At 38.2% G+C, this 120,000-nt stretch overlaps 1 protein-coding gene across 1 annotated transcript; it reads right to left on the reverse strand.

The window, feature by feature from the left end:
- Positions 1 to 59,870: 59,870 nt before the first annotated feature.
- kcnh5b (potassium voltage-gated channel, subfamily H (eag-related), member 5b) lies at positions 59,871 to 113,278 on the reverse strand. Its single transcript, XM_067385500.1, has 11 exons — positions 113,206 to 113,278; positions 111,928 to 112,051; positions 111,144 to 111,250; positions 108,043 to 108,171; positions 104,282 to 104,400; positions 102,058 to 102,450; positions 87,702 to 88,131; positions 80,888 to 81,087; positions 80,546 to 80,798; positions 75,079 to 75,275; positions 59,871 to 60,893 (listed from the first exon to the last, which is right to left on the reverse strand). The coding sequence occupies exons 1-11, from the start codon at positions 113,276 to 113,278 to the stop codon at positions 59,871 to 59,873; spliced, it is 3,048 nt and encodes a 1,015-aa protein (XP_067241601.1).
- Positions 113,279 to 120,000: the final 6,722 nt, after the last annotated feature.

Below are 120,000 nucleotides of genomic sequence, written 5' to 3' on the forward strand. Positions count from 1 at the left end.
GGCGTGGCAGGGGGCTCGACAGCGCCCCCTTGAAAAAAGTCTGAAAATTTGGTCCATATATTAAACACGCTTGCACATATTAGTATGAAACTCGGTACACATATAGACCTCATCGGGCCGAACAACTTTCGCGCTCTAAGTTAATCGCCACGCCAACAGGAAGTCAGCTATTAAGGGTTGTTTGAAAAACGCATGCTCTGGAATTTGATATACTCCTCCTAGACGATTAATCCGATCGCCACCAAACTCGGTCAGCATGAAGTCAAGACACTGATGATTAAAAATTGCCAGGGGATTTTTGATATCTCAAACGGTTTGGCCGTGGCGAGGCAACGAATTTATGGCGAGAAAAAGGAAACAGGAAATGTGTTATAACTTCTGCATACATTGATTGATGTTTATGAAACTTCAGGAGTGTGTTGGTTGTAGTAGTCTGATCACATGGATGTGACTATTGTGAGTCAAAGTTATAGCGCCACCAAATGGCAGCAAGAAGTGTATCACTTTTAAAATGCTTTGAGATCACCCTCTTATTTTTACCTGATTTGCTTCAAACTTCATCAGTGTAATGTCAATACACAGCAGATGTAGACCTATGACAGGATTTTTGATATTTGAAATATTGTTGCCATGGCAACAGGTCAAACTGTAATAATATTCTTGAGTGTTTTTGAGGCTCTTAACATGCTTCAAATTGCATGAAACTCGACACACACATCAATATTGTCAACCAGTAGACATGGACAAAGCCATAGAAATGGGCGTGGTGGAGGGGCTCAGTAGCGCCACCTTTTGACAAAAGTGGGGGGGTTAGTTTTTCCTACAGTCACCAAACTCGGTACACATATTATTCTCATCAAGCCGGACAATTTTCTAATTTACATTCATTAGCTCCGACCAACAGGAAGTCAGCTATTTTGGTTTGAATGTTAATTTTTTGAAAAAACAGGCTATGAATTTTATACTACTACTCCTACAGGGTTTATCCAATTTACACCAAGCTTTTTTTAACTTGTTGCTAACACATTGAAGTTGTTTAATTGCAAACGGATTTTGGATATCTCAAACGGTTTGGCCGTGGCGAGGCAACGAATTTATGGCAAGAAAAGGGAAACAAAGTGTTATAACTTCTGCATACATTAATTGATTTTGATGAAACTTTGGCTTAGTCTTCGTTGTACAAGGCTGATCACATGGATTTGACTATTGTGATTCAAAGTCATAGCGCCACCAACTGGAAGCAGAAAATGTGTCACTTTCAGCATACATTGAGATCACCCTCTTATTTTTACCTGATTTGCTTCAAAATTCATCAGAATAATGTTAAAACTTGGCACATGTAATCCTTTGAAAATGGGCAGGGAGGAGGGGCTCTATAACGGCACCTTGTAGTGCAGTAAATGTGGAGTGAATTTGACATAGTCCTTTGATGTTTAACCGTTTTAAGTGCCTATTGCCCGCTGTGCACAGTTGCCCTGAAGCCACCGGGGTGGCGGTGCCACCGGGCTTGGGCCCGCCATCGCTGCTCGCAGCTATATTTAGGGCCCAAGCGAAAATTCGCGCAGGGCCCTCTTGTTCTTCTAAGGATTATTAGGGCCCAAGCGAAAATTCGCGCAGGGCCCTCTTGTTCTTCTAAGGATTATTATTATTATTTTTTTTTTTTTTTTTTTTTTTTTTTCCGTCTTCCGGGGCTTTTTGGGGGCCTTAACATGCTCAAAAACTCTTGAAAATTGGCACACACATTGGAATCCGCGGCCATTAGGACGCCGGAGAGGCTGGTACCCGGGCGTGGCAGGGGGCTCGACAGCGCCCCCTTGAAAAAGTCTGAAAATTTGGTCCATATATTAAACATGCTTGCACGTATTAGTATGAAACTCGGTACACATATAGACCTCATCGGGCCGAACAACTTTCGCGCTCTAAGTTAATCGCCACGCCAACAGGAAGTCAGCTATTAAGGGTTGTTTGAAAAACGCATGCTCTGGAATTTGATATACTCCTCCTAGACGATTAATCCGATCGCCACCAAACTCGGTCAGCATGAAGTCAAGACACTGATGATTAAAAATTGCCAGGGGATTTTTGATATCTCGAACGGTTTGGCCGTGGCGAGGCAACGAATTTATGGCGAGAAAAAGGAAACAGGAAATGTGTTATAACGTCTTAATACATATATTGATCTTTATGAAACTTCACGAGTGTGTTCGTTATAGGAGTCTGATCACATGGATGTGACTATTGTGAGTCAAAGTTATAGCGCCACCAACTGGCAGCAGGAAGTGTATCACTTTTTGAAATGTTTTGAGATCACCCTCTTATTTTTACCTGATTTGCTTCAAACTTCATCAGTGTAATGTCAATACACAGCAGATGTAGACCTATGACAGGATTTTTGATATTTGAAATATTGTTGCCATGGCAACAGGTCAAACTGTAATAATATTCTTGAGTGTTTTTGAGGCTCTTAACATGCTTCAAATTGCATGAAACTCGACACACACATCAATATTGTCAACCAGTAGACATGGACAAAGCCATAGAAATGGGCGTGGTGGAGGGGCTCAGTAGCGCCACCTTTTGACAAAAGTGGGGGGGTTAGTTTTTCCTACAGTCACCAAACTCGGTACACATATTATTCTCATCAAGCCGGACAATTTTCTAATTTACATTCATTAGCTCCGACCAACAGGAAGTCAGCTATTTTGGTTTGAATGTTAATTTTTTGAAAAAACAGGCTATGAATTTTATACTACTACTCCTACAGGGTTTATCCAATTTACACCAAGCTTTTTTTAACTTGTTGCGAACACATTGAAGTTGTTTAATTGCAAACGGATTTTGGATATCTCAAACGGTTTGGCCGTGGCGAGGCAACGAATTTATGGCGAGAAAAGGGAAACAGGAAATGTGTTATAACTTCTGCATACATTGATTGATGTTTATGAAACTTCAGGAGTGTGTTGGTTGTAGTAGTCTGATCACATGGATGTAACTATTGTGAGTCAAAGTTATAGCGCCACCAAATGGCAGCAAGAAGTGTATCACTTTTAAAATGCTTTGAGATCACCCTCTTATTTTTACCTGATTTGCTTCAAACTTCATCAGTGTAATGTCAATACACAGCAGATGTAGACCTATGACAGGATTTTTGATATTTGAAATATTGTTGCCATGGCAACAGGTCAAACTGTAATAATATTCTTGAGTGTTTTTGAGGCTCTTAACATGCTTCAAATTGCATGAAACTCGACACACACATCAATATTGTCAACCAGTAGACATGGACAAAGCCATAGAAATGGGCGTGGTGGAGGGGCTCAGTAGCGCCACCTTTTGACAAAAGTGGGGGGTTAGTTTTTCCTACAGTCACCAAACTCGGTACACATATTATTCTCATCAAGCCGGACAATTTTCTAATTTACATTCATTAGCTCCGACCAACAGGAAGTCAGCTATTTTGGTTTGAATGTTAATTTTTTGAAAAAACAGGCTATGAATTTTATACTACTACTCCTACAGGGTTTATCCAATTTACACCAAGCTTTTTTTAACTTGTTGCTAACACATTGAAGTTGTTTAATTGCAAACGGATTTTGGATATCTCAAACGGTTTGGCCGTGGCGAGGCAACGAATTTATGGCAAGAAAAGGGAAACAAAGTGTTATAACTTCTGCATACATTAATTGATTTTGATGAAACTTTGGCTTAGTCTTCGTTGTACAAGGCTGATCACATGGATTTGACTATTGTGATTCAAAGTCATAGCGCCACCAACTGGAAGCAGAAAATGTGTCACTTTCAGCATACATTGAGATCACCCTCTTATTTTTACCTGATTTGCTTCAAAATTCATCAGAATAATGTTAAAACTTGGCACATGTAATCCTTTGAAAATGGGCAGGGAGGAGGGGCTCTATAACGGCACCTTGTAGTGCAGTAAATGTGGAGTGAATTTGACATAGTCCTTTGATGTTTAACCGTTTTAAGTGCCTATTGCCCGCTGTGCACAGTTGCCCTGAAGCCACCGGGGTGGCGGTGCCACCGGGCTTGGGCCCGCCATCGCTGCTCGCAGCTATATTTATTCGCGCAGGGCCCTCTTGTTCTTATTAGGATTATTATTATTTTTTTTTTTTTTTTTTTTTTTTTTTTTTTTTTTTTCCGTCTTCCGGGGCTTTTTGGGGGCCTTAACATGCTCAAAAACTCTTGAAAATTGGCACACACATTGGAATCCGCGGCCATTAGGACGCCGGAGAGGCTGGTACCCGGGCGTGGCAGGGGGCTCGACAGCGCCCCCTTGAAAAAGTCTGAAAATTTGGTCCATATATTAAACATGCTTGCACGTATTAGTATGAAACTCGGTACACATATAGACCTCATCGGGCCGAACAACTTTCGCGCTCTAAGTTAATCGCCACGCCAACAGGAAGTCAGCTATTAAGGGTTGTTTGAAAAACGCATGCTCTGGAATTTGATATACTCCTCCTAGACGATTAATCCGATCGCCACCAAACTCGGTCAGCATGAAGTCAAGACACTGATGATTAAAAATTGCCAGGGGATTTTTGATATCTCGAACGGTTTGGCCGTGGCGAGGCAACGAATTTATGGCGAGAAAAAGGAAACAGGAAATGTGTTATAACGTCTTAATACATATATTGATCTTTATGAAACTTCACGAGTGTGTTCGTTATAGGAGTCTGATCACATGGATGTGACTATTGTGAGTCAAAGTTATAGCGCCACCAACTGGCAGCAGGAAGTGTATCACTTTTTGAAATGTTTTGAGATCACCCTCTTATTTTTACCTGATTTGCTTCAAACTTCATCAGTGTAATGTCAATACACAGCAGATGTAGACCTATGACAGGATTTTTGATATTTGAAATATTGTTGCCATGGCAACAGGTCAAACTGTAATAATATTCTTGAGTGTTTTTGAGGCTCTTAACATGCTTCAAATTGCATGAAACTCGACACACACATCAATATTGTCAACCAGTAGACATGGACAAAGCCATAGAAATGGGCGTGGTGGAGGGGCTCAGTAGCGCCACCTTTTGACAAAAGTGGGGGGTTAGTTTTTCCTACAGTCACCAAACTCGGTACACATATTATTCTCATCAAGCCGGACAATTTTCTAATTTACATTCATTAGCTCCGACCAACAGGAAGTCAGCTATTTTGGTTTGAATGTTAATTTTTTGAAAAAACAGGCTATGAATTTTATACTACTACTCCTACAGGGTTTATCCAATTTACACCAAGCTTTTTTTAACTTGTTGCGAACACATTGAAGTTGTTTAATTGCAAACGGATTTTGGATATCTCAAACGGTTTGGCCGTGGCGAGGCAACGAATTTATGGCGAGAAAAGGGAAACAGGAAATGTGTTATAACTTCTGCATACATTGATTGATGTTTATGAAACTTCAGGAGTGTGTTGGTTGTAGTAGTCTGATCACATGGATGTAACTATTGTGAGTCAAAGTTATAGCGCCACCAAATGGCAGCAAGAAGTGTATCACTTTTAAAATGCTTTGAGATCACCCTCTTATTTTTACCTGATTTGCTTCAAACTTCATCAGTGTAATGTCAATACACAGCAGATGTAGACCTATGACAGGATTTTTGATATTTGAAATATTGTTGCCATGGCAACAGGTCAAACTGTAATAATATTCTTGAGTGTTTTTGAGGCTCTTAACATGCTTCAAATTGCATGAAACTCGACACACACATCAATATTGTCAACCAGTAGACATGGACAAAGCCATAGAAATGGGCGTGGTGGAGGGGCTCAGTAGCGCCACCTTTTGACAAAAGTGGGGGGTTAGTTTTTCCTACAGTCACCAAACTCGGTACACATATTATTCTCATCAAGCCGGACAATTTTCTAATTTACATTCATTAGCTCCGACCAACAGGAAGTCAGCTATTTTGGTTTGAATGTTAATTTTTTGAAAAAACAGGCTATGAATTTTATACTACTACTCCTACAGGGTTTATCCAATTTACACCAAGCTTTTTTTAACTTGTTGCTAACACATTGAAGTTGTTTAATTGCAAACGGATTTTGGATATCTCAAACGGTTTGGCCGTGGCGAGGCAACGAATTTATGGCAAGAAAAGGGAAACAAAGTGTTATAACTTCTGCATACATTAATTGATTTTGATGAAACTTTGGCTTAGTCTTCGTTGTACAAGGCTGATCACATGGATTTGACTATTGTGATTCAAAGTCATAGCGCCACCAACTGGAAGCAGAAAATGTGTCACTTTCAGCATACATTGAGATCACCCTCTTATTTTTACCTGATTTGCTTCAAAATTCATCAGAATAATGTTAAAACTTGGCACATGTAATCCTTTGAAAATGGGCAGGGAGGAGGGGCTCTATAACGGCACCTTGTAGTGCAGTAAATGTGGAGTGAATTTGACATAGTCCTTTGATGTTTAACCGTTTTAAGTGCCTATTGCCCGCTGTGCACAGTTGCCCTGAAGCCACCGGGGTGGCGGTGCCACCGGGCTTGGGCCCGCCATCGCTGCTCGCAGCTATATTTAGGGCCCAAGCGAAAATTCGCGCAGGGCCCTCTTGTTCTTCTAAGGATTATTATTATTTTTTTTTTTTTTTTTTTTTTTTTTTTTCCGTCTTCCGGGGCTTTTTGGGGGCCTTAACATGCTCAAAAACTCTTGAAAATTGGCACACACATTGGAATCCGCGGCCATTAGGACGCCGGAGAGGCTGGTACCCGGGCGTGGCAGGGGGGCTCGACAGCGCCCCCTTGAAAAAAGTCTGAAAATTTGGTCCATATATTAAACATGCTTGCACGTATTAGTATGAAACTCGGTACACATATAGACCTCATCGGGCCGAACAACTTTCGCGCTCTAAGTTAATCGCCACGCCAACAGGAAGTCAGCTATTAAGGGTTGTTTGAAAAACGCATGCTCTGGAATTTGATATACTCCTCCTAGACGATTAATCCGATCGCCACCAAACTCGGTCAGCATGAAGTCAAGACACTGATGATTAAAAATTGCCAGGGGATTTTTGATATCTCGAACGGTTTGGCCGTGGCGAGGCAACGAATTTATGGCGAGAAAAAGGAAACAGGAAATGTGTTATAACGTCTTAATACATATATTGATCTTTATGAAACTTCACGAGTGTGTTCGTTATAGGAGTCTGATCACATGGATGTGACTATTGTGAGTCAAAGTTATAGCGCCACCAACTGGCAGCAGGAAGTGTATCACTTTTTGAAATGTTTTGAGATCACCCTCTTATTTTTACCTGATTTGCTTCAAACTTCATCAGTGTAATGTCAATACACAGCAGATGTAGACCTATGACAGGATTTTTGATATTTGAAATATTGTTGCCATGGCAACAGGTCAAACTGTAATAATATTCTTGAGTGTTTTTGAGGCTCTTAACATGCTTCAAATTGCATGAAACTCGACACACACATCAATATTGTCAACCAGTAGACATGGACAAAGCCATAGAAATGGGCGTGGTGGAGGGGCTCAGTAGCGCCACCTTTTGACAAAAGTGGGGGGGTTAGTTTTTCCTACAGTCACCAAACTCGGTACACATATTATTCTCATCAAGCCGGACAATTTTCTAATTTACATTCATTAGCTCCGACCAACAGGAAGTCAGCTATTTTGGTTTGAATGTTAATTTTTTGAAAAAACAGGCTATGAATTTTATACTACTACTCCTACAGGGTTTATCCAATTTACACCAAGCTTTTTTAACTTGTTGCGAACACATTGAAGTTGTTTAATTGCAAACGGATTTTGGATATCTCAAACGGTTTGGCCGTGGCGAGGCAACGAATTTATGGCGAGAAAAGGGAAACAGGAAATGTGTTATAACTTCTGCATACATTGATTGATGTTTATGAAACTTCAGGAGTGTGTTGGTTGTAGTAGTCTGATCACATGGATGTAACTATTGTGAGTCAAAGTTATAGCGCCACCAAATGGCAGCAAGAAGTGTATCACTTTTAAAATGCTTTGAGATCACCCTCTTATTTTTACCTGATTTGCTTCAAACTTCATCAGTGTAATGTCAATACACAGCAGATGTAGACCTATGACAGGATTTTTGATATTTGAAATATTGTTGCCATGGCAACAGGTCAAACTGTAATAATATTCTTGAGTGTTTTTGAGGCTCTTAACATGCTTCAAATTGCATGAAACTCGACACACACATCAATATTGTCAACCAGTAGACATGGACAAAGCCATAGAAATGGGCGTGGTGGAGGGGCTCAGTAGCGCCACCTTTTGACAAAAGTGGGGGGGTTAGTTTTTCCTACAGTCACCAAACTCGGTACACATATTATTCTCATCAAGCCGGACAATTTTCTAATTTACATTCATTAGCTCCGACCAACAGGAAGTCAGCTATTTTGGTTTGAATGTTAATTTTTTGAAAAAACAGGCTATGAATTTTATACTACTACTCCTACAGGGTTTATCCAATTTACACCAAGCTTTTTTAACTTGTTGCGAACACATTGAAGTTGTTTAATTGCAAACGGATTTTGGATATCTCAAACGGTTTGGCCGTGGCGAGGCAACGAATTTATGGCGAGAAAAGGGAAACAGGAAATGTGTTATAACTTCTGCATACATTGATTGATGTTTATGAAACTTCAGGAGTGTGTTGGTTGTAGTAGTCTGATCACATGGATGTAACTATTGTGAGTCAAAGTTATAGCGCCACCAAATGGCAGCAAGAAGTGTATCACTTTTAAAATGCTTTGAGATCACCCTCTTATTTTTACCTGATTTGCTTCAAACTTCATCAGTGTAATGTCAATACACAGCAGATGTAGACCTATGACAGGATTTTTGATATTTGAAATATTGTTGCCATGGCAACAGGTCAAACTGTAATAATATTCTTGAGTGTTTTTGAGGCTCTTAACATGCTTCAAATTGCATGAAACTCGACACACACATCAATATTGTCAACCAGTAGACATGGACAAAGCCATAGAAATGGGCGTGGTGGAGGGGCTCAGTAGCGCCACCTTTTGACAAAAGTGGGGGGTTAGTTTTTCCTACAGTCACCAAACTCGGTACACATATTATTCTCATCAAGCCGGACAATTTTCTAATTTACATTCATTAGCTCCGACCAACAGGAAGTCAGCTATTTTGGTTTGAATGTTAATTTTTTGAAAAAACAGGCTATGAATTTTATACTACTACTCCTACAGGGTTTATCCAATTTACACCAAGCTTTTTTTAACTTGTTGCTAACACATTGAAGTTGTTTAATTGCAAACGGATTTTGGATATCTCAAACGGTTTGGCCGTGGCGAGGCAACGAATTTATGGCAAGAAAAGGGAAACAAAGTGTTATAACTTCTGCATACATTAATTGATTTTGATGAAACTTTGGCTTAGTCTTCGTTGTACAAGGCTGATCACATGGATTTGACTATTGTGATTCAAAGTCATAGCGCCACCAACTGGAAGCAGAAAATGTGTCACTTTCAGCATACATTGAGATCACCCTCTTATTTTTACCTGATTTGCTTCAAAATTCATCAGAATAATGTTAAAACTTGGCACATGTAATCCTTTGAAAATGGGCAGGGAGGAGGGGCTCTATAACGGCACCTTGTAGTGCAGTAAATGTGGAGTGAATTTGACATAGTCCTTTGATGTTTAACCGTTTTAAGTGCCTATTGCCCGCTGTGCACAGTTGCCCTGAAGCCACCGGGGTGGCGGTGCCACCGGGCTTGGGCCCGCCATCGCTGCTCGCAGCTATATTTATTATTATTTTTTTTTTTTTTTTTTTTTTTTTTCCGTCTTCCGGGGCTTTTTGGGGGCCTTAACATGCTCAAAAACTCTTGAAAATTGGCACACACATTGGAATCCGCGGCCATTAGGACGCCGGAGAGGCTGGTACCCGGGCGTGGCAGGGGGGCTCGACAGCGCCCCCTTGAAAAAGTCTGAAAATTTGGTCCATATATTAAACATGCTTGCACGTATTAGTATGAAACTCGGTACACATATAGACCTCATCGGGCCGAACAACTTTCGCGCTCTAAGTTAATCGCCACGCCAACAGGAAGTCAGCTATTAAGGGTTGTTTGAAAAACGCATGCTCTGGAATTTGATATACTCCTCCTAGACGATTAATCCGATCGCCACCAAACTCGGTCAGCATGAAGTCAAGACACTGATGATTAAAAATTGCCAGGGGATTTTTGATATCTCGAACGGTTTGGCCGTGGCGAGGCAACGAATTTATGGCGAGAAAAAGGAAACAGGAAATGTGTTATAACGTCTTAATACATATATTGATCTTTATGAAACTTCACGAGTGTGTTCGTTATAGGAGTCTGATCACATGGATGTGACTATTGTGAGTCAAAGTTATAGCGCCACCAACTGGCAGCAGGAAGTGTATCACTTTTTGAAATGTTTTGAGATCACCCTCTTATTTTTACCTGATTTGCTTCAAACTTCATCAGTGTAATGTCAATACACAGCAGATGTAGACCTATGACAGGATTTTTGATATTTGAAATATTGTTGCCATGGCAACAGGTCAAACTGTAATAATATTCTTGAGTGTTTTTGAGGCTCTTAACATGCTTCAAATTGCATGAAACTCGACACACACATCAATATTGTCAACCAGTAGACATGGACAAAGCCATAGAAATGGGCGTGGTGGAGGGGCTCAGTAGCGCCACCTTTTGACAAAAGTGGGGGGGTTAGTTTTTCCTACAGTCACCAAACTCGGTACACATATTATTCTCATCAAGCCGGACAATTTTCTAATTTACATTCATTAGCTCCGACCAACAGGAAGTCAGCTATTTTGGTTTGAATGTTAATTTTTTGAAAAAACAGGCTATGAATTTTATACTACTACTCCTACAGGGTTTATCCAATTTACACCAAGCTTTTTTAACTTGTTGCGAACACATTGAAGTTGTTTAATTGCAAACGGATTTTGGATATCTCAAACGGTTTGGCCGTGGCGAGGCAACGAATTTATGGCGAGAAAAGGGAAACAGGAAATGTGTTATAACTTCTGCATACATTGATTGATGTTTATGAAACTTCAGGAGTGTGTTGGTTGTAGTAGTCTGATCACATGGATGTAACTATTGTGAGTCAAAGTTATAGCGCCACCAAATGGCAGCAAGAAGTGTATCACTTTTAAAATGCTTTGAGATCACCCTCTTATTTTTACCTGATTTGCTTCAAACTTCATCAGTGTAATGTCAATACACAGCAGATGTAGACCTATGACAGGATTTTTGATATTTGAAATATTGTTGCCATGGCAACAGGTCAAACTGTAATAATATTCTTGAGTGTTTTTGAGGCTCTTAACATGCTTCAAATTGCATGAAACTCGACACACACATCAATATTGTCAACCAGTAGACATGGACAAAGCCATAGAAATGGGCGTGGTGGAGGGGCTCAGTAGCGCCACCTTTTGACAAAAGTGGGGGGGTTAGTTTTTCCTACAGTCACCAAACTCGGTACACATATTATTCTCATCAAGCCGGACAATTTTCTAATTTACATTCATTAGCTCCGACCAACAGGAAGTCAGCTATTTTGGTTTGAATGTTAATTTTTTGAAAAAACAGGCTATGAATTTTATACTACTACTCCTACAGGGTTTATCCAATTTACACCAAGCTTTTTTTAACTTGTTGCTAACACATTGAAGTTGTTTAATTGCAAACGGATTTTGGATATCTCAAACGGTTTGGCCGTGGCGAGGCAACGAATTTATGGCAAGAAAAGGGAAACAAAGTGTTATAACTTCTGCATACATTAATTGATTTTGATGAAACTTTGGCTTAGTCTTCGTTGTACAAGGCTGATCACATGGATTTGACTATTGTGATTCAAAGTCATAGCGCCACCAACTGGAAGCAGAAAATGTGTCACTTTCAGCATACATTGAGATCACCCTCTTATTTTTACCTGATTTGCTTCAAAATTCATCAGAATAATGTTAAAACTTGGCACATGTAATCCTTTGAAAATGGGCAGGGAGGAGGGGCTCTATAACGGCACCTTGTAGTGCAGTAAATGTGGAGTGAATTTGACATAGTCCTTTGATGTTTAACCGTTTTAAGTGCCTATTGCCCGCTGTGCACAGTTGCCCTGAAGCCACCGGGGTGGCGGTGCCACCGGGCTTGGGCCCGCCATCGCTGCTCGCAGCTATATTTATTATTATTATTTTTTTTTTTTTTTTTTTTTTTTTTTTCCGTCTTCCGGGGCTTTTTGGGGGCCTTAACATGCTCAAAAACTCTTGAAAATTGGCACACACATTGGAATCCGCGGCCATTAGGACGCCGGAGAGGCTGGTACCCGGGCGTGGCAGGGGGGCTCGACAGCGCCCCCTTGAAAAAAGTCTGAAAATTTGGTCCATATATTAAACATGCTTGCACGTATTAGTATGAAACTCGGTACACATATAGACCTCATCGGGCCGAACAACTTTCGCGCTCTAAGTTAATCGCCACGCCAACAGGAAGTCAGCTATTAAGGGTTGTTTGAAAAACGCATGCTCTGGAATTTGATATACTCCTCCTAGACGATTAATCCGATCGCCACCAAACTCGGTCAGCATGAAGTCAAGACACTGATGATTAAAAATTGCCAGGGGATTTTTGATATCTCGAACGGTTTGGCCGTGGCGAGGCAACGAATTTATGGCGAGAAAAAGGAAACAGGAAATGTGTTATAACGTCTTAATACATATATTGATCTTTATGAAACTTCACGAGTGTGTTCGTTATAGGAGTCTGATCACATGGATGTGACTATTGTGAGTCAAAGTTATAGCGCCACCAACTGGCAGCAGGAAGTGTATCACTTTTTGAAATGTTTTGAGATCACCCTCTTATTTTTACCTGATTTGCTTCAAACTTCATCAGTGTAATGTCAATACACAGCAGATGTAGACCTATGACAGGATTTTTGATATTTGAAATATTGTTGCCATGGCAACAGGTCAAACTGTAATAATATTCTTGAGTGTTTTTGAGGCTCTTAACATGCTTCAAATTGCATGAAACTCGACACACACATCAATATTGTCAACCAGTAGACATGGACAAAGCCATAGAAATGGGCGTGGTGGAGGGGCTCAGTAGCGCCACCTTTTGACAAAAGTGGGGGGTTAGTTTTTCCTACAGTCACCAAACTCGGTACACATATTATTCTCATCAAGCCGGACAATTTTCTAATTTACATTCATTAGCTCCGACCAACAGGAAGTCAGCTATTTTGGTTTGAATGTTAATTTTTTGAAAAAACAGGCTATGAATTTTATACTACTACTCCTACAGGGTTTATCCAATTTACACCAAGCTTTTTTAACTTGTTGCGAACACATTGAAGTTGTTTAATTGCAAACGGATTTTGGATATCTCAAACGGTTTGGCCGTGGCGAGGCAACGAATTTATGGCGAGAAAAGGGAAACAGGAAATGTGTTATAACTTCTGCATACATTGATTGATGTTTATGAAACTTCAGGAGTGTGTTGGTTGTAGTAGTCTGATCACATGGATGTAACTATTGTGAGTCAAAGTTATAGCGCCACCAAATGGCAGCAAGAAGTGTATCACTTTTAAAATGCTTTGAGATCACCCTCTTATTTTTACCTGATTTGCTTCAAACTTCATCAGTGTAATGTCAATACACAGCAGATGTAGACCTATGACAGGATTTTTGATATTTGAAATATTGTTGCCATGGCAACAGGTCAAACTGTAATAATATTCTTGAGTGTTTTTGAGGCTCTTAACATGCTTCAAATTGCATGAAACTCGACACACACATCAATATTGTCAACCAGTAGACATGGACAAAGCCATAGAAATGGGCGTGGTGGAGGGGCTCAGTAGCGCCACCTTTTGACAAAAGTGGGGGGGTTAGTTTTTCCTACAGTCACCAAACTCGGTACACATATTATTCTCATCAAGCCGGACAATTTTCTAATTTACATTCATTAGCTCCGACCAACAGGAAGTCAGCTATTTTGGTTTGAATGTTAATTTTTTGAAAAAACAGGCTATGAATTTTATACTACTACTCCTACAGGGTTTATCCAATTTACACCAAGCTTTTTTTAACTTGTTGCTAACACATTGAAGTTGTTTAATTGCAAACGGATTTTGGATATCTCAAACGGTTTGGCCGTGGCGAGGCAACGAATTTATGGCAAGAAAAGGAAACAAAGTGTTATAACTTCTGCATACATTAATTGATTTTGATGAAACTTTGGCTTAGTCTTCGTTGTACAAGGCTGATCACATGGATTTGACTATTGTGATTCAAAGTCATAGCGCCACCAACTGGAAGCAGAAAATGTGTCACTTTCAGCATACATTGAGATCACCCTCTTATTTTTACCTGATTTGCTTCAAAATTCATCAGAATAATGTTAAAACTTGGCACATGTAATCCTTTGAAAATGGGCAGGGAGGAGGGGCTCTATAACGGCACCTTGTAGTGCAGTAAATGTGGAGTGAATTTGACATAGTCCTTTGATGTTTAACCGTTTTAAGTGCCTATTGCCCGCTGTGCACAGTTGCCCTGAAGCCACCGGGGTGGCGGTGCCACCGGGCTTGGGCCCGCCATCGCTGCTCGCAGCTATATTTATTTATTTATTTATTTATTTTTTTTTTTTTTTTCCGTCTTCCGGGGCTTTTTGGGGGCCTTAACATGCTCAAAAACTCTTGAAAATTGGCACACACATTGGAATCCGCGGCCATTAGGACGCCGGAGAGGCTGGTACCCGGGCGTGGCAGGGGGGCTCGACAGCGCCCCCTTGAAAAAAGTCTGAAAATTTGGTCCATATATTAAACATGCTTGCACGTATTAGTATGAAACTCGGTACACATATAGACCTCATCGGGCCGAACAACTTTCGCGCTCTAAGTTAATCGCCACGCCAACAGGAAGTCAGCTATTAAGGGTTGTTTGAAAAACGCATGCTCTGGAATTTGATATACTCCTCCTAGACGATTAATCCGATCGCCACCAAACTCGGTCAGCATGAAGTCAAGACACTGATGATTAAAAATTGCCAGGGGATTTTTGATATCTCGAACGGTTTGGCCGTGGCGAGGCAACGAATTTATGGCGAGAAAAAGGAAACAGGAAATGTGTTATAACGTCTTAATACATATATTGATCTTTATGAAACTTCACGAGTGTGTTCGTTATAGGAGTCTGATCACATGGATGTGACTATTGTGAGTCAAAGTTATAGCGCCACCAACTGGCAGCAGGAAGTGTATCACTTTTTGAAATGTTTTGAGATCACCCTCTTATTTTTACCTGATTTGCTTCAAACTTCATCAGTGTAATGTCAATACACAGCAGATGTAGACCTATGACAGGATTTTTGATATTTGAAATATTGTTGCCATGGCAACAGGTCAAACTGTAATAATATTCTTGAGTGTTTTTGAGGCTCTTAACATGCTTCAAATTGCATGAAACTCGACACACACATCAATATTGTCAACCAGTAGACATGGACAAAGCCATAGAAATGGGCGTGGTGGAGGGGCTCAGTAGCGCCACCTTTTGACAAAAGTGGGGGGGTTAGTTTTTCCTACAGTCACCAAACTCGGTACACATATTATTCTCATCAAGCCGGACAATTTTCTAATTTACATTCATTAGCTCCGACCAACAGGAAGTCAGCTATTTTGGTTTGAATGTTAATTTTTTGAAAAAACAGGCTATGAATTTTATACTACTACTCCTACAGGGTTTATCCAATTTACACCAAGCTTTTTTAACTTGTTGCGAACACATTGAAGTTGTTTAATTGCAAACGGATTTTGGATATCTCAAACGGTTTGGCCGTGGCGAGGCAACGAATTTATGGCGAGAAAAGGGAAACAGGAAATGTGTTATAACTTCTGCATACATTGATTGATGTTTATGAAACTTCAGGAGTGTGTTGGTTGTAGTAGTCTGATCACATGGATGTAACTATTGTGAGTCAAAGTTATAGCGCCACCAAATGGCAGCAAGAAGTGTATCACTTTTAAAATGCTTTGAGATCACCCTCTTATTTTTACCTGATTTGCTTCAAACTTCATCAGTGTAATGTCAATACACAGCAGATGTAGACCTATGACAGGATTTTTGATATTTGAAATATTGTTGCCATGGCAACAGGTCAAACTGTAATAATATTCTTGAGTGTTTTTGAGGCTCTTAACATGCTTCAAATTGCATGAAACTCGACACACACATCAATATTGTCAACCAGTAGACATGGACAAAGCCATAGAAATGGGCGTGGTGGAGGGGCTCAGTAGCGCCACCTTTTGACAAAAGTGGGGGGTTAGTTTTTCCTACAGTCACCAAACTCGGTACACATATTATTCTCATCAAGCCGGACAATTTTCTAATTTACATTCATTAGCTCCGACCAACAGGAAGTCAGCTATTTTGGTTTGAATGTTAATTTTTTGAAAAAACAGGCTATGAATTTTATACTACTACTCCTACAGGGTTTATCCAATTTACACCAAGCTTTTTTTAACTTGTTGCTAACACATTGAAGTTGTTTAATTGCAAACGGATTTTGGATATCTCAAACGGTTTGGCCGTGGCGAGGCAACGAATTTATGGCAAGAAAAGGGAAACAAAGTGTTATAACTTCTGCATACATTAATTGATTTTGATGAAACTTTGGCTTAGTCTTCGTTGTACAAGGCTGATCACATGGATTTGACTATTGTGATTCAAAGTCATAGCGCCACCAACTGGAAGCAGAAAATGTGTCACTTTCAGCATACATTGAGATCACCCTCTTATTTTTACCTGATTTGCTTCAAAATTCATCAGAATAATGTTAAAACTTGGCACATGTAATCCTTTGAAAATGGGCAGGGAGGAGGGGCTCTATAACGGCACCTTGTAGTGCAGTAAATGTGGAGTGAATTTGACATAGTCCTTTGATGTTTAACCGTTTTAAGTGCCTATTGCCCGCTGTGCACAGTTGCCCTGAAGCCACCGGGGTGGCGGTGCCACCAGGCTTGGGCCCGCCATCGCTGCTCGCAGCTATATTTATTATTATTATTATTATTTTTTTTTTTTTTTTTTTTTTTTTTTCCGTCTTCCGGGGCTTTTTGGGGGCCTTAACATGCTCAAAAACTCTTGAAAATTGGCACACACATTGGAATCCGCGGCCATTAGGACGCCGGAGAGGCTGGTACCCGGGCGTGGCAGGGGGGCTCGACAGCGCCCCCTTGAAAAAAGTCTGAAAATTTGGTCCATATATTAAACATGCTTGCACGTATTAGTATGAAACTCGGTACACATATAGACCTCATCGGGCCGAACAACTTTCGCGCTCTAAGTTAATCGCCACGCCAACAGGAAGTCAGCTATTAAGGGTTGTTTGAAAAACGCATGCTCTGGAATTTGATATACTCCTCCTAGACGATTAATCCGATCGCCACCAAACTCGGTCAGCATGAAGTCAAGACACTGATGATTAAAAATTGCCAGGGGATTTTTGATATCTCGAACGGTTTGGCCGTGGCGAGGCAACGAATTTATGGCGAGAAAAAGGAAACAGGAAATGTGTTATAACGTCTTAATACATATATTGATCTTTATGAAACTTCACGAGTGTGTTCGTTATAGGAGTCTGATCACATGGATGTGACTATTGTGAGTCAAAGTTATAGCGCCACCAACTGGCAGCAGGAAGTGTATCACTTTTTGAAATGTTTTGAGATCACCCTCTTATTTTTACCTGATTTGCTTCAAACTTCATCAGTGTAATGTCAATACACAGCAGATGTAGACCTATGACAGGATTTTTGATATTTGAAATATTGTTGCCATGGCAACAGGTCAAACTGTAATAATATTCTTGAGTGTTTTTGAGGCTCTTAACATGCTTCAAATTGCATGAAACTCGACACACACATCAATATTGTCAACCAGTAGACATGGACAAAGCCATAGAAATGGGCGTGGTGGAGGGGCTCAGTAGCGCCACCTTTTGACAAAAGTGGGGGGTTAGTTTTTCCTACAGTCACCAAACTCGGTACACATATTATTCTCATCAAGCCGGACAATTTTCTAATTTACATTCATTAGCTCCGACCAACAGGAAGTCAGCTATTTTGGTTTGAATGTTAATTTTTTGAAAAAACAGGCTATGAATTTTATACTACTACTCCTACAGGGTTTATCCAATTTACACCAAGCTTTTTTAACTTGTTGCGAACACATTGAAGTTGTTTAATTGCAAACGGATTTTGGATATCTCAAACGGTTTGGCCGTGGCGAGGCAACGAATTTATGGCGAGAAAAGGGAAACAGGAAATGTGTTATAACTTCTGCATACATTGATTGATGTTTATGAAACTTCAGGAGTGTGTTGGTTGTAGTAGTCTGATCACATGGATGTAACTATTGTGAGTCAAAGTTATAGCGCCACCAAATGGCAGCAAGAAGTGTATCACTTTTAAAATGCTTTGAGATCACCCTCTTATTTTTACCTGATTTGCTTCAAACTTCATCAGTGTAATGTCAATACACAGCAGATGTAGACCTATGACAGGATTTTTGATATTTGAAATATTGTTGCCATGGCAACAGGTCAAACTGTAATAATATTCTTGAGTGTTTTTGAGGCTCTTAACATGCTTCAAATTGCATGAAACTCGACACACACATCAATATTGTCAACCAGTAGACATGGACAAAGCCATAGAAATGGGCGTGGTGGAGGGGCTCAGTAGCGCCACCTTTTGACAAAAGTGGGGGGGTTAGTTTTTCCTACAGTCACCAAACTCGGTACACATATTATTCTCATCAAGCCGGACAATTTTCTAATTTACATTCATTAGCTCCGACCAACAGGAAGTCAGCTATTTTGGTTTGAATGTTAATTTTTTGAAAAAACAGGCTATGAATTTTATACTACTACTCCTACAGGGTTTATCCAATTTACACCAAGCTTTTTTTAACTTGTTGCTAACACATTGAAGTTGTTTAATTGCAAACGGATTTTGGATATCTCAAACGGTTTGGCCGTGGCGAGGCAACGAATTTATGGCAAGAAAAGGGAAACAAAGTGTTATAACTTCTGCATACATTAATTGATTTTGATGAAACTTTGGCTTAGTCTTCGTTGTACAAGGCTGATCACATGGATTTGACTATTGTGATTCAAAGTCATAGCGCCACCAACTGGAAGCAGAAAATGTGTCACTTTCAGCATACATTGAGATCACCCTCTTATTTTTACCTGATTTGCTTCAAAATTCATCAGAATAATGTTAAAACTTGGCACATGTAATCCTTTGAAAATGGGCAGGGAGGAGGGGCTCTATAACGGCACCTTGTAGTGCAGTAAATGTGGAGTGAATTTGACATAGTCCTTTGATGTTTAACCGTTTTAAGTGCCTATTGCCCGCTGTGCACAGTTGCCCTGAAGCCACCGGGGTGGCGGTGCCACCGGGCTTGGGCCCGCCATCGCTGCTCGTTAGGGCCCAAGCGAAAATTCGCGCAGGGCCCTCTTGTTCTTCTAAGGATTATTAGGGCCCAAGCGAAAATTCGCGCAGGGCCCTCTTGTTCTTCTAAGGATTATTATTATTTTTTTTTTTTTTTTTTTTTTTTTTCCGTCTTCCGGGGCTTTTTGGGGGCCTTAACATGCTCAAAAACTCTTGAAAATTGGCACACACATTGGAATCCGCGGCCATTAGGACGCCGGAGAGGCTGGTACCCGGGCGTGGCAGGGGGGCTCGACAGCGCCCCCTTGAAAAAAGTCTGAAAATTTGGTCCATATATTAAACATGCTTGCACGTATTAGTATGAAACTCGGTACACATATAGACCTCATCGGGCCGAACAACTTTCGCGCTCTAAGTTAATCGCCACGCCAACAGGAAGTCAGCTATTAAGGGTTGTTTGAAAAACGCATGCTCTGGAATTTGATATACTCCTCCTAGACGATTAATCCGATCGCCACCAAACTCGGTCAGCATGAAGTCAAGACACTGATGATTAAAAATTGCCAGGGGATTTTTGATATCTCGAACGGTTTGGCCGTGGCGAGGCAACGAATTTATGGCGAGAAAAAGGAAACAGGAAATGTGTTATAACGTCTTAATACATATATTGATCTTTATGAAACTTCACGAGTGTGTTCGTTATAGGAGTCTGATCACATGGATGTGACTATTGTGAGTCAAAGTTATAGCGCCACCAACTGGCAGCAGGAAGTGTATCACTTTTTGAAATGTTTTGAGATCACCCTCTTATTTTTACCTGATTTGCTTCAAACTTCATCAGTGTAATGTCAATACACAGCAGATGTAGACCTATGACAGGATTTTTGATATTTGAAATATTGTTGCCATGGCAACAGGTCAAACTGTAATAATATTCTTGAGTGTTTTTGAGGCTCTTAACATGCTTCAAATTGCATGAAACTCGACACACACATCAATATTGTCAACCAGTAGACATGGACAAAGCCATAGAAATGGGCGTGGTGGAGGGGCTCAGTAGCGCCACCTTTTGACAAAAGTGGGGGGGTTAGTTTTTCCTACAGTCACCAAACTCGGTACACATATTATTCTCATCAAGCCGGACAATTTTCTAATTTACATTCATTAGCTCCGACCAACAGGAAGTCAGCTATTTTGGTTTGAATGTTAATTTTTTGAAAAAACAGGCTATAAATTTTACACTACTACTCTTACAGGGTTTATCCAATTTACACCAAGCTTTTTTAACTTGTTGCTAACACATTGAAGTTGTTTAATTGCAAACGGATTTTGGATATCTCAAACGGTTTGGCCGTGGCGAGGCAACGAATTTATGGCAAGAAAAGGGAAACAAAGTGTTATAACTTCTGCATACATTAATTGATTTTGATGAAACTTTGGCTTAGTCTTCGTTATACAAGGCTGATCACATGGATTTGACTATTGTGATTCAAAGTCATAGCGCCACCAACTGGAAGCAGAAAATGTGTCACTTTCAGCATACATTGAGATCACCCTCTTATTTTTACCTGATTTGCTTCAAAATTCATCAGAATAATGTTAAAACTTGGCACATGTAATCCTTTGAAAATGGGCAGGGAGGAGGGGCTCTATAACGGCACCTTGTAGTGCAGTAAATGTGGAGTGAATTTGACATAGTCCTTTGATGTTTAACCGTTTTAAGTGCCTATTGCCCGCTGTGCACAGTTGCCCTGAAGCCACCGGGGTGGCGGTGCCACCGGGCTTGGGCCCGCCATCGCTGCTCGCAGCTATATTTATTTTTTTTTTTATTATTTTTTTTTTTTTTTTTTTCCGTCTTCCAGGGCTTTTTGGGGGCCTTAACATGCTCAAAAACTCTTGAAAATTGGCACACACATTGGAATCCGCGGCCATTAGGACGCCGGAGAGGCTGGTACCCGGGCGTGGCAGGGGGCTCGACAGCGCCCCCTTGAAAAAAGTCTGAAAATTTGGTCCATATATTAAACATGCTTGCACGTATTAGTATGAAACTCGGTACACATATAGACCTCATCGGGCCGAACAACTTTCGCGCTCTAAGTTAATCGCCACGCCAACAGGAAGTCAGCTATTAAGGGTTGTTTGAAAAACGCATGCTCTGGAATTTGATATACTCCTCCTAGACGATTAATCCGATCGCCACCAAACTCGGTCAGCATGAAGTCAAGACACTGATGATTAAAAATTGCCAGGGGATTTTTGATATCTCGAACGGTTTGGCCGTGGCGAGGCAACGAATTTATGGCGAGAAAAAGGAAACAGGAAATGTGTTATAACGTCTTAATACATATATTGATCTTTATGAAACTTCACGAGTGTGTTCGTTATAGGAGTCTGATCACATGGATGTGACTATTGTGAGTCAAAGTTATAGCGCCACCAACTGGCAGCAGGAAGTGTATCACTTTTTGAAATGTTTTGAGATCACCCTCTTATTTTTACCTGATTTGCTTCAAACTTCATCAGTGTAATGTCAATACACAGCAGATGTAGACCTATGACAGGATTTTTGATATTTGAAATATTGTTGCCATGGCAACAGGTCAAACTGTAATAATATTCTTGAGTGTTTTTGAGGCTCTTAACATGCTTCAAATTGCATGAAACTCGACACACACATCAATATTGTCAACCAGTAGACATGGACAAAGCCATAGAAATGGGCGTGGTGGAGGGGCTCAGTAGCGCCACCTTTTGACAAAAGTGGGGGGGTTAGTTTTTCCTACAGTCACCAAACTCGGTACACATATTATTCTCATCAAGCCGGACAATTTTCTAATTTTCATTCATTAGCTCCGACCAACAGGAAGTCAGCTATTTTGGTTTGAATGTTAATTTTTTGAAAAAACAGGCTATGAATTTTATACTACTACTCCTACAGGGTTTATCCAATTTACACCAAGCTTTTTTTAACTTGTTGCGAACACATTGAAGTTGTTTAATTGCAAACGGATTTTGGATATCTCAAACGGTTTGGCCGTGGCGAGGCAACGAATTTATGGCGAGAAAAGGGAAACAGGAAATGTGTTATAACTTCTGCATACATTGATTGATGTTTATGAAACTTCAGGAGTGTGTTGGTTGTAGTAGTCTGATCACATGGATGTAACTATTGTGAGTCAAAGTTATAGCGCCCCCAAATGGCAGCAAGAAGTGTATCACTTTTAAAATGCTTTGAGATCACTCTCTTATTTTTACCTGATTTGCTTCAAACTTCATCAGTGTAATGTCAATACACAGCAGATGTAGACCTATGACAGGATTTTTGATATTTGAAATATTGTTGCCATGGCAACAGGTCAAACTGTAATAATATTCTTGAGTGTTTTTGAGGCTCTTAACATGCTTCAAATTGCATGAAACTCGACACACACATCAATATTGTCAACCAGTAGACATGGACAAAGCCATAGAAATGGGAGTGGTGGAGGGGCTCAGTAGCGCCACCTTTTGACAAAAGTGGGGGGGTTAGTTTTTCCTACAGTCACCAAACTCGGTACACATATTGTTCTCATCAAGCCGGACAATTTTCTAATTTACATTCATTAGCTCCGACCAACAGGAAGTCAGCTATTTTGGTTTGAATGTTAATTTTTTGAAAAAACAGGCTATGAATTTTATACTACTACTCCTACAGGGTTTATCCAATTTACACCAAGCTTTTTTTAACTTGTTGCGAACACATTGAAGTTGTTTAATTGCAAACGGATTTTGGATATCTCAAACGGTTTGGCCGTGGCGAGGCAACGAATTTATGGCGAGAAAAGGGAAACAGGAAATGTGTTATAACTTCTGCATACATTGATTGATGTTTATGAAACTTCAGGAGTGTGTTGGTTGTAGTAGTCTGATCACATGGATGTGACTATTGTGAGTCAAAGTTATAGCGCCACCAAATGGCAGCAAGAAGTGTATCACTTTTAAAATGCTTTGAGATCACCCTCTTATTTTTACCTGATTTGCTTCAAACTTCATCAGTGTAATGTCAATACACAGCAGATGTAGACCTATGACAGGATTTTTGATATTTGAAATATTGTTGCCATGGCAACAGGTCAAACTGTAATAATATTCTTGAGTGTTTTTGAGGCTCTTAACATGCTTCAAATTGCATGAAACTCGACACACACATCAATATTGTCAACCAGTAGACATGGACAAAGCCATAGAAATGGGCGTGGTGGAGGGGCTCAGTAGCGCCACCTTTTGACAAAAGTGGGGGGGTTAGTTTTTCCTACAGTCACCAAACTCGGTACACATATTATTCTCATCAAGCCGGACAATTTTCTAATTTACATTCATTAGCTCCGACCAACAGGAAGTCAGCTATTTTGGTTTGAATGTTAATTTTTTTAAAAAACAGGCTATGAATTTTATACTACTACTCCTACAGGGTTTATCCAATTTACACTAAGCTTTTTTTAACTTGTTGCTAACACATTGAAGTTGTTTAATTGCAAACGGATTTTGGATATCTCAAACGGTTTGGCCGTGGCGAGGCAACGAATTTATGGCAAGAAAAGGCAAACAAAGTGTTATAACTTCTGCATACATTAATTGATTTTGATGAAACTTTGGCTTAGTCTTCGTTGTACAAGGCTGATCACATGGATTTGACTATTGTGATTCAAAGTCATAGCGCCACCAACTGGAAGCAGAAAATGTGTCACTTTCAGCATACATTGAGATCACCCTCTTATTTTTACCTGATTTGCTTCAAAATTCATCAGAATAATGTTAAAACTTGGCACATGTAATCCTTTGAAAATGGGCAGGGAGGAGGGGCTCTATAGCGGCACCTTGTAGTGCAGTAAATGTGGAGTGAATTTGACATAGTCCTTTGATGTTTAACCGTTTTAAGTGCCTATTGCCCGCTGTGCACAGTTGCCCTGAAGCCACCGGGGTGGCGGTGCCACCGGGCTTGGGCCCGCCATCGCTGCTCGTTATTTTTTTTTTTTTTTTTTTTTTTTTTTTTTTCCGTCTTCCGGGGCTTTTTGGGGGCCTTAACATGCTCAAAAACTCTTGAAAATTGGCACACACATTGGAATCCGCGGCCATTAGGACGCCGGAGAGGCTGGTACCTGGGCGTGGCAGGGGGGCTCGACAGCGCCCCCTTGAAAAAAGTCTGAAAATTTGGTCCATATATTAAACATGCTTGCACGTATTAGTATGAAACTCGGTACACATATAGACCTCATCGGGCCGAACAACTTTCGCGCTCTAAGTTAATCGCCACGCCAACAGGAAGTCAGCTATTAAGGGTTGTTTGAAAAACGCATGCTCTGGAATTTGATATACTCCTCCTAGACGATTAATCCGATCGCCACCAAACTCGGTCAGCATGAAGTCAAGACACTGATGATTAAAAATTGCCAGGGGATTTTTGATATCTCGAACGGTTTGGCCGTGGCGAGGCAACGAATTTATGGCGAGAAAAAGGAAACAGGAAATGTGTTATAACGTCTTAATACATATATTGATCTTTATGAAACTTCACGAGTGTGTTCGTTATAGGAGTCTGATCACATGGATGTGACTATTGTGAGTCAAAGTTATAGCGCCACCAACTGGCAGCAGGAAGTGTATCACTTTTTGAAATGTTTTGAGATCACCCTCTTATTTTTACCTGATTTGCTTCAAACTTCATCAGTGTAATGTCAATACACAGCAGATGTAGACCTATGACAGGATTTTTGATATTTGAAATATTGTTGCCATGGCAACAGGTCAAACTGTAATAATATTCTTGAGTGTTTTTGAGGCTCTTAACATGCTTCAAATTGCATGAAACTCGACACACACATCAATATTGTCAACCAGTAGACATGGACAAAGCCATAGAAATGGGCGTGGTGGAGGGGCTCAGTAGCGCCACCTTTTGACAAAAGTGGGGGGGTTAGTTTTTCCTACAGTCACCAAACTCGGTACACATATTATTCTCATCAAGCCGGACAATTTTCTAATTTACATTCATTAGCTCCGACCAACAGGAAGTCAGCTATTTTGGTTTGAATGTTAATTTTTTGAAAAAACAGGCTATGAATTTTATACTACTACTCCTACAGGGTTTATCCAATTTACACCAAGCTTTTTTATCTTGTTGCGAACACATTGAAGTTGTTTAATTGCAAACGGATTTTGGATATCTCAAACGGTTTGGCCGTGGCGAGGCAACGAATTTATGGCGAGAAAAGGGAAACAGGAAATGTGTTATAACTTCTGCATACATTGATTGATGTTTATGAAACTTCAGGAGTGTGTTGGTTGTAGTAGTCTGATCACATGGATGTAACTATTGTGAGTCAAAGTTATAGCGCCACCAAATGGCAGCAAGAAGTGTATCACTTTTAAAATGCTTTGAGATCACCCTCTTATTTTTACCTGATTTGCTTCAAACTTCATCAGTGTAATGTCAATACACAGCAGATGTAGACCTATGACAGGATTTTTGATATTTGAAATATTGTTGCCATGGCAACAGGTCAAACTGTAATAATATTCTTGAGTGTTTTTGAGGCTCTTAACATGCTTCAAATTGCATGAAACTCGACACACACATCAATATTGTCAACCAGTAGACATGGACAAAGCCATAGAAATGGGCGTGGTGGAGGGGCTCAGTAGCGCCACCTTTTGACAAAAGTGGGGGGTTAGTTTTTCCTACAGTCACCAAACTCGGTACACATATTATTCTCATCAAGCCGGACAATTTTCTAATTTACATTCATTAGCTCCGACCAACAGGAAGTCAGCTATTTTGGTTTGAATGTTAATTTTTTGAAAAAACAGGCTATGAATTTTATACTACTACTCCTACAAGGTTTATCCAATTTACACCAAGCTTTTTTAACTTGTTGCTAACACATTGAAGTTGTTTAATTGCAAACGGATTTTGGATATCTCAAACGGTTTGGCCGTGGCGAGGCAACGAATTTATGGCAAGAAAAGGGAAACAAAGTGTTATAACTTCTGCATACATTAATTGATTTTGATGAAACTTTGGCTTAGTCTTCGTTGTACAAGGCTGATCACATGGATTTGACTATTGTGATTCAAAGTCATAGCGCCACCAACTGGAAGCAGAAAATGTGTCACTTTCAGCATACATTGAGATCACCCTCTTATTTTTACCTGATTTGCTTCAAAATTCATCAGAATAATGTTAAAACTTGGCACATGTAATCCTTTGAAAATGGGCAGGGAGGAGGGGCTCTATAACGGCACCTTGTAGTGCAGTAAATGTGGAGTGAATTTGACATAGTCCTTTGATGTTTAACCGTTTTAAGTGCCTATTGCCCGCTGTGCACAGTTGCCCTGAAGCCACCGGGGTGGCGGTGCCACCGGGCTTGGGCCCGCCATCGCTGCTCGTTAGGGCCCAAGCGAAAATTCGCGCAGGGCCCTCTTGTTCTTCTAAGGATTATTAGGGCCCAAGCGAAAATTCGCGCAGGGCCCTCTTGTTCTTCTAAGGATTATTATTATTTTTTTTTTTTTTTATTATTTTTTTTTTCCGTCTTCCGGGGCTTTTTGGGGGCCTTAACATGCTCAAAAACTCTTGAAAATTGGCACACACATTGGAATCCGCGGCCATTAGGACGCCGGAGAGGCTGGTACCCGGGCGTGGCAGGGGGGCTCGACAGCGCCCCTTGAAAAAAGTCTGAAAATTTGGTCCATATATTAAACATGCTTGCACGTATTAGTATGAAACTCGGTACACATATAGACCTCATCGGGCCGAACAACTTTCGCGCTCTAAGTTAATCGCCACGCCAACAGGAAGTCAGCTATTAAGGGTTGTTTGAAAAACGCATGCTCTGGAATTTGATATACTCCTCCTAGACGATTAATCCGATCGCCACCAAACTCGGTCAGCATGAAGTCAAGACACTGATGATTAAAAATTGCCAGGGGATTTTTGATATCTCGAACGGTTTGGCCGTGGCGAGGCAACGAATTTATGGCGAGAAAAAGGAAACAGGAAATGTGTTATAACGTCTTAATACATATATTGATCTTTATGAAACTTCACGAGTGTGTTCGTTATAGGAGTCTGATCACATGGATGTGACTATTGTGAGTCAAAGTTATAGCGCCACCAACTGGCAGCAGGAAGTGTATCACTTTTTGAAATGTTTTGAGATCACCCTCTTATTTTTACCTGATTTGCTTCAAACTTCATCAGTGTAATGTCAATACACAGCAGATGTAGACCTATGACAGGATTTTTGATATTTGAAATATTGTTGCCATGGCAACAGGTCAAACTGTAATAATATTCTTGAGTGTTTTTGAGGCTCTTAACATGCTTCAAATTGCATGAAACTCGACACACACATCAATATTGTCAACCAGTAGACATGGACAAAGCCATAGAAATGGGCGTGGTGGAGGGGCTCAGTAGCGCCACCTTTTGACAAAAGTGGGGGGTTAGTTTTTCCTACAGTCACCAAACTCGGTACACATATTATTCTCATCAAGCCGGACAATTTTCTAATTTACATTCATTAGCTCCGACCAACAGGAAGTCAGCTATTTTGGTTTGAATGTTAATTTTTTGAAAAAACAGGCTATGAATTTTATACTACTACTCCTACAGGGTTTATCCAATTTACACCAAGCTTTTTTAAACTTGTTGTGAACACATTGAAGTTGTTTAATTGCAAACGGATTTTGGATATCTCAAACGGTTTGGCCGTGGCGAGGCAACGAATTTATGGCGAGAAAAGGGAAACAGGAAATGTGTTATAACTTCTGCATACATTGATTGATGTTTATGAAACTTCAGGAGTGTGTTGGTTGTAGTAGTCTGATCACATGGATGTAACTATTGTGAGTCAAAGTTATAGCGCCACCAAATGGCAGCAAGAAGTGTATCACTTTTAAAATGCTTTGAGATCACCCTCTTATTTTTACCTGATTTGCTTCAAACTTCATCAGTGTAATGTCAATACACAGCAGATGTAGACCTATGACAGGATTTTTGATATTTGAAATATTGTTGCCATGGCAACAGGTCAAACTGTAATAATATTCTTGAGTGTTTTTGAGGCTCTTAACATGCTTCAAATTGCATGAAACTCGACACACACATCAATATTGTCAACCAGTAGACATGGACAAAGCCATAGAAATGGGCGTGGTGGAGGGGCTCAGTAGCGCCACCTTTTGACAAAAGTGGGGGGGTTAGTTTTTCCTACAGTCACCAAACTCGGTACACATATTATTCTCATCAAGCCGGACAATTTTCTAATTTACATTCATTAGCTCCGACCAACAGGAAGTCAGCTATTTTGGTTTGAATGTTAATTTTTTGAAAAAACAGGCTATAAATTTTATACTACTACTCTTACAGGGTTTATCCAATTTACACCAAGCTTTTTTTAACTTGTTGCTAACACATTGAAGTTGTTTAATTGCAAACGGATTTTGGATATCTCAAACGGTTTGGCCGTGGCGAGGCAACGAATTTATGGCAAGAAAAGGGAAACAAAGTGTTATAACTTCTGCATACATTAATTGATTTTGATGAAACTTTGGCTTAGTCTTCGTTATACAAGGCTGATCACATGGATTTGACTATTGTGATTCAAAGTCATAGCGCCACCAACTGGAAGCAGAAAATGTGTCACTTTCAGCATACATTGAGATCACCCTCTTATTTTTACCTGATTTGCTTCAAAATTCATCAGAATAATGTTAAAACTTGGCACATGTAATCCTTTGAAAATGGGCAGGGAGGAGGGGCTCTATAACGGCACCTTGTAGTGCAGTAAATGTGGAGTGAATTTGACATAGTCCTTTGATGTTTAACCGTTTTAAGTGCCTATTGCCCGCTGTGCACAGTTGCCCTGAAGCCACCGGGGTGGCGGTGCCACCGGGCTTGGGCCCGCCATCGCTGCTCGCAGCTATATTTATTATTATTTTTTTATTTTTTTTTTATTTTTTTCCGTCTTCCAGGGCTTTTTGGGGGCCTTAACATGCTCAAAAACTCTTGAAAATTGGCACACACATTGGAATCCGCGGCCATTAGGACGCCGGAGAGGCTGGTACCCGGGCGTGGCAGGGGGGCTCGACAGCGCCCCCTTGAAAAAAGTCTGAAAATTTGGTCCATATATTAAACATGCTTGCACGTATTAGTATGAAACTCGGTACACATATAGACCTCATCGGGCCGAACAACTTTCGCGCTCTAAGTTAATCGCCACGCCAACAGGAAGTCAGCTATTAAGGGTTGTTTGAAAAACGCATGCTCTGGAATTTGATATACTCCTCCTAGACGATTAATCCGATCGCCACCAAACTCGGTCAGCATGAAGTCAAGACACTGATGATTAAAAATTGCCAGGGGATTTTTGATATCTCGAACGGTTTGGCCGTGGCGAGGCAACGAATTTATGGCGAGAAAAAGGAAACAGGAAATGTGTTATAACGTCTTAATACATATATTGATCTTTATGAAACTTCACGAGTGTGTTCGTTATAGGAGTCTGATCACATGGATGTGACTATTGTGAGTCAAAGTTATAGCGCCACCAACTGGCAGCAGGAAGTGTATCACTTTTTGAAATGTTTTGAGATCACCCTCTTATTTTTACCTGATTTGCTTCAAACTTCATCAGTGTAATGTCAATACACAGCAGATGTAGACCTATGACAGGATTTTTGATATTTGAAATATTGTTGCCATGGCAACAGGTCAAACTGTAATAATATTCTTGAGTGTTTTTGAGGCTCTTAACATGCTTCAAATTGCATGAAACTCGACACACACATCAATATTGTCAACCAGTAGACATGGACAAAGCCATAGAAATGGGCGTGGTGGAGGGGCTCAGTAGCGCCACCTTTTGACAAAAGTGGGGGTTAGTTTTTCCTACAGTCACCAAACTCGGTACACATATTATTCTCATCAAGCCGGACAATTTTCTAATTTTCATTCATTAGCTCCGACCAACAGGAAGTCAGCTATTTTGGTTTGAATGTTAATTTTTTGAAAAAACAGGCTATGAATTTTATACTACTACTCCTACAGGGTTTATCCAATTTACACCAAGCTTTTTTTAACTTGTTGCGAACACATTGAAGTTGTTTAATTGCAAACGGATTTTGGATATCTCAAACGGTTTGGCCGTGGCGAGGCAACGAATTTATGGCGAGAAAAGGGAAACAGGAAATGTGTTATAACTTCTGCATACATTGATTGATGTTTATGAAACTTCAGGAGTGTGTTGGTTGTAGTAGTCTGATCACATGGATGTAACTATTGTGAGTCAAAGTTATAGCGCCCCCAAATGGCAGCAAGAAGTGTATCACTTTTAAAATGCTTTGAGATCACTCTCTTATTTTTACCTGATTTGCTTCAAACTTCATCAGTGTAATGTCAATACACAGCAGATGTAGACCTATGACAGGATTTTTGATATTTGAAATATTGTTGCCATGGCAACAGGTCAAACTGTAATAATATTCTTGAGTGTTTTTGAGGCTCTTAACATGCTTCAAATTGCATGAAACTCGACACACACATCAATATTGTCAACCAGTAGACATGGACAAAGCCATAGAAATGGGAGTGGTGGAGGGGCTCAGTAGCGCCACCTTTTGACAAAAGTGGGGGGGTTAGTTTTTCCTACAGTCACCAAACTCGGTACACATATTGTTCTCATCAAGCCGGACAATTTTCTAATTTACATTCATTAGCTCCGACCAACAGGAAGTCAGCTATTTTGGTTTGAATGTTAATTTTTTGAAAAAACAGGCTATGAATTTTATACTACTACTCCTACAGGGTTTATCCAATTTACACCAAGCTTTTTTTAACTTGTTGCTAACACATTGAAGTTGTTTAATTGCAAACGGATTTTGGATATCTCAAACGGTTTGGCCGTGGCGAGGCAACGAATTTATGGCAAGAAAAGGCAAACAAAGTGTTATAACTTCTGCATACATTAATTGATTTTGATGAAACTTTGGCTTAGTCTTCGTTGTACAAGGCTGATCACATGGATTTGACTATTGTGATTCAAAGTCATAGCGCCACCAACTGGAAGCAGAAAATGTGTCACTTTCAGCATACATTGAGATCACCCTCTTATTTTTACCTGATTTGCTTCAAAATTCATCAGAATAATGTTAAAACTTGGCACATGTAATCCTTTGAAAATGGGCAGGGAGGAGGGGCTCTATAGCGGCACCTTGTAGTGCAGTAAATGTGGAGTGAATTTGACATAGTCCTTTGATGTTTAACCGTTTTAAGTGCCTATTGCCCGCTGTGCACAGTTGCCCTGAAGCCACCGGGGTGGCGGTGCCACCGGGCTTGGGCCCGCCATCGCTGCTCGTTATTTTTTTATTTTTTTTTTTTTTCCGTCTTCCGGGGCTTTTTGGGGGCCTTAACATGCTCAAAAACTCTTGAAAATTGGCACACACATTGGAATCCGCGGCCATTAGGACGCCGGAGAGGCTGGTACCCGGGCGTGGCAGGGGGGCTCGACAGCGCCCCCTTGAAAAAAGTCTGAAAATTTGGTCCATATATTAAACATGCTTGCACGTATTAGTATGAAACTCGGTACACATATAGACCTCATCGGGCCGAACAACTTTCGCGCTCTAAGTTAATCGCCACGCCAACAGGAAGTCAGCTATTAAGGGTTGTTTGAAAAACGCATGCTCTGGAATTTGATATACTCCTCCTAGACGATTAATCCGATCGCCACCAAACTCGGTCAGCATGAAGTCAAGACACTGATGATTAAAAATTGCCAGGGGATTTTTGATATCTCGAACGGTTTGGCCGTGGCGAGGCAACGAATTTATGGCGAGAAAAAGGAAACAGGAAATGTGTTATAACGTCTTAATACATATATTGATCTTTATGAAACTTCACGAGTGTGTTCGTTATAGGAGTCTGATCACATGGATGTGACTATTGTGAGTCAAAGTTATAGCGCCACCAACTGGCAGCAGGAAGTGTATCACTTTTTGAAATGTTTTGAGATCACCCTCTTATTTTTACCTGATTTGCTTCAAACTTCATCAGTGTAATGTCAATACACAGCAGATGTAGACCTATGACAGGATTTTTGATATTTGAAATATTGTTGCCATGGCAACAGGTCAAACTGTAATAATATTCTTGAGTGTTTTTGAGGCTCTTAACATGCTTCAAATTGCATGAAACTCGACACACACATCAATATTGTCAACCAGTAGACATGGACAAAGCCATAGAAATGGGCGTGGTGGAGGGGCTCAGTAGCGCCACCTTTTGACAAAAGTGGGGGGGTTAGTTTTTCCTACAGTCACCAAACTCGGTACACATATTATTCTCATCAAGCCGGACAATTTTCTAATTTACATTCATTAGCTCCGACCAACAGGAAGTCAGCTATTTTGGTTTGAATGTTAATTTTTTGAAAAAACAGGCTATGAATTTTATACTACTACTCCTACAGGGTTTATCCAATTTACACCAAGCTTTTTTAAACTTGTTGTGAACACATTGAAGTTGTTTAATTGCAAACGGATTTTGGATATCTCAAACGGTTTGGCCGTGGCGAGGCAACGAATTTATGGCGAGAAAAGGGAAACAGGAAATGTGTTATAACTTCTGCATACATTGATTGATGTTTATGAAACTTCAGGAGTGTGTTGGTTGTAGTAGTCTGATCACATGGATGTAACTATTGTGAGTCAAAGTTATAGCGCCACCAAATGGCAGCAAGAAGTGTATCACTTTTAAAATGCTTTGAGATCACCCTCTTATTTTTACCTGATTTGCTTCAAACTTCATCAGTGTAATGTCAATACACAGCAGATGTAGACCTATGACAGGATTTTTGATATTTGAAATATTGTTGCCATGGCAACAGGTCAAACTGTAATAATATTCTTGAGTGTTTTTGAGGCTCTTAACATGCTTCAAATTGCATGAAACTCGACACACACATCAATATTGTCAACCAGTAGACATGGACAAAGCCATAGAAATGGGCGTGGTGGAGGGGCTCAGTAGCGCCACCTTTTGACAAAAGTGGGGGTTAGTTTTTCCTACAGTCACCAAACTCGGTACACATATTATTCTCATCAAGCCGGACAATTTTCTAATTTACATTCATTAGCTCCGACCAACAGGAAGTCAGCTATTTTGGTTTGAATGTTAATTATTTGAAAAAACAGGCTATGAATTTTATACTACTACTCCTACAGGGTTTATCCAATTTACACCAAGCTTTTTTTAACTTGTTGCTAACACATTGAAGTTGTTTAATTGCAAACGGATTTTGGATATCTCAAACGGTTTGGCCGTGGCGAGGCAACGAATTTATGGCGAGAAAAGGGAAACAGGAAATGTGTTATAACTTCTGCATACATTGATTGATGTTTATGAAACTTCAGGAGTGTGTTGGTTGTAGTAGTCTGATCACATGGATGTGACTATTGTGAGTCAAAGTTATAGCGCCACCAAATGGCAGCAAGAAGTGTATCACTTTTAAAATGCTTTGAGATCACCCTCTTATTTTTACCTGATTTGCTTCAAACTTCATCAGTGTAATGTCAATACACAGCAGATGTAGACCTATGACAGGATTTTTGATATTTGAAATATTGTTGCCATGGCAACAGGTCAAACTGTAATAATATTCTTGAGTGTTTTTGAGGCTCTTAACATGCTTCAAATTGCATGAAACTCGACACACACATCAATATTGTCAACCAGTAGACATGGACAAAGCCATAGAAATGGGCGTGGTGGAGGGGCTCAGTAGCGCCACCTTTTGACAAAAGTGGGGGGTTAGTTTTTCCTACAGTCACCAAACTCGGTACACATATTATTCTCATCAAGCCGGACAATTTTCTAATTTACATTCATTAGCTCCGACCAACAGGAAGTCAGCTATTTTGGTTTGAATGTTAATTTTTTTAAAAAACAGGCTATGAATTTTATACTACTACTCCTACAGGGTTTATCCAATTTACACTAAGCTTTTTTTAACTTGTTGCTAACACATTGAAGTTGTTTAATTGCAAACGGATTTTGGATATCTCAAACGGTTTGGCCGTGGCGAGGCAACGAATTTATGGCAAGAAAAGGCAAACAAAGTGTTATAACTTCTGCATACATTAATTGATTTTGATGAAACTTTGGCTTAGTCTTCGTTGTACAAGGCTGATCACATGGATTTGACTATTGTGATTCAAAGTCATAGCGCCACCAACTGGAAGCAGAAAATGTGTCACTTTCAGCATACATTGAGATCACCCTCTTATTTTTACCTGATTTGCTTCAAAATTCATCAGAATAATGTTAAAACTTGGCACATGTAATCCTTTGAAAATGGGCAGGGAGGAGGGGCTCTATAGCGGCACCTTGTAGTGCAGTAAATGTGGAGTGAATTTGACATAGTCCTTTGATGTTTAACCGTTTTAAGTGCCTATTGCCCGCTGTGCACAGTTGCCCTGAAGCCACCGGGGTGGCGGTGCCACCGGGCTTGGGCCCGCCATCGCTGCTCGTTATTTTTTATTTTTTTTTTTTTTTTTTTTTCCGTCTTCCGGGGCTTTTTGGGGGCCTTAACATGCTCAAAAACTCTTGAAAATTGGCACACACATTGGAATCCGCGGCCATTAGGACGCCGGAGAGGCTGGTACCCGGGCGTGGCAGGGGGGCTCGACAGCGCCCCCTTGAAAAAAGTCTGAAAATTTGGTCCATATATTAAACATGCTTGCACGTATTAGTATGAAACTCGGTACACATATAGACCTCATCGGGCCGAACAACTTTCGCGCTCTAAGTTAATCGCCACGCCAACAGGAAGTCAGCTATTAAGGGTTGTTTGAAAAACGCATGCTCTGGAATTTGATATACTCCTCCTAGACGATTAATCCGATCGCCACCAAACTCGGTCAGCATGAAGTCAAGACACTGATGATTAAAAATTGCCAGGGGATTTTTGATATCTCGAACGGTTTGGCCGTGGCGAGGCAACGAATTTATGGCGAGAAAAAGGAAACAGGAAATGTGTTATAACGTCTTAATACATATATTGATCTTTATGAAACTTCACGAGTGTGTTCGTTATAGGAGTCTGATCACATGGATGTGACTATTGTGAGTCAAAGTTATAGCGCCACCAACTGGCAGCAGGAAGTGTATCACTTTTTGAAATGTTTTGAGATCACCCTCTTATTTTTACCTGATTTGCTTCAAACTTCATCAGTGTAATGTCAATACACAGCAGATGTAGACCTATGACAGGATTTTTGATATTTGAAATATTGTTGCCATGGCAACAGGTCAAACTGTAATAATATTCTTGAGTGTTTTTGAGGCTCTTAACATGCTTCAAATTGCATGAAACTCGACACACACATCAATATTGTCAACCAGTAGACATGGACAAAGCCATAGAAATGGGCGTGGTGGAGGGGCTCAGTAGCGCCACCTTTTGACAAAAGTGGGGGGTTAGTTTTTCCTACAGTCACCAAACTCGGTACACATATTATTCTCATCAAGCCGGACAATTTTCTAATTTACATTCATTAGCTCCGACCAACAGGAAGTCAGCTATTTTGGTTTGAATGTTAATTTTTTGAAAAAACAGGCTATGAATTTTATACTACTACTCCTACAGGGTTTATCCAATTTACACCAAGCTTTTTTAAACTTGTTGTGAACACATTGAAGTTGTTTAATTGCAAACGGATTTTGGATATCTCAAACGGTTTGGCCGTGGCGAGGCAACGAATTTATGGCGAGAAAAGGGAAACAGGAAATGTGTTATAACTTCTGCATACATTGATTGATGTTTATGAAACTTCAGGAGTGTGTTGGTTGTAGTAGTCTGATCACATGGATGTAACTATTGTGAGTCAAAGTTATAGCGCCACCAAATGGCAGCAAGAAGTGTATCACTTTTAAAATGCTTTGAGATCACCCTCTTATTTTTACCTGATTTGCTTCAAACTTCATCAGTGTAATGTCAATACACAGCAGATGTAGACCTATGACAGGATTTTTGATATTTGAAATATTGTTGCCATGGCAACAGGTCAAACTGTAATAATATTCTTGAGTGTTTTTGAGGCTCTTAACATGCTTCAAATTGCATGAAACTCGACACACACATCAATATTGTCAACCAGTAGACATGGACAAAGCCATAGAAATGGGCGTGGTGGAGGGGCTCAGTAGCGCCACCTTTTGACAAAAGTGGGGGGGTTAGTTTTTCCTACAGTCACCAAACTCGGTACACATATTATTCTCATCAAGCCGGACAATTTTCTAATTTACATTCATTAGCTCCGACCAACAGGAAGTCAGCTATTTTGGTTTGAATGTTAATTATTTGAAAAAACAGGCTATGAATTTTATACTACTACTCCTACAGGGTTTATCCAATTTACACCAAGCTTTTTTTAACTTGTTGCTAACACATTGAAGTTGTTTAATTGCAAACGGATTTTGGATATCTCAAACGGTTTGGCCGTGGCGAGGCAACGAATTTATGGCAAGAAAAGGGAAACAAAGTGTTATAACTTCTGCATACATTAATTGATTTTGATGAAACTTTGGCTTAGTCTTCGTTGTACAAGGCTGATCACATGGATTTGACTATTGTGATTCAAAGTCATAGCGCCACCAACTGGAAGCAGAAAATGTGTCACTTTCAGCATACATTGAGATCACCCTCTTATTTTTACCTGATTTGCTTCAAAATTCATCAGAATAATGTTAAAACTTGGCACATGTAATCCTTTGAAAATGGGCAGGGAGGAGGGGCTCTATAGCGGCACCTTGTAGTGCAGTAAATGTGGAGTGAATTTGACATAGTCCTTTGATGTTTAACCGTTTTAAGTGCCTATTGCCCGCTGTGCACAGTTGCCCTGAAGCCACCGGGGTGGCGGTGCCACCGGGCTTGGGCCCGCCATCGCTGCTCGCAGCTATATATTTTTTTTTTTTTTTTTTTTTTTTTTTCCGTCTTCCGGGGCTTTTTGGGGGCCTTAACATGCTCAAAAACTCTTGAAAATTGGCACACACATTGGAATCCGCGGCCATTAGGACGCCGGAGAGGCTGGTACCCGGGCGTGGCAGGGGGGCTCGACAGCGCCCCCTTGAAAAAAGTCTGAAAATTTGGTCCATATATTAAACATGCTTGCACGTATTAGTATGAAACTCGGTACACATATAGACCTCATCGGGCCGAACAACTTTCGCGCTCTAAGTTAATCGCCACGCCAACAGGAAGTCAGCTATTAAGGGTTGTTTGAAAAACGCATGCTCTGGAATTTGATATACTCCTCCTAGACGATTAATCCGATCGCCACCAAACTCGGTCAGCATGAAGTCAAGACACTGATGATTAAAAATTGCCAGGGGATTTTTGATATCTCGAACGGTTTGGCCGTGGCGAGGCAACGAATTTATGGCGAGAAAAAGGAAACAGGAAATGTGTTATAACGTCTTAATACATATATTGATCTTTATGAAACTTCACGAGTGTGTTTGTTATAGGAGTCTGATCACATGGATGTGACTATTGTGAGTCAAAGTTATAGCGCCACCAACTGGCAGCAGGAAGTGTATCACTTTTTGAAATGTTTTGAGATCACCCTCTTATTTTTACCTGATTTGCTTCAAACTTCATCAGTGTAATGTCAATACACAGCAGATGTAGACCTATGACAGGATTTTTGATATTTGAAATATTGTTGCCATGGCAACAGGTCAAACTGTAATAATATTCTTGAGTGTTTTTGAGGCTCTTAACATGCTTCAAATTGCATGAAACTCGACACACACATCAATATTGTCAACCAGTAGACATGGACAAAGCCATAGAAATGGGCGTGGTGGAGGGGCTCAGTAGCGCCACCTTTTGACAAAAGTGGGGGGGTTAGTTTTTCCTACAGTCACCAAACTCGGTACACATATTATTCTCATCAAGCCGGACAATTTTCTAATTTACATTCATTAGCTCCGACCAACAGGAAGTCAGCTATTTTGGTTTGAATGTTAATTTTTTGAAAAAACAGGCTATGAATTTTATACTACTACTCCTACAGGGTTTATCCAATTTACACCAAGCTTTTTTTAACTTGTTGCGAACACATTGAAGTTGTTTAATTGCAAACGGATTTTGGATATCTCAAACGGTTTGGCCGTGGCGAGGCAACGAATTTATGGCGAGAAAAGGGAAACAGGAAATGTGTTATAACTTCTGCATACATTGATTGATGTTTATGAAACTTCAGGAGTGTGTTGGTTGTAGTAGTCTGATCACATGGATGTAACTATTGTGAGTCAAAGTTATAGCGCCACCAAATGGCAGCAAGAAGTGTATCACTTTTAAAATGCTTTGAGATCACCCTCTTATTTTTACCTGATTTGCTTCAAACTTCATCAGTGTAATGTCAATACACAGCAGATGTAGACCTATGACAGGATTTTTGATATTTGAAATATTGTTGCCATGGCAACAGGTCAAACTGTAATAATATTCTTGAGTGTTTTTGAGGCTCTTAACATGCTTCAAATTGCATGAAACTCGACACACACATCAATATTGTCAACCAGTAGACATGGACAAAGCCATAGAAATGGGCGTGGTGGAGGGGCTCAGTAGCGCCACCTTTTGACAAAAGTGGGGGGGTTAGTTTTTCCTACAGTCACCAAACTCGGTACACATATTATTCTCATCAAGCCGGACAATTTTCTAATTTACATTCATTAGCTCCGACCAACAGGAAGTCAGCTATTTTGGTTTGAATGTTAATTTTTTGAAAAAACAGGCTATGAATTTTATACTACTACTCCTACAAGGTTTATCCAATTTACACCAAGCTTTTTTTAACTTGTTGCTAACACATTGAAGTTGTTTAATTGCAAACGGATTTTGGATATCTCAAACGGTTTGGCCGTGGCGAGGCAACGAATTTATGGCAAGAAAAGGGAAACAAAGTGTTATAACTTCTGCATACATTAATTGATTTTGATGAAACTTTGGCTTAGTCTTCGTTGTACAAGGCTGATCACATGGATTTGACTATTGTGATTCAAAGTCATAGCGCCACCAACTGGAAGCAGAAAATGTGTCACTTTCAGCATACATTGAGATCACCCTCTTATTTTTACCTGATTTGCTTCAAAATTCATCAGAATAATGTTAAAACTTGGCACATGTAATCCTTTGAAAATGGGCAGGGAGGAGGGGCTCTATAACGGCACCTTGTAGTGCAGTAAATGTGGAGTGAATTTGACATAGTCCTTTGATGTTTAACCGTTTTAAGTGCCTATTGCCCGCTGTGCACAGTTGCCCTGAAGCCACCGGGGTGGCGGTGCCACCGGGCTTGGGCCCGCCATCGCTGCTCGTTAGGGCCCAAGCGAAAATTCGCGCAGGGCCCTCTTGTTCTTCTAAGGATTATTAGGGCCCAAGCGAAAATTCGCGCAGGGCCCTCTTGTTCTTCTAAGGATTATTATTATTTTTTTTTTTTTTATTATTTTTTTTTTCCGTCTTCCGGGGCTTTTTGGGGGCCTTAACATGCTCAAAAACTCTTGAAAATTGGCACACACATTGGAATCCGCGGCCATTAGGACGCCGGAGAGGCTGGTACCCGGGCGTGGCAGGGGGGCTCGACAGCGCCCCCTTGAAAAAAGTCTGAAAATTTGGTCCATATATTAAACATGCTTGCACGTATTAGTATGAAACTCGGTACACATATAGACCTCATCGGGCCGAACAACTTTCGCGCTCTAAGTTAATCGCCACGCCAACAGGAAGTCAGCTATTAAGGGTTGTTTGAAAAACGCATGCTCTGGAATTTGATATACTCCTCCTAGACGATTAATCCGATCGCCACCAAACTCGGTCAGCATGAAGTCAAGACACTGATGATTAAAAATTGCCAGGGGATTTTTGATATCTCGAACGGTTTGGCCGTGGCGAGGCAACGAATTTATGGCGAGAAAAAGGAAACAGGAAATGTGTTATAACGTCTTAATACATATATTGATCTTTATGAAACTTCACGAGTGTGTTCGTTATAGGAGTCTGATCACATGGATGTGACTATTGTGAGTCAAAGTTATAGCGCCACCAACTGGCAGCAGGAAGTGTATCACTTTTTGAAATGTTTTGAGATCACCCTCTTATTTTTACCTGATTTGCTTCAAACTTCATCAGTGTAATGTCAATACACAGCAGATGTAGACCTATGACAGGATTTTTGATATTTGAAATATTGTTGCCATGGCAACAGGTCAAACTGTAATAATATTCTTGAGTGTTTTTGAGGCTCTTAACATGCTTCAAATTGCATGAAACTCGACACACACATCAATATTGTCAACCAGTAGACATGGACAAAGCCATAGAAATGGGCGTGGTGGAGGGGCTCAGTAGCGCCACCTTTTGACAAAAGTGGGGGTTAGTTTTTCCTACAGTCACCAAACTCGGTACACATATTATTCTCATCAAGCCGGACAATTTTCTAATTTACATTCATTAGCTCCGACCAACAGGAAGTCAGCTATTTTGGTTTGAATGTTAATTTTTTGAAAAAACAGGCTATGAATTTTATACTACTACTCCTACAGGGTTTATCCAATTTACACCAAGCTTTTTTAAACTTGTTGTGAACACATTGAAGTTGTTTAATTGCAAACGGATTTTGGATATCTCAAACGGTTTGGCCGTGGCGAGGCAACGAATTTATGGCGAGAAAAGGGAAACAGGAAATGTGTTATAACTTCTGCATACATTGATTGATGTTTATGAAACTTCAGGAGTGTGTTGGTTGTAGTAGTCTGATCACATGGATGTAACTATTGTGAGTCAAAGTTATAGCGCCACCAAATGGCAGCAAGAAGTGTATCACTTTTAAAATGCTTTGAGATCACCCTCTTATTTTTACCTGATTTGCTTCAAACTTCATCAGTGTAATGTCAATACACAGCAGATGTAGACCTATGACAGGATTTTTGATATTTGAAATATTGTTGCCATGGCAACAGGTCAAACTGTAATAATATTCTTGAGTGTTTTTGAGGCTCTTAACATGCTTCAAATTGCATGAAACTCGACACACACATCAATATTGTCAACCAGTAGACATGGACAAAGCCATAGAAATGGGCGTGGTGGAGGGGCTCAGTAGCGCCACCTTTTGACAAAAGTGGGGGGGTTAGTTTTTCCTACAGTCACCAAACTCGGTACACATATTATTCTCATCAAGCCGGACAATTTTCTAATTTACATTCATTAGCTCCGACCAACAGGAAGTCAGCTATTTTGGTTTGAATGTTAATTTTTTGAAAAAACAGGCTATAAATTTTATACTACTACTCTTACAGGGTTTATCCAATTTACACCAAGCTTTTTTTAACTTGTTGCTAACACATTGAAGTTGTTTAATTGCAAACGGATTTTGGATATCTCAAACGGTTTGGCCGTGGCGAGGCAACGAATTTATGGCAAGAAAAGGGAAACAAAGTGTTATAACTTCTGCATACATTAATTGATTTTGATGAAACTTTGGCTTAGTCTTCGTTATACAAGGCTGATCACATGGATTTGACTATTGTGATTCAAAGTCATAGCGCCACCAACTGGAAGCAGAAAATGTGTCACTTTCAGCATACATTGAGATCACCCTCTTATTTTTACCTGATTTGCTTCAAAATTCATCAGAATAATGTTAAAACTTGGCACATGTAATCCTTTGAAAATGGGCAGGGAGGAGGGGCTCTATAACGGCACCTTGTAGTGCAGTAAATGTGGAGTGAATTTGACATAGTCCTTTGATGTTTAACCGTTTTAAGTGCCTATTGCCCGCTGTGCACAGTTGCCCTGAAGCCACCGGGGTGGCGGTGCCACCGGGCTTGGGCCCGCCATCGCTGCTCGCAGCTATATTTATTATTATTTTTTTTTTTTTTTTTTTTTTTTTTTCCGTCTTCCAGGGCTTTTTGGGGGCCTTAACATGCTCAAAAACTCTTGAAAATTGGCACACACATTGGAATCCGCGGCCATTAGGACGCCGGAGAGGCTGGTACCCGGGCGTGGCAGGGGGGCTCGACAGCGCCCCCTTGAAAAAAGTCTGAAAATTTGGTCCATATATTAAACATGCTTGCACGTATTAGTATGAAACTCGGTACACATATAGACCTCATCGGGCCGAACAACTTTCGCGCTCTAAGTTAATCGCCACGCCAACAGGAAGTCAGCTATTAAGGGTTGTTTGAAAAACGCATGCTCTGGAATTTGATATACTCCTCCTAGACGATTAATCCGATCGCCACCAAACTCGGTCAGCATGAAGTCAAGACACTGATGATTAAAAATTGCCAGGGGATTTTTGATATCTCGAACGGTTTGGCCGTGGCGAGGCAACGAATTTATGGCGAGAAAAAGGAAACAGGAAATGTGTTATAACGTCTTAATACATATATTGATCTTTATGAAACTTCACGAGTGTGTTCGTTATAGGAGTCTGATCACATGGATGTGACTATTGTGAGTCAAAGTTATAGCGCCACCAACTGGCAGCAGGAAGTGTATCACTTTTTGAAATGTTTTGAGATCACCCTCTTATTTTTACCTGATTTGCTTCAAACTTCATCAGTGTAATGTCAATACACAGCAGATGTAGACCTATGACAGGATTTTTGATATTTGAAATATTGTTGCCATGGCAACAGGTCAAACTGTAATAATATTCTTGAGTGTTTTTGAGGCTCTTAACATGCTTCAAATTGCATGAAACTCGACACACACATCAATATTGTCAACCAGTAGACATGGACAAAGCCATAGAAATGGGCGTGGTGGAGGGGCTCAGTAGCGCCACCTTTTGACAAAAGTGGGGGGGTTAGTTTTTCCTACAGTCACCAAACTCGGTACACATATTATTCTCATCAAGCCGGACAATTTTCTAATTTTCATTCATTAGCTCCGACCAACAGGAAGTCAGCTATTTTGGTTTGAATGTTAATTTTTTGAAAAAACAGGCTATGAATTTTATACTACTACTCCTACAGGGTTTATCCAATTTACACCAAGCTTTTTTTAACTTGTTGCGAACACATTGAAGTTGTTTAATTGCAAACGGATTTTGGATATCTCAAACGGTTTGGCCGTGGCGAGGCAACGAATTTATGGCGAGAAAAGGGAAACAGGAAATGTGTTATAACTTCTGCATACATTGATTGATGTTTATGAAACTTCAGGAGTGTGTTGGTTGTAGTAGTCTGATCACATGGATGTAACTATTGTGAGTCAAAGTTATAGCGCCCCCAAATGGCAGCAAGAAGTGTATCACTTTTAAAATGCTTTGAGATCACTCTCTTATTTTTACCTGATTTGCTTCAAACTTCATCAGTGTAATGTCAATACACAGCAGATGTAGACCTATGACAGGATTTTTGATATTTGAAATATTGTTGCCATGGCAACAGGTCAAACTGTAATAATATTCTTGAGTGTTTTTGAGGCTCTTAACATGCTTCAAATTGCATGAAACTCGACACACACATCAATATTGTCAACCAGTAGACATGGACAAAGCCATAGAAATGGGAGTGGTGGAGGGGCTCAGTAGCGCCACCTTTTGACAAAAGTGGGGGGGTTAGTTTTTCCTACAGTCACCAAACTCGGTACACATATTGTTCTCATCAAGCCGGACAATTTTCTAATTTACATTCATTAGCTCCGACCAACAGGAAGTCAGCTATTTTGGTTTGAATGTTAATTTTTTGAAAAAACAGGCTATGAATTTTATACTACTACTCCTACAGGGTTTATCCAATTTACACCAAGCTTTTTTTAACTTGTTGCTAACACATTGAAGTTGTTTAATTGCAAACGGATTTTGGATATCTCAAACGGTTTGGCCGTGGCGAGGCAACGAATTTATGGCAAGAAAAGGCAAACAAAGTGTTATAACTTCTGCATACATTAATTGATTTTGATGAAACTTTGGCTTAGTCTTCGTTGTACAAGGCTGATCACATGGATTTGACTATTGTGATTCAAAGTCATAGCGCCACCAACTGGAAGCAGAAAATGTGTCACTTTCAGCATACATTGAGATCACCCTCTTATTTTTACCTGATTTGCTTCAAAATTCATCAGAATAATGTTAAAACTTGGCACATGTAATCCTTTGAAAATGGGCAGGGAGGAGGGGCTCTATAGCGGCACCTTGTAGTGCAGTAAATGTGGAGTGAATTTGACATAGTCCTTTGATGTTTAACCGTTTTAAGTGCCTATTGCCCGCTGTGCACAGTTGCCCTGAAGCCACCGGGGTGGCGGTGCCACCGGGCTTGGGCCCGCCATCGCTGCTCGTTATTTTTTTATTTTTTTTTTTTTTCCGTCTTCCGGGGCTTTTTGGGGGCCTTAACATGCTCAAAAACTCTTGAAAATTGGCACACACATTGGAATCCGCGGCCATTAGGACGCCGGAGAGGCTGGTACCCGGGCGTGGCAGGGGGGCTCGACAGCGCCCCCTTGAAAAAAGTCTGAAAATTTGGTCCATATATTAAACATGCTTGCACGTATTAGTATGAAACTCGGTACACATATAGACCTCATCGGGCCGAACAACTTTCGCGCTCTAAGTTAATCGCCACGCCAACAGGAAGTCAGCTATTAAGGGTTGTTTGAAAAACGCATGCTCTGGAATTTGATATACTCCTCCTAGACGATTAATCCGATCGCCACCAAACTCGGTCAGCATGAAGTCAAGACACTGATGATTAAAAATTGCCAGGGGATTTTTGATATCTCGAACGGTTTGGCCGTGGCGAGGCAACGAATTTATGGCGAGAAAAAGGAAACAGGAAATGTGTTATAACGTCTTAATACATATATTGATCTTTATGAAACTTCACGAGTGTGTTCGTTATAGGAGTCTGATCACATGGATGTGACTATTGTGAGTCAAAGTTATAGCGCCACCAACTGGCAGCAGGAAGTGTATCACTTTTTGAAATGTTTTGAGATCACCCTCTTATTTTTACCTGATTTGCTTCAAACTTCATCAGTGTAATGTCAATACACAGCAGATGTAGACCTATGACAGGATTTTTGATATTTGAAATATTGTTGCCATGGCAACAGGTCAAACTGTAATAATATTCTTGAGTGTTTTTGAGGCTCTTAACATGCTTCAAATTGCATGAAACTCGACACACACATCAATATTGTCAACCAGTAGACATGGACAAAGCCATAGAAATGGGCGTGGTGGAGGGGCTCAGTAGCGCCACCTTTTGACAAAAGTGGGGGGGTTAGTTTTTCCTACAGTCACCAAACTCGGTACACATATTATTCTCATCAAGCCGGACAATTTTCTAATTTACATTCATTAGCTCCGACCAACAGGAAGTCAGCTATTTTGGTTTGAATGTTAATTTTTTGAAAAAACAGGCTATGAATTTTATACTACTACTCCTACAGGGTTTATCCAATTTACACCAAGCTTTTTTAAACTTGTTGTGAACACATTGAAGTTGTTTAATTGCAAACGGATTTTGGATATCTCAAACGGTTTGGCCGTGGCGAGGCAACGAATTTATGGCGAGAAAAGGGAAACAGGAAATGTGTTATAACTTCTGCATACATTGATTGATGTTTATGAAACTTCAGGAGTGTGTTGGTTGTAGTAGTCTGATCACATGGATGTAACTATTGTGAGTCAAAGTTATAGCGCCACCAAATGGCAGCAAGAAGTGTATCACTTTTAAAATGCTTTGAGATCACCCTCTTATTTTTACCTGATTTGCTTCAAACTTCATCAGTGTAATGTCAATACACAGCAGATGTAGACCTATGACAGGATTTTTGATATTTGAAATATTGTTGCCATGGCAACAGGTCAAACTGTAATAATATTCTTGAGTGTTTTTGAGGCTCTTAACATGCTTCAAATTGCATGAAACTCGACACACACATCAATATTGTCAACCAGTAGACATGGACAAAGCCATAGAAATGGGCGTGGTGGAGGGGCTCAGTAGCGCCACCTTTTGACAAAAGTGGGGGGGTTAGTTTTTCCTACAGTCACCAAACTCGGTACACATATTATTCTCATCAAGCCGGACAATTTTCTAATTTACATTCATTAGCTCCGACCAACAGGAAGTCAGCTATTTTGGTTTGAATGTTAATTATTTGAAAAAACAGGCTATGAATTTTATACTACTACTCCTACAGGGTTTATCCAATTTACACCAAGCTTTTTTAACTTGTTGCTAACACATTGAAGTTGTTTAATTGCAAACGGATTTTGGATATCTCAAACGGTTTGGCCGTGGCGAGGCAACGAATTTATGGCGAGAAAAGGGAAACAGGAAATGTGTTATAACTTCTGCATACATTGATTGATGTTTATGAAACTTCAGGAGTGTGTTGGTTGTAGTAGTCTGATCACATGGATGTGACTATTGTGAGTCAAAGTTATAGCGCCACCAAATGGCAGCAAGAAGTGTATCACTTTTAAAATGCTTTGAGATCACCCTCTTATTTTTACCTGATTTGCTTCAAACTTCATCAGTGTAATGTCAATACACAGCAGATGTAGACCTATGACAGGATTTTTGATATTTGAAATATTGTTGCCATGGCAACAGGTCAAACTGTAATAATATTCTTGAGTGTTTTTGAGGCTCTTAACATGCTTCAAATTGCATGAAACTCGACACACACATCAATATTGTCAACCAGTAGACATGGACAAAGCCATAGAAATGGGCGTGGTGGAGGGGCTCAGTAGCGCCACCTTTTGACAAAAGTGGGGGGTTAGTTTTTCCTACAGTCACCAAACTCGGTACACATATTATTCTCATCAAGCCGGACAATTTTCTAATTTACATTCATTAGCTCCGACCAACAGGAAGTCAGCTATTTTGGTTTGAATGTTAATTTTTTTAAAAAACAGGCTATGAATTTTATACTACTACTCCTACAGGGTTTATCCAATTTACACTAAGCTTTTTTTAACTTGTTGCTAACACATTGAAGTTGTTTAATTGCAAACGGATTTTGGATATCTCAAACGGTTTGGCCGTGGCGAGGCAACGAATTTATGGCAAGAAAAGGCAAACAAAGTGTTATAACTTCTGCATACATTAATTGATTTTGATGAAACTTTGGCTTAGTCTTCGTTGTACAAGGCTGATCACATGGATTTGACTATTGTGATTCAAAGTCATAGCGCCACCAACTGGAAGCAGAAAATGTGTCACTTTCAGCATACATTGAGATCACCCTCTTATTTTTACCTGATTTGCTTCAAAATTCATCAGAATAATGTTAAAACTTGGCACATGTAATCCTTTGAAAATGGGCAGGGAGGAGGGGCTCTATAGCGGCACCTTGTAGTGCAGTAAATGTGGAGTGAATTTGACATAGTCCTTTGATGTTTAACCGTTTTAAGTGCCTATTGCCCGCTGTGCACAGTTGCCCTGAAGCCACCGGGGTGGCGGTGCCACCGGGCTTGGGCCCGCCATCGCTGCTCGTTATTTTTTTATTTTTTTTATTTTTTTTTTTTCCGTCTTCCGGGGCTTTTTGGGGGCCTTAACATGCTCAAAAACTCTTGAAAATTGGCACACACATTGGAATCCGCGGCCATTAGGACGCCGGAGAGGCTGGTACCCGGGCGTGGCAGGGGGGCTCGACAGCGCCCCCTTGAAAAAAGTCTGAAAATTTGGTCCATATATTAAACATGCTTGCACGTATTAGTATGAAACTCGGTACACATATAGACCTCATCGGGCCGAACAACTTTCGCGCTCTAAGTTAATCGCCACGCCAACAGGAAGTCAGCTATTAAGGGTTGTTTGAAAAACGCATGCTCTGGAATTTGATATACTCCTCCTAGACGATTAATCCGATCGCCACCAAACTCGGTCAGCATGAAGTCAAGACACTGATGATTAAAAATTGCCAGGGGATTTTTGATATCTCGAACGGTTTGGCCGTGGCGAGGCAACGAATTTATGGCGAGAAAAAGGAAACAGGAAATGTGTTATAACGTCTTAATACATATATTGATCTTTATGAAACTTCACGAGTGTGTTCGTTATAGGAGTCTGATCACATGGATGTGACTATTGTGAGTCAAAGTTATAGCGCCACCAACTGGCAGCAGGAAGTGTATCACTTTTTGAAATGTTTTGAGATCACCCTCTTATTTTTACCTGATTTGCTTCAAACTTCATCAGTGTAATGTCAATACACAGCAGATGTAGACCTATGACAGGATTTTTGATATTTGAAATATTGTTGCCATGGCAACAGGTCAAACTGTAATAATATTCTTGAGTGTTTTTGAGGCTCTTAACATGCTTCAAATTGCATGAAACTCGACACACACATCAATATTGTCAACCAGTAGACATGGACAAAGCCATAGAAATGGGCGTGGTGGAGGGGCTCAGTAGCGCCACCTTTTGACAAAAGTGGGGGGTTAGTTTTTCCTACAGTCACCAAACTCGGTACACATATTATTCTCATCAAGCCGGACAATTTTCTAATTTACATTCATTAGCTCCGACCAACAGGAAGTCAGCTATTTTGGTTTGAATGTTAATTTTTTGAAAAAACAGGCTATGAATTTTATACTACTACTCCTACAGGGTTTATCCAATTTACACCAAGCTTTTTTAAACTTGTTGTGAACACATTGAAGTTGTTTAATTGCAAACGGATTTTGGATATCTCAAACGGTTTGGCCGTGGCGAGGCAACGAATTTATGGCGAGAAAAGGGAAACAGGAAATGTGTTATAACTTCTGCATACATTGATTGATGTTTATGAAACTTCAGGAGTGTGTTGGTTGTAGTAGTCTGATCACATGGATGTAACTATTGTGAGTCAAAGTTATAGCGCCACCAAATGGCAGCAAGAAGTGTATCACTTTTAAAATGCTTTGAGATCACCCTCTTATTTTTACCTGATTTGCTTCAAACTTCATCAGTGTAATGTCAATACACAGCAGATGTAGACCTATGACAGGATTTTTGATATTTGAAATATTGTTGCCATGGCAACAGGTCAAACTGTAATAATATTCTTGAGTGTTTTTGAGGCTCTTAACATGCTTCAAATTGCATGAAACTCGACACACACATCAATATTGTCAACCAGTAGACATGGACAAAGCCATAGAAATGGGCGTGGTGGAGGGGCTCAGTAGCGCCACCTTTTGACAAAAGTGGGGGTTAGTTTTTCCTACAGTCACCAAACTCGGTACACATATTATTCTCATCAAGCCGGACAATTTTCTAATTTACATTCATTAGCTCCGACCAACAGGAAGTCAGCTATTTTGGTTTGAATGTTAATTATTTGAAAAAACAGGCTATGAATTTTATACTACTACTCCTACAGGGTTTATCCAATTTACACCAAGCTTTTTTTAACTTGTTGCTAACACATTGAAGTTGTTTAATTGCAAACGGATTTTGGATATCTCAAACGGTTTGGCCGTGGCGAGGCAACGAATTTATGGCAAGAAAAGGGAAACAAAGTGTTATAACTTCTGCATACATTAATTGATTTTGATGAAACTTTGGCTTAGTCTTCGTTGTACAAGGCTGATCACATGGATTTGACTATTGTGATTCAAAGTCATAGCGCCACCAACTGGAAGCAGAAAATGTGTCACTTTCAGCATACATTGAGATCACCCTCTTATTTTTACCTGATTTGCTTCAAAATTCATCAGAATAATGTTAAAACTTGGCACATGTAATCCTTTGAAAATGGGCAGGGAGGAGGGGCTCTATAGCGGCACCTTGTAGTGCAGTAAATGTGGAGTGAATTTGACATAGTCCTTTGATGTTTAACCGTTTTAAGTGCCTATTGCCCGCTGTGCACAGTTGCCCTGAAGCCACCGGGGTGGCGGTGCCACCGGGCTTGGGCCCGCCATCGCTGCTCGCAGCTATATATTTTTTTTTTTTTTTTTTTTTTTTCCGTCTTCCGGGGCTTTTTGGGGGCCTTAACATGCTCAAAAACTCTTGAAAATTGGCACACACATTGGAATCCGCGGCCATTAGGACGCCGGAGAGGCTGGTACCCGGGCGTGGCAGGGGGGCTCGACAGCGCCCCCTTGAAAAAAGTCTGAAAATTTGGTCCATATATTAAACATGCTTGCACGTATTAGTATGAAACTCGGTACACATATAGACCTCATCGGGCCGAACAACTTTCGCGCTCTAAGTTAATCGCCACGCCAACAGGAAGTCAGCTATTAAGGGTTGTTTGAAAAACGCATGCTCTGGAATTTGATATACTCCTCCTAGACGATTAATCCGATCGCCACCAAACTCGGTCAGCATGAAGTCAAGACACTGATGATTAAAAATTGCCAGGGGATTTTTGATATCTCGAACGGTTTGGCCGTGGCGAGGCAACGAATTTATGGCGAGAAAAAGGAAACAGGAAATGTGTTATAACGTCTTAATACATATATTGATCTTTATGAAACTTCACGAGTGTGTTTGTTATAGGAGTCTGATCACATGGATGTGACTATTGTGAGTCAAAGTTATAGCGCCACCAACTGGCAGCAGGAAGTGTATCACTTTTTGAAATGTTTTGAGATCACCCTCTTATTTTTACCTGATTTGCTTCAAACTTCATCAGTGTAATGTCAATACACAGCAGATGTAGACCTATGACAGGATTTTTGATATTTGAAATATTGTTGCCATGGCAACAGGTCAAACTGTAATAATATTCTTGAGTGTTTTTGAGGCTCTTAACATGCTTCAAATTGCATGAAACTCGACACACACATCAATATTGTCAACCAGTAGACATGGACAAAGCCATAGAAATGGGCGTGGTGGAGGGGCTCAGTAGCGCCACCTTTTGACAAAAGTGGGGGGGTTAGTTTTTCCTACAGTCACCAAACTCGGTACACATATTATTCTCATCAAGCCGGACAATTTTCTAATTTACATTCATTAGCTCCGACCAACAGGAAGTCAGCTATTTTGGTTTGAATGTTAATTTTTTGAAAAAACAGGCTATGAATTTTATACTACTACTCCTACAGGGTTTATCCAATTTACACCAAGCTTTTTTTAACTTGTTGCGAACACATTGAAGTTGTTTAATTGCAAACGGATTTTGGATATCTCAAACGGTTTGGCCGTGGCGAGGCAACGAATTTATGGCGAGAAAAGGGAAACAGGAAATGTGTTATAACTTCTGCATACATTGATTGATGTTTATGAAACTTCAGGAGTGTGTTGGTTGTAGTAGTCTGATCACATGGATGTAACTATTGTGAGTCAAAGTTATAGCGCCACCAAATGGCAGCAAGAAGTGTATCACTTTTAAAATGCTTTGAGATCACCCTCTTATTTTTACCTGATTTGCTTCAAACTTCATCAGTGTAATGTCAATACACAGCAGATGTAGACCTATGACAGGATTTTTGATATTTGAAATATTGTTGCCATGGCAACAGGTCAAACTGTAATAATATTCTTGAGTGTTTTTGAGGCTCTTAACATGCTTCAAATTGCATGAAACTCGACACACACATCAATATTGTCAACCAGTAGACATGGACAAAGCCATAGAAATGGGCGTGGTGGAGGGGCTCAGTAGCGCCACCTTTTGACAAAAGTGGGGGTTAGTTTTTCCTACAGTCACCAAACTCGGTACACATATTATTCTCATCAAGCCGGACAATTTTCTAATTTACATTCATTAGCTCCGACCAACAGGAAGTCAGCTATTTTGGTTTGAATGTTAATTTTTTGAAAAAACAGGCTATGAATTTTATACTACTACTCCTACAGGGTTTATCCAATTTACACCAAGCTTTTTTTAACTTGTTGCTAACACATTGAAGTTGTTTAATTGCAAACGGATTTTGGATATCTCAAACGGTTTGGCCGTGGCGAGGCAACGAATTTATGGCAAGAAAAGGGAAACAAAGTGTTATAACTTCTGCATACATTAATTGATTTTGATGAAACTTTGGCTTAGTCTTCGTTGTACAAGGCTGATCACATGGATTTGAGTATTGTGATTCAAAGTCATAGCGCCACCAACTGGAAGCAGAAAATGTGTCACTTTCAGCATACATTGAGATCACCCTCTTATTTTTACCTGATTTGCTTCAAAATTCATCAGAATAATGTTAAAACTTGGCACATGTAATCCTTTGAAAATGGGCAGGGAGGAGGGGCTCTATAGCGGCACCTTGTAGTGCAGTAAATGTGGAGTGAATTTGACATAGTCCTTTGATGTTTAACCGTTTTAAGTGCCTATTGCCCGCTGTGCACAGTTGCCCTGAAGCCACCGGGGTGGCGGTGCCACCGGGCTTGGGCCCGCCATCGCTGCTCGCAGCTATATTTTAAATTATTTTTTTTCAGCAGGGGCAACAAAACCCTTGACCCCTTGATCTTTTCCCAATTAAATGTGTCTAATAACCTGTAAAACAGCAGGATAGACAACATAACATCTCTCTCTCTCTCTCTCTCATATATATATATATATATATATTTTTTTTTAATTTAAATATATATATATATATATATATATATATATATATATATATATATATATATATATATATATATATATATATATATTTTTTTTTTTTTTTTTTTTTTTAATTTATTAGGGCTGTCAATTGATTAAAAATTTTAACAGACTCTGTGATTAATTAATCTAAATTAATCGCATACATAATTTTGGCTGTGAAAGTAATTTAATGTTATATTGAATTGAAAAATTCAATATAACAACAACTTGCTTTGTTCTGGTTCACCTCACTCCAGTCTAAACTGATTTTATAGGTAGGCCTAATTTACTACACATTGTCATTTAAATAACCTGAAAATATTGTGGATTATTAAGGCTAATTTTACCAACCACTCTTGCTAAATGGGTTAAGCACAATTATGTTCTCATTTCAGAGTTGTTCGAGTAAATGATTCATTATAAACCGTGTGGACAGATCAGTTGTTGTCATGATTCATTAAAATGAATCTGTTCAAATGAGTCATTAGGTCGCCAATTGGACATTAGCGGACGTTGACGCGTTGCGTGTGAATCACGACTGTTATTAGGACATCGCAAAAGATTTGTCAACACAGAAAACATTTCACCACTGGATAGGATTTTCTTTTTGTTTACTGAAAGTGTGGTTTATGTCAGCTGCACGTGCAGGACGCCTGTCAGAGAAGATGAGGTGACGTTCTTTTGAGCTCTATTCACACCCAGCGGTTATTCAGGAAAAACATTCTCCGAATGCGCCTCGTGAAACATGGATTCGGTCTTATGAACTTTTAGCATTGTGTCAGTTGATTTAGATTATTATGTGTGAGGTAGAGAGAGTGCAAAGACGGTGCTTACTTTGAAGAAGAAGAGAGCTCGCGCGCACGAGAACGGCTCCAGGTTCAAAGATCAATACGGAATGGATTAATCTGCGTTATTTTTTTTAACGTGTTATTTTTTCTCAGACTAATTAATCTAAATTAACGCGTTATTTTGACAGCCCTAATATATATATATATATATATACATATATATACACTGTAAAAAATGACCGTGATTTTAACAGTAAAAGACTGTAAAAATGCTGTGGTGAAAAACTGTCAATTGGTTTACAGAAAGTTTCCGTACTATATACGGTGAATAACTGTAATAGATCTAATGGTACATTTAATGTAATTTTACGGTATAATACCGTTAAATTCACAGTTTTTGGAAGTGAAAAATAACAATTCATTGTAAAATTTACAGTAAAAAAACGTAAATTGACATTCCCACAATTCCCTGCATAACACTTCACATTTGATGTATTTTCGTTGAAATAACTCTGTTTCTTCTTAGTTTTTCTCATTTTTTTCTAATCAGTTATGTACATTAGGGGTTTATTTTACATCTAATGTTGTTAAATTAATGTTTATTGCATTTTTAAAATTTCATGCATGTTACCATGATGGTGTTTAGTGTGTGTGTGAATGATGTGTGCACCTTCTATATATTAGTATTGTTCTCCTCAGCTTGTGGAAAAGCTGCTTGTGATGAACTTTGATTCGTCATGTGACTCTTATCACCACTGTGTTTGGTGACTGTCAGTGTATTATAAAGGTACAAAACAGATATTAGTACTTCATTAGGTTGGTAAATTAACATTATAAGTTAATGAAATACGTTACTTTACCGTAAATTTAACCGATTTTTTTTCATAAATCCATAAAATAATGGAAAATGTACCAGCAGCTCATTACCTGGACATTATCCAGTAATTTCCGTTACCCCTGAAACACAACTCAATGAGGTGCAAAATTCTATGTACAAGTAAAACACTTGTAAAAAATAAATACGGAAAACTAATACAGTGCATTGTACCCTATTTTTACGGATGTTTTTTTTTTAAAGTGTACAATTTTTCCCTTTTTTTAATTCCCTGACAAAAACCGTGTGTGGGGGAACAAGAGGGGGCTTCCAAAGAGGCTGGTGCCCCAGGGCCTGGTAGGAGCATAATCCGTCCTTGCGTTTGATCAACGCTGTTCCCAGTGATTTTGTTGTTACGGTAATGTTGGCATGTACTGTATTCAGCATTCCCAGAAATGTCAAACCTCCCCCAAAGCTGCCTTTGTTCCAGATTAATTACCAAAATTACCCTTCTGTCAAATCACTTCCATTCAATTAACTGTCACATAAACAAACTCTAAATCTGGCCCAACTCATGGACAAGACAGGCTCTTTCAAACAACTTGAGGCGTCTGAGCTGACAGGTACAGATCCAACCCAATGAGGTTCTAAATATAAGCAAGAGAAATTTATAGGAGACACTGTTCAATCTTCTTACACAACAACTCACTCTCTCACCTTTATGTTAATTTTTGGTCTTTTTAGATACTAGTATTTATATCTGCACTATAAGGTCATAAATCTACAGAAACTTGTTTTCCATCACGGAATAAAAAAATAAAAAAAAAATGAAAAAAATGAAAAGATAATTGCGATATCACATATACTCATTCAGTGGCCGAAACAAGCTTCCATACATACTAATCAAATGAAATGAGATATGAGATGAGACAATGAGATATCTTTATAATTAATTTAAGTAGATTTAGTCCACAAAAATCTGAACTTCTATAAAACTATATAAACAGGGTCAAATGAAAGGGTCGCGATTTTATCATTACTTTCCTATACTTGATGCTCTCTAAGGTTACGCTGATCATGTGGTTTCAGTACACTCTTTCAAAAGGCATAGAGATTGACAGAGAAACAAAGTGAGAAGAAAGAAAATTAGGTCACGGGATCTTGTAATCTTAGCTTGTGTGAAATCTGCTACAGAGAACTGTCTGGTATCTGGACAATCTGATCAATAAGAATCTGATATCATTTCCATTCATCTGAACTGCACGCTACTTTAGAATGGCTGTCAATGCAGAAAGATTGAGCAGCAGAATGATATTAGTATTGTATTTTCCAGCAGGGGCAACAAAACCCTTGGCCCCAGCTCAATGAGACCTTAAAGGTTCTCTAAGCGATCCTGGGTGGAGTAACTTCCTGTTGACGTTCGAAGTGTTGTCAAACAAAACAGAGGCTAGCTAGACCCTCCCTTTCGTGCTTCCTGAAACAATCATGAACGCGCATTTAAAATCATTCTTGTCGGTTATTGGCTGGAGCATGTTTATTATGATTCGTGGTCCAGGCTGCACCAGTTTGTTTTTATTGCCGTTTTTGGAGCTTGTGGCGACTACAGAGACCGCGTTTTTTTACAGTGTGTTCAGGGGACAGGCAGCTAGCGGATAGTGAGGAGATGTTTGCTGTATGTGACAAAAAATGTCTTGGCCTAAAAATGCGTGACATCACTTAGAACACCTTTAACCCATTAGTACAAAGAAGGCAAACCTCATGTTATATTCAATACAGTACCAACCTTTTGATTTTACATTCACAAACACACATTACTGCTGAAATGGACTGCTATCTGTGAAACAACATTAATGTGTTTGTGCGTGTTAAGAGAATATAAAAGCACGTGCTATTGCCAAACCAAGCCAATCCCAGACCTTCAGCAAGCTCAGCAAAAAGAAAGAGAGTGAGAGATAAATGTATTGTAATAAAAGAATCTTGAGGGCTTGTTGCCAAATTGCAGCTCCGCTACCTGAAAATTGACTTCGGCCGAGAGCTTCATCTGTCTTTCTTTTGTAGAGAACAGGATCAAACCAGCAGGACCGCAATACAGAGCTGCACTCTTAAACTGTGCAGGTCGTTTTAACTCTCTGCTGCCTGGAAATGGACAGGGAGACGAGGCAGATGAAACCTGAGATTAAAAGAATTGGATGTATTAAAAAAACACAATGTTACTTTTAGAAAAAAGCTGCAAAATCCGAACTTAAGCAACATTATTTAAATTCAATAAAAAAATTTGTTTTAAATATATATATATATATATATATATATATATATATATATATATATATATATATATATATATATATACACACACTATATGTATGTATATATTAAATATATATATATATGTATATACATACATACATACACACACTCTGTATATGGCACACCAAAAATGAAAATCAGGGCTGCACGATTTATCGCACAATATGAAAAATAACATTGAACTTAAACGCGATTATTGCGATTATGAAATAGAAAAGAGGGCAATTATTTTTTTTATGCGCAGCTTGTCAGTGAAGTTTGGCTCCAAATGCTAATCCATCTGAAAGCACCGCAAGTCGCTTATGTACATTTGAAAAAGCAACATGGGTCAAACATCTTTCCAGACATGAGAAGCATTTATTAACATCTTGTCCAACAAAAGACATTTAATAACATGTTTTTACTCCAAACTCACTTCATAACGATAGTTGAGCATCCTTCTGTGAGATGATGTGGCTTCTTATACAGAATAAGGCAGTCGTTTGTTTATTAGTCATGTTTAATCAATCGAAGCGTTTCAATCTTGTTTATTCTAACTAATCATAACTCCCTGGAGTTAGTGGATTAAAATCGGTGGACTTGAACTTGAAAAGTGGTGTGTACTGACATCTTTCCGTGGTTGAAACAACATTATGATGTTGCCTTATGATGTTCATTCATGTTTATTTGATGCTATAAATTAACTAGTATGAAGAGATGATCGTTTCACGAGCTGCTTGAACTGAGGCACAGCGATCTGTCACGACACATTAAAAAGCCACAAAACGGTATTCATTGTTTAAATTTCTTTAAAAATGACAAAGTTTGAAATTTGAGACTTTGTTTCATATCAAAAGTAACCTGCTCTGTCTTGTCTGTCAACGCATTGTCAGTGTCCTCTTTGCTCCGCGATGTATTTTTTCACTGTGATGTGTGGTGTGAGAGCGGCATGGCTTGTTGTGGGACGTAGCAACAGTAAATAAAGGGGGTGGGTCTTTGTGAACAGTCAACTGGAGTTATAGTAAAAAATATTCTGGCTCTTCCAAGCTTTATAATGGGAGTGAATAGTAGCTCAAAAAAGTTTTTGTAAGAAAAATACCCATATTTATAACTTTATAAACTTAATCACTATAGCTTCCGGTAATGACCGTCTGCATGTTCGCACGAGAGTCGAGTTTAGGTGACAGTAGACGTCTCTCGCAGTTCAAACAAATAGGGCTGGGCAACAAACTCCTCTGACATTTCTCTTTCAAAATTCTCTCGTTAGACTCTATCCTCTGCGCTTTCCGTTAATATGTCATGCGTCGGGTCAGAGTTCACTCTTCGGCCGGAACTACATGTCGCATAATGTTATACCGGAAGTCAGTGGTTAAAGTTTATAAAGTTATAAATAGGATATTTTTCTTACAAAAATTCATCGCTTCACTTCAGAAGGCCCTGGAGCCATATGGATTATTTTTATGGATGCACTTTCTGGGCTTCAAATTCAAAAGTTACTATCCACTCCTATTATAAAGCTTGGAAGAGCCAGGACATTTTTTAAAATAACTCTTGATTGTGTTTGGCTGGCAGAAGAAAGTCATATGGCTTGAGGGTGAGTAAATTGTGGGATAATTTTAATTTTTGGGTGAACTATCCCTTTAAGTGAGGGTACAATAATACCTTTAAATAGTCCTTATAAACAGTTTTTCAGATTTGGTTCCATTTTTACTGTCATTGTGGAGTCCTGATCTGCAGACTGGGCTTGATCTACTGAAGAGACTGTCAGGATGTGTTTCAGGTGTTTCAATTCATGAGGCATTCCAGTCCTATGATAAGCGACTGTTTCGAGAGATCAGCAAATCATAATGTTATCTTGCATATGAGAACAAAATAATTGTGGCTGATCCTTAAAACTGTAAATATTTATTAACCATTTTTTATTAAGGTTGCATATAACACAGTTCACAGATATGCAATGATGAAGCTGCAGTTGCCAAAAGCTGCTATTGGTGCAATATAAAAAGAAACAAACCCCAATAACATTGAGTGGTACTTAATTGAACTGCATAAAACCCTACACCCTCCAAATCCTTGAAAATTAGCACAAAAATTCAAAATGAAAGCTGACACATGACAGTTAAAATGTATAGAAGGACAGACACAAAAAACACAGACCTGTCCTATACTGATAACCAATGGAGGTTTTTCCTCTCCAGCTTTATCTCAAGAGTGATGTTAAGGTCCTTTAAGGCAAAGTTCTTGAGTGCTGTGAAAGTCATTCATGCATACGTAACTGTTTCAAAAAATTCACATTCTCCCTCAGTGATTTGTCATGCTATGTGTTGTTAAAAACCTGAATGTACATTACGGTGATATCAAGACAATCAACAGTCTCTTTCATTTAGACATTAAAATAAGCATTCTGTGAGAATAAATAGATCTGCATGCAGTTAACTGCATAATATACAAGCATTTAAATATTTCAATTGTATAGACATCATCAGGGTTATAAATTTTTGGCAAGCCAGAACCCAGCTGGACATGCAGAATATATACAAACTCACGCTGAAAAAAAAAAAAGGTGGGGTGGTTGTTCCTGCATTACTTCAGTGTGCAAAAAGTGCTGATTGAACATTAAAGCACTAAAACTAAAAATCCTTTTATTTTTTTATTTAGCAGTACATGCCACTGTACTCTGAGAGAGTTAGGGTTCTTGGCAGTTATTTAGACTATGAAACCAACTCCTGTTCCCATACAGATGTTCAAGTGACAACTATATCCTCTGAAATCACAGCTCCTTTTTAGGACGTTCCTCTATGAGCTGCAGGTATAGGTGCCAGATGTGGATGCACCAAAACAGTGATGCTACAAATGCTTATTGAATTCAAATTTCTTATGGCAATCCCTCATCCTTCTCAGAATCAGGTGTACTGAGAGTGGACACTGGGATGCTGCCCTGTGCTTTGAGTTTGGGTCTATGTGTTTTCAGATTTGAGTCTTCACTAGATGAAGCCTTTGAAGTCTCTATAAGTAGCCTGAGAATTTGTCCAACCCTTTCTTCTAAAGTCGCCATTCTTCCGTTCAGAGCCTGGATCTCTGTCCTCAGCTCCACCCTGGCCTCCTGCAGTGAGGCCAGGAATGAGCTCTCGCTGCTGGGGTAAAAATCACGGGCTGGTCCTTCTCCTCTACCAAGTCCAGGTAAAGGGCTCTGTGGTTCTGAAACCCTATCCAGTCTCTGGTCGCTGTGGGTCAGGCCGCTATCCCAAGAGTCTGTTTTGCGGAGCGAATTCTTCCTGGATTCTCCCACCACCTCGACACTCTCTATCTGAACTTTGACCTCTGGTGAAAGGCGCTCCATGGACACGGCCTTAGCTGCATTGTTTAATCCCTCTTTCCTCTCCTCCTCTGGAGGTGAACCTGGGGCAGCCATGTTGTTTTTCAGTCTCATCCAGCCACGGGCGGTTCCTGCGGGTTTGGTCCTCGACGTGTTATTCACTTTGAGTCGGTTTGCGACTTGGTCACCGCTGGCCACGGCAGGTTTGAGTTCCATGATGTCACGGTTGTTCTGCTTAATGGAGTCGCCCGGTTTAGAATAGGCCAGACAGTTCTGGATGGGTGTGATCTGGGAGATGGTGACCACGCTGCTTGTGGACCCGTTCTGAACCGTGTGCAGCGAGTTCTGCATGAGGGAGGTGTGTGGTTTTGGCATGCGTGTGGGCTGCTGTAGATGCTGTTGATTCTTCTCCAGGTCGAGCTGGGCCGAAGCGCCCTGGTTACGGAGCTCCTTCTGCTGTTTAAACTTCTGGAAAAGTTTTCGGACCGGGTGGTCCACGGGAATGGTGAGTGGGACCTCATTCTTTGAACGCTGCCTCTCCTCTTCCTCCTTTTTCACATCGATGATTTTACGGAATATAAACTGAATATGGAGAGAAGAAATACCATTAGTTTGATTGGAAATGGCATCTACAAGAATTTTGGAATCAAAACTTTCACTTGAAGATAAATAGACTATTGCTGCATTTTGACTAAATTCCATGTTTAAGACTTTTGATGCAAATTGAGATATTCTAATTTCCATCTCTATTTCCATCTTCTTTATATATAAATTATAATTATGAAAAACAGTATCAGAAAAGATTTATTAATGTTTGAATATTGAACATAAAACAGTCACATGAATATAAAAAAAAGAAGTGTGGCTCCCTGTATATAAATGAAACATTTAGCATGTAACAACAGGAATTTCAGCATAAGGGATTATCAATAATGTGTGCTGTGTTGGGAAAGAAAGATGTAAATTATACATGTTTTATCTTCCTCTAAAGCAGTCACACTAAAGCTTCTTGTTGTGTCATGCCATGATCTGCCCACAGATTACCTATGCTTGAAGATTGTCTTAAAGTACATATTTTTTTCTCTTCACCCCCCACACTTTGTCTGTCAGATCCCACTTTTTTTTCCACATGAAAATCATCCCGTTCTTTACTAAAAAACTGATCTGTGGTGCTTGATTTATTAAGTTCAGCTGATTATATTCATTTACTTCTCTCAAGACACTGTAAATGACAAGAACAATGTCAGACTAAAGGCAAAACGCATAACAGGTTAAAACAATATAGTTTCTGACAACCCATTTAAGTAAATAAACTGGTTTTTATTCTGTATAATATTCAGTTAAATAGACCTGAAATGTCTAAAATGTTCAAGCTATATAACTGTTTTAAAGTATAATTTCTGCACTACTAGCATCATGAACTGGAATTGCAAGAAATGTAATAATCGCTATTGATTATTGACATATATACTGTATATAAATAAATAAATAAATAAATAAATAAATAAATAAATATATAAATATATATATATATATATATATATATATAGTTTTTTTCACTATATACATAAACATATTCATATATTTCACTGAAATAGTGTTGTCAAAAATATAATTTTTTTCGATACTGAAATATCTGAAATGCTTCCAATACTCATTTTCCGCAGAACAGATGCACAATACGAGCTGCACTTTTTCGGATCTCTTCGACAGCGAGTTGACACAAACCCGCCTCCTCTCACTCACTTGTTTCATTTGCTTTGGATGAATATTGTTGGTGTTACAGGTCTTGAGGGAGTTGAAATATATATTATATATATATATATATATATATATATATATATATATATATATATATATATATATATATATATATATATATATATATATTATTGTTTTGAAGTATTCTTCAAAACGATACAGATTCTTAAGAAAAACAGGAAAAAAGGTGATGTGTGTAATTCTGCTGATCTTAAAATGTCTTTTTTTTCCTATCCCAGCTTTAATGTGAGTAGTCAAGTAAGCCAATTGTATATGTGCTTCATATATATATATTTTTTAGTGGAAATCAACCTACAAATGGCTAACTTGACTACTCACATTAAGCTGGGATAGGAAAAAAAAGACATTTTAAGATTTACACACATTACACGCAGAATTACACACATCACCTTTTTTTCCTCTTAAGAATCTGTATCGTTTTGAAGAATACTGAGTGCATTCAACTCATAGATCTGAACACAAACACACAAAAATGATGGATTTGTTCAGACACTGAGCTCAAAGACAGAAAAAGTCTGTCATTCTCTTTTGCCCTCTTTCTGAAAGTCAGCAAAACAAGAGCTGAACGCTGCAACATTCTGTTTGAACATTACATTTTTTTTGTCCTACTGAGGCTTCATTTCAGACCACACACTTTCCTCTGACACACACACACAATTCCTGGTACAGCTTAGAGTTATTCACACAAAACCAACAGAAATTACTTAATGAGTTCTAATCACAGAGGGAGCTGCCGGCATTTGTGTTGTTTTTTTAATAACATCGAGAAATGAAAGCTCATTAGAACCTAATTCTTCTGACCCCTTTCAAGGCAAAATTCCTTGTTCAACTTTTCAGCACATCTACAAACAAGGTTTTATGAAAAACACTAAGTTTTAATTCGACTATCTGTAGTAAAGCCAGGGATGAACTGGCCATAGGGAGCAGAGGGATGCTGGGACCATCATCTTATAGGCTGGCTGTCAAACTTCAAACATACAAAGAAAAAACAAAGATTTAAAGGGAGAAACGTTTCCTCTTTCCCAGTCCATTGAAGCCAGTGTTGTGGATTTGGGCACAGGCAACATTAAAAACTGCCCAAGACTGCAATGTAAGGCCCTATAAATTTCCACGATCACGGAATCGCGGAATCCATTCATAAAAACGGAAATTACTATATAACGCGGAATTTGTCAATTTTTTTATGGATGAATTAAAAGCAGGTCAGTACACTTAAATTAAATCGAGATATAGACTAGTGTCTGTGAATATTAAACCGCAAAAAGACTATTTAAACATGAATCCTGCATGCCTGTGTGTGTGTGTGTGTGTGTGTGTGTGTGTGTGTGTGTGTGTGTGTGTGTGTGTGTGTGTGTGTGTGTGTGTGTGACTGAAATGAATGATGCGGAAGAGCAGTTTCATTTACCTCACACACAATCGCGCGGGCGATTTCGTCCTCTGTCGCCTCACTATGAACGCATGAATTCATCTCCAGAGCTGCTCTGAAAGTCACTTCATCAGCATTTAACAGCTTCGTTTGAGAAAACTACTGTCATAAACACAGAGAAACTCAAAGCTCTTGGCAAACCGTCAAAATAAAAGTTCGATTTAACTTGACAGAAACATATTACTGTTGTACAGTAGAATTTAGATAAATTTATTTAATAATAAATTATTAAAATATATTTTAAACAATAATCTCAGTGTTTCTTCCATGTTTTAATTTTAACAATAAAGCTCTGTTGTGCAGCACATTGTTTGGAAAAAAAAGTTTAATTTCATGATTAAAAAATTAAATGGTATGCGTTCATTTGATTGCCAGAAAAATTTAAATACACAACAGAACTTCTGAATAAAAGATAAATATATATATAAATATATATATATATATATTTTAATTAATATTGTTGTTTTTAAGAATTCAATTAATTAGACATGCTTTTTGATTATTAAAATGGAATTAAACCATTAAAATGGAATCCAAAAAAACAGAATTTGGTAAAAATAAAAGTTGAGGGGAAAGAATAAAACGTTTATCATAGGGCCCTACATTTTTTAATTTAATAAAATTATTTTAGTAAACAGAATTTGGGAAAAAATAAAACAGATTTTATAGGGTCCTAGCAATGTTCTCTAGGGCAATATGGGAAACAAAGCTCAGACACACACTCCAATCTTCAGTCTTTTGCAAAAATGCAATCAATTGCACCTCTTCTAATTAAAAAATTAAATCATTAAAAAACTACAAATCCTTTCTAATTTAAATAAAAGACATTTGTCTCCTGTCTCTTGATCATATATATTTAAATACTTATTTGAATGAATTCATTCTGATTATATACTTCTAATTTTATAAAATGTACCATATAAATGTATCATAAAAAATGTATAGAAATAAAAATAAATATACAATTTAAATATACTTATGTCCCAGTCCATCCCATATTAAATCTTATTCTTGGAATTTCTGCTTGTGGGTTCAACTGTTTTTTCTGCCTTTCTTCTCCACTGACCTCCATCACTCCCTGTGCTGTGACAAGAGTCCTCAGAGAAAGGTTAAAATTAAGGCAGAATCTCTTTCATGATGTTGTAAGAGGACATAACCTAAGCAATTAGTCCATGAAGAGCATGTGAGTGATTAGAAGAGAGAAGCTCTACTCAAATAAATCTGAAAAACATGAACTCAATTAATGCTCTTGTGGGCCAAAAGTAATGCAACTAAAAGCAATGGAGAAGATATATTCTGTCATTCTCAATAAGAAAATGTCATCGAATGCTGCAGAAGATGAGATAATGCACATTATGACATTGTAACCGTGAACCCTCTTGCATAAAGGACACGATGCAAATTTGTACTATGCATATTCAAATTTGAGGAATGCATATGCTAATATTAGAGAAATTAACATTGCCAGAAGGCATATTGTATAAACAATCACCACAAAAGAGGTGAATCATGAAAATCTGTAAATACTTGTGTGTCAGAAAAAGAGAGACAGAAGAAGAGAACTCCAGCCTCAGTCTGGGTCAGAGCCATTATCACATTCTTTACGGATCCTAAGCAATGATACGGTTCAGAATTTTCAAATGAACCGATTCACATTCACCTCAAAGGACTTCAGCATCTCACTTTTTCTAAACAAGAGACCGCTGACCTGACTGTCCTTCCCCGAAGGAATACCACACAATGCACATCATAGCAATATGCATCACATTTTCATGCTTTTTCTTGGAGTATTAAAGCACTCTGAAAATGTCTGTTTCAAGCAAAAATGGTTATGTTAAGATTCCACTTCTGATCTCAGAGCGACAGAGTGAAGGCTCTGTGCACTGGTGTGCATTCACCTGTGCAACTGCCGACAGAATGAGAGATTAAAAACCTTGTGGTTGCTGAGAAAAACCAGCTGTCATGATGCATGCGAGTGCTGAGGTTTTAGGTCAGTGGAGCAATCAAAGTACTGCATTTGCAACTGTAAGACAGACACCACTTGAGTAATCACACAAATGATCCAACAACAGCTAATGCATTCAATTCTACAGAGCAAAGTTCAAATCACTACAACTTTGGTCTTGTTTGCTGCCGACCTGCTGATGCTTGTGTTAAAGCCTGTTGAAAATTTAGTTTTCTTATCACAAGGAAGCAAAACCTACAACACAACTGTAATACAATTTCACAATATTACTGTATTTTTTTATCAAATAAATGCAGCCTTGGTGAGACTTTTTAGATTGTTACAAAAAAAACTTCCTCAAAGAATCCTGAAAAAAATATCACTTTGAACAAAAACACTAAGCAGCAAGCTTTTTTTAAACATTAATAATAATAAAAAATGTTTCTCATGCATCAAATCAGCATATTAGAATGATTTTTGAAAGATCATGTGACATTGAAGACTGGAGTAATTCAGCTCTGCCATCAAAGGAATAAATTACATTTTGAAGGGGTCAAATCAACTTTTCCTTGTGCTTTTGATATATAAGAGGTCATCATACTTCCATGTTAGTCCATTAAAAGCTTTTATTGACACCAGGCCCATTGAACGACTGATCCTGGAATGTGCTTATCTAGATAGGAGTGTTAGTGAGATGAGGAGGAGAGAAGGAGAAACAGGACTAAAAATAACATTACCTTTCAAAGGATCCTAATGCTAGGAATATGGTTATTTATTTTCAACAATGCAAATGTCTCAGTTGAGCATTATTTATTTGTATTCATTACATTTCACTGTGGATTCTCTGGTAAATCAATTGCATTTTTGCTGCAGGCTTTGCAGACAGACTTGTACAATATGGACTCGGCAGTAATGCAACAAACTGTGTTAATTCTAATGCCTGATCTGATATGTAATGATGGTAACACTTTAGTACAGGGAACACATATACACTATTAACTACGACTTTTCTCTCAATAAACTCCTAATTTACTGCTTATTAATAGTTAGTAAGTTAGGTGTTAAGTTTAGGTATTGGGTAGGATTAAGAATGTAGAATAAGGTCGTGCAGAATAAGACATTAATATATGCTTAATAAGTACTAATAAATAGCCAATATTCTAGTAATATGCATTCTAATAAGCAACTAGTTAAAAGACCCTAAAATAAAGTGTTACTGTAATGATTTATGTACAGTCAGATGTTCTTTGTGTCAGTAAATCAAACCAGTGACTAAACGGTCAACTTGTGTTGTTTCTCTTAGTAGGATGAAAATAATCTGTTATTTAAATGGTGATTATACTTAGAAAGCGATCAAAGAACTCTTCCTTTACAGTCTCTGGAACTGTCAATCAAACAGCGCAAGTTTATCAGTGACTAAGTTCTGGACTCGCACCAAAACTCCTGTTTTATTCAAAAATCTCTTAGTTACTTCGCGTTTACACTGTTAGTTATATGATAAAAGCATTTGTTAGTGTGCAGAAATTGAGTTGCAATGACGAGATCACTGCTTTCATGCGCTCAACATATTTGTGATCGGCTACAATGTTCATCACTGCAACTTTTCATGCCACAATCTAAATATAATGCCATAGATCTTAATGTAATGCTATAATCAACACTTTTCATGATTAGTTAACCTTGAGAGCTGTAATAGTAAAAATGTGCTAAGCTTTCAAGAGAGTAATACTTAGCTAAGATGTTAGCCAATCAGGGCAGTGGGCATTTACATGAAAGACTCACAGCAGACGCACCTCTTAAAGGGTTAGTTCACCCAAAAATGTCATTTATTACTCACCCTCATGTCGTTCTACACCCCTAAGACCTTCGTAACACACATTAAGATATTTTTGATGAAATCCGATGGCTCAGTGAGGCCTACATAACCAGCAATGACATGTCCTCTCTCAAGACCCATTAATGTACTAAAAACATATTTAAATAAGTTCATGTGAGTACAGTGGTTCAATATTAATATTATAAAGCGACGAGAATATTTTTGGTGCGACTTTTCAACAATATCTCGTAATGGCCGATTTCAAAACACTACTTCATGAAGCTTCTGAGCTTTAAAAATCTTTTGTTTCAAATTAGTGATTCGGATCTCCTATCAAATGGCTGAAATCACAAGACTTTGGTGCTCCAAACTACTGATTCGATTCGTAAAGCTCAGAAGCAGTGTTTTGAAATCGGCCATTATGAGATATTATTGAAAAGTCGTAATATAATAATAAGGTTGATCCACTGTAGTCACATGAATTGTTTTAAATATGTTTTTAGTACCTTTATGGATCTTAAGAGGTTTGGTGGCTTTGCTCTCAATAGCCTCACTGAGCCATCGGATTTCATCAAAAATATCTTAATTTGCGTTCCGAAGATGAACGAAGGTCTTACGGGTGTGGAACGACATGAGGGTGAATAATTAATGACATTAATTTTCAGTTTTGGGTGAACTAACACTTTAAAACAGAGCGTTCAAATCAGAGGGCTAAAATCAAGGTAGGAAAAATCCCTTTTATTTCTAAATTATGACAATTTTTGATGTAAAAAGCATAACAACATTATAAGTGCACCCCAGGAAACATTATAAAACAATGCAGTTCATGACCCCTTTGAATAATATTTCATAATAATATAATATTTGTAACAATATTACAGTTTTTACAGTATTTTTTTATTAAATAAATGCAGAAAGTAATACTGATATAAAAAACAAAGACATGTGGACTCTAAATAACTAAAATATTTCAAAGTACATCTTTGGTCATTCTGAACATGTCACTTGTCAGTCCTTTTCCAGTTTGAAAGTTTATTGTGTGTGAGTAAAGCATTGAGGCTTGAGTGACTTAAAATGACAGAGAAGCCTGTTAGCAAAACAATTACATAACACATCTTGGACACACACACACAAACTGCAATTCCGCAGTGGGGAAGCGTCTTCTCTCTGACGAGAGGTAATTGGCTCAAAATGTGTCCAGAACGTTTACTGCTGAGAATCACTGACAAATGCTTCAGACCCTCTTACTGTCACATTACAGTTAGAAGGGAACCAGGTGTGCTCTCACACAACTCCTCCTCATTATATACTAATAGACAACGTAACCCCATCTTAAATGTAAGAATCCTCACAGGTGGAGAAAAAAAAATAATTCTCTGACATTACAGCAGCAGAAATATCACAAACACAAGCTTTCAGATTTACAGCTGCCACATCACTCCGACTCCCTTTCACGCATTATTGCCAGCAAGCCAAAAAAAAATAAATAAAAAAATAAATAAATATCAGGGCTGCTTCTCAACACCATCAATCTCTCACTCTCTAGAATGTTCTGGAACAACTCAAGAGAGAAGAAGCCATTATTCCAAAGAGGAAATCGGCAGGGGAATCACACCTTCTTGCCAAGGTGTCGCTATGTGTATCCATGATGGGTCTGATGGGGAAAATCTGTCCGAGGCGAGCGAATAAGCATTTCATCGTTATCCGGTTGTTTTATTTTTTGTGACTTTTTCTTTTCGTTTTCCATATATTTATCATGAAGTGTGCCTGAACTTCTATTTGTGTATCTACGTACTCTCCTGAGCTCTGGCACTACAGAGAATAAACTTAAAAACATCACTAATTAGACCACTAAACAGACCAAATGGAGATGAAGACAGGACTGAGAGTGAAAACTAACAAGAGAGAGAGAGAGAGAGAGAGAGAGTCTTGGGGGGAATTCACTAAATTAATGGCACCAGTTGCTAGAATTGTTAATGTGCTTATGCTGTCCACGGTAAGCTCCCAATTCACTAAAGGAACTGCAATCAGGTAATAGTGCTAAAACTTGAAAAATATATTACATTACATTACATTACATTACATTACATTATATTGTATTATATTGTATTACATTGTATTACATTGTATTACATTGTATTACATTGTATTACATTGTATTACATTGTATTACATTATATTATATTATATTATATTATATTATATTATATTATATTATATATGGGAAAAAATGTCTCTGTAAATATTTGTTCTCATCTGTTTCTTTCAGCTCAACCCTGCGGTGCCATCACTGTACCATACCTAAACCTTCTCTCTCTCTCTATCACACACACATTGAGGGAGAGTGTGTCAGTCTCAGTGGGTGATTAGGTGACACATTAGGGCTGTTCAGGTAATCCAGCCTGTCACCTGCAGTCATACACATACGTCTAAGGCAGCCATGCACTGAACACACGCACTGAGAGCTGTTCTAATTCAGTGACACACAAACTGATGAGATACGAGATTCAGTCTTCTATTCAGTTTACTGCTTAAGAAAATAATTTTAAACCTGTCCGTATCTCTTTGCCAAACATGTGACTCCCGGAGGAAATAACACACCCTTCACGAACATTTGCCATTGCTGCATGGTGCCTGGAGTTCTACAATAAGGAAGAGTAAATAAAGAAAAAGAATTGATATTCTAGATAGTCAGGAGTGCTTTTTGGCAATTATATTTCAATAAAATTATCTAAAATTATTAACTTGTATAAAAATTCACTTATTAAACTATTATTATTATTATAGTTGTTGTTGCTATTGTTGATATATATTTATAATTATTATTAACAATTAACAACAATAACAATAATAGTAATAATAAAAATTATATTATTGTTAATTATATTATTATTATTATTATTAATACCAACACAAATAATAACGCTAAACATATATAATAATAACAATAAAGTGAGTTTTAGAATATTATTATTATTATTATTTTAAAACAGTAATATAACACAGAGTAAATAAAGCAATGCCTCCAGAAAACCAAATGATCTCTGAGGATCGTTTGAAAGTCGGGAGTGCTTTGGTAATTTTATTAACAAATAAATATTTATTTAAAATTATTTACTTGTTAAAACTGTATTATTATTATTATTATTAATAGTAGTATATGTATGTGTGTATATATGTAAATATAAATAATTAATGATAATAATAATAATAAATATTAGTATATTGTTATTGTAAAATTATTTTTGTTAATTTTTTTCTTTTTCACGGGGCAGTACAAAATGATCTGCTTAACTAATACATGTATGATTCTCATTGTCATTATTAGACATGTAACTGTCAGGATAAAAATTAACCTCCTCCAATGATGTTTACTTGTAATGCTAAGATAGCCATGGAACTTATGAAAATTTGATGTGGCTTAGCGGTAGTGCTGTTGTAGTTTTGGCAAAGACCACTCTCAAAATTTGAAAGTTAGTGCCAGACACACTCTTATTCTGGGTCACATCATTAATGCAAAAGCTTTCTGTAAGAAGTGTGTCTGTGTGTTGTGTGTCTGCCTGAAGGCCCACAAGCTGTCTTATAGACTCTGATTAACCAAAAAACACACGCGGGTTTTCATGTTTTATGGGGACGTTCCATAGACATGGATTTTTATACCCTACAAACTGTATATTCTATCCCATAACCCTAAACATAACCCTCATAGAAAATGTTCAGCATATCTACATTTTCAAAAAACAAACAAACAAAATTTAGTATGTTTTATAAGCTGTCTTCCTCATGGGGACCAAAAAATGCACCCACAAGGTCAAAAATGACTGTATTACGATCTTTTATATTTTGTCCCTACAACGTATAAGGTTTACATGTGAGAATATTCTACAAACCTTCTTAAAATACCATTAAATAATCATCTCACACTTCTGCCCTACACACACAATCAAAAACAACAGCAAGTCTCTTTTCGCTGTTTCCTTCTCCAGAATGATGTCATCCTTACCTCTCTCTCTCTCTGTCCTCTTTTAAATGGCAGATGCTTGAAATCTAAATCTTTCATTCTGTTGAGACCCTCAGGCTCATAAAGACACTAAACAAGACTGGTCTTTCATTTGACCACAGAAGACATCTGAATTCACTATGCTGCCGTTTTGTTTCTATATCATATATACTATAAGGATTAATTGCTGTTAAATGAAGAGAATTATTCAATTTTTTTCAATTAAAACATTAAAAATTAAATTAAAAGATTAACAATTAAAAACGTTTTGGCTGTTGAGCCATGGTGATCTTGAACTCAAGCTTGCATGAATGATCCTGATCATATTTTCCTATTCCCTTAATTTGTCTGTCCTCTATTCACTATTAATACAGTAGAGGAAAGACAAAGAATAAAATAAATTTTAAAAAAAATCAAAAATATATCGAAACTGTTTAAAACAGTGCTGATGTGAATTTTTGTTTTGCTTCAGCATAAATGTAAGACTTTTTGACAGGGTAAAAGCAGGCTGGGAACAATCAGGGTGGAAAAAAGGAATAACATTAGAGAAAGAGGGAGAGAGAGAGCTTTTTATGTGTTTTGATTTATTCATAACTGGCCATTAGCCTAAAAATTTTGTTTGTATGTTTAAATGTGTTTTTTGGGGGGGTTTGTGTGTTAGAGAATGAGTGTGTGTGGCTTAGTAATTGTTTAGAAAATATCGAGGGAAGCAGCAAATAATGAGCTTATAGTCAAATTCAAGGCTGGTGATAAAGGAAAGAAAAGTGGAAATGAAGAGTGAGTAACAACAAGAAAAAAGATTGAACAGTAGAGGGAAAAAGGACTGAACATGAGAAAGAAAGAAAGAGGAAGGGAGAGTGAAAATCTTAGCTCAAGGATACACACCAACATACTAAAAGGATTTTTCCATGGGTTTCCCCTCCTTGACACTACTGACCCAGTTCTAACCATAATTCCCTGATGGCCATGACACATCTTCATACTTTGTACTGTATCCAATAAGATTAGTGGAATTGATGGCAATTGTGGCTTATATCCAATCAGAGCTCTAACAGCTTAAAGGGTTAGTTAACCTATTTATTTACCCTCATATAATTTATTTTTGTTTACACATGATGATTTCTTCAATAAATTCAAGTTCGATTTGCAGAAAAAAAAATAAAAAATACACCATAAATTCCAAGTCTTCTAAAAATCATACGGTAGCTTTCTGCAAGGAACATATCAAAATTTAATTTTCCCCTCCGCATGGCTCTTATCTAAAGCGACTTTTGGACTACTTTGATGATAACACTTATATTGCATTTTTCCCAGTAAAAATATATATCCACTTTAATAATAGAAAAAACAGCAGCTCAGGCACACACAAAACAAAGTCGCCATAGTCTACATTTTTGGAACGACACGAGGGTCAAATAACAGAATTTTCATTTTTAGCTTAACAATGCCTTGGGTTGGCTATGTAGTATGATCCAAAGAATGATGTGAGACAGAATGAATAAAGATATACTTTAATGAACGCCAAGAGATTAACGCATACAACACCACTACCATAACTTCAACATAAGACAATGAACCAAGGAGAACTGAAGGCTTAAATACAAAGAGAATGATGATTAACAGAATGGGGAACTAATCACAAACAATAGTAACAAACAAGAACTCAGGCAATGATAATGACAATGAAACTAAACAAGACTGATACTAAACACAATCGTGTTTAGCATGCATTCCCATGCAATCTGAGGGAGGAGGGAGGGAGGAAGGGAGGGTGGTGGCTCTGAAGGAGGATGAGGAGCAGGCAAAGGAAAACACCATTGAGACGAAGACCAGGGAGGAGATAAAGGTGGAAGGAGTCAGAGTAGAGACAGGAAGTACCAGAGAATAGACGGGACAAGCAGAAGGATGACCCAGAGCCATAACATGAAGGACCACAGTGGAGACAATGGAGGGAGGAGCCATGGTGGAGCCTTAGTAGAAGTGGCAGGCGGAACCAGGGAGACAACTGACTGAGGTGGAGACTGTGGATGTGAAGATCAAGGCAGAGCCGAAGAGCGAGCCTGACAGAGTTGGACACGTGGACTTGACAGATGAGGGTGTAGACTGTGGGAGTAAGGACAATGATTGACCTGAAGGGAGGGAGGAGACTGGCGGAGCCAGAAGGGTGGAGGAACGAGGCAAAGCTACTGACTCAGAAGTCCATGGTTGAGCCAGAGCGATGATAGACCAAGGTGGAGCCAGAGGAATGAGGGAGCCCGATGGAGCCTGAGGGATGGCAGTCCATGGTAGAGCTAAGAGAGCAATGAGCCAAGGTGGAGCCAGTGGTTTAGAGGGCCGAGGTGGAGTCCACCCACCCTCCCATGGATAAGGTAGATGGAGCTGAGGGATCCATGAGCCAAGGCAGAGCTGATGACTAGGAAGCCCTAGGAAGTGGATCTGTGAAGCATAGCAGAACCTCTGGAAAAGCTGAGAGGCTGAAAGGAGACAGTGGAGATGAGGCAGAGAAACTGGATGGCTTTAGCAGTTGAGGAGGGAGAGGGAGGCTGGGCGGGACCATCCGCAATGAAGGAGACTTAATACTGGGCATAACCAGCGATGAATTGGAGCTGGGCTTATCCAGCAATGATTGGGAGGACTTGGAACTGGGCTTAACCAGTGACGAATTGGACATATCCAGCAATGACTGAGAAAATATGGCACTGGCTGGGACCAGCAGTGACTGAAATGCAGAAAAAAAACTCATCCAGCTCATCATATACCATATCCAGTGATGACTAATACAATATGGAACTGGATGGGAACACCGGTGACTGAAGCAAAAGCCTTCTCATCCAGCTCATCACACAATATAATTCACCCAGCTTTATCTACCTTATCCATGGGAGGGTGGGTGGTGCTCCAAACCATTTCCACAAACTCTGCTAAAATGCCCTCAATGACGGTCGTTGTTTCCAGCTCACACACACAGCCTATGGCAATCACTCTGGCTCCATCTTCGTGGTGGGCTCGGGCCCATCCGAGGTGGGCATGGCTGACTGCTGTCTGGGCTCTGGGTCTGGGGTGATGTTGGCGATTCCCTTGTCAGTGAGGCAGATGGTAAACAGAGTCATTTCGGACAAGCACCCATTCCACAAACTCAGCCAATGACCCTTGAGGACCATCTCTGGACAGGCGTGCCAGAGTACGCTCATTCAAGCTAGCTCGAAAAAACACAGCGGGAGTGATCCGGGGAATGGGTAAGGCACAACCAGGTCTAAAAAGTCTCTTGTGTGGTCCTCGAGGGAACTGTTTTCCTGCTCTAGGCAGGGCATTCGCTGATCTTCTTATGGTCTCGTGTTCTGTCACGGGTTGGTTGTGTAGTATGATCCAAAGACGATGATGTGTAAAGCAGAATGAATAAAGATATACTTTAATGAACACCAAGAGATAAACGCATACAATACCACTAACATAACTTCAGTATGAGACAATGAACCAAGGAGAACTAAAGGCATAAATACACAAAGGATGATGATGATGAACAAAACGGGGAACATGTGAGAACAGGTGAGTTAACATTGTAATGAACAATGAACAGGGCTCAGAAATGGACAGGGCAAACAATAAAGAGCCTCCTGACTGACATGGGAAAGCACAATGGTTCAGCATAAAGAAAAAATAGGACAAGTAATTAGACTGAATTAAGCTGAACACGGACAAACAAAGGAGTCTGAAATGTTGGTCTATGGGAACACTGACAACCCTATCAAAAACAAAGAGATATAACATACGAGAAGTGTACTTGCTAATGTTTCTCACCCTTTTGCGTAGGTTGCAGGTGAGAATGAGGTTTCGGGAGAAGGAGTTGGCAAACGCTGTGTAAAAGTCCAACACCTTCAACAGGGCTTCTCTCTTTATGATGTGAAGATCACAGTATGTTAATGCTCGAACATTAGCACATGAGTGGGCCAAAGTCGTCTCCTTCCAAAACACATCGCCAAACACGTCCCCTTTACCTGAGAGAGCAAAAGGACAAAAGGATCAGAGAATATGCAAAGGGAAGATTATAAAGATATTTAAGAGAGCAAAGAGTTATAGTGAGATCAGACTGCTTTAATTGGTGCCAATCAAAAGTATAATCTCACAGCATGGTTGAGCAGCAGAATGATCAAATCTGACATTTCAATTAAAATGTTCTTCATAGATCTAGAGACAGGCACCAACCTGAGCAGGGGAATTACTTGACTGTACTGGGAAAATTTTAGATTACTCCACTTAAAATGAGTGATTAACCTAATGACAGTTTTGGATTACTCACTTTTCTTTCATTCTGAACTATATATGCATTTATTTCTTGAGTGGAGCTCAATAAAGCCAATTAATAACTTTGCTTAATGAGCAGACAGAAACAGCCTCATGTCATTACAAACCTGCATGACTTTCTTCTGCAAAAGCCAAGAAATTACCAACTTTTGTTAAAAAAGAGCAGCTTGGGCATTCTTTAAAACGTCTTTTGTGTTCAACAGAAGAAAGAAAATCAAATGAGTTTGGAACAACATGAGGGTGAGTAAATGACTGAATTTTCATTTTCTAGTGAAAGCATTAAAGTAACTGAATTAGCGTCAAATCTTTTCATCCATTTTGTGATGTATATCTGAGTGAAATGGATTATCGTAGGGTGTGGAATTGGTTCAATTCATCAACTGTTGACTGGATGGAGGCAGATTTGAATGTGGGATTGATTGTAAGAGAGGGACTGGGTTTTTGAAGAAGTCCAGCATACGTCACCAAAGAGAAGTCTTTTTTACAACCTCAAAAAAAAAGAAAAAAGAAAGATGAATTGCTCATAATAAGATCAATAACATGCATTTAGAAAATAGATGGGGTGGATTACCATTCCATGCCAACTTCAAATTTTAAGGCCAAAAGGAAATTAAAACTATTTAGAAAGTCAATAAATGTAAAGCACGAAAGTCAATAAACTTAAGGCTCAAGTATCACTCTTTAATTATCTTTTACTTTCAGAACTGACAGAGACTGAGCAAAAGAGCCAAGAAACACTGAGAGACAGTAAGAAAGCATGGATAATTGCTGCATTAGATGAATGTGGTATTATCAGAGAGGAGTGTAACTGTCCCTCCCCTTTTTTAGATGCCGAAGATCAATAGCACACTGATCTCTCCCATCACTTTCCACAGATCCTCGGCGCCAGAGACTCAAAATAGACCTTCAACCTTCAAGTGCCAACCCTGCACTGATTCCATAGGATGCAGCAGTGCTGAACATGCAGTTGCCACAAAAAAACTGGGCAAATCAAAAACCTTTTTGGCTGATTCAAAAAGAAGTTTCTTGTTTTCAGGATAATATTTTTGATGCTGAGCTCAGCATAATCTCACCACAGATATCATCTGTCACAGGTGTTTGCCCTGCCAATTAAAGACTTATTTCTAGTAGCAAAACATATTTAATTGGCTGCACATGCCAGACCAATTAAACCACAATTAGCAGCTTGGAATGCATGAACACATGCGCTCTAATTAACCTTTCAAAGCAAAACTGAAAAATCCTCTTTTGCTTATTTTGCTGAAAACTGAAAAATCCTCTTTTGCTTATTACAAAAAATAAGTTGTTTCTCACATGGTCAAGGGGTTTATTTTGATTCAAACATACTGTGTGCGGCAGTCGGCAGATCTGGTCTGCAGAGACTGGCAAGAGCTCCACTGAGAGTTTGAAGACAGTCATAGTACCCTGAAGAGGCTGTGGGGATTCACAGTTTATCTCAGACAGAAGCCACCAAACATGGTCTCCAAGGAGTCATGTGTTACCATGGCACCCTGTTGCCACGTGGGGACAGTTAAACCCATACCTTCAGGATCTGTTCTGTAATATTTTATAATACTTTTATAGTATGTGTAGAGGTTGAGAATGGTACAGTAGGTGAAATATGCAAATAGGCAAATATGCAGCGGAAAATGAGGCTCTGAAACCAAACCAAATTTAAAGGGATAGTTTACCCATAAGTGAAATGTGTCATCATTTACTCAACGTCATGTTGTTTCAAACCAGTATGAGTTTCAATAGTTCACTTTAGACATTCTAATGACTATAAGTAATTTTGCAACTAACTCTCATTAGATTATTAATAGACTGTTAGGTTAGGATTAGAGTTAGGGTTAGTAGAATACAATAAATTGACCTGTACTTGCAAAGTTACTTATAGTCAGTAGAATGTCTGTTGGGGGAAGTGTTAGCAGATATTAAGCTCTAATGTGATTACTCTAATGATGGGTGATGGAATGATTTGAAAGCCCTGTTTTTATGATGTAGTGTGCACTGTGAAAACAAAGGTATTTGAAAACAATGATGCATGTTTAGTCATGTGACGTATATTGTACCCATAGGTATCTATGGTTATACCAGCATTGTTGTGCCTGCTATTTGTTGTGATATTCATGTTTTTAGAAATAAATGTTACTTTGTGCAATCTTCACTGCTACAAAGATTCCAGAAAATAGAGTGGTGGAACTATGACGCATTTTTGTACACTTCCGGTTTCTCCAATGCTTTTTTTTAAAGGGTTTTTTGGTTAAATGGCTGAAATAAGGTCCGTGATTAACACAAGCTCCAGATACTTTCACGTTTTATTCTATGACATAAAATACATCAGTATTTACCTACCTGTGATATTTTAAAGCTGTTTTAAAAATGACCTCATTATGCTTATAATTGCAGTCTTATAAACTATTCTAACTCAAACTTTTAGGGAAAATGTTTTTAGATTAAGACTGAAAAGAAAGAGTTGTCGGAAGCTTAGTCGTGTGATCGTGGTGTAGTTCGCTTATACGCTTATACCTATACCTTTTTGCTTCTGGCTACTGCATTTAGGCTTCAAAATTCATAAAAGTTGTGTTCATCTGTAAAAATTATCTTGATGGACAAAACGTGTAAGGATCATAAACTTTTATTAAAGACAGAGCTTATTTTTTGTGATAATCTAAAAGCCTATGGGAAAATCCTATTGGTTTTTTCGAGAGAACCAGCGTGATGGTCTAAAAAGTGACATCATAGTCCTAACACTCTATTGATGTCCTGTGGCAAAACATGAGAGAAACTGAGTTTTAGACTATACACGGAATAGTGATTTTGAGTGTGACCTGGACGTACCAGTACAGTAATTTGTGGGATATTTTGCTTAGAAAATGATCATCCCAGAAAAATAGCATGAGATCTTTATTATGTCTGGTCTCTCAGCATCATCTTAGTGATCTTTTATTACATTTATGCATATGCGGTAAGAAATTTAAATGTAATCTGATGTTTCAGTGTGGAAGAGTAACTGTTGGAAAACACTTAAAAACACTAAAGGTGATGATACACTGGGCAACTTTTTGAGCAATGTAGCCGAGCAACGTTGCTTGGGCACTTTCCCATTGAGAATGAGCAACAAATTTATATCTGGATACGTTAGATCGGTTGTGGGCAATTTTTTGAGATCCTCCAATCAGAATGTTAGCAGCTGATCACGTGACCGGTTCGGAGATTTCAGAAAAAAATTCAAACAAGATGGCGGCCCTCTCAGCAGCAGAGGAGCGGAGAAAAAGAGTGTGAACATATCTTTTTACGCTAGTAAGTTGTCATGCGTCAACCCAAAACAGGGAATTTACCTCATGTATTGCTTAAAATACCAACAACTGTCCAAAGTAATGCGTGTAAGCTGTAATTAAGCCACTGAATGTTTTCAGTTAAATACTAAAAAGACGGAGTTAGTTTAACGTATGTAGTAGCGTAGGTTGTAGGGCGTATGGCACATGAATGTAGCTTTTGATGCGATCGATGCAGGTTCGAATCCGCCTTTTGCTGAACTCGCTCTTCTCCCTTTTTCTATCACAAATCAGAACGGAAAGGCATTTATTTCTAATAAAAATGAAGAAAATATTTGAACAGTTGAAATAAAGTGCCTATAAGTGTTTATAGTAAGGTATTTATTGAGTTGGCAATAGATTTGTCTGTTGCCCTAATTAGTTGCCCTGTGTCTCATCAGGTTGCCCGTTGACGGCAACATTGCCCAGCAATATTGCTCAAAAAGTTGCCACGTGTATCATCACCTTAAGAGAGCGCTTATAAAAGAAAACGCCGTTTTCAAACGTATTCGGATTAATGTATACTGAGATACTTTTGAAATATCTTCTTTTGTGTTCCACAGAAGAAAGAAAATGGTGATGGTGAGTAAATTATGCCAGAATCTCCATTTTGGGAGAAGAATCCATTTAAGTAAACAAGTGACTGTTGGGTATGTTTTTCCTTCATTTACGCACGTTTACAACAGTTCTGTTGAAGACGGTCCAGTGAAAATTGTTTTGGGTAAATGTGAGCCATATGGATAAATGTGACTAATGTCTTAATTTCTTTTCATTTGTCTCCTGTAGAGCCGCACAGCTCTGCACCTCGCTAACTCAGCTCCCCAGGAGCCCATCTTTCTCTGCCCAGACACCCACCAAACTCCTGGGCACACAGAGACACGGTGGGTCCAGGCCTCCTGCCGAGCTGGAGGAGAGACAAGGCCTCAACTTAGCTGCCATTAGAGATTAATGATTAATGTCGCTGTATGGTTCCGTTGCTGTGACGACTCAAGGGAGAATGAAAATGCGACAGTCTAATGCGATTTCAGTGAAGCAGCTGATTGAAAGTTTGAAAGTGAGATGGAGTTAGTAATGGAAGTCAGTCTGATAGCTGGAGATTCAATCAAAATCAAATTAATGATGTCAAAAAGATTTTTCATCTTTGAGAAGCATATGCTGGTTTTGTTCTGTTGTGTCACAAATCACTGTTCCTGCTTTTTAAAATAGTTTCTCATCACCATGACAACCAAAATGCATTTCTAATCTAGAAGTCAAACTCTGACAGCAAGAAATAACAGATACTGAGAGATGCTAATCCATGGACAAAAAGTCCAAAGCATGTATTAAACCGGGTACACGCTGTATGATAATAGTCTTTTACGACTGTTGCTTGTCAGACTGTACGAACATGATCCCCGCTGTAAGCCGTGTCTCATTGTTGGATCTCAGTAGTTATTAATGTCAGACTGTACAAGACGCGTTAAAAATGGACTCGTCCGGATTTTATATCATCAATCCGTGACACATTCGATGACTGTGAGCTGCATTTAAATGAGTAAATCTTTTAGGATTCACAAAATTTGTCTCAGACAGCTAAATCATGGCCGAAATGTTACAGTGTGAACCCAGCTTAAATCAGAGCTTTTAAAAAGAGTTACCATACGAACCCAGTATAGCGATGACCTCGTCATCCTGGATGACCTCCAGTGATCCTGACACCACAAAGCAGAGCAGGTCCACGCTTTCACCGGCATGGAAGATGAGGTCACCAGGGGCGGAGTGTATCATTTGGAACTCCACAGCTAATGAGCGCAAACATCCGTCACTGGCCAATCGGAACGCTGGGTGCTCGTTGAACACCTTCCTGTTCAGGTGCACGCAGATATCCGCCCGCATGTCTTTGGGACAGATGGAGAGCACCTGTGCACAGATGAATTTCCAATATAGAATTTTCCAAGAATGATATCAAAAACTTCAATAATGCACCTTCACCTGCACCTTCACCTCACCTTCTCTGTGTCGATGCCTTTGGACATGGACCACGTGGAGACGATGTAATCCATCACTCTCTCGCTGAGGCCTTTGGGCACCTGGTAGAGCTTGAGGAAATCCCGCACGTTATTCAGCATTTCGTGGTAACGGTTGGTGTTTGCATACATCTGCTGGAAAATGGTTGTCACATTACCGAAGATGGTGGCGTAAAGGAGAGCTATAGGACAAGAGGAGGGAAAAAGACAAATAGATACTGGTCAGGGGTGCATTTCCCTAAAAGCCAATTATGTCCATCGTTAGCCAACTATGGTCGCAAGTTCCATTGAACTCTATTGGTAACGACGGAACATGCTACCACCAGTGGCTTGCACCCCAGACCAATTTGATATGATAAAGCAAATTAACTCTGGTCAAGCTGTAAGAATATTACATAAAATCTTTCATTTTGGGGGTCTGAATATGTGGCAGACATAAGTACCTAAATTAATCCTTCAATCAAAAAAGAAAATTTTTTACCATTTTAAATAAATAAATTTAAATAAACTGTTAAATATACAATTACAGTTCATTTGATATCCTCTTTTGTCTTCCACAGAAGAAATAAATACATACAGGTTTGGAAAGACATGAGGGCGAAGAAATGTTCATTTGACAGAAATTTAATTTTTGGGTATACTATGCCTATCAATCAATCAATCCATCAATAATTGAAATTATCGGGGAAAAAAAAAATTCAAAATTATTTGTACAAATGTATTTTTTAACATTTAAATAAATTCTTAAAATGTAACAATGTACATTTTGCATTAACTAAAACAGACAGTAATTGTTGTGTCAAATATTTCATAATATGTACAATTGAGTATTTTCAAATGTCACTTTTAATAAGAATTAATTTCCAAATAACATATACTGGACAAATTATGCATTTACATAAAAAACATGTTTGATCTTCCGCAAGAGGTTTGTTCTCAAATGTCAGGTTCAGTTCAACTTCTGTTTATGTTGGCTGATCAATGTTTGTTTATATGTGAATAAAAGCCTAAATTATATCTGTTCATTATATAGTTAAAGTTATCGAGTCTCTTCAGAAAATTTGGACTAAACCGCTCAATTCATATGGATTAGTTTTACGATCTCTTTATGAACGTTTTGAAGCATCAAAGTGTCAGTTGCGTAGCTGTCTATGGAGGGAGAGAAATCTCTCAGATTTCATCAAAATGATCTTCATTTGTGTTCTTAAGATGAACTAAAGTCTTACAGGTTTAGAACAATATGAGGGTAATTAATGACAGAATTTTCATTTTTGGGTGAACTAACCCTTTAAGTGCTTAACAAAAGCACTTGAATTAGTTAATCCAGAATTATACCTTTATTATATTTAGACTAGTTATGACAGTGGTGATCTGTAAATCCTTGTAGATCGAAGTCAGACATTTCTCTGTAAGTACACAATGTAAACTTCTGCTCCAGTTTTTATTGCCTTTCTCATGTGTTACCACGGTATCTCCGGTCCTCATCTCTATGGCAACCTTCCCTGAAATAGCTTTCCAAATACTTCCACTCACAACCAATAAGAGAAGAGCGGGAACAGAGAAGAAAGAGAAATAGATGGAATATGATGAGATAAAAATGGATGATGAAAAGCCAAAGAAATGGCCAAGTTAGAACAGAAAAAAACAGATAGGGGGAAAACAGGAGGCAGATGGGAAGGCTGAAGAGAGTGAGTTTGAGGGGGATTTCTTCTCTTAGTGTCTTTCCGATTCTGTTTTGGGTATCATCCATCTGACTCACCTATACTGAGAGAAAGTAATTATAATTAAAGAAACCTCACACACAACTGTGACCAAAATATTAACTTCATAAATACACAAAACATATATGAATGTCATTTTAAAAGAAAGAATTACACATTAACACATTAAAGGTGGACTTCCATGCAAGATGTGAGCAAATCGTTGAATCAGTAATTGTATGAATCAGTTTGGTGAAACAAGATGTTTGATCAAACTCGAGAACTGAACTGAACTTAGCAACTCTAATGCCATTTTTGTAACTGAATTTTTAAATTAATGCTATGCTATTGAAGCATATCTTAACACTGGCATAAAAGAAATGCACTGAAAAAAGTCTAATAACTCTTTAATGGCCAATATAATGTGCAGAAAAAACATCAGATTAACTCGCCTGCAAGAGACACTATATTGCCAAAAGTATTGGGACACCCCTCCAAATCATTGAATTCAGGTGTTCCAATCACTTCCACAGAGCAGGGTCAGCGCATGCTGAGGCACACAGTGCGCAGAAGTCACCAACTTTCTGCAGAGTCAATAGCTACAGATCTCCAACCTTCATGTGGCCTTCAGATTAGCTCAAGAACAGTGCGTATAGAGCTTCATGGAATTGGTTTCCATGGCCGAGCAGCTGCATCCAAGCCTTACATCACCAAGTGCAATGCAAAGCGCCGGATGCAGTGGTGTAAAGCACACCGCCACTGGACTCTAGAGCAGTGGAGACGTGTTCTCTGGAGTAACGAATCACGCTTCTCTGTCTGGCAATCCAATGGACGAGTCTGGGTTTGGCGGTTGCCAGGAGAACAGTACTTGCCTGACTGCATTATGACTGCATGGATGAGTGATTTTGGTGTGGAGGAACTTGACTGGCCTGCACTGACCTCAACCCGAAAGAACACCTTTGGAATGAATTAGAGCGGAGACTGTGAGCCAGGCCTTCTCGCCAACATCACTGCCTGACATCACAAATGTGCTTCTAGAAGAATGATCAAAAATTCCCATAAACACTCCTAAACCTTGTGGAAAGCCTTCCCAGAAGAGTTGAGGCTGTCATAGTTGCAAAGGGTGGGCCAACTCCATATTAAACCCTGCGGATTAAGAATAGGATGTCATTAAAGTTCATATGCACGTAAAGGCAGGCGTCCCAAAACTTTGAATATTTGATATATTTTCCAGCCCTAACTGGATGTGACAGTTCCTCAAAGTGACTTGTTATCATCAAAATCTGCTTGTTTTAAACAATTTGTCATAAATAAAAACATTAAAAACTAATCACATCATGAGGGATTTATCTGACATTTTTGAGTACAATACAACCATATCCCACCTCACATCACCCAGTGAGATTTTAAACTTTTTATCCAGGTGTAACTTCGGGGCAGAAATAGAGAAAGTTGTAGAGCAAATGGCAGGGATGGTGCATGAGGGAGAGTCTCGGGGGAGCCTGTAGAAACCACAACACATAATGAGGCCTTGTAGGACCTTACAACCACAGAGACAGACAGAGATGTGGGCAAGACAGGAATAAAGAAAAATAGAGGAAGACAGGAGATTAAGATCTTTAGCGAAACATGGAAACAAAAGAGAAAAAAATCTTGACTGAAGGATCTGGAGATGAAAACAATGCGTTCAGATAATTACAGATGGAGAAAGAGAGAATGGGGCTCTGCGCTGTGTACGAGCCTCGTCAAAGAGTCGGCAGAACAGCTAACTACAATTATTCTCTCCATTAATTGTGTACTGCTGTTTTTATTGGGCGTGTGTGATCATCTCCCCTTGACCAAACCAATGTGTTCTGAAGACCTTACAACATCATGAGCAGATCAACAGAGCCCTGTTAAAATGCCTAAGACCCAAAACATACTCGTTTCTGGCCTTACTCTGGCATTAATATAATTACGGGAAAAATCCATTGTTCTTACATTATTCTGACATAAGTATTTGCTGGTGTCACACTGCTTGTGTCACACTGAAAGCTGTATCTTGCTGTTACATTTCATGCGTCAGAAACCAAATCGGCATCAACAGAGCTCATTTGAGCATCCTCTTAAAGGTTCACAATGACCCATTAGTGTAATGAGCTTTTAAAATGACTCCTCCACCTGACTGATGATGTTAGAGAATATTACAGGTCAGGGAAACCGCTGTCTAGGTCAAAAGCAAGAAAATACCTGTTGACTCACAGATCCAAGGTTTTTTTGTTTTGTTTTTTTTACAAAAGAGAGGAAATGAAGATGATGAGTGGTAGGCAAGTCATATTTGAGTCAAAAATGCATGTAAGCCACAAGTAATCATATTTCTGCACATAATATAATATATAAGTCTAAATTATATAATACAAATTATAACTATTATAAAATATACACACATTAGCAAAAGTTTAGTTATTTTATTTTTATATTTATTTTAGTTTTTAAGTCTCTAAGGCCACATACACAGTTCAGTAAAATACAGGAGTGACAACCGCATTTACAGAAATTCTACTGTATGCAATGTGTACGGAACCGAACTGAACAACTCACATAGTTGTTAATGACGTTTTTTAACGAGATGTCTCCCTTCTGTATGCTGAATCACAGGGAAAGCATGAGCCTTGACTCATTCTAGTTGCCAGATCTTGCTAGTAAAATCAGCGACCAAGAACAAGCTCATAATAAACCGAAATAAATCCAAATGCTTTATGCTGAAAATAAGACCAAAATATCGCAATTCATGTCTGCTCAACTTTAATAACTTCATAAACCCGTTCGCTTTATGAGACGAGCTTAAACAACAAGCCCAAAAACTCTTATAATGTGACCATAGCAACATAAAAAGTGTGCGCTCTGTATGAAACAGGCTGTGCAAGCATAAACAAAACAGGTGACAAAACGTGCCTCCATCGACTGTGTTTAGTTAAAATTGCTGAAAATAATGAGTGTTTTGTCACTGCAATATTACTTTGGTCATTAATAGATACCAAACACGAGAGACGCCAGGACTGTCAATCATCGCATTTTCAAGAGTAAGTCATATTCCATATACACATTCACTCCCGCATTTAAATGCGGTTGTCACTCCTGAAACTTACAGTGTGTACGTGGCATAACGCTCACCAAGGTTGCATTTATTTGATCAAAAATACAGTAAAACAATATTGTGAAATATTTCAATTTAAAATAACTTTTCTATTTTTTATATATATTTTAAAATGTAATGTATTGCTTTGATGGCAAGGCTGAATTTTCAGCATCATTACTCCAGTCATCAGTGTCACATGATCCTTCAGAAATCATTCTTATATGCTGATTTAGTGCTCAAGAATAACTTAGCCTATTATTGTCATTGTTGAAAACAGTTGTGCTTAATATTTTGTGGAAACTGTGATACTTTATTTTCAGGATTCTTTGATGATTAGATGTTCAGCGTAAATGAGTACACCCCCTTTGAAAAGTAACATTTTAAACGATATCTCAATGAACACAAAAACAATTTCCAAAATGTTGACAAGACTAAGTTTAATATAACATCTGTTTAACTTATAACATGAAAGTAACATTAATACTATAACTTGGAGAACAAAATTTTCAGTTTTACTCAAATTAGGGTGACGTAAAAATGAGCACACCCCACTGAAGGTCTCTGGATCAAAGCTAAATTTTAGACTACAAATGTCTAATTTAACAAGAATTCAACCACAGGTGAGTCTAATTATTCATTACACAGGTGTCCAGCAGACATTTGACTATAAAATGGTGTTAAAACCCCATTCCATTTCATGCTGTCAGCAATGGCACCACATGGAAGATAAATATCACAAGATCTGCGAAAGTAAATAATTTCTTACACCAGAAAGGTGAAGGCTACAAGAAGATCAGCAAAGCTTTACTTATCAATCAGAATACTGTAGCAAAAGTGACTGTAGCAATTTACGCTGAGCACTGTATATGGTATGTATATATATTGTAAGTATACAATATATACGGTCTGTCTGACTACTTGATTCTGATTGGATGGAAAGTGTGCAATAAAACAGTTTAATGCACAGGTAGTTCAAAGTCAGTTTAATCACTGTTCTGTATTAATGCGCTGTTTTCCCTGAAACACACACACGTCACTCGCACACAGAGATTGGAGATCAAGCTGCGCACACGCAGAAACATTCAGAAGCACAGAAACTTGTCAATGCTGCTCCGTGACTAATAAATGTAATTTTACGCACTACTTTATCTCTGTCTGATTTTTTGACCCTTCCAGTCAAATATTACCCTGCAAACATCAATCACAGCTTTAAATTGTCAATAATGGAAATAACCATGGTATAAGTGGGATAATCCATGGCTATTCGGACAGTACTTTGTCTCTGAGGAGTGCAATCAAACCGCTTAATGCACAGATAGCCGTGGACTCTCCCTTACCTATGTATGCATGAGTGCGATTTGAATGCACTTCATGAAGGCAATCACCGGCTTCACGTCTGGCGATTATGTGTGATTATGGTTTTCTTGCACACTAAAGAAAAACTGTAAACTTAAAAAAGCCTGCTGAAAACATGGTTGTATGAGGCTTCCAAGAGTCAGTGCATGCCGGGGGTCAGTGAGCAGGGTTTCTATATGTTTGTGCGGTTCAGCAATCACACATGCAGATAATTATGACTGCATATCTGTTTAGTCTCCAGAGTGACTCCCCATGGCACACACAAATCTGGAGAAGGACATTAACAATGACTGGCCTCGTTCCTTCATTCTGGCCAGTTATATGTCCCTCTCTCCACCCATCTCTCTCTATTACTGTCTCTGAGTTTTTTTCTTAAGGAGATGTACTAGAAGCAAAGCACTGCTGTCTGGAGGATAGAGGGGCCAGATGAGATTAGTCTGAGTAACTCTGACAGAGGAGAGAATAAACAGAAAAAGAGTAAAGAAGCAAGAAAAGAGAAGAAAAGAGACCCTGTTTAACCTGGTATTAATATTTACTTTGGGAGATCTGATTTATCAGGTAATCTATCTCAACTGATCATTTTGTTCTAAGAAAGAAGACATTAAAGAAGACAATCACTCACATCCAACCATCATCATGGCCACAGAGAAGATCTTCTCTCCATCTGTAGTTGGTGCAATGTTTCCAAAGCCAATGGTGGTCAGGCTGGTCATGGTGAAATATAGTGACGTTATATACAGAGAGTCTTTCCCAGGACCGCCCTCCCATTGGCCAGTCCCACTGGCATTGAACCGGTACGGGGATCCAATGCTGGTGGCTAATTGGTAGAGCCAGCTGTCAGTCTTGATGGTGTTGGTTTGTTCATCAATGACCTCATAATCTCCAATGCTGTACCATATGCAGGCAAGCCAGTGGGCCACCAATCCAAACACACAAACGAGCAATACGAGCACAGCTGCACCATACTCCAGATAGTGGTCCAGTTTACGTGCAACACGACCCAATCGAAGCAGTCGAACTACCTTCAGAGAACTGAACAAGCTGCTGATGCCCTGGGGAAAAAAAGCAAAATAAAGATAGTTTGTATAGTATGGTTACACTTTATTTTGATAGTCCACTTTATACATTCTACTAACTTTGCTACCACATGTCAACTAATTCTCAGAGTATTAGTAGGCAGGTTAGGGTTAGTAGAATAAGTTGACATGTACTTGCAAAGCATCTTATAATGAGTAGAATGTCTGTTGGGGGAGCATCAAAATAAAGTGTTAGCAGATATACTTTGATGTTTTGTTCTACAATGTAAATCACACACATATTGAAAATCAGTTTCTGTCTTGGTCTGAGTATTTAAAGAGATGTTGCAGGAGACTAGGGCTCGATCCTTTGCATATGACCCCACATTGCTGAGTGTCCTTCAGACACTCACTAATGTCAGGTGTTAATCTTTTACTCTGTTTCTGAGCATTTGATGTTTGTATTGATCATCTTTGAGATGATTATGTAATTGGCATGATACATTTACCTGACTAATAAATTGTTACATTTGACTTTATTCTGACTTACTCTGAAATTATTGGCCTTAGTAGATTACGTTAAGTCCATAACCCAACAAATCTACGCTCAGGTTAGTAACGGACTAAAGTACAGTTTAGGTGGAGCAGTGGGGCACACCAACTGATATTTTAGAGCTCCAACTAGCACATTGGCATTAGTTAAGTATACTTAGACTGTGTAGGCTAATAATGGGTTTTTACCTTTTAGAGCAACAGAGTGTTGCTAGATCAATCTAAACAGGGAGGGCCTCAACCTCTGGTTATGGTGAGATTATTCTAACTAAGTGTCTGTGGGTAAACCACTGCGTGATTATGTAAAGTTACCACTAGAGGAAGCTAAATTGGTCAGCCTGATTTTATGGTAATGGTCATGGCCCCTAGTTAAAAGTAATCTTACCTTAATTCAGTGTGTTCAGATCTATGGGGACTAAATAAACGTATTCTAGAATGAGCAAAGTGGGTACGGCCTCTAGAATATTAGTCACCGCCTCTGTCTAATGACCAAGACTGATGAGATTGTGCGTATGAGATCGTATGCCCGGCCGGTGCGTTATAGAAATCCAAATGAACGAGTACAATAAGAGTAAAAAGTTAAATAGAATAATCAAATGTATAGCTAAATTGTTATACAAATGACCAATAATCAGTAGAGATTCTAAACTAAATTCGAGGTCATAATAAAATGGAGTCAGATAAAAGTTTACTTGGAATTAAACTACTTTGCCACACTGAAAAGACAGACCGGCAAGAAACCTTCCCCGTCCTGTGGGAAACCGCCATTGGACCGATTGGGCGGGCCTTACATAATCTAATCTAATCTAATAGAAATTATTTTTGGTATTGGTACTGTATATTACCATTGTTAATTGGATGCTGCATTGTAAAACAATGAGTGCTGGTATTCATTTTTTTCAGTCTTCACACACTTTACAGTCCTAATTGCACAAAATATAATTCTGCAAGCAGTTTTGTTCTAAATTTGGAGTAGGTGAGCTGAGCCAAGATGACAAAAAAAAAGGTGCGAAAGCGATTGGACATCAGAATCACTTTGCGAGGAGAACGCTCTGTTCTCTCACATGACCGTCCAACATTAAAATTCATCTGAAAATTTGATGTCAGGCAGCACTTTAGTCCTGCATAAAAACATTGCAGTTCATGCCAGCCTGGCCTGGTGTGACCATCTGAAGCATATCCCTTCCTTTAGTGCAAATTTAGTCCTAGACATGCTGTAAAAGATTCAAGCACCTCTGTGTGCAGAAATGACCAACATTGCAGCGTGTTATACTCCGTTATACTCAGACCAAACTGTAAATCTAAACCAAAATATGCAAAGATATAGCCTTCAACAAAACTGTTAAAAGAAGCAAAAATGAAAGGAAAAAAAAAAAAATCATGAAAGTAAGAAATAACTTTAATCACAGGGAATGACAAATACCAGCAAAGTGACACTAAAACTACAAACATCTGTTATCATAAACATTATTATTAAATGAAACTGGAGTTCACATACAGTAAATAGCTATGAATAATGGAGATGGTAAAGCCTGAAGTCATATGTGCTCTTCATGTTTATTTCTCTGATGCTGGCCTGTACAAGAATAACAGAGCATTAAATAATGTTTACAGCAAAATCTTAAATATAAAATTCTCTTTCATGTGATAAGAAATCTACATGAAAGATAACATGGAGAATTTGCGCTACGGGATTTTACTGAAAGCTTGTCCAGAAATAACTGTGTATTTTGTTTGAGGTGTTTATCACTTGACGGGTGCTCCATTAAACCTTCGTCCTCAGTTAGGAACCTGGGTGTGCTCTTTGATACCAATCTTTCATTTGAAAGTCATGTTTCTAGTATCTGTAAAACCGCCTTCTTCCATCTAAAAAATATATCTAAATTACGACATATGCTCTCAATGACAAATGCGGAACAGTTGGTTCATGCATTCATGACCTCAAGACTAGATTATTGTAACGCTCTACTGGGTGGTTGTTCTGCTCGGCTTTTAAACAAACTACAGTTGGTTCAAAATGCGGCAGCTAGAGTTCTTACTAGAACCAGAAAGTATGACCATATTAGCCCAGTTCTGTCAACATTACATTGGCTCCCTATTAAACATCGTATAGATTTTAAAATCTTGCTACTTACTTATAAAGCTCTAAATGGTTTAGCTCCCCAGTACCTAAGTGAGCTCTTAATGCATTATAGTCCTTCACGTTTATTGCGATCTCAGAATTTAGGCCAGTTGATAATACCCAGAATATCAAAATCAACTGAAGGCGGCAGATCATTTTCCTATTTAGCACCTAAACTCTGGAACAATCTTCCTAGCATTGTTCGGGAAGCAGACACACTCTGTCAGTTTAAATCTAGACTAAAAACACATCTCTTTGCTCTTGCATACACATAACACATCATCAATACATTAACATTTTTCAAATCCGTTAAAGGATTGTTACGCTGCAATAATTAGGTCGGCCGGAACCGAGAACATTTCCTATAACACTAGATATACCTGTACATCAGAACAAGAATGGCATCTACGCTAATATCTGTCTCTCTGCTTATCCTGAGGTTTGCCGGGTGCTGGATCCAGGCCGTATCCAGGTCAGATGGAGAACCTGCGTCTGGACCTGACTACAACGTAGCCCAGGATCCCCGTATCCGCTTGCATATATTTATATATAATCGATTTTTAATCTCTATAATAAAAATGTACAATTCAGATTTTGATCTCCATATACATTTACATATATATATCTTCCAAGGGGTTTTTTCCCTCCTAGGACTTTTTTCCCAGTGCTAGCACGCTGGGTTTTTCTCCTAGGGGGTTTTTTCCACCCCTGGAAGTCAGCCGACATTGGCTTAATGTAGCACCATCTTGTATATGTTACATATTACCACGCTTGTTTGTACAGTTTTAACCACTTCCCTTTTTTTCTGTGCTTCTAATATGTAAAGCTGCTTTGAAACAATTACCAATTGTAAAAGCGCTATATAAATAAATTTGACTTGACTTGACTTATCAGAGCTATTTATCAGAGACAACACACAATGTTCAATTCCAACACAGAATTGAGTTCTGTTATCAAGGAAAATGGAGAAGAGTGGACCTGAACTAGTCAAGATGCACAATGCAACTGTGAGGGATTTTAAACCCTCATTCAGATACACATTACAGTCTTAAAAAGAAAGATTCTTTATTGGAATCAATAGTTCCATGAAGAACCTTTTGTGATTTTTTTTTTATTGTAGAATAGAACAACATGGTCAACATGTGTGACAACTTAACTATATACAAAACCAGGGTTTGCATATGTAAAAAATAAATAAATAACAATTATAAATAATAACAGATGGATAAAAATAAATAAAAAGAGGAGAAGGAGGGGGGAAGGGGGTTGAGTAGATAGCACCAGCACGGATCTAAGATTCCAACTGCTCCTTCTTCCTGGACTTATAGAGCAAACAGTACAGCTGCTCTAATGAGATTTTATATGGGAGATTTTCCTAATAAATTGTGCCCATGCCTTAAATGTTTTTGGTTTGGCTTAATTAATTCTCGCTATTGTGCATTTTAACAATGCAATATTTTTGAGTTCTATAAGCCACATTTTAAATGCTGGTGATGTGGGTTCATGCCAGATTTTAAAAATTATCTTTTTGGTCACAGTTAGAGCAGTGTGAAGGATCCTTCGCTGGTTAACATTCAGATTGAGCTCACTATCAACATTCAACAGACAAAGACTGGGATGTTTAAAGACAACCATGTCACACATCTCTGTCAAGACTTGAAAGACCTTATCCCAAAATTTACCAATATGTTGGCACTCGCCACGGCACTCCCCACGGTATTTGAATTACAAAGTAGGGGTAGGCAAGCGCTTCATTTTGTGCAGGACATATGGAGTAGCATAAGCCTTGTGGATGAGTTTGTAGTGTATTAGTTGGTGGGCAAGATTTTTGGAAATTGTTGGAATACTTTCCCAAATCCAATCCCAGTTTGGTTTGTTATGGGCTAGTTCATATTCCCGTATAGTAGTGATAGGGAGTGTGCCACAGCACTGCTTGAGTAATCTGTTTTAAATGAATGACACTGCCCCTCGTGCCTGAGAAAAATTCACAACAAAGTCCAACAGAGGATGAGAGTCCAGGTTACAGTTCCACGGTACGCCATATGCACGCAACCTTAAATACAGAAAATAGGAGTGACCAGGAAAGATTATAGCAGTCTTACAGATCTTGAAAGGACCTTAATCTGTGATTATTGAATATATCACCCAGAACGTGTACACCTTTATCAGACCATGGCTTGACAACAAAGGGTTTGTTACCAGATTGCAAGTGATGATTATGCCAAATCAGGGATTCAGTTGTAAACTTAATAAAACTTCCCATAAAAATGCAGACATCGTGCCAAATCTTAAATGAATTGCCCATGATTGTGTTAACAAACTTCTGGGCTTTCTTTGGTAAACCTGTAAATAACACATCCTGAAGCCGATGCGAAAGCACTGCCGATGCTTCCATATCACTCCAAGCGATCTTTGTATCAGTCTCAAACAAAATCTTGAGAGCGCGCAGCTGACATTCCCAGAAAAACAGCTGGAAGTTTGGAAGTGCTAAACCTCCTTTGTCAGGCCTTCTCTGTAGCGTTTTGAGTTTAATTCTTGAGCGTTTCTTGTTCCAAATAAATTTTGTTATCAAGGAGTTCATTTCTTTAAAAAAGATTCTATAATGAGAAAAAGGGATCATGGAAAAAAAATAAAAGTCTAGGAAGGATATTCATTTTGATGATTGCGATCCTGCCTTGTAGTGAAACTAGAAGAGCATCCCATCTCTGTTGCTCTTGTCTAATAGCAGTGAATAAAGAGATATAATTTTGCCTGACAACAGCCTGCAGATTGGGAAAGATCTGAATTCCTAAATATTTAAAAGTCTCACTAATTGGAATCAGGGTGGACACTAATGCAGTATCAGCCGATGCAGACAGGGGCATTAATACAGATTTTTCCCAGTTAATTTTGTAACCACTGACATTGCTAAAATCTTTAAATATTTTAAGACATTGAGAGAGAGAAGTGGAAAGGTTAGATATATACAGCAAGATATCGTCCGCATAGAGAAAAATAATGTTTGGAACAGCCTATAGTTATAGGGGAGATTATGTGACCTGCGCCAAAGGCTCTAATGATATTGCAAATAGCAATGGCGACAATGGGCAACCCTGTCTCGTGCCTCTCTTCAACTGAAAAGCGGTTGAGCAGCATAAACCTGTAGATACCCGTGTGGAAGATCTTTGTATCTATAGAGAGTCTGGACCATGGACCTTGTATTTCTATAGAGAGTCTGGACCATGTGAATAAAAAGAGAGCCAAAACCGAATCGAGTTAAGACAGACCATAGGTATCGCCACTCAACCCGGTCGAAGGCTTTCTCAGCATCTAGTGAGAGGATAGCACGTCGTTTGTTTGACAGTCGGATGAGTCAATAATATTCAAATTTCTTTTGCTCTGGATATATTTATATAAGAAGCAAAATAAATACAGTTTCCTCTCAAAAAGCATTTAGTTGTTTCCCATATTTGTGGATTAATAAATGAGTGTTTCCTTAAGAAACAAAGTCAAATTGGAATGTAGCTGTTTAACGGTCTTTTTTTTTTCGTTTTGCAAAAGGGTTGTATTAAAACGCCATCTTTTTGGACTTTAAGGTATAATCACAGAAGACAGATTATAAACTACAGCGGAGTGATCTGAGATCAGAATGGGTTGGATATTAGTGAGGTTTACACATTGAGTAAAGTATTTAGAAATTAAAATATAATCTAACCTGGAAAATGATGTATGACGTGCAAGGTAAAATGTATAATCCCTACAGTTCTCATTCTTTACTCTCCAGATATCACACAAGTCATTATCCACAATAAGATCATTCAATGACTGAGAAGCCTGATCCCCATGTACAGTAGAAAAAGATCTATCAATTAAGGGATTACAAACTGCATTAGTGTCCATGCCAACAACCAAATAATAATCAGCAAAACTTAGGAGGAATTTGGTAAGGGCTGGGAAGAAATCTGCGTCATATTTATTAGGGGAATAAACAAGAAAAAAAACTAATTATAATAAATTATTCCATGATCCTGAGGCACATGTAAACCACCCATTTTCATCCCTTCCCATTTTCTCTATTAAAAATGGGAATCTTCTGTTCTGAAGTATAAAAACTCCTCTTGAAGCACTATTATGAGACAAGGAAGCTATCAATTTATAATGTCTATTCTGGCACAGAGTCACGTCTGAGGCCTTAAAGGAGTAGTTCACCCAAAAATGAAAATTTGATGTTTATCTGCTTACCTCAAGGGCATCCAAGATGTAGGTGTCTTTTTTTCTTCAGTAGAACACAAATTATGATTTTTAACTGCAACCGTTGCTGTCTATCAGTCTTATAATGCGTGTCAATGGTAACAATTTATAAGAGGCATTGGCAACGGCAGTGATGTCTCGCGCTTATACTTCAATGAGTGTGAGAGATCAGTGCGATCAGACCTCACTAACTGAGTGCTGAACGCAGTTGTATATGGTGTATTAGAGGTAAAAAAATGATATAAATACTGTTGGGTTTCTCACACAAACCGACCATTTTGTGTCTTAGGACATCAATGTGCCGTCATGAGCCGAAGGGTTTAATTTGGATTTGTCTGTGCATGTTTTTTTGACTCTTATAAATTGTGTTACCATTGACACGCATTATAAGACTGACAGACGGCAACGGTTCGAGTTAAAAATCATCATTTGTGTTCTACTGAAGAAACAAAATCACGTACATCTTGGATGCGCTGGGGGTAAGCAGATAAACATCAAATTTTAATTTTTGGGTGAACTATCCCTTTAAGATGGGATTCTTGTATAAGGGCTATCTATGTCAGCTCACTTGCGATGTAAATAATCTAGGCATTTTGAACTTTTATGGGAGAATTCAAACCATTGACATTCCACGATATCACATTAAAAACCCTCATCCTGGAATAGTCACGGTATAAAAAACAAGAGGCAAAGGTAACCATGGTGACCATACACATCAACAATAAGCCCACCCCTTCATCACAGCGATACCCAAACTTATATCCCAACTTAAAAAGATATCACAGAAACCAAAAAGGCCGTGTTTAGTCTTTAGACATCTCGGCAGACGAGGCAGTATCTGTCTCCGTAGTGGCGCCTAGCAACGTGACAAACCTCTCAAGGTCTCCCGGGGATTTGAAAAGCAACTGCTCCTGGCCGTTTCGCACTTTGACTAGCACAGGATAGAGCAGGAATGACTCAATGCCCAATTGTTGGAGACGTTTTCTTCTTTCTGCAATGTCTTTCCTTTTTTGAGACGTTCCCTTGCTGAAGTCTGGAAAGAAACATAAGTTGCCCCCTTCATGACTCAGCGGTGCCAGGTTTCTAGCTCCCTGCAGGATCGCTTGTTGCTCGTTGTAGCGGAGGAGCTTAAAGATCAAAGTGTGTGCTTTTTTCCTGGAAGAATCCTCGTTCGCGTACAAACGGTGTGCACATTCAATCTCAATAGTCTTCCCTTGTAGGGCCGGAATCTACTTCGGAATGTGGGTCTGCAAGAACTGGATTACATTCCCTCCTTCTGCTCCTTCACGCAGGCCCACCAGACTTAGATTATTTTGTCTAGGCTTATCTTTGTACAGAGATAACTTCTCCTGAAGCTCTTCTAGGCGGGACTTGCTGGCAACCGATTCCTTTTTGACATCTCAGACCGTGGCCTGCATGTAGTCAAATCTGTCGCTGAACGATTTTACATCCATTTCCAATGAATCCGTATGCATAGAAATCGTCGATATCTCCTCACGAACAATCGCTGTCATGCTTAAAGGGGTACTTCACCCCTGGAAAGATGAATGTGTATTTAAAATTGGTCATTTATGTAGTAGAAATGTGAAATTATTTTTGAATTTGGAGCTTTCTAGACTGAGAAAAGGCAGAAAGTGTATTTTTGACTAATGTGGATGAAAGACAACAACTCCCAGAATGCACTTGTTTTGCTGCCCTTGCGAGGCCACGCCCAAACACTCGCTGATACTAGACTCTATTTCTGATAACACAGTAGCCTATATGTAGTGTTGTAGGTAGCAGTAAATCTGCAAACTTAGCAAAGTAACGTTAGATAGACAATTACATATAAGTTGCATATAAGTTGACTGTTATCAAAGTAAAGCCTCTGTTCTGTAAAACTTATTCATCTATTTATGCTAACGTTACCACAAAAGCCTGTAGCTGTATTGGTTGAGATGACTGCAGAGACTGATAAATTTGCGAGATGAACCACTGATGTAGTGCAGACAAAATAAAGTTAATTACTGTAAGCTTAAAAATATAATTGACACCCACTTTTGATAAAATATTTGATCTATGTCCGTGAGTAACCTCAAACGCGCATATGTATGGGTGTGGTGAAAAAATGCGGAACTACCTGCTATTACTGGCTGTAAAAGGCCAAAAAAGCCTCCGATGATGCAAAATGACGATTTTTGCGTCATCGGAGGCTTTTTTACAGAATAAAAATGCATAAATCTCTCATCTCGGGCTGATATGAAGGGGGAAAGCACGGTAATTCGAAAATACTAGTGGTATTCTACTAATACAAAGCTTAATGCTAAATCCTGAAGCAACCCTTTAACTTTATGGTGCTCAGTTGCTTGTCTAGCATCTCGGCAATGGCGTCATGAAGGCACTCGTCGTCTTTCGGCTTTTTCTTAGCAGGTGAGTGAATTAATTACCGTTTGGATGCCATCTGGAATGTCCCTAGAACAAGGGAAGTACTTGAAACTCAGCTAGAAACTTGGTAGGGAAAAATAATTTAGAAAAACGGACATCTGAGGCGGACCGTCGATATTAAGCAGCCATCACCGTTCGTCGAGCATGCGCATCCTCCTCCATGAAGAACCTTTAACATCTTTATAGTGGAAAAAGATTATTTTGATTTTTCAAATGTTCCTCATATACTAAGAAAAAAATGGTTTGGGGAACCAAAAATGGTTCTTCTGTGGCATTGCAGAGAAAACTCCTTAGATAATGAAAAATAGATGATATTCCAGCTGAGCTACTTTATGCATCACTACTTTCATAAGCCATATTGAATTTGTTGTCATAAATGAAAAATGCAATGACAAACAAAGAGGAAAGTCATACAGAATTATGGGAAAGGGTCAAGATAATCAATCACCCATGGTGGATTGGATTTAACATCACACCCTTGATAGTTAAAATGAGTTTTAAAGATGCATTCACTGCAGTGGATTAGATGTATCAGGGGGTTAATTACGACAATTATGATAATTACGTTTTTGACACAAGAAACCTTGATTAAGTGGACTTAATAAAATAGTCCAAAGTGTAGAAAATAAAATTCTGTGTGCTTGGCTCATGTGAATTCTCCAGCTTTTGAAATTCCAGCTTCTGAGCTTCTGGGCCAGTTCAATTCTACTGGGGCAGGACATTTGTACAAATAGCGGAGGACTCCTCCTTAGTGCACCTCTGCAGGGACAGTAGATTACAGGGCCCACATTGAGGAATCTGGGATCCCACTTAGCACTTACATCATGGTATTAAGGCTTTCTCAGAAGGTTTCTGGTTCAGTGAGCAGCTCTCTTAGGTAAAACTTGTACATTAAACTTACATCATGTATACAGTGGGCTGGAAAGAACACATGCCAACTTTAACGGGCCATTAACACTTATATTGTGCATGATGGAAAACAATGTCAGCATGCATTATTTTTTTTAAAAATGGTTATTTAAAGGTGGGTGGTTAGTTTTTTTCCCCCTGCAGTTCTAAAATCAACATCGAGTAAACATTACATGAACATACAATGGTTTTTTTTTTTTTTGGTCTCAAACTGGTAGTCTAGGCATCACAAATAGCAACCATACTGTGCGTGTAGTGATATATTAGCTGAATTCTATGTGTGAATCAACATGAAAAAACAGTTTCAAAAATATCCACAGACACAAAATCATGTGTATTTTCAAAGCTAAGCACAAATGCAATGCATTAATTTGAGCATTACAATAAAGATATATAATGATCTGTGTGTGTTGGATTGTGCTTACAAAACAGCATATATGTTTTTTTTTTTGTTGCAAGAGAGTGGTGACAGAGAGACAGACAACTCCAGAATTATTGGCTCCCTTCGTAAATATGAGCAAAGGCAGCTGTGTAAATAAATCTGCATTGTTTTTCCTTTTGATGTTTCATTATTTTTTTTTTTTTTAATTCTAACCTTTCATTGAAGTAAAACAAGTATGGGAAAATTCACATTATGAAATAAATGTTTTTCTACAATGTTTTTCTGTTTTTATGCATGTTGGCCACAATTATTGGCACCCCTAGAAATTCTTATGAGTAAAATATCTCTGAAGTATATTCCCATTCATATTTAAATGTTTTAGCACACCAGGGTGACTAGGAGGTGACTTAGTGACTTGTGCAGCCATGACTTCCTGTTCCACAGGAATATAAACATGAGGAAACACAAAGGCCAAATTCCCTTAATCATTCATCACAATGGGTAAAACCAAAGAATATATGATGTGCAGCAAAAGATTGTTGAGCTTGAAAAAATAGAAAGTGGCAGTAAGAAAACAGCTAAAGCATTTAAAAATCCCATTTCCAAAATCAGGGCAATCAAGTTCCAATCAACTAAAGATGTTCAAACAGCCCCTACATCACAAGTTGTTTGGGAGGGTTTCAAGAAAATTCCTGCTCGATCATCCATAAACAAACTCCAGCATATTCAGTTGTCAGACAAGACTGAAACTTCAAACGGGACCAGCTTCTATGGTCAGATGAAACTAAAAAAAGAGCTGTTTGGCAGCAATGCGTTTGGTGCACATAGGGTTAAAAAGTACCCCATGCCCACAGTTAAATATACTGCTGGATCTTTAATGTTGTGGGTCTATTTTTCTGCTGGAGGTCCTGAACATCTTGTTCAGATACATGGTATCATGGATTCTACCAAATACCAACAGATAAAAAAATCTAAACCTGACCACTTCTGCTAGAAATCCAATAATGGGCCATGCTTGGATCTTCCAAGACAGTGGCCATCAGGACAATGATCCAAAACAAAAATCAAAATCTACAAAAATGGGTCACTGAGCACAACAAGAAGCTTCTGCCATAGCTGTCCTAGTCCCCTGGCCTGAACCCTATAGAAAATGAGTGGAGTGAAATGAAGAGAAGAAGCACCAACATGGAGCTGGAATCTGAAGGATCTGGAGAGATTCTGTATGAAGGAATGGTCTCTGATCTCTTGTCAGGTGTTCTCCAAACTCATCAGGCATTATAGGAGAAGACTCAGAGCTGTTATCTTGGCAAAAGGACATTGCAATAATTGGGTGCCAATGAGAACTAGAGAAAAACATTTATTTCATAATGAAATTTCCCTGACACTTTCCAGCGTTTTACTTCAATGATAGGTTAGAATTTTGTGAATTTTTTAACAACGTAGATTTATCTTTAAAGCCCCCTTTGATCATTGTTAACAAGGGTGCCAATAATTCTGGAGTTGACGACAGACAGACAGACAGATAGACAGATAGACAGATAGAGATAGATAGACAGATAGAGATAGATAGATAGATAGACAGATAGATAGATAGATAGATAGATAGATAGATAGATAGATAGATAGATAGATAGATAGATAGATAGATAGATAGATAGATAGATAGATAGATAGATAGATAGATAGATAGATAGATAGAAGTTAATAATATTAACTAATGTTAACACAAGACCTTATTGTAAAGTGTTAATGAAAATACTATTTGTACTATAATACTATATAGGTGGTATAAAACCAAATTAAGTAAAAAACAACCTTTTATAACATAAATTCCAGAAGAGTCAGAGAGATTAAAAAAAGCCTAACAAAAAAAAGGTAAAATATATGAATCAAAGCATGCTAGCGTTCAGTGAAACCTTACAGGTGTGTGTTTGGTGTTCAGCTCACTGCACTGACTTCCCGCGTGAAAGAGAAGATGATCCACTCTGCACCAATCAATATCTATCCTAAAGCACATAACCTGGAGAGAGACTCCACGGATATATAACATAAACCAGGAGAGGATGCAAAGGACGAAATGACTTTGTAAACAGTGCAGTTTTCAAGAGGAAGAACTTTACAAATCATCACACATGAGTGACTAAGCATTTGATCAATCAATACTTTTTATTAGTATATATAGTCTGTATATACTAGTGTGTGTATATATATTTTAGTATATACAGACTGTATATTAGTATATGCAGTCTCAGAAGGGAAACCCACAGACCACATACAGTCCATTCACTGGGCATACTGTGCATGACAAGAGCTGCAAAGATACTATAAATTCTCTGAGTAAGTGGTGATGGAAGTGATGGAAGTTGTTTAAATGAGTGCTTCTGGGTAAAATCTGATTTAATTTGGTAACACTTGGTCCATCATTAATAGGTATGCAGGAAGTAATGCAGAACAATTAGTAAAAAAAGACAATTGCTTACGTCTCAGACACATTAATGTTGTGATTACATTAATTGTAAATTCTTTATAATTTCTCATAGTTAATACTAAATCTCATTCAGTAATTGTTGATTACATAATAGGGTCTATCTCACTCCTAAATTTGATATAACTTAATGATTAGTTAAGCTTCTTTTTATATCAGTTTTTAGTAGTAGCTGAAGTGTTAATGTAGTACTACTCATTTGTCCTGTATTACTTCCTGCATAGATTAATGACAGACCATAAGTCTACAGTGTTACCCTTATTTTCACAATGTAAAAGTGTTTCGTTTGAAGAGATTAAAAGCACATTCACACAAAATCCACAAGAATTATGGTATTTGGCCAAAATAAGTTGCAAAACAGACCAGACTTTATGCCATCAATAAAAAGCATGTCTATGTGACACTACATTTCACTACCTGAGGTTTCTTTCTAATAAAACTCCTACATTTTCACAAAAGGGAAAAATATTGCTGCCAGTTCAGCTTTTCTGTTTTTCTGTCCCAAAACTATCAAGCTCTTCAAAAGTTTAAATGAATTTGAACAAGAACCCTAAAGCATTATCCTCAGGAGAGTACCTGTGAGAAGTCCTGACTTTAGAAATAATTGTTCAATCTTTTATCTTTGATTGGTTGACAGGTTAAAAAAAAAAGTGTTTGAAGCACTGCTGAGTTTTACTTGAAAAAGCCAACAGCTTCTCTTATAACAATAAAGTGTAAAACGTTCTCAGAATCTAAGTGCAACTAAAATTAAATTTTACTATTAACCCCTTTTCCAAGTGTGCTGGCCACAAATAAAGTACTCATTTCCTTACTCTGTGTCCTAACCAGGAGCAAAGCGACTGCTATATGGTTTCTCACCTCATCCACATTTTCAAAAGCGTTGATGATGTCATAGGGCAGACAGGACAGCAGGTCTATGACGAACCAGGTCTTCAGGTAATTCATCCTGATCAGCTTCGGATCCGAGATCACCTCCCCTCCAGGCCCAACAAACGTGGTGTGGAAGTTGAGCACGATGTCCACGAGGAAGATGACGTCCACAACGCTGTCCAGAACCAGCCAGGTGACGTTATTCTGTTTGGTCTTGAAGGAGACGTTGTAAGGGACCATGATGGCAGTGTAGAACGTCAAGATGAGGATGACCCAGTCCCAGGTGGTCTTAAAGGTGCAGTAGTGTAAGATTATGTGAGGCGGGGTCTTGGGAGCCTCCTGCTTATACTGAGGAAGGATGTCAGAACCCAGCTGAAGCACCTGAGTAAGATGAATGACAAATAAAAAGATAAAGGGATTGAAGGATCTGAGACAAAGAGGAAAAGTAAAATACCAAAATTGGAAAAGTAAAAATGATATTTCACTTTTTTTTTCCCAAAAATGAATTTAATAGTAGGAAAATGCAAGATCAAGTTATCTTTATATTTATAGTTTTACAATAATTTAGGGTTAGTTCACCCAAAAATGAAAATTCTGTCATTAATTACTCATCTTCATTCATCTTCTGAACACAAATTAAGATATTTTTTGATGAAATGCAAGTGTTTTATCCCCCACAAAGCAACTTAATTACCACATTCAAGGTCCAGAAAGGTACTGAAGACATCATTAAAATAGTCAATGTGACTGCAGTGGTTCAACCTCAATGTTATGAAGCGACGAGAATACTTTTTGTGTGCAAAAACAAAACAAAAATAATCACTTTATTCAACAATTTTGTCAATTCTCGTCGCTTCATAACATTAAGGTTGAACCACTATTGTCACATGGACTATTTTAACAATGTCTTTTACTGCCTTTCTGGCCCTTGAATGTGGTAAATGCTTTATGGGGGATAAAAAAAACCCTTAAATTTCATCAAAAACATCTTAATTTGAGTTCAGAAGATAAACGGAGGTCTTACGGGTGTGGAACGACGTGAGGGTGAGTAATACCAGAAATTTAATTTTTGGGTGAACTAACCCTTTAAGATCAATTGACAGCCTTTTATTCTTTTCAGTACACTAGAAAAAAAAAATGGTGTAGAATTTGAAACAATTTTTATACTTTGAAAGAATTTTCCAACAGAAATTGCTAGTAAATTTTCACAAATAATCACAAAGAAACATAACATTTCAAGTAACACATTGAATTAAATTTGAATGTTTTTAAGTAGAAATGCTGAAATAGTATTTTCTTGTAAAACATACTCCAATACTCATTGTTTTGTTTACAACTTTGAAAAATCATTTTTACATTGTACTTTTGACATCCCTAATAAGAAGATTATCTTAAGGGACAAAAGAGTGAGTGAAAATAAAAATTAAATATAGAGGGCCCTCAGGAAAATGTGTGTTTGTTTCAATATTAATTCTAGCTCTTGCTAATTTCTGTTCTTCCCTGGACAATACACTGTTTGCTGTATATTATGCACGTTTGTATAAACAGAACACAAAGTTTACACAAAGATTTAACAGAATTACCTCTCAAAGAGTCAATAAAGAACATAAGATGATGGAGGGAGAAAGATTGTTTGAGATTATATCATATACTCATCTTTACAGTTATTTAGGGTTTTAGGCATTTTAATTTTATATAATTTCACAAAGAAATAGTTATCACTAAAATCACACTAAAACTGTATTAACGAGTAATTTTACTTTCAGAACTGTATTTTAAAATGTACAGATCGGCCCCATTGACTTCCATTATAGTGCCTCACTGAAACCCAGATATTAGTACTTTAGCACACACAAAATTATTAACTGACACAAAAAAATAACACATTACCCTCCTCCATCACATGACAGTGACAGAGCAGTAAATGACAGATGAGAAGAGCAGAAAAGAGAACTGGGGTTATGACACACACACACACACACACACACACACACACACTTCTCATCAGTGTTAATTATTAATAGCAGCTTCTGGCAATCAACCGTAGACTTCTGCTGTCCAACAGACACGTGTGAGATTGCGTTACAGCAGCGTCCTGTGTGTGTGTGATTCTATTACAAGTTTGTCCTCCGTGAGATGAAGTTTTGCATAACCTTGTACTATGCAGTCAAGGATGTAAGCAAATGCTGCCTCTGTGTGTGTGTGCGCTCACCTCTGCGAGTCTGGACTGTTTGTGCGAAGTGACGTCGGTTCTGCTCACGGGCGTGAGTTGCTGAATGGTGCTTTTGCTGTTCGTCAACGCTCGAGTCAAACGTGCAAACTTGGTCCAACCTACAAGACACATTTAATATGTTTAATGAAAAGCACTACACAAGAAGTCTCTTATAGTCACCAAGGATGTATTAATACAGTAATATAGTGAAATATCATTACAATATATAATATTATTTAAAATAACTTTTCACTTTAATGTATTTTACAATGTAATTTATTCCTCTGATGCAAAGCTGAATTTTCAGCATCATTACTCCAGTCTTCAGTGTCACATGATCCTTCAGAAATCATTCTAATATGCTGATTTGGTGCTCAAAAAACATTTCTTATTATATCTTTTATTATTATCAAAGTTTAAAACAGTTGTGCTACTTAATAGGGGTGTAACGGTACATGTATTCATCCCGAACCATATGGTATGGACGTCACGATTCAGTTCATACAGTCAGACGACGAATACAGTCAGTCACAGGCGATTCACACTCCAGTCCAGTAGAGGATGTTCACGGTAATGCAAAGCTGTTTGCTAACCACCACAACAGGAAAAAGCACAGAAGAACAACAGACGATCTAGGGCTGCATCCGGCACCTACCCGGCAGTCAAAGCGGCATTACATCATGAAAGTGCGGACTCAGAGGAAGACCGTGAGGGTTTAGGGTGTTATTTGGGATTCAGACTTAGGCAGCTGACTTGTTGCCTCGATGCCTTTTAGACAATGACTCAGCAGACAGCATTTGTGCACGAAGGTACCACGCGAAACTGATTTCGGACAGGCTTCTGAGGCAGCGTACCAGTTTAATGATCTACGGCAAAATAGCGCAAGCTTTGGTGAGAACTAAACAGATATTTAATCACTAGAAATAACATCAGAAGTGGAAAACACTGGTCAAAAATGTACATTTACACAAAAACCGACCAGAAACCGCAACTTTCAGATGCCATCTTTCTTTTTCTAGCTCAACTGTCACAAATGGAATGCATAGGATTGTGGGATATCAAAGACAGTGATGGATACATCTATGCTGCCTTCAAAAATCGATCAGATGAAGGTATCTCAGGACATTTTGATTCGGACATGCCTTGATGCCTTGAAATGCATCCTCCAAAGGCAGCATTTTTAACTTTTTGGATGCAGTCTAGATATGTGTGTAATCTCTCAACCAGTGTTTCAACCGCAGAAAGACATCAATAAAACAGCTTGAGAATAATTTCTCACGTAGCATTACATTGACCTCAGGCAAGTTATTTAGTCCACTCTGGAGCATTTCACTAAATATATGTACTTTATTAGCTTATATATTCATCATATATGTTCATTAATATATATTAATAAATATATTCATTATATTTACTCTATCTGTTAGTGATGTCTTAAAGCCCCCCTGTGGTCCTGGAGTGAAAATCAAGTATTTAATGTTGTTTATGTCCATGTGGTATTTTTAACACGCTTTAAGACGAACCATGTGCAAATTCATAAGTTAGCACCATTGCTGAGTATTTTCTTTCAAAACTGCAGTGAACTAAAGACAGTGAACTAAAGTACAGTTGTTCAAAGCGTTTGTAAGGATACTGACTGTTAGAAGGCAGCTGTCCGACTCGCGAATGTGAACATGGTTTGTGTGACATTAGCAACACATTAATAGCTGTTTGATAACATTGTCAAGCAAAACACTAATCATATTAATTACCGTTATGTGTCCGACATTGTAAAAAAGTGTTTATTTCAGTAAGTTGACCGAGTGGATCTCGTCTGAGCTTGTGCGAGTGAGTGGAGGTGGGGCTAATTATCATATTCATAGAGCCATGTATATTAAATGAAACAAGGGTGTAGAGTTACATTCAAGCTATTTTAAGGTATTAAAATTTTTTTCACAGGAAAAAAACATTTAAAAATGTAATTTTGGTGATCATGAGTTTTAAGGGATACAATTATTGACTACAAAGGGGACTTTAATTATTTAATATGTTTAAATAAATTTGTTATGAAAACAAGTAATGGCAAAATGAATTTGAGTAATAATTTTATAATTATATTTAGAAGTTATTGCAAAACCTGGCTTCTGTCTAGTCTTTTTTATTTTATTTACTTTTTTTTTATTTGAGTGTTGATTATTATATCTTAAAATAAATAGCAACTGAATTTAATAGTTTGGGCTCTGTTGTTAATTGTAACCTTTAATATTACAGTAATGTGCAAGAAAGGGCTCCCTGTACATAGTTTACAGCATTAGCTGAGATTTTTTTTATCCTTGAGAAAATGTTAATTATAATTGAATTTATTTAATAATAGAGAGAATTTGTTCAATAAACCACTACTTAATAAAAAAAGAAGAAAGAAGCAAATGTATGTTTAGTTTTCTCCCCCTGCTGTACCAAATCCATACTGAACCGTGACTTCAATACAGAGGTATGTACTGAACCGCCATGTTTGTGTACTGTTACACCCCTACTAAATATTTTAGTCCAAATCATGATACTTTTTTTTTTCTCCAGGTTTTCTTGTTGAGCTCACAGGAACTGTTCATATATATATATATATATATATATATATATATATATATATATATATATATATATATATATATATATATATATATATATATATATATATATATATATATATATATATATATATATATATATATATATATATATCTCAGCATAACATAAGTCCTCTGTGGCTCAGATATGACTCAGCAAAAGTTCTTTATGTTGTGTAAAATTGGAACAAATGTTTTTGCTGTCACTCCTGTAATGATCCTGCAATGATATATAACTGCTGAAACACTGTCTGGAGCCATTTCAAATCTCTCTCTCTCTCTCTCTTTGATTCTTGTGTGATTAAAGCTCATCTCACACACACTGGTGAATCTGATGCAAACATGCTCAAGTCACACTTCACCCTAAAATCATTTAGTATAAAGAAAACTAAGCCTATTTTTAGGACCATTAAAAGTTTTGCACTATAACATTATTTTCATGACAGTTAAGTACATTTTACCTTAAAATCCTTGTTAATGTAACAATCCCCTTTATTCTCAAAAGTGATTCTCATTACTGTAACAGTAATTGTCTAATTGTAAAGAAAAATTGTCATTAAAAATAGGCTTCACTAGTTAAAGGAAAAATATCATTTCTAATTTCTTTCTTTTGATTTTGGGGTGAACATTGACCTGGACTTGTTTGAAACACCAAAGCAAAATTACTATGTCTGCACTATTGGAAGTTTTGGAAACTGACTCTATATAACATTTTTCAGCTCAATAAACAAGCCCCCAGCAGACACACACATACGTGCTTGAAAATAACACTTGTGAGTGAGTGCCAAAGAAAAAATCTAGCAATGCTCGCCAATCATAAACAAATATTTATTTATATGACATAAGCACATTAGAGGAAGTGTTTATCTGTCAGAACAAACTCAAGTCCAACAAGTACCATGGGCATGTCTGTCTCTGTGGCTTTCAGACAAATATCTATCTTGAATGCATCGCTGACACTACAAGTGTATTATTGTACAGTGCATATACACATACATATATATATATATATACACACATTATATATATATATATATATATATATATATATATATATATATATATATATATATATATATATATATATATATATATATATATATATATATATATATATATATATATACACACATTATATATATATGGTGTAAAACTCACCTCTGGTGCTTTCGTCTTCAATAGGCTGTTTAAAGACAGTGATGTCCTTAAATGTACACAGGAACAGAACCACTTTGTCATTTTCATTTCGGATTGGTGCAATCTGCATGTAGAACCACACCGGACTTCCTGTACAAGGTCAGAGGTCAAAGTCAGCATCATCTCACACAATTTCTGACAGCACCATGCATTAAATCTTTAGTTCAGAGCCTTTTCATATTAAGTCTTTAAACCAATGTTGATGAAAATATGCTCCTGTATTTATTAACTACAAAGCAGACCTGTTATAAACCCAAATACACTCAAATTAATGACATGAATTGATAAGTGTACTATCAAAATAGTAATAAAGATGTTTGTTGTCATAATGATGACAGTAACACATACAAAAGTAGTAGCTGTTCTGTGCTCCAGCACAGTTAGCGCTCACACTGCATGTGAACCGCGCTCGAACCCAACCTAATCGGGCTCTGGCCCACCTCTTCCAAGTGGGCCAGTGCCGGCTAAACGAACCGCGCCCAGGCACGGAACGGAGCGATCACACTTATCAAACGCACCAAGCTTTGGGGGGTCAAACATGCTCGGGCACGGTTCAGAGCGCCTAGTGTGAGTACACCGTAAGCCAGGATTAGGCCTTAGTTCAATTAGAATATTTAAGCAGCTTTTATAAAAAGCCTTAGATAGAAACATTACTGGTGTGCATCTTGAGACAAAACAAAGGCTCTGACATATTTTAAGATGTGTCAGTGCAAGTTACTTTCAGTTAAAACAGCTCAAACATGCATTTTAGTCTAGGACTAGCTTAAAGGTGCTAAAGAGGATGTTTTGTTTTATACATTTTTTCAATATTACTTGAAACTGTCTTTACTAACTGATAAAAGACTATTTATTAGGTGCACTGAAAGGAATAATATTAATATACATCATCTGTGCACGAGGTAGGGCCTTAAAAACATCAGCCAATCGTTTACGCGATCATCACGTAAACGATTGGCCCTCTGGCTCGTCAATCACTGCCGTGACGTTCCTTGTGAGAGACGAGCGCGGCTGCGCGCTCCAGTAACTTTCCACACTCCACAGGCGCCGCATGCAATGTTTTTATCAGGAGACAGGAATAACAACTGCAGATTATGAGTTACCTGCGGTGAGTCCGGTGAATCCACTAACACGACACAGTGAATGCCGGTGGTAAACACTCGTGCTCCAATACTCGTGCACGAGTTTTGGGAGGCGTTCCCTCGAAACGAGCTGTGAAGGAGGGGGGCTGTTCTTACGCATGCGCTCATTTAAAAAACTCACTAACGGTCTTTGGTTTCTCAGTCAACGAAAAGATCCTCTTTAGCACCTTTAACCCTCTACCACATAGTGTTGCCATATGGCAACATACACTTTGTGTTCGTTTCCTTGCCACCGTCTCTTTAAGAGAACATTCTAGTTTTTTTTTTTATTGGTAAGAGAAGACCTTAGTTTAGCCAATGATGTGCTTTGGTTAAGTCACATGACATTTTTTCTGTGACGCGATATCTGACAGACTGCCATCTCTTGTCGGTAGTTGCTGAAAGCAAATTAAAACGTCAGTAACAAACAAGGACCCGCCCATGTCACATTCACAAAAAAATTGTTAACATCATCTCAGGTAAGGTATGATGACATATTCACCACTCAAAAAAGTTATGAAATTAGTTTTTGGTAAATCAAGAAAATGTCTGTGTTGCCATATGGCAACACTGCGCAATAATGGAATGACATTATTATAATAGGTTAGATAGCTAGCAAAAGTTAGCTGCAGTTTGTTAAGCTATAACAAAAACATTAATGCTAGTGATATAATGTTGATTAGTCGTATGTTAAGGACTGCCATGACATTTGTATTATGGATTAAATCAGCGTCAGAGATCTGCAATCACAGCCATGTATACTGGCCCAGACCTACCACTGACCTATCATGGTGTCTCAAAAAGGCAGGTGTAAGTGGATGTAAGTGTATTGTTAGGGTAAAGAGCACCAAATGTGATGTGTACATGTGTCTCACCTCTGGAAAAAAAATGCTTTTCGAAGTTTCATACAGAAAAAAGGTGAAGTTTCAAGGATTATGGGAGTTCATGTTCATAACCTTCCTCTCATAAGATTGTGTAATGTTGAATTTTCATGAACTGCAATGTTTTTGGTTTTATGTCAGTGTTTTATGATACATGATGAACAGTATTAGATGTGTTTTTAACTGTCTACATTTGCAATTTAAATTATATTCATGAAAAATGTATTGAAATATAAAGAATATAAAGCACTATTCAGCAAAAGAGAATGGAAAAACACAAGATGTTGGAAAATAAGTACAAGGTATTGTTTATAATTACTGCTAAAGCTTATAATAGCACCAATTGATTCAATACAAACAACATTTTTGAGGAAAAATATGAAATATATACACTTACACTTATTCTAAGTTATTTCCACTATTGTACGTTGTTGCCATATGACAACATATCATAAAGTACCTTAAAATAATATTTTTTTCCAAATTTTTTTTTTACAGCACTTTAAGTTAAGCCATTCTAAGAAAAGAAAAAGTCAAATATTTTTTTTTATAGATTTAACAGAATGCGTGTGGTAGAGGGTTAAGCCTTGTTTGTGAAACAGGGGGATTGTGTTTTAATAGATGACAATAAATTCATAAAAGCACATCCTAGAAAAAGTATCACAGTTTCCACAACAATATTTTAAGCATTTTAACTAAAGTAACTAAATTACTAATAGTTAAGCACCAAATCAGCATATTAGAATGATATATTACAATATGATATATATTACAAAAGAAAAAAGTTATTTTAAATTATAATAATATTTTACAGTATTAATATTTTTACTTTAATAAAAGACTTCTTTCAAAAACATGAAAAAAATTGTAATTATTCCAAAATTGACCAGTAGTGTACATGGAGAAGTTTAATACTGTTTGTTCAGATATTTCATTTTGTGTAATATCTAGTAGTTCTTTCAGTCAGCATGATTTTTGCATTGTTTAGAACACCTCAACTAAACATTCTAAGAAACTTTAGAGATGTTAGTCAGTGTATATTTGTTTGTTGAGTTCCACTTACTGTTCTTTCTGTACAGCAGCACTTCAAAGCAGTTGGACTCATAGTTGTCAAAGGCCTGCCTCACCTTTTCTATAGTCTTCTTGTCTGTCAGCTCCCCATACATAAAACTACAAACAGAGATTATTCACACAGTGCATGGTTTTTAACTCATTATCCCTCTCTGAATTCATTTTCACATTTTGCCAACATAAGTGGTTCCCGGTCATATGTTATAAAGCTTAAAAGATTACAGAGATTTTCTGAAATTTATGTGTACCTCACCCCTGAAGTAAAGTGTATCCGATTATGGCATCTTAACTTGTTTGTTTCAGTTGCAGTCACAGATAATATCTTATTAATGACTTAAAAAATAGACTGTCTGTTGTTAGCATGGCAGGAATATGCCCTAAAGTGTGGAAGACTGTGGCTCAGCACTTTATGAAAGCCACTTATCGAAATTAGATTTTTTTAATATCACAGTACGGCAATGCACTGCCAGATCATGGCTGGGCCAAAAAAATACTCTCATCTATTTAAATTTGAATTCCATATATCTAATACATCATATATATAACACTAGATTTTAGGCAGAAGGAAAGTGATGTAAAACCCCTAAGATCATGACATCATCACTTGTTTTTATTGCACTGTATCCACATGGAGCCACAACAAATCATTTAAAGCTTCTGTCTTAAAATGTAATATTCAACAGGCCCCTTAAGGTACTGCAACACGAGAGATCTTCAGTACAGCATGAACCGTGTAATATCGACAGATTTCTATCATCACGTGTACGTCCCCTCACCTGCATGTGCTGCTTTTCTGCATGACCTCTGCTCTGTGGTATCCAGACAGCTTGCAGAAGCCGTCATTACTGTAAACTACAGGCCAGTCCACAATCTGAGCGTTCCCCAGCAAGAAACTTGTCTCTGAATGTTCGGAGAAGATGATAAAGTATAAAAGAGAGAGCAGGAATTAGTGATCTGACACACTCAGTATATTACTGTCACTTATCTAGCCCTACTGTCACATGTGGTGTACTCTCTATAAAAATGTAGATTTAAACCTCATACAACAGCTGCAAAATGTAGCCCTTCTGACCACATAAAGTGTCTTATATACTATAATTCTCAGATTCGGTTTGTTTGTGATGCAGACAGCAAACCAGACACAAACAGCATTACTGTGACAGGAACTAGGAGATGTTGCCCCCTCTAGTGGTCATAAACGCAACAGTCCGCAATATGCAACAGTTCTCTCAAAACCACCAGGCCGACTTCATGCGAGTCCTGATGTGCTGCTGGCGCAGATGTGTGGAGTGAAATTACTGTATATTGAGAGCATTTTTAATCAACTGAACGAGAAATGCGTAATTATATTAAATTAGTAATAATTACTTCACAATGATTTAGTCAATTGCGGCTGCTTAACGTTTTATATACATTTCTCTAGTGTTAAAAAAATACTGTACTTTTTTTTTATAAAAAAAAGAACGAAAAATCACCTAACTCAAAACAATAAATGCAATTTGATAAATAAATGTAGGCTATATATATAATAAATAAACATACTAAATAAATACTGCCTGTAAACAAAGTCTGCAGTGCTGTAAGAAATTAATGTTTATTAAATTACATAGTGAATTTGCAATGACGACGGCTTTTTCAGATGTGAGAGATCTTAATACATGAATACTGACGAATGAAGTTTCTTTATTTTTACTTGTATTTTAAGTTATCTTTCAAAACACCTCTTTCACTCAAGAACAAATATCATTATGCATTTAAAAATGTGCCCAGCTCAAGAGAACCGCAGTCACTAAAATATAAAGAAAATTTATGATCAAATAAAACAAAAAAAAAAATCACGAAGTTAAAGCATTAAACATTACATTACAGCGTCCATGTTTCACATCTTAAATGTAGGCTAATATGAATTACGAATAACTACACAAAAGCAGCTCCACATTAATTACACGTTTTTAGTTTGAATTTCTGACTACTCAGTATGCAAATGCAGAGTAACATGGACACTAACTATAAGTGACCTAATGCATTTCAGAAACCATAAGCGTGCTCCTCACCACTCGAGCGTCTGACGATATTCTCCAGGAAAGTGTTTTGCGGTGCCACCAGCCCTCTCTTTCCCCCGGGCATCGTGCGTCTGTGGCTCTCGCGTTGCTCTCGTCAGGTGGGCACTCTCTGCGCGTGGAGTCTCTGCCGGCGGAGCGGGGAGGCTCATGGTAACGTCGCGCGCTGGCTGGCCGGGAGCTTCTGTGTGCCACCCGCGCGCGCTCTGGGCTCAAAGCGACAAGTCGGTGGGCACGGGGAGCTCCCCGCGCATGCGCAGCTGCACCTGGGGATCTCCAACTCCAACGTCGAGCGCGTGCCCAACAACTCCACTGCAGAGGAAAAACAAAGCGTTATCAAATCTCTTAAGTGATATACTATAATACTCGACTTTACTGTAAAAAGTACCATAAGCAGGAGCGTAGTTTGCCTGGATGAAGGTGGCTTATAATACCCCACAAAAACCAAAACAAGCAAGTACAACACCCCAATATTTATACCATGGTTAATGGAAACAGAAGCAGGCTATTCATTTATTAAAAATCAATCGTGCGTTCTAAGCTTTTATTATTTCGCGTACGAACTGAACGGACTAGTGGCGCGCGAATCACCGTAGGCGGCTAGGCGCGTTCACCAGCGCTCCAAAAGTGTGATAAGATATGCGCGAGCCGTTCCAAGGCGCTGATGATAAAACGTGCAATCCATTTGAATTCTATTGAGAATTTAACACTTTAAAACGCTATGGAGAAAGTCAAACATGATCTATACAGCCACATAATAAACTAAAAAAGACTAATGAAGAGGAGAAAACATCATCCTGCACCAACATAAATTAGACCACCTTTACTAGAATTTATTGTGTATTTATTGTGGAAAATCCTGACTAACTTCTTGTTATTTATAACCGATAATAAAGCAATAGATTTTTCACTAAAGATTTATATTACAACTCTGGCATGTTGAGGTTGTTTCTAAATGTGTAGGTTGCTATTTTTCATAACAAATGCTATAGATAAAAAAGAAAGAAAGAAAAAAGTTAACATTGGCCTAAGCATGGTAATGAGGAGCCATCAATAGTCTTACCTGTAATTATATCCTTATTGTAACAAATGCTATAGTCAAACAATTACAAGAGCTATGTTACTTTTTCATAAGGCCAAGTACAAGTTAGAATCAAGAGCTTTAAAATCTGGACTTTCTTGAATTATTGACTAAACAATTGTTTCTCCCCCTGTGTAAAATATGTTCTGATAATAATGACAGATATTAGGAAAAACCTGGCTTTCAGATATTCCAAGAGATGGGGAAATTAACATTTTCAGGATAAGAACATTTTAAGTAAAGTTAGTTTAAGTGAAGTAGATCTACACTTTGATTTAGAAAATTCTGTCAAACTGCTAAGATTTTAGTTGCTATAATAAAAAAGAAATAATAATGTAAAATGCACATCCTATGTAAACAAGTAATTGTAAACTATTATTTTATTGCAGTTATGTTATTAACTAACTTTGCATGGATGAGACCACAAAAGACCATTTTGCAAAAATATAAAAACAATTAAATCTCATGAGGGAGCATTACCTTTGGTCCTTGAATCCTTGAATATTTAGTTCCTTGTCTCCTTGTCACAGGGCCTAAGACTTGTCCTTTCCTAAAGACAGTCCTGTAAAGACCCATTTCTACATGGGCGTACGCAACAGATGACAGCAAGCACAAAAATCAACCAAAATCTGTGTATAGTTGCTTCTTTAAGACCCCCCCATAATCTGCTTCAGTGCTGTCAACTCATGCCCTTTAATTTCTATTAAGCTTTAATCACTGAAGACTCTCGCTCGAATGGCCCCTCACAAAAACACCTGTTCTGCCCTCAGCCACCTGCCAACAGAGAGACATGATGAATGGGTTGATGGAGTCAAGGTTCATACTGAGTGAGTTTACATGAACATATTCCATCAGTTTTTTTTTTTTTTTTTTTTAGGCCTTATAGGAACATGATAACTCAGATACAAGACTGATCAAAGGAGGGGATGGTGTAGTTTTAGGGTCAGGCATTGCATAATCCACACTTTGGCACTACAGGGGTATAACAGTCTATTCCTGTTTTAAACTCTTAAAGAACTCTTAAAGAAGCGCCATAAAACCTCCTTTTCTAACATGATGGTGAACACTTATATGTTATGTAAGCAACATAACAGCATGTTATTAGGGGAAATCTCACAAAAACATGTCTAGGTTGATATTTACCTTAACTAAAATAAAATAAAATAAATAAATAATTTGTTGTATAAAGAAAATGTTTAGGAAAATGAACATTAATATTTGTAATATTTATAGATTAATAAATATACTGGACCGATCAAATACACCATGGTCACATTTAATCTTCACAAACCCTCACCCATGCAGACTCTGTGACGTCTGGTTTCCCACTGAGAACTATACCTTTTGCTCCCTTCAGACACAGACACTTGGGAGATAGTGCCTGCTCAGAAAAGTACATGCAAGAAACAAACATGCACTTCCACAGAAATGGAATTCTCTCCACTAATTCATTGACAAATCTGTCTAATGAATAACCATACATTTCCCAGGACATTTTGGGTTTTATTACTGTTTGTATATTGTCTTTTTATATTAGTGTTAAACATGCCTGATGATAGAACTTTGTAGCCCTATCCGTGTGGTGGCTCCTCAAAATAATCCTTGTTTAATGACTCACACTTTGGCGGACATCATGTTCTCATAGAATGCAGTGTGTGTTTGTTTTACTAATCGGAGTATAAATTGACCCAGCTTACTCCATTAATGCAAATGAGTCAGCATCCAAACAAAGGAGCTTTCCCACTTGAAAAAGGCACCTTTCTCATTGGTCAAGCCAAAACTCAAGTGGTATGACCTCTGTGGAACTTAAAAGCAAACACAAAGTTCCCTCCTGACTCTCTGTCTTGCTTTTTCTCCTGACTGTTGTGCACGTGGGACCAGAAACCCGGCCCGACCACAAGGTCACGGGCTGGCAGGCATCAACACATCAAACCATGAGCAACTTCCTCGACCACAAACAAGCCAAACTAACAGCGCAAATTCATCACAATTTCTTCATTCAATGCAGAAGAAATCGATTGCAACTTCAGCACCATCAGACCGAACCATCAAGACTTTCTCCTGAGACCGCATATCTGGACACTCGTTCCACAGCTAAAACAATGCAAGTATCATACAATTGATTAACTAAACAGTGATTTAGTATTAAGTTGTGAACCCCTTTGTTAACAAAGGTGCTTTGAAGTGAGAAACTGATGGACCTTTCATATGGTTAAATGACTTTTCCATAGCTTCATTCCCTGTTTATGTTCCGGTTTCATTCACTTTCACTCTCCATTTCCCATGTAGCATGCTTGATTTGTGTGTATGCATTTGTTTAGATTAGTTATGTGTTTGTGATTTAGGTAAATAAATTATAATAATTAATAATTATTAATTATTAATAATAATAATAATAATAATAATAATAATAATAACTTTATTGCGAGTTGATTCTGGTCTGCTTTCAAATCAATGTCAATTTAACAATTGTGATCACAACTGCATGCTAAGAAAGAGTTATTTTTCTGTGGCCACGAAAAATTCTGAAGAGTTGATAGACGATCAATACTGAGTGTTTGCTGGATGAACAGATTAATTGATTGAAAAATTAATTCAGCTACTTCAAGTTAATTTGATTAACTGATCCAAATATTTATAATTATAACTAGTTATAATTATTCATATTTCCTTTTTTAAAACAATTTGTTTTTAAAACAATCATATATAAATAAAATTAAGATTTGTTGTATTTTTAATGGATTTAATGACAGTTAAGCAGATTTTTTCTGTATTCTCTTTCCAATAATGTGTCCAAATATCTTTGAGTGTTTGTAATTCTCTCTAGTCTCAATAATGATTTTGAATATTCATATTAATTTAATACAATGCTGAAAAACATCCTGTCCAACCACATATATATACACAATTAAATTATATAAAAGCTTTTTAAATTCAACCAGTTCATATCCTAAATAGAAAAGAGTGCACAAGAGAAGGTTCCAGAACTATGAAATCCGCCAATGTTCATTCAATCAAATGTTCAAATGCAAAAGAAACAGGGATGGAGGACTGGTGGGAAAGGAGAGTGGTGAAGCACAAGGAGGAGAGATACAATCGCCCCAGCTGGGATCTTTAAAGGAGGCCAAAACTCATTTCTTAAGACATAATCTGATTATTACAGCTCTGTTGGTTCTTTAATGAGCTTCACAGTTTAGGCTTGACAGCATAAACCTCAAGTGATCGATATATTCCCAGATGTTTAATAATTCAAGTTTCACGTAAATGTCAGAGACAGAACACAGCGGGGTTGTGACCTCATTCTACCTCCAGAGACGGTGACCTGCTGTGTAATTGCAAATGTACTCATTTATTTACACTAATACATATACACACAGACTCTCTACTGTATTCACTGACACACATTTTGCTTAATCTCTCAATCTTGCTCACACACACCACAGTAAGCCTGGCATGTCTCCATTCCTCTATATCGATTGTGACTGTTAATTAGCCTGTGAGTCTTTTTTTTCCCCCTTCCTTTTTCTCTTTCTGTGATGCCCATATACAGTCAGATCCAGTATAAAAAAATTCTTCCTAACTAGAATCCGTTTGAACATTACCAAAAATATCCTGTCGATAAGTCAATAGCCTCTGAAACTGAAAGCAGAGAGGTTTCCCGAAGCAACTGTAACAGAGAACAAAATTTAATGATAACTTCACAGACATGACAGATTTTCCTTTGTCATTACACCATTAGCAGTCTCTGTAGTACTGCCAGATTTCCTATAGAGGGCTGAATTACAGTAATGGCCTTTCCATTAAAGGTGCCCTAGAATTAAAAATTGAATTTACCTTGGCATAGTTGAATAACAAGAGTTCAGTACATGGAAAAGACATACATTGAGTTTCAAACTCCATTGCTTCCTCCTTCTTATGTAAATCTCATTTGTTTAAAAGACCTCCGAAGAACAGGCGAATCTCAACATATCACCGAATGTTACATAACAGTCAGGATCATTAATATGTGCGCCCCAATATTTGCATATACCAACTCATGTTCAAGGCATTAGACAAGTCAGTATTAACGTCTGGATCTGTGCACAGCTGAATCATCAGACTAGGTAAGCAAGCAAGAAAAATAACGAAAAATGGCAGATGGAGCAATAATAACTGACATGATCCATGATAACATGATATTTTTAGTGATATTTTTAAATTGCCTTTCTAAATGTTTCGTTAGCATGTTGCTAATGTACGGTTAAATGTGGTTAAAGTTACCATCGTTTCTTACTGTATTCACGGAGACAAGAGAGCCGTCGCTATTTTCATTATTAAACACTTGCAGTCTGTATAATGCATAAACAACTTCATTCTTTGTAAATCTCTCCAACAGTGTGTAATGTTAGCTTTAGCCACGGAGCACAGCCTCAAACTCATTCAGTATCAAATGTAAACATCCAAATAAATACTATACTCACATGATCTGATGCATGCAGTATGTATGACGAACATCTTGTAAAGATCCATTTGAGGGTTATATTAGCTGTGTGAACTTTGTTTATGCACTAGTTAATGATGCCCCAAAAAAGGCAGTTAAAAAAAATTAATAAAAAAACAATCTATGGGGTATTTTGAGATGAAACTTCACAGAAACATTCAGAGGACACCTTAGACTTATATTACATCTTGTAAAAACTGGTTCTAGGGCACCTTAAAGTAAGCTATAGATAAAAATCAACATTTTACTTCTGTACAGTGTCATATTTCAGAGCAAAATTCGATATTCAACAAAAGAGTAGGACAGGACTTTATCCATCAGGACTTGAATAGAAAATGTAATGTAGGCATCCCATACCAGAATGGAACTATACCTGAATGTCAATTGTGAAGAACTACCAGAGGCGTACACTTTTAAACCACAATGTAGAGGCTCAATGTCAAGTTCATATCACAACGGCTACACTAATATAATCGCTATTTGCTTATATTTTCTCAACCATTTTTTACATTGATGTTAATAAAGGATTAGTTCACTTTCAAATGAATATTAGAAGAAAGTGACTTTCTTCTTTCTGATGAACACAGTCGGAGATATATTAATAAATATCCTGATGCATCTGAGCTTTATAATGGCAGTGAAAAGGGGTCACGAGTATGAGCTGAAGAAAGTGCCTCCATTCATCCATTCTAAATGTACTCCACACGGCTCCGGGGGGTTAATACCAAGCGGCAACCTCCCCCTTTCTCTCGTGAAGCCAATACGGAAGTAACTTAAAATGCGATTCATCGACTGGCCGCTAGGGACAGACTCCAAAAGAGAGCAGAATCTCATAGAGTCCCATGTTAAATTGGCCAAGTTTATAGCAGAAAAAAACATGTTTACAAGTTGGTACAAATTGTGGTTTTGGTCTATACTGCTATTTTTGCCCTTCATGACAACTCTGAGGGGGGTGAATTTTTTTATAACTTATCCGTTTAAATTATATTAAGCCTTAAAAGTTCTGCATAATTAAGGGCGTGGTCACTTGAGTGACAGGTAGAGTGCGCTGCTGTCTGTGAGCCGTCACTTTACCTCAGCTGCCGCTGAATTTGGCATCTCAGCCGTTTTTTGTGCTTTTTTTCTCGATTATTTTGTACAATTATAAAATATGGCTTGCTGCATAATATTCGGGACTGATGTGTGTCTGTGTGCATGCATGGGGAAGAGACACAGAACACACGTTGTT

The sequence above is a fragment of the Chanodichthys erythropterus genome, chromosome 5 (assembly GCF_024489055.1).
Source record: "Chanodichthys erythropterus isolate Z2021 chromosome 5, ASM2448905v1, whole genome shotgun sequence".
Taxonomy (NCBI): domain Eukaryota; kingdom Metazoa; phylum Chordata; class Actinopteri; order Cypriniformes; family Xenocyprididae; genus Chanodichthys; species Chanodichthys erythropterus.

What these genes read in the sequence shown, in the direction of transcription:
- kcnh5b (XM_067385500.1), bottom strand. Translation starts at nt 113,278, where the DNA reads ATGCCCGGGGGAAAGAGAGGGCTGGTGGCACCGCAAAACACTTTCCTG. An exon ending in TATCGTCAGACGCTCGAGTG is followed by an intron (nt 112,052 to 113,205) that starts GTGAGGAGCACG and finishes CCGAACATTCAG; the next exon opens with AGACAAGTTTCTTGCTGGGG. An exon ending in GGCCATGATGATGGTTGGAT is followed by an intron (nt 81,088 to 87,701) that starts GTGAGTGATTGT and finishes CTTGTCCTATAG; the next exon opens with CTCTCCTTTACGCCACCATC.